The 121,896-nt window shown below is 39.9% G+C and overlaps 1 protein-coding gene across 4 annotated transcripts; it reads left to right on the top strand.

Moving 5' to 3' along the window:
* The first annotated feature begins 2,373 nt into the window (after nucleotides 1–2,373).
* tusc3 (tumor suppressor candidate 3) lies at nucleotides 2,374–100,802 on the top strand. Of its 4 annotated transcripts, XR_005443817.1 has the most exons (11): nucleotides 2,374–2,524; nucleotides 34,802–34,971; nucleotides 42,049–42,166; nucleotides 48,426–48,566; nucleotides 52,240–52,380; nucleotides 52,589–52,678; nucleotides 83,715–83,760; nucleotides 84,377–84,440; nucleotides 89,047–89,121; nucleotides 97,351–97,441; nucleotides 99,369–99,393. XR_005443817.1 is itself a non-coding variant. In XM_038713894.1 (10 exons), the coding sequence occupies exons 1-10, from the start codon at nucleotides 2,420–2,422 to the stop codon at nucleotides 99,382–99,384; spliced, it is 1,011 nt and encodes a 336-aa protein (XP_038569822.1). In that variant the 5' UTR covers nucleotides 2,374–2,419; the 3' UTR covers nucleotides 99,385–100,802. The 4 variants fall into 4 exon arrangements, 3 of the variants coding, with proteins under 3 accessions (XP_038569822.1, XP_038569824.1, XP_038569823.1); XM_038713894.1 differs by lacking the exon at nucleotides 83,715–83,760 and having other exon boundaries at nucleotides 99,369–100,802; XM_038713896.1 differs by lacking the exon at nucleotides 97,351–97,441 and having other exon boundaries at nucleotides 99,369–99,461.
* Nucleotides 100,803–121,896: the final 21,094 nt, after the last annotated feature.

Here is a 121,896-nt window from a genome sequence, read left to right as displayed (position 1 = left end):
TTCCCAAATCCTGTAACCAAGCCCAGCAAGTCTGGAAATGTTTCCATGACTGAGCCACTGTAGAGTGAATGAACTGTGGTTTAACAAGACTGCAACACGCAGTGATTGTTTCATGGTGCATTGGCTTTAATATTTCAACATGCGTTTCATTTCAGCAGTGTGTGTGTGTGTGTGTGTGTGTGTGTGTGTGTGTGTGTGTGTGTGTGTGTGTGAGAGAGAGAGAGAGAGAGAGAGGAGAGAGAGAGAGAGAAAGAGAGATTTCATGAAACAGTCTTCTTTCATACATAAATAATCACATCATTCAGCCTTTTGGTAACTCATGATTTTTGTGTTATTTATGTGCTTGTCTTATTAATATGCCATTCAGTCTCACCTTAAAAGTATTGTGCTCACTACCATTTAGCAGAAGATTCTAGAGCACTGGATTGTTCCAGCAGGTCATTAGACCTTGCACAAGCCACTTACACATCTATTACTGGTCCATTAACCCCCCCCCCGGACCCACACAAACACACCCCCTTGCTGAAGGGAGCACACACATTCCCATTTTCCATGATTTTCCTCAATGTCCAGTTATATGTTTGTTACAGTTTGTCTGTCATACCTGTTGCTTAACTTACTACCTTACTAACATACATTAGCCTACCTGCATGTTACCCTGCACAGATCAAGTATGATTGTGCATACTGGCTGAGAAGTTCAGAGGGAAACGAATCATTAACTTGTTTTTGTTTGGTTTTTATTTTTATTTTAGATGAGCAGTTCTATCTACCATTTTCAACACTATTTACCTTCTGAAAGTAATATTATGTTGCTAAGATGACTCAATTGAGCCAATAAAGGTTGTACCACCTGAGTAGGCATGCAATCTAAGACAGACAGAAAGCTTTTCTTGCTAGAGAAGGAATGCAGCAACGTTAACTGGATTAGGCACTTCCTCTCCTTTGCCTCTGGGTTGGAGCCAGGGAATTACACCAAGTGGCCGGAAATGTAGAAACCCATGTCCGATGTAATGCAATCCACGACAGTTTCCATTGTGATACTTACAGGGCTAATGGTAATTTTTTGCTGAGTGTGTTAAGGTAATGAAGCTGTAGTTTCTTGTGGTGTTGCATTGGACTGCATTACACTGAAAGCTGCACAGCGTCTGCATAGTATATCAATTACAGTATCAAAAACAAACAAAAAAACATAGTCACTACTGTGCTGACGATGAAAAGTTTTACACGGGTGATAGAAATGTTTATTGTAAGGCTAATGTACTGCATTACATTAATCACAAAGTGAGGTGTGAGCTATTCATTAAATTCTCTGTCTGACAGCTGTATCATATAACCTGTCTACTGTTGAAAAATGTTTGGGTTTTTTTTGCATTGGATTCAAACGAAACTTTTATACATTTAAAGAAGTAAAATTAATCATTCATGACAAAGAGCTTTGCGTCCATTGGCTTTATTTTTCAAATTACTGCATTATTTTTTTTCTCAACACAATGTTGAGGTCACGATGCCATGTTACTGTAAGTGCCAAAGTTTTACATTTAGTATATGGACTGCTCTTATATAGCACCTATGTTGTCTTCCAACCACTCAAAGCGCTTTACACTACGTGTCACATTCACCTGTTCACACTCACATTCATAGGCTGAATCCCAGTTTCCACACTCACAGACTCACAGAGGTGCGTTCCTGGTCCACGGGGGCTTAGGGCTGTCCTGCAGTCAAATCATCAAGTGCATGAGCCCTTTATGCATACTTTCGGTAAGTCCGCATCTCTGCAGACTTTGCCTGGGGGAATAACCCACTGTTCATAGTGTTGTGGTGTTAAACATAATTAAAAATGACCTCTCAACCACTCTGTAAGGCAAGAGCCTGGAATAAGTTCAAATCAGACAGTCGGTCCCTTAAGCGCCTTGGCAATGAAGGAAGTAAAAAATATAAAATAAAAAATCCCAAACATACAATTGTATGTAACATGTTTTGACATCAACAAGGTAATGTGATATGTTACAAAGTGCTGTCCCATATTACAATTTCAGGCCCTTGCAGCCTGATAAGCACTTACCAGGTGCCATCGACTAAATCTGTGAGGGTTCAGGGTTTAGGCTTTTGGGTGGGGATTGCCTTGGGACTGGGCCATACACTGATGGCAGTGGCTGCCATGAAAGAGGCATCAGGAAGCAGAGAAAAGTCGCCTATTGGTAAGGACATTGGTAAGGCTTCATGCCCTCTCCAAAGCTGAAATGAAAAATATGACTTCTAAATGTCAAAATCCAGAGACACGCTATTAAAGGGCTGTCACCTTAAACAACTACAAAACCCAGAGGCTTCCGCGCTTCAAATCTCTTTCCGTTGATTGGTCGAGTAAGGACCCAATCCCTCAGCGGAGACGTGTCTAGCAGTTAGAGCATCCTTCCGTCATGGCGTCTGTTTGGGCTAAATCCTTTGCTAACCTGTCGGTCCTGTCTGTTTTCTTCCTCCTGGTGTTATGTCTGCCGCCCGGGGGAGGACAAAAGAAGAAGGAGGTAACGCTGCAAACGCTTTAATGAATACATTTTCGGCGATTCGGCGGTTTTTGTGCTGTTTAATGAATGGACTGTGCAAGTTGAATCTGCCGGTGTGCGTTAAGGTAGCGAGAATGAGTAAGAATAGACAGGAAGTTTGTCGGTGCTACGCTCTGGTTTGGGGAAGGATAAACGCCAGTAAATGAAAGATAGATTACGTACAAGTTATATTTTCTACGTTTTCTGTTGGACTATTTCCTGTGCGATTAGGTTTTGCTAGCTTTCTGCATAAAATGACAAGCCTAAGTTAACGTTATTGTTACCTGGTTAGGCATAGACAGCTAATGTTGTTGATGTGTAAGTTAGTTACAGTATTCTGTTAAAAGTCAATTTGTTCGGAAAGCATTACTGAAATGCCCTACGGGTTTACACTGACACTTTGAGATTAGCTTCATTGAGAATTAACGTTACTCCAAAACATTGTTGCGCCCATAAGGATTTTATTTTGAAACGTGCAGGAAGTGCTGTGTTTTACTTCTCGACAGTTTAAGATTGATGTTAGACGATTCTGGCAAAAATCTCATAATATCCAATATTGCTTTGTTAGGTAGCTGTAGTGCACCGGAACAGCCTACTGATGATTTAGTGTACGAGACGATCATGTGGTTGGTTTATTGAAGAGATAGTAACGTTAGCTCCGTTTCAGCAGAAATGGATGCTGTCATTTGTCAGTGGGCTGTTTGCTAGCGCGCCGTACCTTTTCACCTGCCTTGTGTTAAATCGGATGAAGTGACTTTTACATATGCCGCAGTTATGTGCTGTCTAATGATAGTAATGGCACACACATTTACTCTACTGGTGGTAGGATTGCGTCTAGCTGTTTTACAGCAACATGAGTGGATAATTTTGTATATGAGGCCTAAAGTGGAAGTGCAATTTGCAACTTGTGAATTTTGAACAGGGATGCTTTATGCGATTATTATTATTGTTTTATATTATTTGTTCATGTTTTCATGCATGTTGTGATATTTTTAAAACAATTTAAATCAAAGCCACTATATATTAAAAATGGTAGTATTTAATTATCCTTGTTTATGGGGTGATATGAAACAGCTTATTTATTTTATTTAGTTATGTGTTGGCCATTCCTGCTTTTTGTCTACAGATATTTTGTCTTTATTAAAACATGATCCACAGTGATCCACTTTTATTGCATCATCTTATTTAGAATTATGACAAATAGCCTACTACTAGTGATTAATGTTTGACCATGGGAATAGTAGTTTGACAGAATACTTGATCCATGTCACGTAGACTGTGAGGTGAAATTAGTTGGTCAAACTATATTATTCATGTCTGCCCTAGCCAGTTACACTACAGCCCAGCTCACCTGCAGAGCACTTGTCTCACATTAAACAGTCAAGTCATGTCAGGTTGTATCTGTGTGACTCACATTTTAGTGCCTTTTTTGGCATCAAACACGATCATTTGTTGCAGCAAAAGTTGAGCCTTGTGAAACGACCCAAATGCACGCATCACGTTGTTCTGCTCTCCTTTTCCATCAGCCTTCAGCCAAATGATGGTTTGCAGTCAGCCTAGATATTTTTGAGAATACTATGTTTGTAAATCTGTGCAGCCCACCATGATGTTATAATGTGGGATGCTTCAGTGTGTAGTTTAATGGGCAACCTTGGTTCGGTTTAATATCTTCTTTTTGGTCTTCCAAGTCACCAAGTCACAGTGCTATTTTAACTTCACTGCTGTACCACCTTTCTTCTCAGCTGATTTAGCATGTGAATAGGAAATTGATTGAGTGGACAAATTGGGAAATTAATAAATGTAGGAATGCATGGACAAATGCATGACAGGTGAACAAATGAATGAATGAAAAAATAATTGAATATGTTAACAAATGGATGAAGAAAGAGCAGGCTGAGTGGAATAATTCACTGATGAATACATGGACAGAATAATCACTAAGGAAAAAGGATTTGAATGAGAGGGAGAATTAATGAATAGCTGAGATTGAGATGGACATATTTGCTTTCCAGTTTGCTGTAAACACTTAATCTTTTCTGTCAGTCATTTTAAAGGCTTGCAAGGTGTATATGTAATGAATGTGTCACAACCGTTGCGGTGAAGATGTGCAAAAATTAATCTTCAGCCACATTCCTTTTCTCACTACTGTATCAGTGAGCTAGTTGTTCTGAATGATTACTCAGACGATCCTTGTTGTTTATCACTTGTGGTAAATATATATGAATTTTTTTATATTTTATGACCTCGTAACTCACTATTTATTCCCATCATAAATTGTTATATGTTTTACGTTTATGTTATATTTTATATAATGTTTTAATGTCTGCAACCTTGCTAATTGGGCTGCTGCCTGTCTTGGACAGGACGCTCTTGGAAAAGAGATTTTTAATCTCAATGAGTTTTCTTTCTGGTTAAATAAAGGTAAAATTAAAAAAATATATATTATTATTATTATTATTATTACACTTTATTGGGTACACATGTTCAATTGCTTGTTAACACAAATAGCTTATCAGCCAATCACATGGCAGCAACTCAGTGCATTTAGGCATGTAGATGTGGTCAAGACAACTTGCTGAAGTTCAAGCCGAGTATCAGAATGGGGAAGAAAGGGGATTTAAATGACTTTGAACATGGCATGGTTGTTGGTGCCAGACGGGCTGGTCTGAATATTTCAGAAACTGCTGATCTACTGGGATTTTAATGCACAACCATACAGAGAATGGTCTGAGAAAGAGAAAATGTCCAGTGAGCGACAGTTGTGTGGACGAAAATGCCTTGTTGATGTCAGAGGTCAGAGGAGAATGGGCAGACTGGTTCAAGATGACAGAAAGACAACAGTAACTCAAATAACTACTTGTAACAACCAAGGTAATACCATCTCTGAACGCACAACACGTCAAACCTTGAAGCAGATGGGCTACAGCAGCAGAAAACCACACCAGGTGTCACTCCTGTCAGCTGAGAACAGGGAACTGAGGATATAATTCGCACAGGATCCCCAAATTTGGACAATAGAAGATTGGAAAAATATTGCTTTGTCTGATGAGTCTCGATTTCTCCTGCGACAATCAGATGGTAGGGTCAGAATTTGGCGTAAACAACATGAAAGCATGGATCCGGCCTGCCTTGTATCAACGGTTCAGGCGCAGCGGTGTGGGGAATAACTTTTTGGCACACTTTGGACTCCTTAGTACCAATTGAGCCTTGTTTAAACGCAACAGCCTACCTGAGTATTGTTGCTGACCATATCCATCCCTTCATGACCAAAGTGTCCCTATCTTCTTACTTCTAGCAGGATAATGCACCATGTCACAAAGCTCAAATCATCTCAAACTGGTTTATTGAACATGACAATGAGTTCTCTGTACCCCAATGGCCTCCACAGTCACCACACACCTCACAGTCATCAATCCAATATAGCACCTTAGGGATGTAGGGACGTAGCGATTACTGGATTTCAGTATTTGCCGAGCTTTAAAACGTCACGGTTAATTAATCATAAAGGCTCCGCTACACCGAGTGTTTCTGTTGCACGAAACGAAACTGTTGCAACTTACACAAAACAAAGTTACACGAGCTGAGCACCAGGTTAAAGTGCCGTCAGAGACATGGAGTCTACTACTGCACTGGCTAAACTATGGCAGAGGAACCAAAAAAAGCTTTATTTCCACCAAAGAAACAGCTGAACTCGGCAGTGTTGGAGAATTTCGGGTACACCGAGACTGACCAGGGCGTTACAGAAGATGATGGATCACCTGTTCAAAATCTTGCCATTAAAAGGTTGCTGCTAAAGGAGCGAATACCTACATCAAATTGGATGCAGCACCTGCGGGATCACCACCCAGCTTTGCACGCCCCAGTAAAGGTAATACATAATGACATGGCAAGTTGGTAGGGAATTAAATGTAAACGTGTCACTTACAATCAAGCTTTCAGTGCAATGTAAACAAACAACAGCACAGCTGCACTGTAACCTATTATTTTCAATGGCTTGTGTGGCGCCACGACGGTTTGTTGCTGCGTCGAGCAACACGCAAAGCACAAAAATGTTGCCAGATGTAAAACACTAACATAACATCAGGAGCTTATAGACTTCCAGGACTATACCAATTAACTGCATTTCAGTTGTTAATAACACTGCATGAGAGATGTTGTTAATTTCTTTTGCTTCCTTTTTAACTAAAACCTATATGTATGGATGAGAGTTGATGACAAAACAGTTTATTCCCCTCAATAACAATTTTAAGTTAATATTCCTCTTATATTAATACTTACATATTATAGAAATATAATTGTTAATGTAATTAAATATTAAAAAATCAACTTAAGTCATTACTAGTGTTGTGAAATGAATTAATGCATAATAATCATGATAATTGTGAAACCGTGATTATTCCTCAGACTGTAATCGTACCAACAAAATCTGTAATCGTTGCATCCCTAAGTGCAGCCGACAGATCTGCGGCAACTGCGTGATGCTATCATGTCAATATGGACCAAAGTCTCTGAGGAATGTTTCCAACACCTTGTTGAAAGTATGCCACAAAGAATTAAGAGACTTCTGAAGGCAAGGGGGTCCAATCCGGTACTAGCAAGGTGTACCTAATAAAGTGGCCAGTGAGTGTATATACAGTTATGTCTGGCAAATTAAAACACAACAAGCTGAGGGAAGTTGATGCAGATAATGGCCATTGTATTTACTTACATGGTTAAATGCAGCAGATATAAACTTGATCTATTTGCTTCCTTACTTTACAAAGCTTACACTGTACTTTTAGACATTTTTGTGGTGCAAAATCTGTTCATATTTCAACACTGAAGAATGCAATATCAATGCTGTGAGGGAAAAGGCCTACAGTAGTCTTTGGATGAATGAAACCAAACTGTCATATATTCAGCAGTCTTTATTAGTAGTTTAGAAACATAAATTTTACACTTATTAATGAGTACTCCCATAAATTCTTATTTTTACCCGTTTCTACCCAGGCACCAGTCTGCTGACACTTATTTTCAGCAATGCCTTGAATCACATTCACAAAATGACACCAGGGAGCTGCCCATTATAGCCACAGTCTGCTGTTAGGCACTGACCGACTCAAGGACACCTACGTTATCTAATGAGTAAGAAAGAGCATTTCTCAATCACTTACCCAGCGGAAATGTACCTAGCTATTATTAGTTTGCTTCACTGCCATTGTCATTGCCACTTTCTTTAAACCTTTGAGTTAAATTTGAACATTTAACTTTGGTCCATCCGGTCTTAACGATGGGAGTGTGACTCTGTACCACGTAGCAGGCAGGAGCTAGCTACGCATACTTACACTAGCACACATACCCACACATGCACGCGCACACAGACAGACATAATTACAATGAGCCACAGGAGAGATATTGATGGGTTATAATGTGAGAAATGTTCTTTCCCAGTTGCCTGCCTGGGGCCATGGCAGAGGAGGTGGAGGAGGCGAAGGAGGATTTTATTTAGGTGGAAATGGACAAAATGGTGAAGCAGCATTTTGTATTCATCTCACCAACTTCTGCTCTCCCTCACTGCCCTTCGTCTTGCTCTGGCCAGCACAGGCTTTAGCTCTAAACTGTAGGGCTGGGTAGGGCTAAAAGAAAAGTTAATTAAGGCTGTCCTCAAACATTCAAATGTGTGTTTGTTACGTCAATATGTCAATCATCAGTATTGAAAGCATTATTTATTTGTCCATATCTCTTTTCTCCCCTTGCTTCTCTAGTTTCTTACTCAGACTAGAACATGTCTATATTTCACTGGTGCACTAAATATATTTTTAGAATGTCCAGTCTACCTTTGCAGTGTAGCGAGAGGCAGAGAAAAGGGGGAAGGGCTGAGGGAGAGAGCAGAACAGACTTTTGACATGAGAATGTTGACGTCAGGCTTCGGCTTCAATATTGATGTAATGTAGGGTTTTTTGAATGAATTGGGGTTGTTTGGTCGTGGTCTTTTTATAGTGTTACTGATCATCTAACAGATAAGAGCCTTACCTTTTTTATCTACTTCCATTAGATTAGATTTTTTGGAGCAGAATTTAACACCAGCTTCTATCAAGCAAGGAGTTAGCCCTTGTTGGCTAATTTTATATTTTCTGCATGGGCTTCACAGTAGAAGCCTTACACTAATTACAATAGATTTTTTAAAGCGATTTTTAGTTGTGTAATATAAACTGACTCCATAATGATGATGATTCACAATTTGTTTGTTATACACCACAATCAGATTAGACCAAAACACTGTACTTAACAGAAGCAGTTACACTTCTGTTAAGAGCAGAAATGTAGGAGAGAAAGCCACGTATTTACCCAGGACACGCACGTGAAGCTTGATTCATAGTTGTGCATTAAATGGTTACGCAGTATGGTCAGAAGCTGTAGGCTACTACACCACAGGTGACGGGTGACCTCAGAAATGGAACAACACGCTGAGTCAATAAAACAACATAATATGGTGACTGCACATTCTAATGTTATATTCTGTAAAACTAGGCAGGCTTTCCATCACTTACATAAAAATATGAATGACAGTGAGAAAGATACTATGAGGAAACTTATTCAAGTTTGATACAGCCTGATAACGTACGATACCCATTTAGTGTAATGGTGTTGCCGGGTGATAAACTGATGCTGAAAGATAAATCAAAACCTACACCGTAGCTCTGTACGGCGGGACCCCTCGAGTTAAGCATAACAACTTATCACATCTTTGGCAAATCATTAGACGGACAGCAAAGTTCAGTTGAGGATGGGCACAGTCACATTTTGGCTCTGCTCAGAGGGCCGAGGGGGTCGGCTTGATAATCCTGCTTCATCAGTTTGCTGTGAAATTTCAGATCGGCACAGTACAGCACAACACTTTGCAGCAAAAGTGTGCTGTATCACGCCAGTGGAAAATGGTATTACTGTCAGAGCCAGACCCCAGAGCACTGATCGTGGTGGTTTTTGGCCACTGTTATTTATGCTCTGGAAAGTTAAATGTGTAAGAAAGCACAGGGACATTTAATTTTACTTAGTTTCCTTCCTAAGAGCTAATCAAGATAGATATACGGGTGGGCGGAAGATGCTGATAAAAATGGAGTCTGAGAGTAAAAAGGAGAAAGTTAAGCTTTAAGATTGTGACAGACGTGGAGGGAAAAAGAAATCAATTAAAAGAAAAGGGAAAAAAATTTAGGGCAGCAATGGTGGACCCCTGCCTTTTTAAATCCTGCTATATGCCCCTCAGGGAGTAGAAGAAATAGTCATGGAGAGAGAAAGAATATTTATATCTCTTCAATACTCCCTCGTTCATCACCCCAGCTCTGCCAGATATTATATCTAGCTTGTGTTGTGTTTCTGTCTTAAGGCTGACTACAGCACAAAGAAAGAACCAATGTAAGCACTTCCTATACCTAGGCACATGGAGCCAGGGGAGGTAAAGAAAGAGGAAAAAAAGTCCAGGGCAGCGACTCTGAGGCAAGGAGAAATATATATATCTAGAGAGTTATATATCTATAGAAAGATAGAAATAGCAAAGTAGTGGGCTTGCTACCACACCCAGGGACCAGTCTAATAAGTGGATCGGAATAATAAGAGCCCACTACCTCTGCACACAGAAGCGCAATAAACCACTGGGTAGCCCCTTTAGGGCATAACCCAAGCCTTGCTGAGTTTAGACTGGGGCTTATGAAGCTAAACACTGTGTAAGCACTATTGACTCTTCTCTTGGTTTTCTGTCTGACCTGTTCATTGTAAAATAAACCATATACCTCACTGTTTTGCATTATGCACTGTCTTCTTGCCTATGGATTTTATAATACAGACAGGTACTATGAGACTTTTCCACACTAATTCCATCTTCCCATTAATGGATATAATGCATGCATGTTTTGCCACGTTTAAATGTATACATTGTGTATCACATATCACAGTTTGCCTCAGGGGGCTTTACAGTGTACAACACACAACACCCTCTATCCTTAGAACAAAGGGAAAAGATGAAAGAAACTTGAGTAACAGCATGAGAGGAGGGATCCCTCTCCCAGGACAGACAAATGTGCAGTAGATGTCTTTGGACCTGTTGCTTTAACACGCTTTACATTCTGAGTGTGATGTAGATTTTAGGCAGTTCTGATTACCTTGTCTTGCCTTGTCAGGAAGCATAGGAAGAGAGTAAGGGACGGGAGACATGCAATAAAATGTCCGGCGGGAATCAACCCCGGGACTTTAAAGCCTGTGAATCGGTCCTGGTTGTTTAAGAGTCCTTTCAGCTACTCCCAGCTTTCCACAGACCTGGGAGCTGATTTTGGCACTAAAATGCCAATTAACTTAAGAATCTTAAAGTTAGCTCTTAAAGGATGACACATTTTAGGGTCTTGGCATCCCCAGTCTGTCCCTGTTGGTTGTTCTTGGGGAAGCCTACATGCTGATTAATTGTTAGAATACTGTCTGTAGGATGGATTTTCATTAGAAGTGAGTAAGTTAACACCAGTTGCTCTGACATGTAAAAATAATACTCCCACCTTAGGCAAATATACTTTTTGATTAATAGCATGCATTAATATTTGAGTTTAACATTCATAAATAACTCATAAGCTCATGTTTGTGTTTAGACTGATCATTAACATAGCATAAGAGTTTACTGTTATTGCTCAAAAAGTTAGTTTTACCAACTGCATTACCACCAACAATCTACTTTACATTAGAGTGCTATATAGCTTCCATGCACAGCCAGCTCTCAACTTCCTATTTAATAACCTCACTGTATAAAAGAGTGCCCGTTATCATGCCGTGTCAGTGCTCTCACAGAAGCGACAAATTCTCCTTTCATTGCTTCTTTTCATCTTGTTTTTCCCTTTCCATTTACTTCAGCACAGTCTTTGTGTATTTCTGCTTTTATTTCTGTTTTTTCGTCAAATGGATCTTTTCCTTTGGTCTTAATAGTTTATGCATTCATGCCAATGCTCAGTCTTGGTTGATTCGTTCTCATGAAAATAAATGTGAATGTTTCATGGGTTCAAGGGACATGAATATTGTATCCAACCCCTGCTCCCTTGTGTGTTGCCAATACAGTCCAAACTGCAGCTTAAAAGCAGCCATGATGGTGCCGTATTTCACACACTGAAATGTTTCAATTTTCTCCCAGTGAATTCAGGGGTGATTTGTTTGGATCTCGCTCATTAGCTGTAGTCATCTGAATTATTGATGCAGTAGTGTCAGGCCTGCTTTCCCAATGACTGATGGCCTGTGTTCCCAAGTCATTTTCCTTCGCTGTTATTCCTCCCTCTCCTCCTCCTTTTTTTCCCTCCCCTTTCCAACACTTCTAAAACAAATTTTCTGAGTGGCAAAAGGATTTCCATCTCCCACTTTCCATCCCCTTACCCACCCCTTTCCCCTCCCTTGTCACCTCCCCTGTGTTTTTTTCCCCCCTTCATCCGCCCTTCTCTGTACACCCCTTGACATTTCTATAAGTATGTGGTGTCATGAAATGATTTCTGTCTTTTCTTTTACCTATTCCCTACTTTTCTCCTCCACCGAGTCCTTCCCTTTTTTCTTTGCTTTCTTCTTCCCTCCTGCTCTTCTTTGCCATTTTCCGTTTTTTCTGACATTTCTGAGGCTAATTTCTGGGCCAGCCGTGTCAAAGCTGAGAGGAATGCAGGGTGTTTCCTTGTTGTTGTGCACATTCATTTCTCAAAGCCGTTCATCAGCAGTATAAGCACTTGCTCCATTTGAAAATGTCATTCTCTCTTTTGCTTACTTAGCCATTGTGTCAGTAATTTACCCAATCAGGTAGTCAGTTATTTACCCAATTAACCATGCAGTTCTTTATGCAGTCAGTCAATCAGTCAGTCATTCACTCTGACGTTGCGGCTTGGTTACGTACAGTTTCCTAGTCACTGATATGTTATCAACAGACGTTAAACATGGTCATTCACTGCTTTTAGTCAGGTGATCACTTTGTAACTTGCAGTCACTCAAACACTGAACCACTCACTGAGTCATATGTTGACTTGTCAGTCATACAGTCAGGTTGTCAATCACTCACTAGGTCGTTCTTTCACTTTGTAACCTGCTGCGAAAATCAGTCGGAATGTCGTCTCGTAGTGATTTAGTGTTTATTCATTCAGTGAGTTAGGCACTTTCATGCCATCTTTCCATGATTACCTGTTTTAGACATTCAAATGAACATGGAGTTTGTATTTACCACAAAGGCTGGGCAATATGGCCAAAGTTGTTAATGATAAAAAAAGTATCATATCATCGATAATTATCATGATAAATATCAAATTATCGAACATTTGTTATATTGTTATTGAGGAAAATTATATTGCGATAATCATCATTATTGTTTTATTGACTGGGATACTCAGATGTTTTTGAAAGTTTTGATATCTTTGACGTGGTGCTACAAGTGCCTTGAAATCAAACATGGATACCTCATGTTAGCCAATGTCAGTTGTTCAAGGTAATTAAACCTCAAATTTAATGTTAATTATGTTATGTTGTCAATGCAATGGTGTTTTAAAACCTCACATGACCAATCATAAAACTGTCTTGAGTTGTAAGGTGTTGCGAGTTGTAACCCTGGGAATCTTTGTAATTTCTCCCATCCATTTCATATGACATGAACATGGCATTCAAACTGTCAGTCAGACTTACTCATTGACTTCTGTGTGACTGCTGAACTGAAACATGCTCAAATCTCAGTGTTTTATGACTGGACAACAGGTGCTGAAATAGTGTGACCTTTTGGCTACCGGGCAGTCTGTCTAACTGCTAAATGGCTAACATACTTCTTCTCTGATCATTCATCCCTGCCTTTCTTCATCACTCCTTATCTCCAGAGGGAAATGTTGTCATAACAGTACTTTCTCCTTTGCCCCCTCTCTCTTTATCTTTCTCTCCTTTGTCACTTCTCTTTCCTTCTCATCCCATTTTCCATTTTCTTTCTTCATCCCGCAACTTTCCCCCCTCATCCTCCATGCCGCTGGACACTTCCGTCTTTGCTCCCTTCTGCTGCCCCCCTCCACCCCAACCACTGTGACAGGCCTTGCTGTATAGCTGATAGGAGGTGGCATATTATCCCACTGTGTGTGTGTGTGTGTGTGTGTGTGTGTGTGTGTCTCTGAGTCTCTGAGAATGTGTGTTTTTGTGTCTGTCTGGCTTGTGGCTGATAAGACGTCTCACTCTTATCCTGCCAGACAGACCTGTTTGGCCGTGGCGGTTCACAGGTCACACACAAACTTGCGCACACACACAGCTACACACAGAAACGCATGCAAACACACAAGTATACATGTCAACAGGTACATGTATCCACAGACACACGGTCTTGACTGTGTTCTAGGTTGATAGATTGAAATCCTTATAGTGAAGATTTTCCTAATGTTGTGTTATGTGTTGCTATGTGTGTCTGTGTGTGTGCGTGTACATGTTGCCTGTCTAAGATATCTGATGATGCTCTCTTATTAAACTCGGAGGCTTTCTGCTTTACTGGCAGAAAGCCTGTTAACACTCTGCACGGGCCTAAAGTTTGTGAATGTGTGTGCATGTTTTCTGTTTCTCTGCATTGTAGAGGGGTTGACTTGAGAACAGCGCTCTTGTGGCCAGAGTGAGTCCTTGTCAGGTAACGCTACACCTAGAAATAATCAAACTGGTCTATGAATTATTGAACTAATTTAACACTGCCTTTTGAAAGCTTTTCTTCGTCCCGGGAATGTCAGGCAATCACGATGGTCTCTGTACCTCTTCTCCTGCTTCTCATTCGGAGCGAAAGGGTGGGGGTGGGGGGGGCATCTCTAAACTCTAGGCTTGAGTGCTACGCTTGAAAGTGAAAGTTAGAAAAGAGCTCTTCCTCCTTCGCCTGGTTGCATTGACATTTATTAATTCTGGCTAAGCTTGCCTGTCTAACTGACACATTATTTATGCCCCCAAAATAAGTTATTAATGACACACACACACACACACACACACACACACACACAGAAAGAGCAATAGGGTAATATAACATAATGAACTGAACCGTTAGCATAAAGCTGTAGTCAGGATAAATGCTAAATGCCATTGTGTGTCAGACCTGGTCTCTTTCTTTCTCCCTCTCAATTTCTCACATTGTCTTCCAGTCTTTTTCTCAATCCCTGTGTTGTCTTAACTGGAGAAAATTATACAATATTGTTAAATTGTAAATATTAAAACACATTTCAACACATTAGGTAAAAGCCTCTGCTTTATGAAAATAAATTTCATTATAATATAGCGTAAGCCTATGTATTTAAGTCTCTCTTTGCTGATTTCACAGCCGCTGCACAGCTAGAGCTTCAAGCCCTGTAATGCTGTGATGACTAAATGTCAATTATTCCAGATTGTGCGTCTCATACAGTGATGGAATCAGCAGCTTTACTGTCACTGCATACTCTCCACCATCATCAACAGATAAACACAGGCATACTCTCATACCTCAGTAAGGAAGCTTAAAATCTCAAATTGGGAGGCAAAGTTGTTTCTCAACACCTCTAACAAGCCCATCGGCACCTCACTCCAGCGAAGCGGGGGAAATTAAATAGGCCTAATGAAAGGAAGCGAAGCATTTTGTATAAATCAAACAAATGTTTAATCTTTGATTGGGAAATGTTATCTTAAATCCAACCGGTAAATATCCATCAGTAAAAAGTCATCATGACCCATCATGGCATCTAAGTTGAATTTCCTTTCCATTTCCTGTTTCATTTTCTAGTGATGGAGACATATTCTCATTTATTGTAAAAACAGTGTCTTCTTGGAGAAGGAAATTATATGAATTTTGGATGCATGGTTGCATAAAATCAGAGCAAAATCAGTTTAAATTGAACATTACATTGAATCCCACATTGACAGGCACAAAAAAGGTGTTCCCAGAGTTGACAAACCCCCAGCTGGACTGCAGAGAAATCATTGCCTGATTCCAACTTACAAATCAACACAATGAGAGTAAGAGAAGGCTCTTTGAACTATGGTTGGCAGATCATGTCGTTAATGAGGAGCTTTATTTGTGATGATTGTTGCACCCCTTGTTTCAACCGAGCAACTGGTGGTCACTCCCTTTCCCAGCTGTTCAGATTATTGACCAGCCAATTAGTCTCACCAGCTGAGCTCAGAGAACGATATGATTAGGGCAACTAGCTCTCGCCATCTCCCTTGTGAGACTGACACCACTTTGCAGTTGGTGGTGAGACAGCTGTAGCTTGCTGGGGTGAAAGAAGTTCCATTACTGTTATCCTAGCCCATAAGACTGCATTCAGAGTACTTGGACAGTGGGAAAAGCTTTAATGCATGCATTCTTTCCCCCCAGTTAATAAAACAAGAAATGTTCTGGACAGCAGATTTTCTGTAGTGGCATTATTGCTGGCTTATTCAGACATTTGCTTTTTAGGCAGTACATCGGCCCATTTAGGTCTAACTGCTTATCAAGGTTGTGATAAAATGTCAGTGCAAGAGGCCGTTATGTAAGATCTTCACAGGATGTCAGGTTGTACAGTGTCTTCTGTCAGCTCTCAGTTTTTGCAATAAGTATGAACAGAAATCCTAACAAAAGCAAGGCTAAATCCATAGCCCTCACATAGCTGTACTATTCATATTATCCTTCTTTATGTCCAGTTTTGCAATTTATTGCTCATGAAAATAGCATTAATTCACCTACGGTAAAATTCTATTATAAGGTGACAATATGTGTAATATGTCAGTCTTTCCTTCCCATAATGAAGTTAGTTATACTTTCTGTCTGTGGGGAGAGAAAAACTCATCTGTGAGTCATTGAAATAATCTAGCACTTTGTGTCACCAGATGCTAAGACTTGGCCAACAAAAAATATTTTGAAGGGAGATAAAATATAAGTAGGTAGGCTATATTTTATGAAATTCCCAGAAAAAAAGAGCACACAAAGAAATTAAACTAGACAAGACTACAAAGTAGATTATAGTACTTGCAAAAAAGCACTATTTGCTCTTTAGTTCCCATCTTAAAGTATGCAGGTCTAACAAATTCTCCCTTGTCCTTACATAGCAGCTGTTCTCATGTTTTCTCTTTACACCAAATGTTTTAACATATTGTTTATAATAAATAGCTAATACCAAATTCTGCACTCGTAGCTCATAGTTGTAGGCATTTACCTGGGGTTCATTTCTATTTGAAGGTGTTTCCTTTGCACAATAAATCTGGTATACTATATACTATATTTTTGAAGATTCTTCTCAGAAGTGCATTCAAAAACTGCTGTTCATCCATGGGTAATGGGTCTATTGAGACTGAATGTTCACCTAAGCAGAAGCAAATAACAAATGTGAATGGCTTATAAGGCTAATTAGGAGCACATTAAGCTCGCTGTTATTAGGCACTAATACTAGTGTTGGCTTCCAAAGGCTAATGAGGTAGCATACAAGGCCAATTACGCTTGTAGGCCGATTTCTAATTGGTTTATATGTGCATTGTGCTCTTGGCCCTGACTTTGACCATTAAAAATGGTCAGTGCTGGCACATTGGCACAGTATGCATTCCAGACAGGTACATAAAGTGAAAAGATGGAGTAAGAGCAGTAAATGGCGGGTTTAGAGCTAAAGGTCACACAGTAGTGACACACAGCACACCTGGGAAGCAGAAAAGAGGCGGTCAACTGACCTGGCTGTCTGACTGGCTCACAACTTCATGACCTTTTAGTGAGAACAAACCCCTCACTTCCACGGTTTCTCTGTCTTTTGCTCTACACATAAGCCAGCAGTTGCCATCTTTGTGTCTCTCTTTGTCTTCTCACCTTAAACTTCCTTTAAAATGCGAATTATTGTTGTTACAGTACTGTAGGCAACAGAAGAGAATCCCAGTCAGCCCACTCTTTGTAACTGGTACCTGGAAACAGGGTTTTGACAGTGTGGACTTTTACGACTTTCGTGTTTGATTGGACGGTGCTCCCCAGCGGTTAGGCAAAGATGATTATTGAAACTGAGAAGTAGGGCTGCAACAATTAGTCGACGTAATCAGCGACGTCGACTATAAAAATTTGTCAACGTGAAATTTCATTGCTGATGCATCGTTACAGAGAGGCTTGTTTAACGGAGAGATAGCAATGTTCTTATTAAGAACATTTCAACAACAGAGCAGCAAAGACAGAGGGAAGGCCACAACTGTAAGATAGTTTCAATGTTCCTACCGCTGTTATTGTGTCTTTACAATCTGACTAATGTTTTAAAGTAAATCAAGGAACATCTGGCTCGTGATGTAGCCTACAGAACATTCTCCACTTATAAAACTTATAAGCACTTTGGAAAAATAAACTAAAGAAGTAGTATGAAATGGGGCTGTAGCTTTATTATTCTAAATAGACATTACATTGTTAGTGTACCGTTGTGGTTCTAGTACTTTAATGTGCTTTTATTTTATATATACCTATCCAAAGAAAAACCCTTTGTTACAAAGTTTGTTATAGGAGTAGCCTACTCTTCTTCCGGCGTTGATACTGGTGTTCATTCTGAATAGTAAACCTCTTTCACTTAATGGTAACATTAGCAAGTTAGGCTATGTGTTGTGCTGAGATCAGTAATTCACTTGAAAGATATTTAATTAGTTAAATGGTTTAGTTAGGGTTAGGGATGACAAAGAAACTAGTCAACTAATCGAATGGATAATTAACAGATTAGTCGACTACTGAGAAGTGAGAGACTTGGAAATTTATTTTTCTAAAGTGAACCTGTCGTATGTGAAATATCCTTACCTTTGGAGACCAGGGACATGTAAGCAGCTGTGAAGTGGGCATCGTGCTTTTTCATAAAATGTTTTCTCTAATCTGCGGGACAGGTTGGAGGACTGATGTACGCCCCAACACCTGTCACATCCCTTTTATCATCTAACAAGCTAGCTGAAGCTGTGGTTATTGTTTTGTTTTGGACACATCTTCCCTGCAATATTTAAACGTTATCTGCTGACAATAGAAGCTCAGAAAAAAATGCCCATTTTCTTAGGCCTGCTTTTACAAACTGGAGTATTAGCTGTTGCTATCATTATTGACTAAGGCTGCAGGAAGCTATGGACCCTTACAATCAACTGGCTGGTGCAAAGCATTATTAACAAAAAAACGCTCAGAGTGAAAACTGACTTTGCTACCTGGTTGTTGATGGAGACTAGGAAAAAAGACGAGCACTACTCAACCCCTCAGTGTGTGTCGATTTGCTGCAGTATTGAGGTAATGCTTACCCAAGTCTTACCTCAAAATCATATTTAATTTATCACTTGAGATAATTCGCTGTCAAATCTCAAGTTTCAACTCTCTAAAGTATCAAGTCTCTATTAGTGAGGTATCCAAATGGTAAGTGGAAGTGGACGGACGGCATATCACTGCTAGTTCTATTATTATATTAAGGAGAAACTATACTTTAAAACATAATGACTTTATAAATATAGTGAAGACCATGTTGGAGGAGGAGATGTGTCTGCTTTTCCCTTTCTTTTTCCTTCTTTCTGGTTGCATCCCTCTCTTCCATTTTTTTCATGTGTGTTGAACTGGGGTCAGTGTGAATTTGTCTATGCGACTATAAAATTCCTCCTCATCTTCTCGCTCAGAAACATGCCTTATCAGTCTCTCTATCTTGTCTCTGTCTCTCTCTCTTCCCTCCCTCTCTCTCCCACACACACCCTACAACAGTCCTTGAGTATATTTTTCTTTCTAATTTGATTTACATCAAGCAGTGCTTAATTAAATCTTAAAACCTCACACACCTGACCCATGCTACCAAAATCACCAAGCAAGCGGAATGCAAAATTTGGACTCTTGATGCCTGAACCAACAACTCACACATAAATGTTTGAAGCTGAACCCTTTGCACCCACAGCTACGGCGAGAGTGCGACTCCAAACATGCAGAGACTTGAATTTGTGTGACCAAGCACCCCTGCATAATTCTTGATCATAAAAGTTTATTTTTTTAAGTGTAGCCCACTTCAGCTTAAGAGGGAGAGTGAGCTGAAGTAAAGATAATAAGGCGCGGAAAGACTTGATGGCAACATGTCCCCTACATAGTGATGAATGAGCCATGTGTTGGAAGGATGAAAGAGCCCTCATATTCACTTTATTTTCCATTCAAATTCAAGAGAATGGCTCTTTGCTGCAACCAATGCATCTCTAGGGCTCTATTTATGTCCTTTTTAAAAAATATATATATATTTTTTTTTTTAAGATTCCTAGTAGTTTTCAAACTGGTTCCAAATACACTCTTCTTCATTTCTGAAGTTGGTTTTGATTTTTTTGTTCCTTTCTTTTACTAAGGACAGAGAAGTATAACATTGGCTTTATAAAGTGTGACTGTTTTGACCTGAATTAGAAAAGTAACTCTCAAGCGGGAACCTCCGGGTCTGAAAAGTGAACCCAATGCAGAAGTGCCTTAAAGTTCCTTCTCCTGGCCAGCAGGGGGCGACTCCACTGGTTGCAAAGTCTGATTTTATAGATGTCCCTGAGAAAACTACTACTCTCACTTGATTTATTACCTCAGTAAACACTTTCTTAATGAGTTTATGGTCTACATGGTCAGTTTTAAGTTTTCTTCAATACAGAATGATGTTCATTGAGAAAATTATGGTCCCATTTAGAGTAAAATAGACTATAAAGCAGGATATGCTTTTAGGGTGTGGCTACCTTGTGATCGCCAAATTACTTGCATTGTGACCTGTCAGACATCAGTTAACCAACTTACAGCTTGTAATAAGTCCTCCTCTGTGTTTAAAGTCAGTTAATCTCATAGATGTGTATCCGGGGGTACCACAGATATCTGTCTTTCTAAACAAGACAGAAAAATCCTCTCTTACATTCAATTTGAATACCTTATCCCCCTTATCCCTTTATATCATGCTTTTGGCTACTACAGAGAAAAAGTAAGGGAATCATTTTGTTTATTTATTTGTTGTGGGATGATTACAGAAATGTAATAGTGATGTTTGTCCAGTTGTTGGTGCCAAGGCAAACATTGGGTACATGGCAGTGCTGAGGCTTTAGACACACTGCATGGCATTGAGCAGCCCTCGCTAGAACAGACATGTAGACTTGTCCACATTTGTTAGAAATACTAATGTGGTATAGACTGATCTGGAGCTTGAAGGGAATTAAAGAAATGAAAGTCCTAAACTATCGCACACTAATATAATTTTTCCTCTGTAGCCACTGGCAAAAACTAGCTTCGACTCAGTGTTGACATGATTTGTTATACCAATTTGCAACCATAATCATTTTTAGTCGTGTACATTATTACCAGTATAAAATATTGTTAGATATACTTCCCCCAACCTGTAACATTAGCTGCATATCAGTGTTGAGTCACCATATTCTTTTTTTTATTTCTGTCTCAACTGCTATGTCTTTATTTATCATAAACTAGTGTAATTTTTTCCTTTGTCTTTCTTTCTTGCTGTATTGCTTTCTGTTGTCTCTTTGTTTCTCTCTCTCTCTTACTTTTTATTTGCCAATTTTCCTCATCCTTCCACACCATATACTCCCTGAGTGCTTGCGTTGACTCCTTATTGTTTTTACAGTAGGGACTGGCCCCTTGCCCTGTGTGTCCATCCCCAGTTTTTATTGGGATGCCTTTATAACAAAATCAAACTGCACAGATGCCCCATAAACCCAATTGGAGCTCTGTACTTCCCCAGAGAAATGGTATCTGCAAAGACAGGGAAAAGAAGAATATAGGGGAAAGAAGGGGTGAGTAGAGGCTAAGCAGAGTGACTAAACCATTAGCCTTGGCATTCTGCTCTTATTTTGCGACAGATAAAATGTTACTAGGATAAATTACACTCATTAGTTTGTTGATGGTTCAAATGACTGGGCTAACTGGTGTGGGTGCAGTCTGGCCACACCAAATAGTGCATTGTTAAAATATTCTCCAAATTTTTGATGGAGAATATTGGATGTTGGTTGGGAAGACTGGGACTGGTGAAGGTGAATGAGCAATGCTCTTCCCTTCCTTCACAAGTACTGTCATGCTCAGGCTGTACGGAATAGAAATAACCAATTCAAACTGACCTGGGAAAAAAGTGTCTTGCTCAGGGACACAATGGTGGATGGGTCAAAGTGGGAATTGAACCCAGGTCTCTCACACCAAAGGCATGTGTCTTATCCATTGCGCCATCACCACCCCTTTCTTTTTAACTAAATAAACTTTTAAAGTTGTATGATTTAAAATAAAAAACTTAAATGGTCTTCAGTGCAGACAATTTTAAAGTCTTAATTTAGTTTATGGTCTTAAATGAGATGTCTTATAATTTGATGTTGTACCCGTGAGAATTCAACCTGGCCACCCAATGCATATTGTGCTTTGTCATTTTCACATTTTATGTCTGCTTCAAAATTAGTCTATCTCATTTAAACTGTCTACATTTTTAAAAAAAGTTAACTTGATGAAACCTTGCAGACACCATTAACCATCAAACACAAAACGATGCCCTAGCGAAAGGACATAACGGAAGATTTGAAATGTCACATCATGTGCCTGCGAGGTTTAAATAGAAGCTGTAATCTGCAGGCAAAAAAAGGCAGACAAATCTTTAGATATTCTATAAGCATCACAGAGAGAGACACAACCTCTGGCACTAATGGGGGAGAGGTATAAACTAAAATAAAATCACTAGAGGGTGACGGATGGGAAGACATGTGGACAAAAGCAGGGCAAAAATGCATTTATTTCAAATAATTGTTGTTAGGCAGATAAGCTGACAAATCCCCACCCCTCCAATGACAAGTCATGTTATTTCTTGGAAATCACAGATTATGGACTGGCAATATGAAAGAATGCAGGTTTGATTCAATGGATAGTAAGAGATGGAAACAATAGCACTGACAGGCAAACTGACTCAAACAGACACACTATCAACATTGTCATGTGTGATGACAAATGTGTTTAAATCACAGCAAAGTAACTGTCCTTTCCTTCCCTTTATTCACAAGATATTGCCTTCAGTGTTGTGGTTTGCTAGCAAACAAACAAATTGAGGTAAGAAATTTGTTTCTTTTACGATTGTTAATGCTGAAAGAACTCTGTTGCTCATTCTGTTCCTCTGCTCACTTGTCCATCTTCATCACTGCTCTCTGCCATCTTCAGGGTCCCCCTTCCCTTCTATTATCGTAAAAATTAAATGGAAAACATCCAGCGTCTGAGTAATGTTGCTTTTCCTTCTCTTCTCATTTGTTCTGCTCTCCTGAGTTTCCTTTGCTCGTGTTAGAGTGTGTGTGTATATGTGCATGCGTGTGTTTATTATGTTTCCTGTGTAACTCGACACAGAAAAGTCCCCATGTCATCCTAAGGTAATTGTGATTACCAGAAATTGACTTGCAATAGGTTTTTGTTGGTTTTTACCTTTACAAAGGGTTGGTTTTTACTTCCATGTGGGTGAGAGATGAGTCTTTGTTCCTTGTTGTACGAAGCCAATTTCCAGTAATCCCCTTTTCAATGGGAGAGTTGGAGGAAACTGTATAGGATCCTGATGGCCAAAGCTGAGACCCATTCACTTACAATGGACCTCTGTTTAGACCGCTCAGAGCAAGGGATTGTGGATTGAACAAATGCTGTTAGCTTTTCATGAAGAAGGTTCGCAGATCACACCCCTGGCAGGCTGAGGAAATCTTGGCTGTCCCCATCCAGTAACTACAAGGAATTTAACGATACCCTGCTTGTGTGGGAACATGTAGCATGCAGAAAGTTTATATCATATTATGTCTGTCATTGTTTCTTTTTACAAACAAACACCCTTTTGGGTGGGAGGTTGTGAATTTCCCCTCCCCTTGATGTGCTCTCACTGGAGAGCGTGACGCATAATGATCACCAGCTGAGTCATGGAACAGCATCTTCAGCACTTCCTGTCTCGGACTTCTCAGATGGCTCTCAAAGAAAGGGAAATAAATGACAGTTTACTCCCCTGTGCACTTGAAATGACAAAGATTTTCATCAGTGGTATTTGGTATTTGGTATGATACAGGCAGTGAAAATCAATGAGGGGAATTCAAATGGCACAATAGAGTCTTACACCTGGTAACAGCGGTGGCTTCTCTGAAGTGTAGACCGCACCGTTTTGAGAGGTCGAGCACTCCCATTCAAAACAACTTGAATTTTGAGAGGTGATTGAGCAGCTCAATCATGATGCCTGACTGCCATGGACTAGCCCACATCGTCTCTACTACTACAATAAATCCCTTGATTTTAAAGTGTCAAACAAACATTTGCAGTACTTATTTGTAGGGCTGAACTGTTAATCGCAATATGGCCTACTGCAATTTTCAAATTGCATGGAGTTAAAGGCAATATGTTTATCAAAGTACCATTTTAAATTAAATATTGTCGTGTTGCAGAGATGTCCTGGCCTACACATCAAAGGATTACAAAGGATTCTAGGTCATTTGCTTTTTTTTTTTTTTCATACAACTGAACTGAAGCTGTGTTTATCGGCTTCTCACGACCCACCCTACTCTGCTTGTGATTGGCCAGTAGTCCTTACCTAGGAACTGCGCATGTGCATCTCCCATCAAAAATCTTGGAGAGAGGTAAGATGTATCACTCCATAGCTAAAACAGAGCATTCAACACACAGGGTGAAAAGAGGAGCTACAGCAATGTGCAGTATGACAAAAATATGGTGTTTTTTAAAAATGAAACCATGTAAACCTGTTTTGGTACAACCCCTAAAAACGATTTTGAACCTGAAAATGAGCATAATATGACCACTTAAAGGAGACCTATTATACTGCTTTTCCAGTCCTATATTGTAGTTCTGTGACTCCTGTATGGCAGCTTTGCATGATTCAAAGTTTTTTTTTCTTATACTGACTCTTCATGTAGGCCTTCATTTCAGCCTCTGTCTGAAACAAGCTGTATATGCTCCTATCTCTTTAAGGCTCCCTCTCTCAAAGCCCGCTGTCTTCTTATTGGCCAAGACCTGAAGCATGTTACCAGGCTGTTGTTGTCGCTGGGCGGTACAGGCAGACTGAGCGTTGCTGTGCCTTTGCTGTGTGGCGCACATGACCATATATGGAACACTGGCTGCGTCTGGCTCCATATTTTGTAAATCAGAGCCGCTGGTAGAAAAAGCAGTTCAAAACAGAGTGTTCAGAACAAGAGAGCTTTGCCCATGTTTAACACGAACATCCAACATTGTAAGACTAAGTAAGCATTGTAAGCACAATAGGTCTTCTTTAAAGAAAACACATTTTGTTTTGTTACAGATCCCTGCAAAAATCACACCATAATCATTCAAACATGTTTTTCCATGAAAATGAGAACAATGATCATTCCCTCTAAATCGAAAATCATATCACAATGGCAATATCAGTCAAAATAATCGCAATTAGACATTTTTTTCAAAATCACTTAGCTCTACTTCTCAGACAGATTTAAGGGTCAGATTGTTGTGGCCTTGCTTGCTCTGTTGGCTTATGAGGTTTTATGTGGTTATTAAATTCTGTGTTTAAAAAAAGTGTGTTGATGTTGTTGAAATATCTATCTGCATTTTTTATGCACCATAGTTGGTTACTGTTTGTATTGTGTATTGTCAGTGGCTCTTTTTTGAAAGACGTTCAAATGCAGGTAAACAATTTGAAATGTCATCCCTAATCCTCAGTAATGAGGGACAAATGATAACTATCTAACTGATTTGTTTAATTTGAATAACTGGCTGGCTGATCAACGGATCATCTTCTCCATCGCGCCCTCCATAAAATCGTACTGTGTGGTTGTCAGTGGATGAGTCACTTCTGTCTTACACTCCATGTGTCACCCTCTTCCTGTCTATTTATTTTCTCTCCCTTCATCATTTCCTTTCCTCACTCTGCTTGTATCCCTTCTTCCGATCAGTTTAATTTTTTTTCTTCTCCTCACCTTGCTTTGTCTCTTCCAGTTGTAAGATCTCTTCATAGCAAGAACGTTTTTCTTTGAAAGTGATTTTATTTATTTAGCAATGGTATCCGGTTCTGAGCCTACCATAATGACCTTGCATTGCATGAAAAATGGAAACGATAGGGAGTTGTTGAAAAGAAGTACACTGTAAAAGTTTGCACATGTAAATATTTCACACATCCTGCACTGTAATCTAACTGTAATTTAAACAACAACCAGATTATACATATCCTTTTATTATTATTTTATCTTTTCATATCTTATTGTCAAATTTATATTTTATATTTATGATTCTTGACAAGCAGTACTTTCTCTATCTTTATCTTTCTCGTATTTTTCTACTATGTACATTGTTAAGCACCAAAACCCTAAAGCAATTTCCTTTTTATGTGTTAACCTACTTGGCAATAAAACTGATTCAGCTTCTGAAAAATGAAGGAGAAGAGAAAAACAGGAGAAAAGACGATTGAAGATTAAGTAGAAAAATGGATATAATGAGAAAAGAGAGTGAGAGGAAAAGAGGAAATGGGGAACGAGAGAGAGATTTAGACCACAGTTCGGTGCTACTGATACGGTCTGCCACCCACCATATGACCTATGATGTGTGTGTGCGAGAGAGAGGTTATGACATTCAAAGAGTGAGTAACAGAAAATCAGATGGATGAAGTTGGATATCTGCAGACCATTTGTGCATCTTACTCACACACAAGCTCATACACACACACGCATGCGCATACATACACACATGCGCCCTAGATGTGATTCATTTTAGTGCCCTCTGTGCTCAGTGGGGTAGAAAATAAATGTTTTTAATGGTCCTAGGCTGTTTGGAGTGCTTATGTATTGTACGTGTTTGTGTGTGTGGGTCAAGTTAAGTAGGGAGCCATAACAGTGATGTGTGGGAGTCACCTGAAGGTCTAACATAAGGTATTTAAATAGCTCTGTGCATGAATTGCTCCTTAGAGTTTTTAAACTACTTTGTGGTTTACAGGCGTCATTTTGTCTTAATGTAGACAATAATGATTACTGTGAACTCTCAAATAGAGGCTCTGCAGACCTCAACTGACGAGTGAACCAGGCTTTTTATTTGAGACAGTCTATTATTATCAGTGGCAGGTGATTTCTAATTCCCTCTGTTTTATGAGGTCATATTTTTTATTTTTCTTGTCTTCTTCTGTTTGCAAACTCTCCACCTTCTTCACGTTTGCCTGTTGTAATGGTTAGCTCTCCATAATGACACAGCATCATAGCAGCAAATTTATTTTTAAAACACAGATACTACTCAGTCTCAAATGGTTCTACGTTGCCATTCTTTCTGTCAATATGAAGCACAGTTTGTTAAACACAACATTTTCCAGAACATGTTTCACATCAAAAACCTGACAGTGGTTAGGAGAGGTTTTTAAAGGGAAATACTGGCGAAAGAATAATGAAAAACAGAGATAATGCCGCACCAACCACTATACCTTGTGTTACCTACCTACCTATACCTATAAATGTTCGTTTGAGCAAGTAGTGTTGACACTACTTTAAACGACCACTCAGTTACAGATGTAATATTGGTGGTATTACTGCTTTTGATAAATAATGTATCACTGGCACTAATCATACTTTCGATTAGAACCATTGTTACACTTACAAAATAGGGTGATAAATGCACGCTCTCATGCGGAATGTGGAATAATGCAACTTTTTAATCTAAATCCTTTATTGTTTCTCACATATTATTTAAACGGCACGCTTTCCATTGTTTTTCTGCACCTTTATTATCTCATACACTTCCCTCACAGGTAGTACTACTGTTTTCAGCGCTGTTGCCTTTGTGTGTGTGTGTGTTTGCGCGTGTGTGTGTGTGTGTTTGCGTGTGTGCTGAACATGAGTAAGGCAGTGCATCATTACTGGCAGGATGATTGGCATCCATGACTGACAGCTCTCCTTACGGGGCTCAGTGCGCACGGGCAAAAATGTGGTAGATAAACGAAAGACAAAAAAGTGAAGAAAGTGAACAAATAGCACTTTTACGTGTGTGTGTGTGTGTGTGTGTGTGTGTGTTTGTGTTTCATAATCCTTTGCGATGTGTTTCTTTGTGAATCTCCTCCCTCATTATACATGGCCCATTTGTGCTGGAGTGTGTGTTGTGTGAAGTGAAAGACTTCATCCCACTGTCTCTCTGTCTCACTCTCTTCTTTATCCTCTTCAACTTTTCATTTTTTGTCTGTAGATCTTGTCTCCAGGCAGTGGAGAGATTTAGTCTGCAGCTCTTCTCAGCGTCTGCAGCCAAGCCGATGACCTATGTGTGTGCTGTCTAGTTTATCTAATACTCGCAAAGCAATGGGTAAAAAGAGGGATGGAGAGGGAGAGATGGAAAGTTACTGTACATGGATTGGCCTAGGATACTACCACTGCTACGCTGTGTCGTGTTTGGCAAATTGATTGCTGCCACAAAAGCCTACCACTGGTCTCTGCTACACTTCAGCCCTGCATCAAATGCCTATCTGCCCAAACAAGGCTTGCATACATGCCTTAGCTGGCAACTGGGAGCGAGAAGTATGAAGCATGCTGCACCGTTGTTAAGAAATTCAGCACACTCAGCTGGCTCAGTTGGCAATATAGTTTAATAACACATTCAGAAGTAAACTAGGCCTGCAGCTAATGATGAATTTAGTACTCGAAGCTTCTATAGATTATTTCAACGATTCATTGATGCGTCGTTAAAGAATTACTTTTGCTTGGTGGCGGGCCACCCCCCCTCCCCAGTTCATAATGTGTCATACAGCAAACATCAGACCAACAACATCAACAGAGCAACAACCAGACAACTGCTTTAGCAACATCACCCAAGTGCTATACAAGTTACACTAAGGTGCAGCTCCCCGACACCCTGTTAACTTATGACTGTGGCGTTACAACCCAAAGTCAAGGCCCAACCAGGAAAACAACAATTCCACGTGTGTACATTTGCTGCTGAGGACTGCAGCTTACTTTGGCTAGCCTTCAATTTAATAATCAGTCATGATTTCATTTAAATGCTAAAGTTGATGGTACTGTTACCTTGTCTGTAGTCCGCTGGCCTAACACCGGGTGCTTTCTGATCAGGTACCGTCATGCTGTTGTGGTAACGTTAGGCGACATAAGTTTCATTTTACGTTTTGGACACTTTCTTCTTTGTCCCTCGCTATTTTCTCTCTCTTCCTCCACTTTGCAAACAGCGCCATCATAATCATGTGGTGTTTACACAGCGTAAGCGCGATGTGCGTCAGTAATAAATGTCCGTGCAAAACAGTGAGCTATATAGTTATATGGATTAAACAAAATTTCAATGCAAAGAATGCGTCAATGCCTTTTAGTTATTGATTTAATCAATTTAATCAATGAATTGTTTCAGCCCTAAAGTAAACAATAAAATGGGCACAGCTACATAAGTTACTTGTCCAGCAAAATAGAGCAAACTGTTTCAAGCATCAAGTCTTTTTTTTAACAAGTCTTTCAAGAAATTCTGAGGAAGTACATTTTAAAGCAACATTACGTAAGATTATTTTTTTGTGCCTTTTCAGAGTGTAATTCACAGCTGTAATCGGATTCAGGTCAGGACTTTGACTAGGCCACTCCAAAGTCTTCATTTATTTTTCTTAAACCATTCAGAGGTGGACCTGCTGGTGTGTTTTGGATCATGGTCCTGCTGCAGAACAGATGCCCGAACATTCTCCTTAAGGATTTTTTGGTAGACAGCAGAATTCATGGTTCCATTTACCACAGCAAATCTTCCAGGTCCTGGAGCAGCAAAACAGCCCCAGATCATCATACTACCAAAGGGCTCTAAGCTAACCTTTTTGCCAAGGAGCACACACAGAAATTTAAGAGCACTGCAAAAAGTGGAACAGAGTTCCAAGTTTTCCAGAGTTCCAAAATGTCTATTTATTATACACACATTTACACTACGTGTGTGCTCCTTCTCCTTGTGTTAAACTATGGTACTGGCCTTAATATTTTGTTAAAGCTTTTTAAAATATTGAAACAGATTTTTTGAAAAATTGAGACATTGAAAACAGCTTTTTTTTGGCAAAACTGAGACAAGCCTTTATGTTATTTTTGCTCAGCAGTGGTTTTCATCTTGGAACTCTGCCATACAAGCCTTTTTGCCCAGTCTCTTTCTTATGGTCAAATCATGAACGCTGACCTTGACTGTGGCAAGTGAAGCCTGTAGTTTTTTTTGTGACCTATTGGATGAGTAGTTGCTCCGCTCTTAGGGTAATTTTGGTCGTATGGCCACTCCTGGGAAGGTTCACCACTTTTCCATGTTTTCGCCATTTGTGGATAATGACTCTCACTGTGGTTCGCTGGAGTCCCAAAGCTTTAGAAAAGACTTTATAATAGGGTTGGGCGATCTTCTTTATTTTAGATCACTGATTGGCGATCTGATCACCAGGGGGCGGTGTTACGTTGCAGCATGCCAGTGAAATGCCAGCATGGAAGAAAAGGCTTATTAGCTTTAAGAGAAACCACCAGAAACATCTGTAAATGCACAGTACAGTGTTTCCCACAGAATTGCTGTGTAACTCTGCTCTGGCATTCGTGGGGTGTGTAATCAATATTGAACAGCAGCTATGTACAGTGCGCTAAACTCGACAACCCAGCTGTATTCTAACATTAACATAGCTATACATATTAGCTAGGCTCCTTACAAGCTTGCTTATAACTTATATGAAGGTGGTTTTCAGACATTGACAGGGTTGTGTTAAGAAAATAGATTAACTTCTTAGAGTTTACTTGATTGCATTAGTTTTTCTATAAACACACTGCTCCGTTTCCATTTGTGTGAGAGAGAGAGATAGATAGAGAGAGAGAGAGGGAGTGAGCAAGTGGAGGTGCTGAGCAAATCTGCGCTGCGGGCAGCTCCGCAATGAATTATTATTTTACTCCTATTTAATAGTATGCGAGGCGGTCAGTGTTGATATTGTAGAGTGTGGTGTCGCCACAAATAAATCAGTGAATGGGAAACAACACAGTGGGGTACAGAATCTAGAAACTTTTTATGTCATCTTAGTTCTGATGGTGAGTTAGTTCAGATCGCCTTAATATCGACGCTTGAAAAACCAATCGCTGATCATCCCTTCAATCGTCGATAGCCGATGAAATTTATGCCGCCTCGGCAACAGCACGATGTCATCCGATCAGAAAGCACCCGGTGTTCTGCCAGCGGACCACAGACAAAGTAACAGTAACAGCAACTTTAGCATTTAACTGAAATCATGATTGATTGTTGAGTTGAAGGCTAGCCAAAGTAAGCCGCAGACCTCAGCTGAAAATGTACACACAGTCCAGAGTTAACTGGGTGTCGGCGAGCTGCACCTTTTAACTCACCTCCAGCTCTCTCTGTAGCTAAGACAATCCCTGCTACCTGCGTGTGCTAATCCGTCCTTTCACCCATATTCTTTCTTTATAATCTTTGTGTTTATAATAACAAACAACTGCTGTCTCGTGTTCAGGATCGCTCATTACGCGTTTCACATTTCACGTGTGTTTTCTCGACAAAACCTGGCATCGGGTGACAGAGCCATTGTCAGCTCGTGTAGTGTGTGACCCCCTGTCACCGAAAAGTCACGTAGTGTGAATGCCTTCAAGACTTCCGTCACATGACTGCAAGTTGTGTAGAGTGAACGGCACGGCACGGCCTTCGGCTGACGCTGAAAGTCGTGTAGTCTGCACAAGCCTTTAGGATAACTTGTATAGCACTCAGGTGATGTTTGTGTTTGTAAAGCAGTTGTCTGGTTGTTGGTCTGATGTTTGCTGTATGACATACTATGAATTTCCAAAAGGACCAATAAATATCACCTATAAGCGTGCACAGCTGATCCCGTTACTGAGAGAAGCTTCGAATACTAAAATCATCGTTAGCTGCAGCCCTATTTAGATCACAGCATGATGTCTAGCTTTTGAGGATCTTTTGGTCTACTTCACTTTGTCAGGCAGGATCTATTTAAGTGATTTCTTGGTTGAGACCAGTTGTCAGTAATCAGGCCTGGGTGTGGCTAGAGAAATTGAACTCGGCTTTAAAAATATCTGATAAACCACAGTTGATTTATGTTTTAATGGGGGGGGGGTCACACAGGGAAATGTAGGTTTGGATTTTTTCCCCGTTGATAATAAAACCTTCATTTAAGAATTGCATTTTGGGTTTACTTGTGTTATCTTTGATATTTCAATTTGTTTGATGATCTGAAACATTTCAGTGTGACAAACATGCAAAAAAAAGAAATCAGGAACACTTTTTCACACCAATGTGGCTTTTGTCTAAACCTCTGTTTGTGAAACCTCTGTCTGATTTCGCTAGAGTCAACAAGTTTGCTAACAGACAGTTAACAAGCGCAACAATGAAAAAAATAGCAAGCCATCTAATAGGTTATTATTTACATGTCCTACAGACAGAAGGCCAGCTTGCATCCTTTTAGCTCAAGCCAAAAAAGCCAGACCAATGTTTACTTTTGTCCGGTCTCTTGTTCAGTCTCCATCTCTCCTTTTCTTTTCCTTGCTTCCTCGGCAACGTATTCTTGGGTCTTTTTGCAGCACATGCACCGATAATATACTTCGACATTGGAACTGATTGACTTAGCTGCTATTATTACTATTATAGACATTTTTTCTTTCTTTTTCATCTACATCTTGTCTTGTCTTATGTGTACACAGAACACCGGCATTCATTCTGTATCAACCAGGGTATTTAGTGTTTCTGTATTACCTATTCACATTTAAAGTAAGGTTGCTGTTTTAAAGAAATGGGTTAAGACAAAGGAATAAAACATCTTTTAGTCTGTGTTTCTGTATGTGTTAAAGATGTAGAAATGGTGAAGAAAATGCATGACAAACCCTACGCAGTCTTCTTAACACACACATACACATACACACAAACGCAAAAAGGAAATTGATTTATGCTTCCCATACAGATTTTTTGCTGTGCAGTTTGATCAGCAGAGGTAGGAATACAACCCGTGTTTCATCAGCAGTCTCAGCATTTCATCACTCATCAGTTCAGAGCTCAAGTTTGGCAAAGATGATGCCTGGAGAAACTAAGTAGTGTCCTGCTGAGAACTTACACTGACACAGTCTTACAATAGATTTACAGCCAAACACACACACAGCACAAGAAGACTCATGCACATACACACACACACACACACTCACAGCCACATTTCATCATTACTGTATACCACCATATGAGTGTGTTATTATAAGCCTTTCAGCTTTAGAACCCTTGCAAAGACACAAGCTGGTGTGTTTGTGTACGCATATGCTGGGTGTTGTTTACCTTTCAGCGGTGTGTTCCGATGTTGACCTTTTTAGTTAAACCGGACCAGATTTAATCAACAGCAGACTCCTTTACAATTCATACACAAACACCAAGAACTCTTTCTGTGCTCTCTCTCTCTCTCTCACACACACACACACACACACACACACACACACACACACACACACACACACACACACACACACACCCCTAGACTGCCAAGTCGGTGCTCCTTTTCTATAAATAATGGTTAGGTTTGCTGTATTCCATATTCTTTGTTTGCATCCAATTAGTCAAAACAGGCCAGAAGTCAAACCTATTAAAATTTAGATTTAGTAACTGGCACCCTGCAACTCCTTGCTGTGTGTCAGCCTTGGACTTTCAAAGCAGCCAGTAAAATGTAAGGCTTCTGGCTGGTGATGGAATAGTTGGAATGTCACAGAATTTAAGAGGCACTGCCTGTTTTTTCAGGCAAAAAAGTCAAGGATTTTGATATTCTGTGGGGAAGCTGGGTGATATCAGGGGATTGTACAAATAGGTCATTTTATAAGAGTGTACCAGTATGTCTTTGCAACTTCTCCATACTGTCACTTGACTGAGAATGCTTTTCCCCCTGTTACTGGAACAGTGGTAGAAGAAGTAGTAGTAAAAGCACCAATACCACAGTATAAAAATAATACTAGCAATGGCATTCAAAGTTTTACTTGAGTAAAAGTACAAAGGTAGCAGCAAAATCTACTTCCATCAGTATAGGTACTAATATGCAAAATGGTGCAATTATATTTTTTTTATTGATACATTTACATGTAAGCAGCATTGTAACATTTTCAAGGTGGATTTTGATATAATGATAATATGTTTTGCATTTAAAATCAAAATCTGAAAAGTAACTAGTAAATACAGCTATCAGATAAAGTACTGTATTTCCCTCTGAAATACAATGGAGTTGATGTACAAAATAGCATAAAATGGAAGGTACAAGTACCTCGAAAATGTAGTAAAGCACAGGAAGTACATGAACTTTTACATTCCACCACTAGACGAGTGTTTTAACATTTGAGAGAATAAAAATTCCTGTATTTTTAATCTGCTGTTCCATAGCCGTGTTGGACTTACAGGAATAAGGTTTCTTTTTGAATCTGAAAATCCTAATGCAGGGCTCGACAATAAGGGTGGCCCGATGGCCCGGGGCCAGTAAAAAGTAACGTCGGGACTGTTGAGCTAGCAACTCAAAAATTAGTAGGCCTATTAAAAAAACGAAAACAAAAAAATCGCATTAGAAACTCAACATCCTGCAGTTGTTTTGCAGTTCTTGGCGCGCACCGTTGACCAATCAAGGGTTGTAGTGACGTGACAAGTGGTTGTCAAATGTTATTTCTGTAATCTCTCTGGGTCTGAAAAGTGAAACCATGCAGACCTGCATTCTCTCTAACGGCCTGCAGGGGGCGAAAAGAAAATAAGTCCGGTTCCATCAGAAATAATGGTAAAAGGACCATACTTCTCAGCTGATTTGTTACCTCAGTAAACACTTTCCTAATGAGTATATGCTCTAAGTCGCTAGTTTCAAGTCTTCAACACAACATGATGTTCATTTAGTAAATTATGGTCCTATTTAGGGTGAAATAGACCAGAAAGCAGCGTATGCTTTAGGGCGCGACTACCTTGATTGACTTGTCGCTACCATGGCGACCTGTCAATCAGGATAGATTTTTTTATTAAATGGCTGTCAGCAGGAGAGAGAACATGTCATGTTTGAGTCTGTTAGTATGTTTTGTTTTAAAAGTAAAATTGTTTGGTTAACCTTTTCATTTTTTATAATTTTAACTGTGATTACATTTTAGTTTAGTTTTTTTATATTCAGGATGTATTTAATAAACAATTAAACATGTTATAAACAGTATTTATAACTGATTGCTTTGGTTGTAACACTGATAAATAACTTTTGGAAGGAGGGACAGTAAAAATTGTCTTGGGGCCAGTAAATTTCAAACCCATTGGCCCGGTGGGGCCAGTTGCAAAAAGGTTTAATGTTGAGCCCTGCTAATGGGATGCTTTGTCCTCTCTGCTCTTTGCCTTGTCTGTATTTTCAGAATCTGCTTTCGGAGAAGGTTGACCAGATGATGGAGTGGTCCTCTCGGCGTTCAGTCGTCCGTATGAATGGGGACAAGTTCCGTCGCTTCGTCAAGGCCCCACCGAGGAACTACTCTGTGATCGTCATGTTCACTGCCCTGCAGCCTCAAAGGCAGTGTTCTGTCTGCAGGTGTGTTCACACAATGACACGCTCAAGAGCTATTCACCTTGTGTAGGCCACAATCTGGCATAGCTGGCAAAGTCTTTTTCTCTGTTGCCTGAGATTCACATGTCCCCCTGTAAGTTTACTTATTGCACTGAAGGTCACCTACAGTGGAAGAGTCTGTGAGCTCTAGAGTCTCACACACACACACGCACACACTAAAACACACACAAGCACAAATGTGCTAGAATATATCACATACCGTCCTTCCACATACACACATACAGACGTGTACAGCTTGGGAAACACAGAAAACAGCATTATATAACAAGAACCTGTGGGTCATCTTGACCTTTGGATCAAAGGGACTCCCTCCTTTCTACCAAAGGGAAATGAATAAATTCCACAAGACAAGGCCAATGAGACCTACTTACTTACTTGCATACTCAAAGCATTAAATGCATGAGTTTTTCCAAAAAAACAAACTTTAAATTTAATTTTTTGTTTGCTGCAGAATGAAGTGCAATACTGTAAGGTCACTTCCCCAAAATGCTAATACAAGATTAGAAGTTTGATTTTAATTTAGAATTTAAATGAATTCCCATCTGAACTCTGAAATCTAAATTTTAATTCCTTGACAATGCCACTGTTTCTGCACCATGGACAGCTCTGCACACAACTTTTTTTCAAAAGAGTGTAGTAGACCTAAATTTATTAGTTATGCATTTTAATAAATTTATGAGAATTGATACCCAATTCTGAATTAAAATTCATAAAATCAAAATTTCCTCGTTAAGGGCACCACCGGAGTTGTTATAATCCTAGAGTCTCCGGACCTCTAGGTAGTTTTGGATAATTATACAATTATTACTAGTGATCAGTTAGTTAATAATCGCTCAATTATCTCAAATCAGTCAGTCAGTCTCATATCTAAAGGGTCAATTCTCTTGGCAGGAACTAGAAATAGGCAACACACACAGCTCTTGATTTATATGACAGTGAATTTATTCTCTAACTAAGGTGATAAAAAGATGGTTGGATACAGGGAACATAAACATTTGCTGAACAATGAGCCTGGAGGTTCGATTGTGGGAAGCATTTGACTCATACGGCATAGAAGAGCTAATTAAAGTAAACTAATGCTATAATTTAGGAGTTAAAATGGACATCTGATCACAGGACGTGTGTTAAGTCTTACTGCTTGTCGACAGTCTGCTTTTGGCCTGTTGCACGGGTCCCACTCTAGCTGCCGATCCTGGCTTTTTGCTAGGGATTCTCCAGGGTTCTCCGTGTCCGATTGAAAACGTCTCCTCTGTCTGGCAATTCGGCTGTTTGCAGTTTTCCTTCGTTGTAGCTGGCGAGACCACGTGGCTTGGTCTGACCTCGGTGAAGTTGGCTCGACGAAAAAGGCTTAAAATGGAACTTGGTCGTTCCTGAATTAGTCCAGTGTAACTTAACGGACTCATAACTTTAACAAACAAAAGAAATAAAGAAAATAAAACAAACTGAAGGCAGATCGATGTCGCGGCACTTCAGGTGTGTAGCTTCAGGCGAACAAAGGGCCTGTTTGTTTCGCTGGCCGAGTCTGGGCGTTGCCTGGCGAGGCACGCCACACGTGCCGAAGCATCCAGAGGGCCGAGCAGAGTGGCAGAACCAACAGCGAAGGGAAGAGAGGGGCGAAGCGAGGTCGCGTGTCGCTCTTTTGTTGCCTGGGGCGTGGTTCCCCAGGGGGTGTCTCAGGTTTCCCAAGGGACTGCCTTTCTAAACTTAATGTCTAAAGAAAAGAAATCTATTTGCACGTATTATAATCAAATATTTTCCACAATCGAACCTCAATGGTTGAACGGTTGTACTGTTTGGTAACAGGAAACAATTGTCACATTATTGGTCAGGATATTTATACATTTAACGGCATTTCTGACGAGGGCATGTAATACTTATTTCGTCCACTTGGGGGAGCTCAGGTTACATGAGGAAAGCTTGGATTACATTAGATGAAGGAGTGTCTTGCTGAAAATAAAAACATTGCACAAGTAACTTCTTTTCAGCACTAAACACGGAAACGTGTGTGGGGGGGCCAGTTTTGATAGGCTGTTCAGGGAGATGCCAATGGCTGGCTCGTGTCCCTTTGTCAGTGTAACAGTCAGGCCCCGCTTTATCAGCTTCGGAATCAAAAAGGTGCCAGTTTTATGGTCGGGATAGCACTTAGAGAAAGCAACTTTGACCCCTCCCCTTCTTCTCTGGGGAGGAGAAAGGAATTTAGGTTAGCTCCAAATTTATTCAATGTAAAATGCACAAATCCACACCGTTGTTCACTACAAGAGCCACAACTCTGGTGCCGTCCGTGGCCCTGAAAGCTGAAAGCTACTTCAGTATTGGGAATATAGGTTTTCTTATGTTGTCAAAGTCTCAAGTACTAGATTAGTAGATTTATTAGATTGTTTCTCTCTAACTGATACTATTGAAACCAACTGGAAAAAAAGAGACTACTGACCCCCCCCCCCCATCTTTCTCTTTTTCCTCCATAAAATATCCATTTGTTTAAGAATGAAAGTACAGACGGACTATTATCAGTGCAGTCACACAACACACAGACAAACATAATCTTTTTTTTTTAATTTCATGTTCAAATTCAAAGGAGGTTTTGTTGGCATGACCTCAATTAACCATACGACTGTCAAAGCAGGTTCTACAGGGTTCACAATTTTACTGTTTTGTTTGTTTGTTTGTTTTTTACACACAGTCTTCACCAGCAGAAGAAACTAGATTACTATTTATTTAATTGCCAGATGGATTAATTAATGCCAATATTCTCACAATCACCCTTATTCCTTTATTTTTATATAATTTATTTTCCTTTTTGTCATATTGCTTCTTCTCTTTTTGTTAGTCCGTTTGTTTCTGTCTGCCCCCCCCCCCCGCGCTTTCCATTTCCCCAGGCATTCTCCTATTAGCATTAGCGATAACATCACATCATTAGAAAAAGAGAGTGAGAGAGAGAATTAGAGTAAGAGAAGGATGTTAGATGGTGACCGGAGTTTCTGCATTAAAGGGATACTATGCGATTCTGCAGAGAGTTTGTTGATAAACAAACCCAGGAACGCGCATTGCCAGGGTAACCAGTCCTACTCTGCTGAAATATAGCAGAATCCACAGCGTCTGCTGTCCGAGAGCAAGTTAGCCTCAATAAGAGGGCATGTTTTAGCAGTACTGTAGAAGGTGTGACAACGAGCCCGTCAGTATTTAAATATGTATGGAAGCAAAATACTTTTCTAAGCCTAAATCTAAGACACGGAGTCTAGTTTATTTATGGGTAGGAAAATCGAGAAGAACTTCAATAGTTACAATTAGTGAACAAACATCATCAAACAAACGACATGTAACCATACAAACGCTGCATCCAAAACACAACAGAGTAAAAAACTAGAGAGTTATTTGAAATAGTTTGTACAAAAATACAGTGACTGATAAGAGGTCTTCCCCTCACCTGGTCATATAACTTGTTTCACAATTCCTCAGACCTTTCCCTCTGTAGCTGTTTCTCAGTCATCTTCACAGCTAAAGTCCCGTAAGAAGTCCAGCATGTTCAAATGTACTGCTGTTTGTTTACATTCTCTCTCCGACTGCTTTGAGCGCGCCACCTGCTGCTCGCTCCGAGCAGCTTTGTTTGTGCTGAATTTACAGACCCAGGGGCTGTGTAGGAAAACTGGATTTTTTTAGAGCACACGAAAAACAGAGAGCTACCTACCCATGAGGAAATATTCGCCAAATTTAACAAAAAGTGTATTGGATTAAAATCGCAAAGTAGCCCTTTAAGAGGACTATCAGGCAGTGAAAAATATGGCAAATGGCTGGGGCCCCCAATCCCACATTACTCTTAAGCTTTGTCCCATATTACATATTATTCTAGCTGTGCTTTTGCTCTAGAAAAGACATCACAATGGAATAATATTAACAACAAAATTAACTTTGCATTTGTATTAGCTAACTTTAGCTAACGTGCACAAACACAGTTGTCTGTACAGTAAGTTAGCCTATTTGTCCATCCTGCCACTAACTAGAAATGTGAATGAAAAACACTTAACGTCATCCCTATTAAAATTCAATTTTGAATGCTTACCTTGTCTAAAGACATTTCCTGGGCCACAGCTGTCTTTCCACCTTGTTCACTTTCGAAGCGAGGTAATGGTGGACAGCAAAACACTGGTGAGCAAGGAGCAAGCTGATGTGACGTCACATGGTCACATGACATGAAAATCTCTGGTTTGAAGTAAGAATACTATTTCAGTAAAAGTGTTGCTTTTACTTTTGTCTAGGAGGTTCGTTATTTGCTTTGAGGCAAACTGAACAAAACAGGTTTAAACCAGAAATCATGATTTTCCCTTAGCGCAACGAAAAAATGCACTATAAATAAACGACACAGTAGTTTCACTTTTTTCAGTGGGGCCAAATAGTTTTGACTAATGTGATTCTTTATCACTGTTGGTTATTACCTGCCAACGAGAAGTTTGTTTGGTAGAAACCAACATCTTAGGTTTTCTTGCCTGTTTTTCTGTTTTATTTCCTGAAATCTGTTCTCTTATCTGTATTAAAACATGTAAAAGGGGAGCATTCTTTCCTTCTCCCGTTGCTTATTAAAAATTTTCTTAATTTTACTGTGTCCTTCACTTTAGCATTAAAAATGTTTTCATTTTTTTATTTTGAAAGAAAGCAGCTCACGTCTGACTTAATTTTTTTGTTTCATCCATTCAGACTTTTGTCAGTAAATGTTTACTACCGTTTTCTGTACAAAATGTGACAGAGCTGCACAGTTTCCATTGTTACTGTCAAATGTGAAGATTCTGCTTGTGCAGTGTGGCTTAGCTTTGTTCACATAGAAATAAAATGAATGGATATGAATTTGCCTTCCTCAGAGTCAGTCACAGTCAAGTGAATTTATTACAAGCTTCAATAACACACGTGAGAATTTTCACAGCCACATCATGTAGATAAAAGAAAAACAATAAAAAATAAAGTTACATATAAATAAATAAAGACAAGAAACAATACATACTGTAAAAATTCATTTTATGTAGGATCACAAATGTCATACAAAAAAATAGTGTTAATGTTGGAGTTCATAGCAGTCTGTTGCTTTTTTGCTACCAGAATTTCAAAAATGAATAATTTAAAATTTTTTGTAATATTTGAATAATTTAAGTCCCTAGCTTGGTGTGCTTTTTCATTTATGTTGCCTTGATGACAGAGATATGGAGACTGCTATTAGACCTAAATGTATTTGTTGTCATGCTCACATAGATGCGATGAGACATGAGTTAACAGACTTTTTTAAAGGCATTGGGTTGGGTTTGGGGAACACACAGTTGGAGATGGCTGTGGCCGGAGGCCGGAGTAACATTGCCAAATTGACCGGTTGGCGACATACAACTGTGGGGAGGTAATTATAGTTTTGATTAATATTTATTGTTTATTTTTTTGTATTATGATATTTCTTTATAAAAGAAAAAAACTCCAGTAACCCACATCAGGGAAAACAATCTTGTATCATTAGGATAGTTGTCAGAAGTTAAATAAACAATAAATAAATAAATAACAAGGACTCACAGAACAGTTAAAACTATATCTCAGTGACACCTTGACAACTCCAGCAAAGTGGTGTTCACATACGAAGATGAGCACCACTGTAATCCCTGACAGTCTGCTGGCCTGAGATTCAACTTCATCTCCGCTGACTTTTTAAAACGATAGACACTTCAAAGGAACCATCCTAACATTCACAGCAAAGATAACAATGTAACATCACCGCACATAACACATCCTGACAGACAATTTCCCACTAATTAAAGCCAACACAAGAGGCAGTTGACATAAGACACAATGTCAAAGTGAAGTTTAGCAGCAGGAAAGAGAGGCATTTGAGTGTTTATCTTGTCATGTTGGGGGATAAGGTGATAGACTGAACTGGCTGTGGCTGCTTAAAATAACACCTTCATTAGGGTATGAAGTTTGAAAGAGACTTAAATTAAAATGACAAAAGAGAAAAGAGGGAGAGAGAAATGAAAATCTAGCATCATCACATTTCAAGAAGACCATTATGGGATGAAGAGAGAGACACTCCCAACAATCTAGTATTTCCTTTTCTTACTCCCTTCATCTTTTGTCTTTCCCCTCTTTCTTACTGTGAGTCTGTGTCTCTTTCGCTTTTTCCCTTTGCTGACTCTCTTTTTACGCTATCTCTATCTTTACCTTTTGTTTTTGAGGTCACATGTTGTTTTTCTGGTGATTATTGTGCTCCTTTTTCATACGCCTTTGTCGCTTTATTATAAACTCATTAATTTCATATTTTTTGCCGTGCCTGTATCCATGGCTTGGCACAACTAAAATAATAACTTCTCTAGGACAAGGAGCGGATAAATAAATGGAAAAACAACTGAGAAGTTAAAACATACTCCAAGGAAATTAATTGACAACAATGTAAACAGGATGCCGTGCGTACGCAACATTTTTCTCTTGTAGCGGCTACATTATTGGTTACTTTCTGATAGCAGTATTTGCTGTACCACTAGGTTAATAACGAGCCTCAACGAGTACAACATTCTGCTTATTAGAGTCGTAAAAATTATACTGTGTTGACTGAAAATCTGAATTTCTTCACATGGCATGTCCGTTTGTCTCAACTACAGTTTGCACTTATCTGTATCAGTTCTAGAGAACATGAGAATCCACAATTTCCTCAGCTCTCCCTTTTCAGGTACGAAGATGGTTCAGTGTGGTCTTCTGAGGGGAAACCAGTTTAAGACAGGACTCTTCTTTGGACCTTAAATAAGCCTGGCAAAATGCTAATACTTGCTTAGGGTTGTTGTCTTGCTGGATAATTATTTTTTATCAGTTTTGTAACACCTGAGTGATATCTGCTGTCAAACAGATTTACTTGCCACTGAAGAGATAATCTCAACTACAGTTCTGATTATTGACATGGTTCTTGAGTGTGTGTATCTGAGAGGTGTTAAGCCGTCCCTTTTTGCCTACATGTAATATGTATAAAAAATTTTGGTTTGACTGTGGTTTCTTATTGTTTCTCTCTGGCTCATTGCCTCCTTATAGGCAGGCGAATGAAGAGTACCAGGTCCTGGCAAACTCCTGGCGTTACTCATCTGCATTTTCCAACAAGCTCTTCTTCACAGTGGTGGACTATGATGAGGGAGCTGATGTATTCCAACAGGTAACTAGGGAAGATGCACCTTTTTCTCCTTTCTTTTTCTCCCTCCATCCATTCCTCATCCCTCTGCTTGCACATAACACCCTTTTACAGCACTATGTGGGTCCCTCATCATCACCCAACTCATGGAAGCCATGTGGGCCAAATATTCTGGGGTTAATATCAGTTGCTTGGAAATGTGGCTTATCTCTCCCTTCATCAGTCCCCCTCCTCCTTCACACTGTCGTTAACCAGTGTTGGACAAGATAATGGGCTGCCACATATGGCCTTATCAGTCTTTCACAACCTCAGCTCCTTACATCCCTCACTCCTCACTTCGTTGAGCCTTTCTTATATATATATATATATCTTCTATTTGTCTGTGGTATCCACTGAGCATTGGTGTTTTCTCCCATATGTTCTTGCAGTACTGTTCAGTCTCAGCCCTGGGTGGATTTGATCTTGTGTTATAACAGGCAGTCTCCAGAGTCTCAGGTACTGACAGCTTGTTGTATTTCTTAGGTAGCCCCTTCCTTGCACCTTTCTGTGGCTCTGAGAGCTGACTAACCTCTCTTCATGTTGCCTTGATCTTGGCCTCTAGCCTTCTCCTGGTAATGCTCTTTGTGGCTTGTGGTGTTCATCTCATAGCCAAGCATCTCTAGGATCACTGTTGCTGTGGCGTACATCAGCTCATTGGTCTCGGTTATGGCTTTAGTAGGGATAGTATGTAGCGCTGCATTCACGTCTTCTAGCAGACTTTCAGAGGATACTTTGTCACGTAGCCTTGGCAATCTTGGTCGTTGTACTTGGGGGTCCAGCTTAGTTATGATCTTCAATCGTAGGTCAGTCGCCCTCATGTTGAGTTATTCTGTGCCGTAAGGGCTTGTTGTTATTGGGGCATCGGACCCAATCTCTGAGTGTGGGGATGATGATGACATCTCCCCTCTGACCGGTCATCCTGGCTCCCCCTTGCTGTAGCATATTTGTTGTACCTCATCAATCTCTAGCTGCCGTTTGCGGATGTTGGAACACTGAGCTAGGAGTTGTTTCTTTGTTAGTGTTGATGATGGGTTTCGAAGCATCCATACATCCCACAGTATCTGCATATAACCCCTCTCACCGGGATAGTAGCATTGCATCAGATCCATATTTTCTGCTCTAGTCCATGAATGTCTCGTTCCAGTAGCCCATTTATCATCAGGTTGCCCTGGTTCCCTAGCACCTGACTCGGACCTTGTTGACACGGGCGAGGTCCAAGCCAGTATGGCTCTTGTATTTGTGGTGTCACTCATGCCTGAGTTAGGCTGGTAGCATTAAGGACCTTGCCTAAGGGTCCACCTGGTTTCCCCCGCTGAGCTATCCAGGAATAAATAAATAAATAAATAAATATATATGGGCATGCACACACGCGCACACACACGCGCACACACACACACAGAGGAAAAGCCCCAAGCATGTGATATAGCCACAACACTTTTTTTTTCAAAGCACAGCTCCAGCTTGCAAGATAAATATTAAATATTCACATTTGAGAAGCTGTAACTGGTAAATTTATCACACTTTTCCTTAAAAAATGACTTATACATTTAATGTTGCCAATTGATTTTCTGCCGATTGACTTAATAAACTAATTGTTTCAACTCTAATCTAATCTGAAGTTCAGTACAAATATTAAGTTGTGCTCTGGCTTAACTCAAAGCGAATTTTAGAGGCAACTCTACTGTACATAAAGTCAATGGGAAAATTAAAGTGAACTTGAGTAGATGGAGGTCTGGTCTAGGCTATGTGAATTGATGCGAAGATGCAGGCGTCACAGGCATAAACATAAACGGACACAAAGGACAGGCTCTGATGTGCAGGGAGGTTCAAGGACGTCACTTTGTGTTGAAAAGTGGCGGGGACATAGGGCCTCAGATTAGGGGTGCGAAGAGACACTTAGTTTGCGAGACATCGCGATAATGGGTTCTCAAGAAGGAGAAAAAAAGTTCCTTAAACAGTGTTTTAAATATGATAGAATATGATAGTGAAGCTCTCAGGCATTCTGTGTTGCTTTCAGATCTGTTTCTCCTGGAGATAAACTTTTCTCATGTAATATCATCCTTGCTGAGGCAACACATATGTAGGGATGATTAAGTCTTTCCTCCTCTTTTGTCATGTTCACAGGGAGAGAACGGAAAACGTGGCCAAAAAGAAACTGTGTCAAGAAGTTAAGTTTTGGGTAATTTATTATCAGTAGCTTGTTTTGTTTTTTTTTATCTTAAATTACTATTTCTGGACAATGCAAATTTTTTTCTTCTATATTTGATTTGCATTGCATGTTTTCTTAATGTGCAAATAAACCTTTTTATAGGCATTTTCATTTGTTATTTAACTAATTATATTATATTAACTTTGTTATTTAACTAATTATATTTCAGAACATTTTTTTAACCAATTAAGAAAGTGATGGGGACAAAGTCAGCCATTTCAAAAAGTGGTGGGGACATGTCCCCAGCGTCCCCAGTGTAAATGACACCTATGGTGAGGTTGGTGGTCTATACAAGGTTTTGGCTTGGAGGCACTGTGACTCTGTGGATATACAGTACATACAGTTGTGTTGTGGTCTTCCTGTGAAAATTGAGAAAATGGAGTTATGTGGATAGACTCACCCTCAAACAAGAAACAAATGTTTATTTTGTTGAGGAAAATGGACTGAAAACAATTTACTTAATTTTACTTGTGCATATTTTTATGTTGAAAAAAGATTTTTTATCATAATCTATAATTATAATTATTTTAAATGTTTTGTGAAATGATCCACAGTTTGACAAGCATGTCATGTTATGACCATAAAGAATAGTTCAAAACCATAATTAACTGTGTGGGGTTTTTTTTCAACTTTAATTTAGGAGCAAAAATCAGCACGTAAACATTTATTGTGATAATTATCAATATCGACTGATATGAAATTTTTTATGGGGATAACATTTTTGGCCATATCGCCAGCCCTAAATGCAAAACTGCATCCCTTTGTGTTTTTCTCTGGGTTGGTCTTCTATCAAATTAGAATTGCTAGACAAGTTTAAAAACTCTTCAACTCAGGCAACTCCATCAAATGACTTCGGTCTCCAAGCAGCGTTACCTTCAAACAGAAAAATATACAAAGTATGGAGGTAAATTCCCTGTTGTCCTTTTTTAATCTACACTTTATACTCTTAGAACTTTAAATAGCTGTGCTCGGTCAGAAATAGACTTGTTTTGCTCCTTTTTTTCTGTTCTGTTTTGATCTATTCAGACCGATTAATCCAGTGAAGATGGCACTGAAACATACATCTAAGGTTTTTAACATTCAGCCGTGTTCCTTTTTTCTTTATTGAAACTATTTGACACTTCTTGTTCTCTGGCTTTTTTGAAACTTCTTTCATAGTTTCCTCAAGGCCTTTAGCTTTTCAGACTGTCCACATCTGTTCTTGTCATGGAAAAATAGTCTTTTGAAGTTTAAATGAAAGTTATTATATACACATTCTTTTGCACTTTTTTTTTCTTTTTGTGTTTTCATGTGTGTAAGTGTGCACTATATGTGTTTTTGTGTTCATGGTCATTTATGCATGTAACTGTACACATTCTTTCATTTGTATGCATAGGTGTGCATTCACACATGCGTCTAATCCACCATTCACTTTTCATCACTCATTCATCAAATGGGTGGCTACTTATATAACAGAGAAAAATTATCTGCATAACAATTCTCTAATCTCTGTCTTATTCTGTCTCTCTTTGCTCTGCAAAAAAATGGAGAGGAGGGGAAAAGGAAGGCAATGAGCCTTCCTTTTCCCCTCCTCTCCATTTTTCTTCAGGTGTCTCAGGGAAAACAGGAGAGAGTAAACCAGTTGACTTTATTGTTGTTGATAATTGTAGAGAGTCCTGGAATTTGCAGTTAAATAGGTGTGAAACATGGAAGGAGGAGAGAGGAAGTAAGAGAAAAATTCTACCACGTCTTTATTTAGCTGTGTGTGCTTTGTTTAGTGTGTGCGTGTGCATGTGTGTGTGCGTGTGTGTGTGTGTGTGTGTGTGTGTGTTAATAATATTATTATTATTATTTATGCAAAGATAGTTCTTCTAAATGTTCTTTCTATGCAATTATTAGCCATGATACACACACGTACACATGTGCATACACACAGAAACATATAACATGATAAAAATACAATACATTGATGCTGTTTCTTAAATCTAATGCTCTTTCAGAGTTATATTTTGTGATTTAATATTGCACATCTGCCCAATACAAAGTCAGGACCCAATAATTTCCCTACAGAGTACAGTTGCATAGTGCAACTGCAAAACCAGCCAGATATGGGTAGGATATTTTCATCAACTCTGTATAATTGAATATACCCTGTGTCAGATTTTTATTTCCTATAATATTTTTAGTAGTGTATTTTTTGTATAATATCAGTCATCAGGGTGTCAGTCAGGAGATGTTGTGGCTGGAGCCGCCTTTATGTTTATATTAAGTTCTAATGCAGTTTTGAGCTGAACAGCAGCACTTTAGAGGCACGGTGCACCTGGTAAATGTCCCTGATCTGGAAGCAGAGTGAGTGTTTGCAGCTTTACTCTGTGATGCTTGCTGTCAGTAAGGATAACTGCTGGCTGATACTTAGTTCTTTATGCCACTTTGGGGATCACTCACTCACTCACAAAGCTGTGTGTGTGTTGGGAATAAGTTCCTAATGGCACACTGTTGGAATACATACTGTGCCAACATTTATGTCACAACAGTGATATACTTTTATTCATTGGAGCGTTACCTGGCTGCTGGATGTCATAGCATAAAAAAAAGATGACTGTGTTTAGCAGGAATCAAGAGCATTATAGTATTCCAAGCAAAATATAATAAAGGTATGATATACTTACTCTAGAATGAGAATATAATTGACATTCTTACAGACAGGCACTATGTACATGGATATAAAAAAAGTAGGACTGTCGGCGTTAACGCGTTAATCGCGATGAGATTAAGGACCGATCATAACGCGTTTTAATTGTGTTAAGAATATGTGACACGCGATTATTTTACACCGTCACTGGTGCTGTTACCAAAGAATATTTGCTAAAAAGAGCTTTGGCTGCTACTATTTTGACCCTTCGATGCACCCTTACTTGTTGTGACGCTTTCACAGACACTCCCTACCTCCTGCTGCAGCCATGGAGATGAACAACAACACAGTCCCAGACGCCTCCGTTGACAAGTCAAAAGCAGTATGCACCTTGTGTGAAATGGAATCAAAATGTCACCAAAGCACTTCGAGCTTAAGCTAACATTACCATCAACGAGCTAAGCATACAGCTAGTACAGCTAATCAGGTTGATGCTAGCGGACTAAGGCAAAGCACTATTTTGGCGAGTGCAAGTTAAATACATTGTTGTCGCAGGGTACAATTGCACGCATGCATAGCCTGTATGAAACGGAGAAAGCAGTCAAACTGAAACTCCTACTTAAAGCAAGTGCTGTCTCATTGGTTTTAACTGAATTCAAAAATAATGTAGCTATGGAGTATTTTGTTTGTTATGCACTTTATAATAATGTGTGTATATTTTGTACCTGCACTTTTGCTGTAGAATTTTTGAAAGCAAGCTTAAGGAAGACTATATTTCATTTACATTGATTGTTTTACCTCAGTCTCATTGCATATCTTTTGATTTGAAATAATCAGATAAATCTTAAAGTCAAGTTCAAAAACTAACTTTCTTTGCATTATATTAATTTCTAATCAAGATACACTGGCAAGAATTGTTATCATTGTTAATACAGACTTAAAACAGTTAAGATAATATAATAATAATAATAATAATAATAGAATTTTAATAATGTGATCAAACATGCGATTAATCGTGATTAACTATTGAAATTCAGCAATTAATCGCGATTAAGAAAAAATGAATCGTTTGACAGTCCTAAAAAGAAAAAATATATATTTTTGAAGGACATCACTCTCTGATGTTTAGAAGACGGGTAAGATAACTAATATCATGAGTCCAAACAAAAAAACAAAACCTTAAATTTAAATAAGGAAATATCCCTCAGACTTGGGTTTTTAACCAAGTGACTACTGATGGAGACTGAAACCTTTATGCAAAGCAGTCAGGAGGTCAAGCTGTGATTCTAGCCCGGCATCAATCTGTTGATTAAGATATTATTGTCAATGATATTTTTTTTTATCTTTGGATCATGTGTTACTTGATATGTTTGACAAGTGATGATAATAACTTCCCCCACCCTCATTTTCGTCTTTCTGTCTAGTTGAACATGAACAGCGCTCCAACCTTCATGCATTTCCCGGCTAAGGGAAAGCCGAAGAGGGCTGATACGTTTGACCTGCAAAGGATTGGCTTCGCTTCGGAGCAGCTGGCCAAGTGGATTGCAGACCGTACAGATGTGCAGGTACTACGTACGCAGATGTTCACATTCGCACATACACATCTGCAAGAAATGTGCACACATTTGCAAACACATTACATTTGGTACATGCCACCCAAATGAGGCATATCATGTATACATGGTGGTTTGAGCTATTATAGATCTCAAATTGTTCTCCAAAATGTAGTTTAACCTAAAATGAAAATTCAACTAATTTAGAAAATTCCAGAAAGAAAATTCAGTGTGACTTTTTGTTGCTCAGTAGTGCATTGTGAGGTGTTGATCTTGCATAAATATATACATTCCTTAAGCTCAGTTATCATATCGCTTCCTTGACTGTTTCCATGACCAGCAGATGGATTTAACAGTGGTTTAGCCCCATTTAATTAAACACAAAAAACAAAGTGAATGCTAAAAACATATATCTCACTTTCATAAAATAATTTAATGGGTTTATTTTGCTTTTTCACCACAAACAACCTGCAACAGATTCGGTTTTGAGGTGTGGTCTCTGTAGGGTTGGGTAGTGCGTACCAGTGTTGGATTGACAATTGCTTCTAGTGATGTTACTTGGGGCAACGTCAATTGGGGTTGAAGACTGCAAGTTTGTAAATGAAAAATATCTGGGGGTGTGGAGCATAGACTAGATATAAAGATAGGTGACAAGACAGCTCCCCAAAAGTGAAGCCAAAGAATCTAAATCGTCCCCTGGTGGCTGGTTAAAGTATAAGTCATAAACCCTGCCCTCCTGATGCTAACTGATGGGACATATGCCAGACTAAAAAATCATCAAAGTACTCGTCATTCATTTTTCTGATTAGTCTGGTTTTAATTAGTTATTTGATGTCATTAAAGAGGGCTTCATGTCACGATTGACTGCTGAGCCCTGCTTGTGACCGAGTCAGCTCCAAACCTGATCACTACTGCTATGACTCTGGCTCCAAATGACTGTTTCGGTGATATTTTGGCTTCATTTCCGTACAGTTGGAGCAAGTGGAGACGCATCATCCATCTTTATATACAGTCTTTAGTGTGGAGTTAGAAAGCATGAAGCTTATCCGACCTCTCTAGCCCAATCCTCATTTCTGCTTGAGGCTAGCGGCTCGAGGCTTCATTAGCTGCTAGCATAACACATCTGAATCTCTGACTGTACTGTTGGCATTTGAGGCACATTGTGGGTAATGTAGGCCCCATATTTTGGCAAGGAGAGAAGAATGTGTGGCATTAAAAAGACAATATCTCTGGTTCTGCCTCATCAATTGTTTTAAGGTGTCTATCATGTGTCCAACAATGTGATAGGAGTGCAATACTAAACTGATCTATACAGGCAAACGCACCATAGTTTTTTTCCGCACCAAACAGGTTAGGTGTGAAGGGACCCTTTATTTTTGCAAGGGCAGATGCTGTGTGGACCACAAAACCTTCAAGGAACAAGGTATTACACATGCAGGTGGGTGTTTGGAAGCACATAAGTTGTTGGCACCTATGAGATCAAACCTTCGACCGTCGGACTTCAGTTTCTTCTTCCCTGAACAACCTGTCAGCCAAGTAACGTCAGACGTAGTCCAAATATCCTGCTGACATCGTGTTAATGGATATGGATTCAAAGGCTGCCTTTCAGAGAAGGTGAGAGGGAGCACTTACACTAAGTGCTAGCTTTCAGTCACTTCAATGTGACTTTACCGCAGGAATAAAGAACAGAAGAGAAAAGGAGGAAAGAAAGAACAGATATATGTTCAAAACAATAGTGTGATGGAGGAACTCAAAAGAAAGCCGGTTAGAGAAGTCCATGCTGAGATTTAGTGCCTATAATTGTAAAGAATGACGATAGGGATAGGTTCCGGAGTGTGAAGGAACTTGTACAGTTGTTCAAACATATCAGCCATTAGTTCTTGCTGTTCTTTTCTGTTCTGTTTCTGCATAATTCCCAGGTTTACCAAGATACATTTTAAAATAAGTCTATAACAAAATAGGGACAGTAGTGCCACTTTGTCTATCTGGAAGAAATGTATCTTTACATGTGTCACAGTCTGGAATGGGAAGAACAACTTATTAAAAAAGGGCTGCAAGCCATGCTTTTTATTGAAACAACATTTTGCTTAAGGGTCATAATGAATGGGGGGGGGGGAGCTCTAATACTTTGTTGGTGTAAATAACATTATAATTCCACCAATCCATGGGTTTCATTGTAGTCATTACAGATTAATGTCATTCTAACCTTTAATTTGCAATTTTCTTTGATTCCAAATTTTTCAAACGTGCGTAGTGGCTTCTCTCCACCCTCAACTACTTGACTCGTTACTTCTTTTTTCACATCTGTTATAGGTATTATTATAGGCATGCTGATATTATCAGCTGATTTGAGCTAATCGCAAAATAAATTGCACTCTGCACAAGTTGCAGTTGAACAAGTTTTTACTCTGCAACTCCCCTGTGAGCAACACACTTTTTGGAATGACACAAATCCACCACATAACACAGCAATCAGCTGTACTTTTGTTCAAAGTACTATTTATAACAATATATTTTATTTTGCATTATGTTATGTTATCTTGTTTCGGTCTCGTAACTACACATAACAACTGTTATGCCAAATGATATTCTCAAATGATAATATCAGCCGAATGTATATATTAAAATCCTCAAATATCAAAATAGGTATCGTCCTATGTCGGGCTCGTATAGGTAACCAAAACATCTCTGCTCTAACGTTCACTTACTAGCTTTTAGAGCTTTCAACCAGTGAGTGGACCTTTAGAGCTTTTTATTTGTTTGCAAAGGTAAAATGTGTTATGTTTTGACTTAATCGTGGCTTTATTTATTTATTTTTTTCACTTTCAGCTCAGTTCAGTTTGACTTTTCTTACAATTACACAGAGTCATTGCTGAATCCAATCAAAGCAAATGTTTATGGGAGACAGGGTCAGAATTTGTTCTTGCATCCTTAGCATCACACATACACAAACACACACACAGAGCTGAACTGCGGGTAAAGATTTTCATTCAGTTTTCTGCATTTAGTCTGTACTTAAATATTCACAAAACAAGTTGGTGCAAATTTGATATTATATTTGGTTGCACAACTTTTACACAAGAGTATTATGACACATTCATGTTTTTCTTTCTCATACTTTGCTATTACAAGTTATTTCTGAAATTATAATAAGACAAGCATAAATATCTCTTATACAATTAAAAAAAACTCACTGTGTTGCTTTTTGTCTTAGATTTTCCTCAGTTTCCTTGCGTCATTTCATCCAGTCATTTGCTTTTTCCTTAAGTTTCCTGTGAGAAGGAGAAGATGTTTCTCTTCAAGAGCTCACTTAATACATTCTACTTTTGGACCATACCAACATTCATTCATAAAACTTCCACAATACGTTAATAGACAATTAAAATAATGACCATTCATTATTCTTTTGGTGAACGGTTCCACCCCCCCTACAACCCTATGAAGTATAAATAGGTATAAAAATGATCGGATTAATGAATTATTTTATCATTTTTTATTTAGTTATCATCAAGCAAAGAAGAATGTTTATTAACAGTATTCATTGATATAGTCAGTCAGTACCTTTATACATTTATACATTAGTATAGTGGTATTTACAGTAGCTGAAAAAAATAAAAGTTGCATGCTTTTCATATCTCTCTCTCTCTCTCTCTCTCTCTCTCTCTCTCTCCCCCCATCCCTTCAGATTCGTGTCTTCCGTCCTCCTAATTATTCAGGGACTATTGCTTTGGCTTTGTTAGTGTCTCTTGTTGGAGGCCTGCTGTATCTGAGGAGGAACAACTTGGAATTCATATACAACAAGACCGGATGGGCTATGGCTGCACTGGTATGTCAAAATCCCCACTCCCCACCCCCACCCCTGTTTTAGATGTGTATTTTAGGTGGGAACCTTTTAATCCACTGTAAGAAGTTAAGTATATGCTCTGCCAAAAATACCCACCTTCACAACGACAGTAACACTGATGTTTCCATGCCGATGATGCTTCATTCACATTCTCTCCTGTCTGTCTTTGCACCTCCGTCTCTCTCTCTAGTGTGTAGTTTTTGCAATGACATCCGGCCAGATGTGGAATCACATCAGAGGTCCTCCCTATGCCCACAAAAACCCCCAGAATGGACAAGTGGTATGAGTTACATAATTTTTTCCTTCTCTTTACATATCCATGCATTTATCCATCTATACATTTTTTTTTAATCTTTCTCTATCTCCATTTCTCTCCAACCTTCCATCTCTTCATTGCCCTCCTTTTATCCACCCATTTTTTCTTATTACCTTTCTTTTCTTGTTCATTGGTTGTTATATTTTTTCTTCTGTTATTGCTTTCTATCCTTTTCATTCTTTACAATTGATGTATGTGTTGTCAGCAAAAATGATATTATTAAGGGTTAAGATGAATCTCTTTTACAGTGTGACTAGTGAGGCTGTGTTAAATCAATAATAGGAACATCTGTAAGGCTGTTGGCCTTGAGTAAGGCCCAGTCTGTACCATTACCACCTGCTAACAGCAATGGGACTGTGTGTGTGTGTGTGTGTGTGTGTGTGTGTGTGTGTGTGTGTGTGTGTGTGTGCGCGCGCTACTTGAGAGCTGGGAGCAGTCATTGTGTGTAAAAATCACGATAGTCATCTTGGACCTTCACTTTTATACAATTCCTTAGTTTTTTGGACAGTTGCCGCTTATTACCCATATGTGTGCAAACACTCATGCACACACAGCATTTGCAGATATAGTTTTGCTGGTCATCATTTAAGTTTGTTCACTCAAGTGTGAAATTAAAATTAAAATATGTGAAAAACTGAGAAAATGAGGGAGGAGGGAGAGAAGGAGTGAGGGAGATAGAGGAGAAAGAGAGACAGAAGAATAGAGTGAAGAAAACTTACCATTAAAAACATCTGATTATGTGTCTACAGTATTACATTGTCTGATGTGACTTGACCGCATGCAAATCCTTCCACAGTGAGTGAAGCACAGGCTCTCACTGACCCCAAGTTTACAAAGTAGTGTGGTTGTTGTAGGAACAGTCTACTCAGCTCATGCAGGGGCTGGAAAGGGTTGGTATTCCCTGTAGCCAGCGCTCCTAGAGAATACACACAAATGCACAACAGAGTGGAGTGCACAAACCCACTCTCATAAAGTCAAAAGAAAATAACAACAGAATAAAAAGGCTGTTTGTCAGGATCTGTTGGCTCTGTCTTTGTCATTTTTCAGTCTGTTTGACACCAAATAGGTTAAACCCTCATCCTATATAACTCTCAATTGTGGCTCCCAGCCTTCAACACTTCTTTTTGTTTCCCTGTTATTTATCTTTCCTCTCCCCTCTCTTTGCCACTTACTTGCTTCTGAAAAACTTTTTCATTCTGCCAGGACACATCGACAGACTGTGATGATGTGGTTGCTGGAGATAGAAAATATGTCTTCTTAAATCCTAGTTCAATTTAAAAGTGCAGGGCACAAGATGCTTCAATTATTTAGTCTCTGAATATTGTCATATTATACAGTTAAGCAGAGGATACCTACTGGCTCCTGATAACACTGATGTCACAACCTGTAATTATCAATGTAATAACTCCCACCTTAGTGTACAATGTTTATTGGTTACTGGTAGTTCAAATCTCCATTTGATATTCTGTTTGATATTCAGATCATAATTTTAGGTGTATTTTAAATTTGCTGGCAGCCAGTTCTCAAGTTTTTACTTTCACTTGATACTTATTAATTTTTCTCCTTTTATTGTATTATATATTATATTGTAGTCTCGGTCTCTTGCTCATTTGCCACTTCCTTCCATTACTTCTACCTTCATACTGTCCTGACCTTCTTCTTTGGCTTCCATTTTTTCCCTCTAACCGCTTCCCTTTCTTCCCTCTATGTGCTCCCTCTCTCTTTCACATCAGTCTATCCTCACACCACGTTATAGTCTTCATAAGTAGGAAGTGCAGTCAGCTAGTTTGAAACATTCCTAACTGTCTGCCGCTTCTAGCCTCTTTTCCTCTCTTGTTCTTGGATTTGTATGAGCTGAGCAGAGCAATGAGGGCAGTATTAAAGCTTTGACATAGTGAAGTGTTGAAACAGCATTTTAGATAAAGAGAGAAATTAATTCTCTAACTATAGGGAGCAATAGCCATAGGCATCTGATTCAAATGCAAAGGTGAGCAGGTCATTAAAGATGTATTACTGAGCATGCAGAAAACAAATTATACCAGTTAGCAGCAGAAAGGCTGAAGAGCCGGTGGAAGGCCGATTGTATGCCCTGTTGAAGTTGGGAAACTACTGGTTTACCCAGAAAATTAAGGTTTCATAGTTTGGGATTTCAGCAAACTACAAAGGCACCTTCTGAAACAAGGAGTCAAGTGAAAAGGTACACAGTTATCAAAATTCAAATTCAAAATTTGTCACATTAATTCAGACAGTTCTGTTTTTATCAGTGTGAAACACAAACAGATATGTCATTTGACTAGATAGACCTTTTTGTGTAGTAAGTAGAGTAGTTTTTGAGTGAGATCCTTTTTGTTCAACCAGAAACAGTCGCTATCGCTCTCAAAGCCACCAGACTCTTTTGCCAAAACCGTAATTTTACATCACAACAATCTGAGCCTGTCAGTGGCAAAAACAAGCACTTTAGTGGCTGTACTTTGACTGTGCGCAATAGTCCACAAGCACGCTTAGTCAATACTGGACCAATTTTAAAAAAAATGGTTGTCCCAGTTAGTCACACAGACACAAAAAGATGGGAAAATAGGGTCCAGGTTGAAAAATACCAAACTTAACCTTTAATTAGATTATATGTTTTAGCACTGAGGTCATATTTAGCTATGGGGATCTGCTGGACTGCACTATATTCAGATGTGTTAATTAATATTCTGACCCCTCGTGTATGCAAATAGTGAACGCAAAAAATTTGTAACACCTCTTTATGTAATAGCCCAGTACACCAACACCTTTAACTATGACACATTTACACATTACCAACAATGTCACCAAAGACCAAACATTATGAGCTATGCAAAGATGGACTGCATTAGATTGTACATGTGTACTTTATAAGGAGACCACGGAATGTGGGTGAACCTATTACTTAAAATTATGTCAACCTATAGTAAGTCTGGCTCTATGATACTAAAACTTCCAGTTAAGCCTAGGCTTTAACCTAACCTTAATCATTCCTCTCTAACACCAGTGACTTACATGCTATATCCCATCCCAACATTTTCTTGAGCTTCCAGGACAGGATTGCTATTTCTTAGCTACTCAAACAAAATAGCTGTAGGGATAGCTGCGTTAGATCCTGTTTAAATGGTCCTCATCTCTTTCTCATTTCCTCCCTCTCTTCACAGCTTTTCCATCTTCATCCGTACCCTTATGCTCTCTTTAAATCCGCCTTTTTCTCTCTGTCCTCCGACAGTGCGTAGCTTGAACTTGGCAGACAATATTGAAAAGATACCTGTCTTATCTTTCCTGTTCTACTTCCCTCCTCTTTTCATGTTACTTCCTCTCACCTCCCCTCTAATCTCCCACTCTCCACTCTCTTCCTCTCTCCCCAGACAGTGTAATTCCTTTAAAATGATGAGCGGGCGAGGCCAGGTAGACTATATTGAAAGGATTTGTCAACTGACGAATGGCACGACCAAGCAGATGAAATTGTAGTGAGCGTCTCACTGTGCAGCCAGCTCATTTTTGCTCACACACACACACTCACAATGGGATGTAGACACAGTTGTACTTTAACAAACATAAAGTACAACACACTGTAACAGGCACACACAAATCATACCTAGGCCCACTTACACTGGTGCTACACTACCAACATGCGCACATATTTAGCCAATATCACACATAGCATGACAGACCCACTCAAAATACTTCAAACACATGTGTCATGTACATAGCAAAGAAAACTGTATACTTTATAGCAGTTCTAATATTAACAAATCGTAACCTGTCTCAGCCTGGAAGGAAGGGGATCTCAGGGTACCCTTGTGAAGCATTTCAGCCAGTGTTTCTCTCATGGTTTTTACAATGACCAACCACTCCCTTATTTCCACACTATTGGCTGATGACATTTTCATATTTCCAGCTGATTTCACATGATTGGTTGATGGCTTTTGGCAGCTGTTAGCAGCCCTCTCTACATTACTGCTAACCTTTCATATTTTAAAGAAACACTGCTGTCACTTTTATTGGCTCTCTGCAAATAGTTTACTTTTGGCTTACAGAGGGTGTGTGTGTGTGTGTGTGTGTGTGTGTGTGTGCGTGCGTGTGCACGTGTGTGTGCGCATTTGATTGAGTAAGGGGAATGCTTGTGTTTTTATCTGTGTGTTTTGAGCCGATACCGAGAGAATTGAACAGTGTAGTGAAGCAGTGAAATAAATGGTCTTTTAGGCTGGATATTTGTTCAGACCAGTAGACATTAACCATCCCTCTCTGTCTTCTCACTTACATGCTCACACCAACAGACACTCACAGCCACACACAAAGTGATTGGAAACAATGTTATTAGTAGAAAGCTGTAATTAAGAAACATATATACACACACACACACACACACACACACACACACACACACACACACACACACACACACACACACACACACACCCTGGAGGCGAGAGACAAAGAAATAGAAAGGAGAGGAGATTGGTGTACAAAGAAAGGATAGAGGGGAAAAAAAGGGGCAAATTGCAAACAGTATACATATATAGTGCCAGACAGAATCCAAAAACATAAATATTAAATGATAAAAATGACTTGAATGTGCATTTAAGATTCCATCTGGATTAAGGCCCTGTCACACCAGAAAATGTTTCCATGTCAAATATTTAGTTTTTACATTTAGCCGATGCTTTTATCCTAAGTGGCTTATAATTGCTATATATGTCATAGCCTATGGAACAACTAGGCGTTATGCGTCTTGCTCAGGGACACATTGGTGATTGTGTCTCAGTAGGAATCAAACATGGGTCTCCCACCCCTAAGACATCCATCCATCGCCACCCCACAGTTCTAGAAGTTCTGTGACACAGTGACACCTCACAGGGCTAGTTGTTAAACTGCTGTAGGTGGCAAGCAAACAGCTAACAGGCTAGCCAGCCCAGCTAGCACTTATCAGTCACAATAGCTCTCCAAGCTTCTGTCTATTTACTCTTTACTAGGTCTTTTTCTCCCCCTGGCATTTTATTCTCAGGATTTTACATCGTGTCATTCAGTACAGTGTTACCGAAGACGGAGCAATGAAGGTCAAATTTATTTGTATAGCACCTTTCAACGTCAAGGTCATACAACATTCTTTACATAATACATGCAAGGGAATATAAAACAAAATATAAAATACACACACACAAATAGGATTTAAAAAGAATGAAATATAAATGGAAGATAATATTAAGCTTAAATAGAGAAAGACTGATTAAGCAATATAATAAAATCATAGTGCAGCTACAGTGCAGAGCCAGATAAGAATAAATAGTCAAATGCAATGGCATACAGCAAAGCCTGAGATCTGAGAGTTGGAGTGATGTGGGGACTCTAGAAGCAGGCTTTTGAATCAGCTGCAGCTGTCTGATAGACCTTTTAGATTCACTGCAGCAGTTGGGGGGTTAACTGCCTTGCTCATTGGCCCCACAGAAGTGGTAATAAGAGAGTGGCATTTTGTTTTTCCTTTTCCCATGCCCAGATGTATTTGGGTAGTCTGTGGATAGAGCCAGCAACACTCAAGTCACAAGCTTGTGTGCGTGCGTGTGTGTGTGTTTGTGTGTGTGTGTGTGTGTGCTCTTGTTTTTTTGTACAGCTCATTGCCACCTGATGAAATCCCCATATATTCTAGAAAAACAAAACACAAATAAAACTTGGTCTATTGAGTAAAATGAGAAGCCGCCTCGTTTTACTGATTGACATGTTTTCAAAAAGGAAAACAGGTTTTAAATGGCTTTAATTGACTCTTGGGTAATTAAACTGAACTCTCCATGGAGTGTGTAAACATTGAACTGCATAAACAGTGAGTAGATAATGAGATTTTAAAGCATCACCTGAATCCCTAAAATAGACAACCATATTTGTTCAAATGAAGGGTTCAGTGAACCTGCCCATACTCCCTCTGCTGTTCTGGAGAAATCACCCCCCATATGCTCTCAGATCTCATAAGTTAGACATTAAATCATTGATCTGTTGCAGCATATTTCTTTTTAACTAAAAAATATTTTGATTATAATATTCTAGCTATCAGTCAAAAATAATTGATTGTTTTTTTGCCAATTCTATAATTATCTGCTTTCTGTTGACTCATGGTGGGCTCTTTTTACTTTACAGGTCTGATTCAGTCTAGCTGTATCATCCTGCAAACAGTCATCCTCTCCTCTTGGTTTCTCTTTCACGCTCGCTCTCATTTTATGTTGTAGGTATTTAGCACTCCTCGCGACCCTGTATGCAGGATAAGCGGTTGACGATGGGTGGATGGATGGCATTTAGCTCTTTCCTAGAGTACCTTGTAGGGTTCACCTCACTTACCGTTATACTTGGATTACTTACCGTTATACCCAATCACAACAACACACATAGTCAAACCTATCCCTTGTTTATATAAATGAAGCACATATTTCCACTCCATCTCTCTTCCCCTCTGTTACTTACTTTTTCTCCTCTGTTCGTTCTGCTTTGTTGACTTTTCATTTATCCCTCTTCCTGTTTGAGTGCCTCCTGACCTTTCCCAAACAAAACACACTATACACACAAATACATGATACAGGATGGAAAAGGATGAATATAGCTATTTGTAAAGGTTATCTGGCCCAAAGCTAATAACAGCTAACACTACAATGGTTTGGTTTTAGAGAGAGAATAGTCAAGTCAAGAGACGGAGGGACAGAGTATGGCCATTGTTCATATACTGTGTAATCAGCATTAACATGACTTGCTATTGATTCCAACTATTACACTTTTATTGATACTTACGTTCCTCTCATAACTCATGACATGTAGCACACAAGGATGTGGCACATGTCAAAGACTGTTCTCAACCTCAATTTATTACAATAATAATGCATCTAGATATGTGTGTAAATGCATATTATATGTCTGTAATAATGCATTAAGGTGTGTATAACACCTAATGTCTGACAAATACACAGAACCATACAGAACAAAGATGATGTGAAGATGGCTTTGTTTGTATGAGACTGACTAAGTTAGGGACTTAGTCAGCTGATATTTCACATTTCTTCTTTCCCATAAAAGACTAAAACAATGAACTGAACCCCCCCCAAAAAAAAAAAATATATATATATATCTATAGGAAAATAGGAAACTATTCACAGTGAGCCAAATAGTATGTTTGGGTGACTCGACTGGTGAACATGCTTTGTTTTTGAGTCAATCCCAAATACGCTGTCCTGTTGCCGTGGATACTCACTAGTGCACCAAATGTGTATAAATGTACAGATGAAAGTAGTACCTACCATAGAAAATATTTATTCCTGATTAAGAACCATTTGCTTAAAAACTACAGTGTCCAGATGTTTTTGGAAATTGCCAAGTCTTTTTTAAAAACTGTTTTTGTCACCAGTTTGTGTGGTTGTGTGTCTTCTGTAGGATCCGGTGGGCTAAGGGCTGAATTGAGATAATGATGAACATATTGTAGCAGGTCTAAAGCTAGTATGATTTTTAATACATTTATGAGAATACCCAATTATGAATTTTAATATTCAGAAAATATTAATCCATAAATCTCTTGTTTCGCAGGGCACCACCGGAGTTGTTATTAACCCAAAGTCTCCAGACCTCTGGGTAGCATTTTAATAATTATACAATTATTCACTAGTGATCAATTAGTTAATAATCGCTCAATTATCTTAAATCAATCAGTCAATCTCATCTGAAGGGTAAATTCTCTTGGCAGGGACTTAGAAATAGGCAACACACACAATTCCTTGATTACAGTGAATTTATTAACTAACTAAGGTGATATAAAAATGCGGTTAAATACATCAGAGAAATAAACAATGGCTAAACAATGAGAATGGAGGTCTATTGTGGGAAGCATTTGACTCATACGGCAGCTAATGAATGCAATTAGATGATAACTTGGTTGAATTTGTCTAGGGGTTTAAGGACTGAATATAATGGATTAACAACTATTGGACATCACTGGCCACAGAATGTCTTTACGGTAGGTCGGCGGCCTGACTTGGCCTGTTGCACGGGTCCCACGCTAGCTGCCCAATTCCTGGCTTTTTGCTAAGGAATTCTCTGGGGTTCTACGTGTCTGATTGAAGAAAAACCCTCAAGGGTTGGCCGTCCTCCGTCTGGCAATTCGGCTGTTCTTCAGGTGTCCTTTGTTGCCGCTGGCGAGACTATGTGGCTTGGTCTGACCTTGGTGAAGTTAGCTCGACGAAAAAGCTTAAAAAGGGAACTTGGTCATTCTTGAATTAGACCACTGTAACTTAACGGACTGATAACTTTTAGCAAACAAAAGAAAGAAAATAAAACAAGTAAAGTTGCTGGAAATGAGGGGAAACTGAAGTCGCGGCACTTTGCGTGTGTAGCTTCAAGCGTAACAAAGCTTTTGTTGCGCCGGGCTGAACTCTTAGGGCGTTGCCGGGAGAGGGGCACACCGGGCACGTGCTGAAGCGCCGTTAAAGAACCCGGAACAAGCCAGAGAACAAAGAACGAGAGAAGCGATTCAAGAGAGCGAACGACGTCGTGTGTCGCGCTTTTGTTGGTTGGGGCGTGGTTCCCCAGAGGACAGTCCTTGGTTTCCCACAGGGCGGGCCGTTTCCGGTTTCCCGAGGGACTGTCTTTCTAAACTTGCCTAGGAACTGGGAAATTTAGTTATTTAGCCTTAAATTAAAGCTGACAATTAATAGAGTACAGTATGACATTTCTTTATCATCATTTCTAAAGGAATTGTGTGAGAAAGTATCCTTGTCCTTAACCTTGCTGAAAATTAAAGTTAAGTTAAGTTAAAGTAAAGTTAATTAAGTTTAGGGTTTCCTGCCCTCTCTTACTGAAGAGTTTCGATTGGCTGTTTGTAATCTCTGGTTAGTTTCTTTGTCATTTTAACAATTCAGGCACAGAGAGGCTTATCTTGGCTGTTGCCAAAGGTGGCCAGTTTTATGATCAACTGACCAGAGACAGCACGTAGGAAACCTTTCACCTTTTCCTTTGGGTCTCTTCAGCCGTCTGTTGAAAGTTGATATCTTTACCCCTCCTTTCTTTCTCCCAGGGAGAGAAGAGGAATTTGGAGTAGTCCAAATTTATTTAATATAAAATGCACAAATCCACATTGTTGGTCCACTACAATATTGTTGGTCTTGGTCTTTTTTAGGGCTGCCCCGACTAAGGATTTACATAGTCGAATCAGAATAGTCAGGTCCTGCCTATAGTCGACTGATAGTCGAATCATGTGTGTTTTTGTGCGTGGCGATGGGGGGGAGAGCTGCAGTCTCTATTCATTCAACTTACGCAGTAAATTTCCAGCTAAACTGAGGCTTTTTGAAGACCCTTTTCTCTCTCTCACCTGTCATTCACCGGTCTTGTGTGACAACTGCACGTTGCGGTGTCTCGCGGGTCTATTTCAAGTAGTCGGCTATTTAAAAACGATAAAATATTCTTTGTGTGGTTCATCAACGGTGATATATTATCTGAAAGTTCTGCGAGGTGCGGACAACTTGGCACAACACCAGCGTCTCCATCTGTTCAGCAAGTGTTCCTCTTCCGGCACATGCTACGCTTACACACGCCCACTGACGGGTTTACAATTTTAGATTTATTTGCGCACTTTTAAAAACATTTATTGAAAGTTTAATTATTTTTACATGTTTATTTACAGCATTAAATATTGAAATGCATATTGTAATACGCTGTATATTAACTTATTGGGAGAAAACTGGTAGTTCCATGTAAAATCAGACGTTGAGCACCCCAATATTGCCAAAATGGCATGATCCTTGTTTCGCTGCAAAGCCTCGACTGTGAGACATGTATAACATCAGTGGTCTGCAGTGTTGGGCAGTAACGCGTTACTCAGTAATTAACAGACATTGTTTTGTAAAAAACTATAGCCCTTGCTGCTTTTATGAATATGATTAAAAAGTCGAGAAAGACTGCTTTGTTGGGGGGGGGGTGAAAGTAATATAGTAATGTAACAAGTTACTTTTATCACTTATTAATAAGTAACTTAGTAATAAATAACTAAATTTTTCAAAAAGCACACCTATTTCCCTAAACTCTACACACAAATCCCTTAATTTCTCATTGCCTACACCATGTGGTCATTTAGAAAGCACTGGTATTCAATATTATTCACTTAATCAGCACAGGTTGAGCTCAATTAGCACACAGCTACACAGGTGGAAACACAAATAGTCAAAATTGTTAACACTACTCAGAAGCTTCAATAGATAGATAAAAGGGCCGGAGTCAGTTCATTTAGTTTTGGAATGAACTCTGAAGGAAGAGGTGTAGGACACCAGAGAGGAGGAAGAGGAGAGAGAATGAAACGCAGTATGGAGAGGAGTAAGAGGTGAAGGAAGAGGAACAGTAGGAACTGGAGGAGGAGATGGGATAGGACAAAGATAAGGGCTGCGTTCGAAAAGTCTTTTTTGCTTAGGAAGGTTCCTAACTGAGTGAAGTGAAACGGAAGTATTTCAGTGGCAGCCATGATAAGAGCTGTTGGAATTCTCTAAAAGCTAAGGAAAGGTGCCTCAATGCTTCCTTTCATATATCCTTTAGCATAGGGTACACCAGACCATCCTTTACGAAAGGAAAGGAGAGAATGCCGTCCCACAATTCCTTGTGGCGGCAACATTTAAAGTGGCGCACGTTCTCAAACTCAAACGATAAAATCCATCAACCTCATTTAGCAAGATCCTTGCAATACAGACGCATATTATGATACTTTAATACGACTCACAATTACCTTCTTTCTTTTTGTTTGTTTTCTTTTGACTTTTTTGTAATCTTATAGGCCTACTGTTTCAATAGCGTTTTATGTTTCGGGTTGTTGAAATAAGCCATTTCTACAATAAAAATAAATAAATCACCAACCATGACGGATAAAGGAGGTTGATCACCATGTAAGTTACCATTGGCTATTAAGCCTTTTCTCTCTTATGCCATAACTTACTAATATGCATATATCTTAAACTGTCAACAATAACTGAGACCCATGCGAGCTGTTACTAGTCTTGTAACGTTATCAAAGTGAAGATAATGTTGCAGCGTGTAGCCTCACGTTATGTACTGCAGCCTTCAGCAAATTAATTTTACTTCAGTTACAGATGCTGACACCCTCGCCTTCATAAAGGCAAAGATCAAGCTGGATAACCCCTACAGTAGGCGTTTCCCACACACTGATTTATTTGTGGCGGCCTGCCACATTATCAACGCTGATTTTCAATTAATTTTGTTACTATTTAAAATGGGTAAAATCGTATTTGATGAGAGCGCTGCACAGGGCATATATTCTCTCAGCATCTCCGCTCGCTCCGTCACTCCCTCTCTCTCTCGGCACAGTTACACTGTCATTCTGCGGGAAACACTGTATACATACACTGTATACATGAGGGCCAGAAACTGGACTTTTAACCAGGAGACCAGTGTTCGTTTCCCGTGTGAACATTAGAGTCAACATTAAATATTTTTATTCAAGTTACGTAAATTGCATAAGTTATGCAAGTTACTCACATACGTAGTTATTTTAACCCAAACCATGATCTTTTCCTTATGCTAACCGAGTACTTTTGGTGTCTAAAATTAACCAAATTGCAACATTTGACAACTTTAACAATGTGCCGTTTCAAAATGGCGGTGTTTTGCAACGTTAACATTTTATTTTAAAAGTCTAACCGGACGTTGCATATTTATTGGCGCCAACCACTAACTTAATTGCAGAGCCATAAACGTCAAACAATGACGCTAAGGGGTACCCAGGGCGTTAAAAAGCGACACCAAGGGGTCTTGACCAAGCGTCAGAGCCTGTTTTCTATATATTGTCATTTGCGCACAGCCCCATCTATACCGTTTAGCACAAGACGATATGCCAGACTTTTGAAGTTGAATTCAGCATCTACAGCTTGTTTTAATAATAATAATAATAATAATAATACATTTTATTTGTGGGCACCTTTCATAGCACTCAAGGACACCTTACAGATTAAAACAAACAAAAAAAAAAATCAAACACAATGTAAAGAAAAAATAGAATAGAGAAAAAATTGTCATCATCATGAATTTTGTTCATCATGAAGGGTAAGCCTTTCGAAATAAGTGGGTTTTGAGCGAAGTTTTAAAGGAGGATAGGGACTCAGTCGTACGGATGGATAGGGGGAGGGAGTTCCAAAGGTGAGGTGCACAATAGCTGAAGGCTCTGAACCCCATAGTGGACATGCGGGCAGAAGGAATGGAAAGTAGTGAGGAAGAAGAGGATCGGAGAGTTCGGGATGGGGTGTAGGGCTGAAGGAGTTCAGAGAGATAAAGAGGAGCAAGATTATGGAGAGCTTTGAAGGTGAGGAGTAGAATTTTGTAATCAATACGGTATTTGACAGGGAGCCAGTGCAGTTGTTTTAGAAGTGGAGTAATGTGTTCAGAGACTGGGGTTCCGGTAATAATACGGGCAGCAGAGTTTTGGACCAGTTGAAGTTTATGGATGGACTTGTGAGATAGACCAGAGAGAAGGGAGTTACAGTAATCAATAAGGGAAGTGACAAGAGCGTGGATGAGAGTAGCTGTGTTATGGTGAGTAAGTGAAGGACGAAGGCAGTTGATGGTGCGTAAGTGGAAATATGCAGACCGGGTAAGATTATTAATGTGTTTTTCAAAAGAAAGTGTGCTGTCGAGGTTGACACCAAGGCTCTTGACGTGGGGGGAGGAGGGGACAGTGGAATTGTCAATGAGTAGAGCAAAGTTTGGACATTTTGCTAGGGTCGATTTGGATTTCAGTTTTATCACTATTTAGTTTGAGGAAGTTTTGAGTGAACCAGGTTTTAACTTCATCTAAGCAGTCAGTTGGTGAAGACGGAGGGAGCAGAGACGTAGGTTTGGTGGACAAGTAGAGCTGGGTGTCATCGGCGTAGCAGTGAAATTGGATATTGTATTTCCTGAGAATAGAAACAAGGGGAAGTAGATCAATTATAAAGAGGAGGTGATGATGACCAGAAAGATTTTTTTGGTTTTGAGTCATCGATGTTGAATCTCCGTCCGGATCCACGGTGGACATATTTATGCTGTTGATGATGAACCAGATCCGGATGCAGGTGTAAGACTGATGATGGGTCGGATGTGTGGAGTCGTAGTTGGAGAATTTCATCCACTGAGTAACGGAGAATTGATAAAACAGGATCAAGTAAAAATGAGAGAATGATCCAGACAAAGACAGTCCATAGGAATGATCTGTTGATCACCATTGTGGATTTTCAAACGGCAGCAGCCGACAACATCAGCAGGTAGGTTAATGACCGGCGAGACCGCGAACCACGAACCACAGCAGCCAAGAAAGTAGACTTTAACGAATCAACAGGCAGGTTAATCCTTCAAAGTTAGTTGTCGAGTTGTAGAGTACGTTACCATATGTATCTCCCTGCTGAGATTATGAATGTAAGCAGCAGGGGAGGCACAAAAGAAAGAGAAAAACACAAATTTTACGGAGAAAGCAGCGGCGACCAGACGTGCCAGCGTTCACTTCCTCCTCCTTTTAGACAGAGGCTGAAAGAAGGGGCCAGCATAAAGGGCCGGTACAAGATAGAAATGTTTTGTTTTTACTTTGAATCATGCAAAGCTACCATAAGGACTCACAGAATTACAATATAGGTCTGGAAATGCAGTATATTAGGTCACCTTTAACAGATTAATTTGCCTCAGTCATTCAGAATCAGAATCAGTTTTTATTGCCAGGTATGTATACACATACGAGGAATTTGACTCAGGATTGTACATTGCTCACGTATACAATAATAAAATAATAATAATAATAATAAAATAAAATCAGACACAAACTACAAAGTAGACAACACTAATATACACACAATGAACAAAACAATATAGACATACAGTGGGGGAAATAAGTATTTGACCCCTTGCTGATTTTGCAGGTTTGCCCACTTACAAAGAATGCAACAATCTACAATTTTAATCATATGTACATTCTAACAGTGAAAGACAGAATCCCAAAGAAAATTCCAGAAAATCACATCATATGAATTTATAAAAATTGATAACCATCTGATGAGGAAAAACAAGTATTTGACCCCCTACAAACAGCATGTTAATATTTTGTAGAAAAGCCATTATTGGCCAGCACAGATGTCAAACGGTTTTTATAGGTGGCGACAAGGTTTGTGCACATTTCTGCAGGGATGTTGGCCCACTCCTCCCTGCAGACAGCCTCCAAATCATTCAGGTTCCGAGGTTGTCGCCTGGCAACTCGAATTTTAAGCTCCCTCCAAAGATTTTCAATTGGATTCAGGTCTGGAGACTGGCTAGGCCACTCCAGAACCTTGATGTGCTTCTTCAGCTACTCTTTTGTTGCTTAGGCGGTGTGCTTAGGGTCGTTGTCGTGCTGAAACACCCATCCTCGACCCATCTTCAGCTCTCTCACTGAGGGAAGGAGATGTTGGTCCAGAATTCCACGATACACGGCCCTGTCCATCCTCCCCTCAATACGATGGAGTTGTCCCGTCCCCTTGGCTGAAAAGCACCCCCAAAGCATGATGTTGCCACCACCATGCTTGACGGTGGGGATGGTGTTCTTTGGGTTGTACTCTGTGTTCTTTGCCCTCCAAACACGACGAGTTGAGTTGAGGCCACAAAGTTCTATTTTGGTCTCATCTGACCACATCACCTTCTTCCAGGCCTCTTCTGAGTCGTCCAGGTGGTGAATGGCGAACTTCATGCGGGCCTGTACATGTTTCTTCTTGAGCAGGGGGACCTTGCGTGCGCTGCAGGATTTCAATCCATGACGGCGTAGTGTGTTACCAACCGTTTCTTTTGTAACTGTGGTCCCAGCTGCCTTCAGTTGATTCATCAGTTCCCCCCTTGTGGTTTTGGGATGATTCCTCACCGTTCGCATGATCAGGGACACCCCACGAGGCGAGATCTTGTGTGGAGGCCCAGACCGAGGGAGGTTGGCGGTGGTATGGTGCTTCTTCCATTTCCTGATAACTGCACCGACAGTTGATCTTTTCTCTCCAAGTTGCTTTCCGATTCTCTTGTAGCCCATCCCAGCCTTGTGCAGATCAACAATCTTGTCCCTGATATCCGTAGAAAGCTCTTTGGTCTTGCCCATGGTGCTGATGTTGGATGCTGGTTGTTTGGGTGTTGACAGGTGTCTTTTATACAGGTAACGAGGTGAGGCAGGTGTATTTGATGTAGATAATTGGTTGGGATTGGGGCTGTGTCTTAAAGAAAGACTAACTGGCTTGTAGGAGCCAGAATACTTGCTGTTTGTAGGGGGTCAAATACTTGTTTTTCCTCATCAGATGGTTATCAATTTTTATAAATTCATATGATGTGATTTTCTGGAATTTTCTTTGGGATTCTGTCTTTCACTGTTAGAATGTACATATGATTAAAATTGTAGATTGTTGCATTCTTTGTAAGTGGGCAAACCTGCAAAATCAGCAAGGGGTCAAATACTTATTTCCCCCACTGTATTGACAAATAGTGCAGTGATCAGAGTGCAAAGGATGCAAGAGTAAACTATTCTCATTATGTACATGTCGAAGGTGGATATGATATACAGGTACACATACATGCATACATGTACACAGTTTGATGGAGCATAGTGCAAAGGATGCTGGAAAAAATAGGTAGTGAGGTAGGTGTATTGGTGTACAGTATATACAATATGACATAGTATGAACATAGTCTGAACAGCACTGAAATAGAGAATGGTGAATAAATAAATAAGTGGTAACCAGTAAACAGGTGGACAGGTGGCTGATTAGAGGCAGAGTTACTGGGTTATTGCACAGGAATTGTTCCTGACACTGGGTCAGAAATCAGCTGTTCATCAGAGTGATGGTTTGTGGGAAGAAACTGTTCCTGAGTCTGTTGGTTTTGGCGTACAGTGCTCTGTAGCGCCTACCAGAGGGGAGGAGCTGGAACAGGTTGTGTCCGGGGTGATGTTTCCTGCCCGTTTCCTGACTCTGGAAATGTATAAGTCCTGAATGGAGGGCAGGTTGGCACCGATTATTTTTCCTGAAATCCTGACTGTACGTTGTAGTCTGTCCTTGTCCTTTTTGGTGGCAGATCCAAACCAGACAGTGATGGAGGCGCAGAGAACAGACTGGATGATGGCTGTGTAGAACTGGATCAGCAGCTCCTTAGGCAGGTTGAGCTTCCTGAGCTGACGCAGGAAGTACGTCCTCTGCTGGGCCTTCTTGATGATAGTGTCAGTGTTGGGCTCCCACTTCAGGTCCTGGGATATGGTGGATCCCAGAAACCTGAAGAATTCCACAGCAGACACAGGGCTGTTGAGTATGGTGATGGTGGGCAGAGTGAGGGGGCTCCTCCTGAAGTCCACGGTCATCTCCACAGTTTTGAGCGTGTTAAGCTCCAGGTTGTTCTGACCGCACCAGAGAGCCTGCTGATCAACCTCCCGTCTGTAGGCCGACTCGTCACCGTCCCGGATGAAGCCAATGACCATTGTGTCGTCAGCGAACTTCAGGAGTTTGACAGATGGGTCTCCTGAGGTGCAGTCGTTGGTGTAGAGGGAGAAGAGCAGTGGGGAGAGCACACACCCCAGTGCTGATAGTCCGGGTGCTGGATGTGATGTTTCCCAGCCTCACCTGCTGACTCCTGTTAGTCAGGAAGTCTGTGATCCACTGACAGGTGGAGGCTGTAAATGTTTATTTACATTTATGTAAATGTCCTATATTCAGCACCAATCCACATTTCAAAGACTGCATGGGCTTATTTACAAATAATAAGTTATTCTGTTTAGGTAACCTGTGTGTTTGATTAAGTAAGGGCGAGAGAACAAGTTATAGAGTGTGACTGTTGAGTTAGCTCCTCCATTCATATCTATGGTAGCTCAACGAGCTGTGGCTGCTTTTACTTCCAGACCACCTCCAATGTCTTGCATCTTTTTAATGAACACACACACTTTCTTTCACACAGACAAATTCTCCCTAAGCAGTCTCATTCACAAACACACATTTACTCACCGGTTTTCAGTGAACACATGCATAGCTACATACACTGAAACACATACACACACACACACACTCACTCTCAGCTCTGCACACTAATGAATAGAACTCCTGCATTCTAATCCATCAGATTAATTGGAAGTGCCTGGCCATGGATTGAGGAATTTTTCATTCCCCAAGCACTGCTCTTGGTCATAGGCTCTATCTGCCATTTGTGTTTATGTTGAGGAGCTAACATGCAAACAGTGGTGTTTTGAAAAATAGCATGTTTATAGTAATGTTGTAGTAATGTTTGTTTAGTTTTAGTAATGAAATTCCACCCTCAGATAATGATGCAGTTGTTTCTTGTAAATCTGTGGGGGATTTTCAAGCTTTTTTTTTTTATGTAACGTTTTTTGTAATTTTGTTTTTTTCCTGCCCTTAATTTCCTTTAACCTGCCTCATATACTTGTAGAGTGCATGATTTAACCATCATTTCCCAAAGTGACTATTCCTGAAAGGGAACTGAGCCTGGCTCATTCAATAAAGGTTTGCATATGGGCTAGTTAGTTAGTCTTTTGTACACAGCTGTGCCATTTTCTCTCTACCTTTTTTCATTGCCCTCTATTCACATTTTACAAAGATGCTCTTTAAATCTGGGATGAAATCAGGTATAAATATACCTGATCCCAGTGCAAGTCAGGATGTTTAAGACATTCAAAATTCTCATCTAAGTCCTGTTCCATTTTATATATATATATATATATATATATATACATATACACACATATATACACACACATATATACACACACATATATATATATATACACACATATATATATATATACACACATATATATATATATATACACACACATATATATATATATATATATATATATATATATACACACACATATATATATATATATATACACACATATATATATATACACACACATATATATATATATATACACACACATATATATATATATACACACACATATATATATATATATATACACACATATATATATATATATATACACACACATATATATATATATATATATATATATATATATATATATATATATATATACACAGACAGAGACAGAGAGAGAGGGGGGGAGAGAGAGAGAGAGAGAGGGGGGGGGAGAGGGAGAGGGGGAGAGAGGGGGAGGGAGGAGAGGGATGGATGGATAGATGTGTATATATATATAGGTATATGTATGTATATAATCATATACAGTGGGTACGGAAAGTATTCAGACCCCTTTAAATTTTCCACTCTTTGTTTCATTGCAGCCATTTTCCAAAAATCAAAAAAGTTCATTTTATTTCTCAGTAATGTACATTCAGCACCCCATCTTGACAGAAAAAAACAGAAATGTAGAAATTTTTGCAAATGTATTAAAAAAGAAAAACTGAAATATCACATGGTCATAAGTATTCAGACCCTTTGCTCAGTATTTAGTAGAAGCACCCTTTTGATCTAATACAGCCATGAGTCATTTTGGGAAAGATGCAACAAGTTTTTCCACATCTGGATTTGGGTATCCTCTGCCATTCCTCCTTGCAGATCCTCTCCAGTTCTGTCAGGTTGGATGCTAAACGTTGGTGGACAGCCATTTTCAGGTCTCTCCAGAGATGCTCAATTGGGTTTAAGTCAGCGCTCTGGCTGGGCCATTCAAGAACAGCCACGGAGTTGTTGTGAAGCCACTCCTTCGTTATTTTAGCGGTGTGCTTAGGGTCATTGTCTTGTTGGAAGGTAAACCTTCGGCCCAGTCTGAGGTCCAGAGCACTCTGGAAAAGGTTTTCGTCCAGGATATCCCTGTACTTGGCCGCATTCATCTTTCCCTCGATTGCAACCAGTCGTCCTGTCCCTGCAGCTGAAAAACACCCCCACAGCATGATGCTGCCACCACCATGCTTCACTGTTGAGACTGTATTGGACAGGTGATGAGCAGTGCCTGGTTTTCTCCACACATACCGCTTAGAATTAAGGCCAAAAAGTTCTATCTTGGTCTCATCAGACCAGAGGATCTTATTTATCACCATCTTGGAGTCCTTCAGGTGTTTTTTAGCAAACTCCATGCGGGCTTTCATGTGTCTTGCACTGAGGAGAGGCTTCCGTCGGGCCACTCTGCCATAAAGCCCCGACTGGTGGATTGCTGCAGTGATGGTTGACTTACTACAACTTTCTCCCATCTCCCGACTGCATCTCTGGAGCTCAGCCACAGTGACCTTTGGGTTCTTCTTTACCTCTCTCACCAAGGCTCTTCTCCCCCGATAGCTCAGTTTGGCCGGACGGCCAGCTCTAGGAAGGGTTCTGGTCGTCCCAAACGTCTTCCATTTGAGGATTATGGCGGCCACTGTGCTCTTAGGAACCTTAAGTGCAGCAGAAATTTTTTTGTAACCTTGGCCAGATCTGTGCCTTGCCACAATTCTGTCTCTGAGCTCTTCAGGCAGTTCCTTTGACCTCATGATTCTCATTTGCTCTGACATGCACTGTGAGCTGTAAGGTCTTATATAGACAGGTGTGTGGCTTTCCTAATCAAGTCCAATCAGTATAATCAAACACAGCTGGACTCAAATGAAGGTGTAGAACCATCTCAAGGATGATCAGAAGAAAAAGACAGCACCTGAGTTAAATATGAGTGTCACGGCAAAGGGTCTGAATACTTATGACCATGTGATATTTCAGTTTTTCTTTTTTAATACATTTGCAAAAATTTCTACATTTCTGTTTTTTTCTGTCAAGATGGGGTGCTGAGTGTACATTACTGAGAAATAAAATGAACTTTTTTGATTTTTGGAAAATGGCTGCAATGAAACAAAGAGTGGAAAATTTAAAGGGGTCTGAATACTTTCCGTACCCACTGTACATATTCTTCACAACAATGCTAGTTAAACAGAACCCAAGTCACTCCCCTAAATTCCATGTGCACGCATGTCCAAAAGCCAAATGCCTTTACTAATGGTGCGCCAGCAAGAAGTGCGTTTTACGTTTTGTGTTTTTCCACACCAATTTACTGTCAGTGTTGCTCCAGCAAGTGTTCTAACCCTTGTGCTATTGGCTTTTATCTTTAAATTTAACTAATAAATTTAACAGAACAGAGTCGGAATTCCTTGTGACATTACTGAGTTGTCCTTGCAAGTACTTTGCATGTAGTAATTAGGAATGCAAAAGGCAGTCTCTTACCAACTTCCAAATAAAGTGCAGTGCAACCAAAACAACATTTTTTCATGGTGGAAATAAATGAGCCTTGGTTAGTCAGTCAATAAGGATCTTGATAACAGTTCAAAGACTCCAGCTAATGCAGAACAACAGGTTTGTCTTGAAGACAAAAGGATCGGTTTCAGACTTGAGCTTTTGTCATCTTTATGTCTGCTTTCAAGTGCAAAAATTCTTAATTTCTCTCCACTGAAGCAAGAAAAAACAGTCCACCCTTTACTCCTCCTCCTTTGTCTCCTTCTATTCATCTTTTCATCCTTAGTCCTGTCTGATAGGGAAAGAAATGAACACCGGGGCAGTCAAGTGGAAAAACAGACCCTAGATGTGCCGTAAACCTAGACACTAATAATCTGCAGGGATTCAACAATGTGAAACACACTGAAAGACTTCCTTTCTGTCTCTCTCTCTCCTTCTATTTGTCTCCTTTCCATAAGACTTCCACTTTGCATTCCTTTATCTGTCTCTCTGCTTTCCTCCTATCACACACAGACAGATGCCCGTCAAATTAGGCCTCTGACATTGTATCAGAGAACATTGCATGTGTGGAGTCTTAAGCATTCTGCTGTATGGGAGAGTTTCATCAATAGTGGAGGCAATGTGTACTGACTGGAACAGACAGTAAACTATACAGAGAAAAGTGACACATTGAAGTGATGTGTCAGACTGGAAGGCTAGTTAGCCAGAGTCACTGGTGAATGTAAAGATTTTGCTGAGGCTAAATTAATATCCTTATCCTAACTGTAACCAAAAACAACTTAAATTAAAAGAAGTAGCAACTGACTAAAGTGACCTCACCTTGCGTGCCTAAGGCGTAATAGTGAAACTGGTTGTCACAAACACTGTTGCTTATGCATGTTAGTACTTACGTTGGTGTATTGAAGAAATGTCACCACTAAACTCAAAAAACATGCACCCCTGCACTCATAATTATGGCTGTAAAAATTACCTTGAAAAAGACAACCTTGTCAAAAAATTGTTACTTAATGCTTATGAATAAATTCACCACTAGCGTTGATGTCCTTGCATCAAAGCTACTTGCATCAGTTTATCTTATGTCCTCATCCTCAATTAAATCTCAACAAAGTATGTGATGTAGCTGCACCATAACTCCCTGCAAAAAAGTCTAGAGAACATAATTAATGCAAATCCTTATGGCTGCCCAGGTACCTATAGGCTATACATATCCTAACTGCCTTCAGCTGCCAATCGGCAAGAAAGAGATGCAGGTCTTACCTGAAACCCTAGAGAGCTCAACTAGCTTGCCGCCATCGCTCCACTTCCCAGCAGTGTTTCTCACTCAACTGTGTGGACAACAACGTGCACTGAGATCAGTGTTGATCGTTTAGGTTGCACAAAGATGCGGTCTGAAACTGAAACAAAATACTGTTGGGATAAGGATTCCATTCATTGGGCGTCACTCAAGAACATGTTCGTATTGTTATCCTAAACCTTTGTTACTTGTTTTCCTGTGAGGTTTGCTTGTGTTGGATTCGCCAAACTCTTATAACTACACCAAACTGTCAAAATTCCTCATTTCAGCCTGAGGCCATGAGATTTGATCATTATCATAATCGCATCTAAGATTGCTTCATAAGGCTAGCTAGTCTACTCTGGTTGTGGCTCTGTAAGGCAAAAGTGATCATTTGTTGTGCTTTGGCAACATATGTTAAATGTCATGACAGTAAAGCTTGAATTGAATTGAACTGAAATGTGTTTTCTGACATGAAGTTATAGACTAAAGAAATCTTTCTGAAACAAAGTATTTATGAGAAAAGAAATTATCTTAAATGATTATTTCATAATGCCCATTGCCCATCACAGTCTTAACAAAAAGGGTTGTGGCATCAGCCACATGCCATTCTCCTCTCTTTATCCTCCACTCTTGCTTTTCTGGCATCTGCCCTCAGACTGGCTCATATTACATAAGACCGTCACTCTTGAGAATTGGCAATTATTCACAAATGACAATTATAGATATAGGTGTGTGTGTGAGAGTGTGTATATGTACAGAAGCCCTAAGTGGCCATTGATTCAAATATTTTTTTACTCCGTTTTCCATGATAACGGGATAATTATCTCGAGATAATGAATGTTGTTTTCAACCTGATATCGGGACTGTTGTGATAAATCCCCCCTCTCAACCCTTGCGGGGTGGTATGTGTCATCCTCAAGCTCGGGTCCTCTACCAGAGGCCTGGGAGTTTGAGGGTTCTGCACAGTATCTTAGCTGTTCCTAGGCCTGCACTCTTCTGGACAGAGAGCTCAGATGTTTTACCTGGAATCTGCTGTAGCCACTCTCCCAGTTTGGGGGTTACAGCCCCCAGTGCTCCGATTACCACTGGCACCATGGTTGCTCTTACTTTCCACATCTTTTCTAGCTCCTCTTTCAGCCCTTGGTATTTCTCAAGCTTCTCGTGTTCCTTCTTCTTGATGTTGCTGTCGCTTGGGATTGCCATATCACTGCAGCCTTCTTCTACTGTTTGTCGATCAACACGATGTCTGGTTGGTTAGCCATCACCAGTTTGTCAGTCAGGATCTTGAAGTCCCACAGGATCTTAGCTCGGTCATTCTCAACTACCAAAGTCAAAATGGAGGTGTCTTCCATTTTGACCTTGGGACTTCCAGCCCATACTCATGGCAGATGTTTCTATACACTATGCCAGCTACCTGGCAAGCGGAGCTACCTGTACGCACTTCCTGCCTGCATTTTACACCCCGCTGTTATGTGCTGTACTGTCCCAGGGGCATCTTTGCACAGTCTGCACCTGGGGTCCTGCCTGGTGTGGTAGACCTCAGCCTCTATTGATGTTGTACCGAGTGCCTGTTCTTGTGCCACCATGATTAGTGCTTCTGTGCTGTCCTTTAGTCCAGCCTTTTCCAGCCACTGGTAGGATTTCTTGATATCAGCCACTTCTTCTTTTTGTCAGTGGTACATACCGTGCAGCGGCTTGTCTCTCCATGAAGGTTCTTCGTCTTCCTTGTCCTCTCCCTCGGGTTTCTGCTGCCTGAAGTATTCACTAAGCCCTTCATCTTTGGGGGCCATCTTCCTGATGTGCTCCTGGATCTTTGTCATTTCATCCTGGACAGTGGTCTTCACACTCACTAGCCCTTGCCACGCTTGGTGTATAGTCTCAGGGTGCTGGATTAGGGGTGAAACCCTCCTTGCATTGTGAGGAGCTTTCTTGTCTTGATGTCAGTGGCCTCTATCTCCTCCTTTGGCCAGTTTATTATACCAGCAGGGTATCTGATGACTGGCAGGGTGTATGTGTTGATGGCTCGGATCTTGTTCTTCTCATTCAGCTGACTTTTCAGGACCTGCCTTACTCTCTGTAGGTATTTCGCTGTGGCGGATGTCCTTGCTGCCTCTTCGTGGTTTCCGTTAGCCTGCACCCCAAGGTATTTGTAGCTGTCCTGAACATCTGCAATGCGGCCTGTAGTTCAAACCCCTCGGTTCTGATCACTTTCCCTCTTTTAGATACCATGCCACCACACTTGTCCAGTCCGAACCACATTCCAGTGTCATTGCTGTAGATCCTGGTTGTGTGGATCAGTGAGTCGATGTCTCGCTCATTTCTGGCATACAGCTTGATGTCATCCATGTGCCGCACTTGATGGTGACTTGTGCAACTGGCTTTGAGTTGGCTTCCAGACTTGTTTTCCACAGCCCCATTGAGTTCTTGATGAAAGCTACTGGTGTCCTGTTGATCTTGTACATTTCCAAGCATTCCAGTATCCATGTATGTGGCATTACCTCACGAGGTAATCACTGACGTAATCTGTACTCTGCGCATGCGTTGGCGTCTGTAGCTACCTGTCGGAAGCGCCGTCTTAAACCTGACTCTTATCCAGTTTTAATCCACACTTTTACATTACATTTTTTATATCCTTTTATTTAACTTAAGTTCTTCACTTAAGTTTTATGTGGGTTAAGGATTTTAGTCATCTGACATGGATTTTAAGATAGATGAGTGTAAAAACGCTATCAACGCTACTGAACACAACAAATCTCCGGCAACTAACATTATGCTAGCCGAGATAAATGTGCCCCATGAGGACTGTATACTCCTTAAGAAAGCGAATAAAAAGATTGTTGCCCTTATGGAAGATATCCGACGACTTTCAGAGGAACTCAAAGAGAAAGATTCCCTGCTGACTGGCTTTATGGATGTGGCTTCAGTACAAGCTAAACAGATTGTTTCTGTTAGCGCAACCACTAACATCCAGGACACCGTGCTATGGAACCCCTCTGCCCTTCCAAGGCTTTCCTCCTGCTCGACTCCGAAGCATCAGTCAACCTGGGCTGAAGTGGTGGTCCGTGGCTGCAAGAGAGGCTCGGGTGTGGCTGCCCCTCCTCTGCACATCGGCTTCTCAACCGCTATGCAGCCCTGTCTGACAACACTCCGGTCCATCCAGCAGATACACCTGCGGCTTCGAGTCTCCCTGATACGGATCCCTTTCGGCAGATAGTGCCTGCTGACACTGTTGCATATCCTCCACCGGCTACATCTGCACATCTACACTGGCAGCAAACGGTGATGGACTGGGCCACCGGTCTGCCGCTGGGCCTGATCGGCGGCCGTCATTCGGGTCAAAAACTGCGCTTCCTGATGTAGGATCCTGAAGGAGGCCGTCTCTACCCTGCCCTTCTCTCAGGTCTGTTACTGCTACTCCAACACAACACTCGGCGGCTCACACACTCCATACTCAGTCCGCACGCAGTGTGGAAGCAGATTCTGCTCAGTCCTGCTCTGGAACCCCACAATCGGCATCTCCTCATCCCCTTTTCTCCCCAACCACACTAATAATTGGTGACTCGATAACCAGAAACATCCGTTTCTTTAACGCTACCACTCACTGCTTCCCCGGTGCCACCACAGCTGACATTTAAAATAAACTCCAGGACCTAATACCATCGCTCCCATCCTCCATCACAAGAGTGATAGTCCATGTGGGAACAAATGACAAGGCTCTTCAGCAATCTGAGCTGACAAAATCATATTTTAACCGTCTTTTTAACTTTTTAAAGCAGTGTGGAAAGTCCGTTTTTATCTCTGGTCCCATTCCCACAGTTGGTCGCGGTGCTGGCCGCTTCAGTAGACTCCTTGGCCTCCACGACTGGCTCCAGTCTGCCTGCAGGGCTCACAGTGTGTGTTATGTGGATAATTTTAATATTTTCTGGCAAAGAATGTCTCTTTTTAAGACAGACGGACTTCACCCAAACAAACGGGGCTCAGAAATGTTAGCTGCTCACATAAAGCATGTGGTGCGGTCCTCCACACATGACTTACGTGAATGACTAATCATTTATGCAGCACACCTGGACACACCACCTGTCACTGAACAGAACTCTGCCTCACTGCCACAAACAACTGTCTCCACCTGCTGGCATGTAAAGCCGTCAGCCGTCAGCTCCCAGCGCTGTTCCAAAGACCAGTAAACCGAAATGTGCACATCCCACACAGAAATCATAGTAATCTTATAAGGATTAGGACAACTGCATCAACTCCAGCACCCAAAACAAACTCATTTAAAATGGCTCTGTTCAATGTGAGATCACTGTCAAGTAAGACTTTTATCTTAAATGATTTTATCTTGTCTGCAAATCTAGATTTTATGTTTTTAACTGAATCATGGTTGCAAATGAATGACTATAGCTAGCTAGCTGAACTGTGTCCGCCTCAATATGATTGTTTTAGTCAACCGAGGGTCAGTGGTCGTGGTGGTGGGCTAGTGAGTGTGTATAGGAAAAATGTTAAATGTCATCAAGTACGCTGTGATGAATTTAACTCCTTTGAAGTTCTCACTCTTAAACTTGGAGGGCTGCAACCTATCATATTTGTTATAATTTATCGGCCCCCAAAACTGCCAGGGGGATTTTTATCAGAACTTTCTGAATTTTTATCTACTCTGGTTTTAAATTATGATAGAATTGTTCTTTGTGGCGATTTTAATATTCATGTTGATGACCCCACCAATGTTGATGCAACTGACTTTTTAAATATGGCCACTTCAAACAACATGCCAAAGGACAAACACATAACCGTGGTCATACACTGGTTTTTACCCTGGGTTTCAGCATTTCCTCTGTGGAATTAGTGGACATGACCATATCTGACCACAGATGTAGTGTTTTTAGTTGCAATTGGCCTGTTACTCATGCCGCCTCACCAAGCTCCGTGTGTTCTCGCATCTTTAATGAATAAAGTGTTTCAATGTTTTGCGCATTCTTTCAGAGCCAAAGCCAACACCTGTCTGATTCCAACGCCAACAATCTGGTTGATCACTTCAATCATATCTGCTTGTTGTCACTAAATATTACTGCTCCTCTAAAGGTTAGGCCTACGTCTAAAGCTAGTAAGCAACCCTGGATAAATGACAGCATTCGCAGCCTAAAAAGTGAATGCAGTCCATTTCCTCAGTCTGAAGGATTTATTAATTAACTACAATAACATGCTTAAGGATGCAAGAACACACTATTTTTCTGAACTCATTACTACACATAAACACAATCCCAGGTTTCTGTTTAAGACTAGATCAGCTGGTAAACCCAACCCCTCCTTGTGCCTCAGCTGGAAGTAACGATGACTGTGAATTGTTTTTATCTTATTTTACCAATAAGGTGGTGTCAATAAGAGCCTCTGTTACCCCCACGGCCTCTTACTCAGAGGTTCCTCACCAGCAACAAGAGAGTTTTAACCAGTTTTATCCCATCGACTTGTCTGAGCTTTTAAAAACAGTATCACAAATGAGAGTGTCCTCCAGCCCACTTGATGTAATACCTACAAAGTTTTTACTGAAAGTAATGGATTCTGTTGGGCCCCATTTGATCTCTGTTTTCAACAGCTCCCTATCTACTGGTTGTGTCCCTGATTATTTTAAAACGGCTTGCGTGAACCCACTTTTAAAGAAACCTGGTTTAGATCCCTCCCTCCCACAAAATTTTAGACCAATTTCAAAACTGCCTTTTATTGCAAAGATTTTAGAAAGAATTGTGTCCAAACAGCTGCTCACTGTACTGGAAAATAACAAAATATTTGAAAAGTTTCAGTCTGGTTTTAGGAAGTACCACAGCACTGAGACTGCCCTGCTCAAAGTCACCAATGACCTTTTAATGTCTGCTGATGAAGGCATGTGCTCAGTCCTGGTACTCCTGGACCTTAGCGCTGCTTTTGACACCATTGATCACAACATAATGTTAGACAGACTGAGGCACTGGGTGGGGATCTCTGGTACTGCCCTAGAATGATTTTCATCCTACCTGTCAAATAGGAAGTTTTGCGTGTCTGTAAACAACTATGTCTCTTCGTTCTGTCCAGTTAAATATGGTGTGCCTCAGGGGTCAGTCTTAGGACCCATTTTGTTTTCCTTGTATCTGCTTCCCCTTGGACATATTATCCATAATCATGGTATTTCTTTTCATATTTACGCTGATGACACACAGATGTATTTGCCCGTCAGATCCACTGCCTGCCTTTGTGAAGTTAAAAAATGGATGTCAACTGATTTCCTCCTGAACTCAGACAAAACAGAAATCCTGGTCATCGGGTCCCAGTAGATGGCTAAACAAATACTGCCACCTGCTAGTTCCCTAGTAAATCACATTAAGCCTGTTGCAAAGAACCTTAGTGTTTGGTTTGATAGTAATTTAAATTTTGAGCAGCACACCACAAAGCTTGTTCAATCATGTTTTTATCAACTTATAAAATCAAATCAATATATATATATATAAATATAGCAAAAATTCGATCTATGTTAACTTTTAAGGACACCGAGACCATTTTACACGTCTTCATCTCATCACGCCTGGATTATTGCAACAGCCTTTTCACTTGTTTAACCCACAAATCTACTGATCGACTCCAGACTGTCCAGAACTCAGCTGCCAGGCTTTTAACCAGAACAAAGAAATATGACCACATTATCCCTATTTTAGCTGCATTACACTGGCTCCCAGTATGTTTTAGAATTATTGATCACTTTTAAAGCTCTTCATGGCCTCTCGCCTTGTTATATTTCTGAACTTTTAGTCCCATACACACCAGCACGTACCTTGAGATCCTCGGGCAGAGGTCTGCTGTCTGTTCCAGAGTCTTGACTGAAACTAAAGAGGACAAAGCGCTTGCTGTCAGGGCCCCGAGGCTTGCCCGAGGAAATCAGGTCGACTGAGTCAGTGAACTCTTTTAAGTCCCTTCTTAAGCCTTTCCAGTAGGTGTGGATCATGTCAGGGTCTGGTGCTGTCCAGCACTTCATACCTGCCACTCTTTCTTGGATGTCTGCCGTTGTAATGGTTTCTGGATCTTTTTCTGGGAGATTGCTGTGACCTGTTCTTAGATCCACTAGCCACTGAGCATGGGTGTTTTGTGTCTTTCAGCACTGTTCAGTCTCAGCCCTGGGTGGATCTGATCTTGTGTTATTACCCTGCCACTGAGAGTACACTTTGGATGGTTTGGTGGAGAACATACGGTTTATTCTCCTGGCTTCTGCTACTCCTTTGTATCTCTTTAGGCAGGTAGCCAGAGCGGTAAGTCTTTGTTTGGCAGTCTCCAGAGCCTCAGGTATTGACAGCTTGTTGTATTTCTTAGGTACCCCTTTCCTTGCACCTTTCTGTAGCTCTGACAGCTGACTAATCTCTTCATGTTGCCTTGATCTTGGCCTTTCGCGGCAACCAGGTGAGGAGTACAGACTGTGTCTTGCCTACAGTCAAGCATGGTGGTGGGAGTGTCATGGTCTGGGGCTGCATGAGTGCTGCAGGCCCTGGGGAGCTACAGTTCATTGAGGGAACCATGAATGCTAAAATGTAGTGGGACATACTGCAGCAGAGCATGATCTCCTCCTTTTGGAGATTGGGCCGCAAGACAGTATTTCAATATGATAACGACCCCCACACCTCCAAGACGACCACTGCCTTGCTAAAGAAGCTGAGGGTAAAGGTGATGGACTGGCCAAGCATGTCTCCAGACCTAAACCCTATTGGTTTAGTCACTTTTGTTGCCACGGGTTTAGACATTAATGGCTGTGTGATGTGTTATTTTGAAAGAACAGCAAGTTTACACTGTTACGCTCACTAGTTTACATTGTAGCAAAGTGTCATTTCTTCAAAAATGTGAGGGGTGTACACACTTTTGTGAGATACTCTGTGTGTGTGTATATTTTATTTATATATATATATAATATGCACACCCATGAAGTACAGGGATCCGCCCATTGTTGGTTGTTCAGTAAATTTTTTCAGTTGTGAAAGAATTTGTTTCTTCGTGTACAGATGGCTTCACTTGTTGATAATGTAACTCCTAAATACTGCTAACAGTAGCTGGCGTTAGCTCAGTTAGCCATGCAGCTTGGGGTCCTATTAGATAGTTGACCCGGAGTGGGAGCTCAGAGCCCGGGCCTGAAAACCAAAGTTCCTGTGCTAGCGGTGTAAACATCAAAAGCCACGTTTCCACCAAAAGTACCCTGGATTTTTAGTCCCAGGATCTACTTTTCAAGGAACTAAAAGGTTCCTTCAGCCTATTGTTGTGTTCATTTCCACCGTGATCTAAAGACCTGCAAAGATTAGGCATATTAACAGCTGACTTCTATGCCATACAGAGCAGCGGACAGGCATCGTTATTTAGTAACAAATATCAATGAGCAAAATGGAGATATATATATATGAACATCAGATTTAATTTGAATATAATGAAAATCTACACTAAAAACTAAAAATATCACTAAAAATATCTTTTTTTGTGTGGGAGTATAATGAAGAGACATAAGATTAAAATTTGTTGCAAATTTAATAACAAACTGGATAAAGGCATCAAGTTCTTAAAAGAACTCCAGCACAGAGAAAGAAACACAAACGTAAAATTGCAACAGTTTGGAAGGTCATTAAAACATTTCCAGCCGTCAAGAGCAGCAGATCAGCTGTCAGGACACACTTATGTGTCCGCATGCCCGAGTGTCAGACGAATGTTATTTTTTAAAGTGCTTTATTACCTGTCGTAATCAGCTGGTCTGGTGGGGTTTTTTTGGAGAAGAGCAGACTGACTTTGGCTCTTTGTAGATACCTGCTAATGATGAAACCCTAAAACAACAACTCCGGACCTAGTATTTAGCTTAACTCCATCAGCTGTTAGCTGTAAACACATAGGAGGACTAGCTGCATACCAGCTGCTATTTCCGAGCTATAAATATAATACCAATGTACGATTAGAGGACGACATCGGCGAGACTTGTCTGTGCTGTCTGGGTGTTGATTGTGATTTATTGGTTATTATAAACGGTGGAAGAGCCTCTGCTAGACCATTCAGAAAGTCACTGCAAGCTAAGCCCAACCACCAAGTACAAGTACTTTCGGAAAGTACTATCGCCTGAGCAGGAAAATTTCTGGGGCTAAAATAAAAACCCTGGAACTTAATTTAGACCCTGGTCTCTGCGTTGGAAACGCAGTGAGTTCCTCCAAAGGTACCTAGTTCCGGAGAATAGTTCCTGCAGCTAAAGAGATCTTAGGTTACAGTGGCTCACAAGCCCCTTGGCAGGCTTCTGGGAAATTGGCCAATCACAAGAAAGTGGGCTTTTAGTTAGGCAAAACGTAGACAAAATGGTTTGTTTCAAACAGATGATGAACTGAAGGGTTGCATAAGATAAATATGGATTTTTTTTTTAAACTGTGAATCATGCAGTTAGTCTACAGGAATCCCAGAATAAAAATACAGAGCTGGAAATGGGAATAATTGTTCCCAAGTTGAACAGTGATGTCTCCATTTAGTGGTCGGGCAGTGAATGTGAGTTAATACAGTATTGTGTGTTTCTGTATACAGTGTTCCGGTAAGATTAGATTGACCTTTCTGCCCACTCAGTCAAAAGGTAGCTCCTCTATACACCTACACATTACATAGGATAAATCTTAATGACTCACAATACACAAGCACACATGCATGAACACTTAATCTGCAAACAAACACATTAACATTTTACTGCTGTCTTATATAAGCATAGAAGTACTGCCCATTTTGTTGTAGAGGTCCTGTGTCCATTATGATAAAGCAAAAGATAAGATTAAGCCAGGAATTTGGGCTACAACCAAGTCTGTTCTGGGACAGTTAGTGTACTCAACAGATAAAGGGTTCTGGGTCATCATTTAGGTTCATATTTTCTCTTGGGATGCTACCAGATTTTTGCTTATTATGTAACTTTATGTGCTCTAAAGACGTTTATCACAAAATTTTATGACCTCTTTATTAATGCTTTTCTAAATCCCTTTCTTTATTTACTGTTTCCAACTTTTCTATTTGCCATTTGCCACTGTAAAATCCTGTTCTTCACCGTTCATATCAACCTTCCATTTCCTTACTGTACTTTTCTTTATTTCTTCAATTTGGAAATTTCACTGAGGTTTCTACCTTGTGTGACCTTCGATTGAAATGAACAATGTTAAACTAATGTCTGTCTGGCTCTCTCCCTCTCATTCTCTCCTCCACAGAGTTATATTCATGGCAGCAGCCAGGCTCAGTTTGTGGCGGAGTCTCACATCATCCTTCTTCTGAGTATCTTTTTGCCTGAACGTGTTTGTGTTTGATTGTATGTTTCATGTGTTCACTTAATTGAAAATGGGGCCGCAAAATGCAAATCGTCCAGAGTAACTGAACTCTCTGAAATGTCCTGGAAACAAATTCCTTTAATTCTCCATTTGTTTACACCAAACACCTAGTAGTGAGCCACATTTTACATGTATATAATATGATTTTGCTGTCTGGTACATTTATTTTTCCAGCATGAAAACTTTGTCATCCGTTATGCATTCTCCATAGGGAGGCTGCCTGCTGGATTGAACAAACAGACAATACAAAGACAAGAGATTGTCCTCTTTTAACTTCATCTCCTTGGCTGATTTGTTGCAAATTCAACCCCTGATTATAGGGTGTGTGTGTGTGTATATATGTTTGCTTGTGTACTTTATCTGACAGGATTGATGTTTCTGTTGGTTTGTCTACTTCTCTGTCTGCTTGTGTACCCATGTGTACTTGCAGTGGTGTGTGTGTGTAGGTGTGTGTGTGTAGGTGTGTGTGTGTGTGTTGGGGGGGGGGGGGGTAATGATACTGTTCATTCCTAGCTGTTGTATTTGTCCCCATGGGAAATAGCAGGTCCAAGGTCGCACCTGCTGCAGAGCAATATTTGTTTGTCCACAGCTCACATGGTTTATTTTTTTTATTTTCTGCCCATCTGATTACATCTAAATGAAACACACACACATTCACACCTGCTGAAACGCCAACACACCTACCCTTGTTGACTGTGCAGGTGGTGTAAACACATTTTATGACTGTCATAGATGCAGTTTCCCCATGGACGTAACCTTGTTTAATACCTTGTACACTTATCCACACACACCCGGGTACCACGTGCAGCTGCTATACTATTTAGGAAGAAACAGATATAAATGTATTTCTCTCATTCTGACACGCAAATGTCAGACACACCCATGCAGTTATGTTATATGATTTTTTTTTCCAAAGATGTTGTTTGTGAAGCATTGTGTGAATATACCTATCGGCATTGGGTGTTCCCTCTGCTATAATCAGATGGGACAGGATCAATGAATTATCTATATCTATATCTACATCTATATCTATAATTGTCATTTGTCTAAACTAAACACAGACAGTGAGGGTGGGAATTCCAATTTCAAGATGATCAATATATCAATGTAAGAATGTAATTTTGGTCTGTTTTCATAGTTTAAATTTAATGCAGTACCACAGTCTTATTCTATACTCTGATAGGTCTTGCTAATATGACTTCATTATTACACTGTGATACACCCAAACTGCCACCTTCCGTGGTTTATTACTCTTGCTGTATATGGAGATATCGCTTATATTTGTATCACGCTTGCATATCATGTCTCCTACCACATCATCAAGTGGATGCCTCAGTTCCCTCTCTGTATCTCCCCATGTGGCAGCTTTTGTTTGTGCACCTCGTCAGGTTTTCTTTGGTTATCTGGATTTGTATGCAGAGCAGGCTGAAGAAAAGAATCTGTAATTATAAGCCACCTGAGGCTGTGCTTTGCAGTGATTTTAGAACAACTCAAGTGTAGAATGCGAGCACTGCATGCTTCTATAAAATAGAGATGTTCATAATATTATATGGGCTGATCGCAATTAAATGTTTGTCTTTATTTCATCAAGTCATATAACTTTAACAATAGCTAAATACTACAAGTAGACTGCTAATTTAAGGGAGCACTCACTTTTCACAGTATAAGGTCAAGTCAGTAACATTAACTTCATCCGTTTTGGTGCAAATGAAAGTGACAACAGGTGCACTAGAGAGGCAACAGCAAGACAACTCCCAGAAAGGGAATGATTTTGCAGGTCGTGCCAACAGACAATTGCTCTCTCTTTATCCTTCCGGACAGATTGTTCTCTAGTTTTGCTAGTATCCTTGTCACTACTTGTAGCATGAGGCGGCACCTGCAGCCCAATCAGGTTGCACAGTTAGTCCAGCTCCTCAAGGAGGAACAGGAAGAGCATTGCAAGAGCACAGCAAAATGATCTCCAGCGGGCTACTTATGTGCATGTGTAGCGGAGGTTTACCAAACCTTGGGCGCCAGACAAAATAACTTTAATCCTAACCTGTCACTTAAAAATAATCAGTTTTACCAAGTAGGATATTAGATAGGTCTAGCGACCTGCCTAGGTTGCTAGCTACCAATAAAAGAGAAACACAAAACACTAATTAAATTACTCCAAATAAAGCTGGTTGTATTCAAATTGTATTATATATAATTAATCATCCTCCATACGGTTAGTATGAAATATTTTACAAAACATCCATTAAAGCAACAAAACCCCATTCCAAATATAGCATTCATATAACAGTTAAATGCCCATAATTCATGCTTTTAAGAAACTCCAGACTCCAAACTCCAGATAATCCTCTACCTTGAGGAGGAGGGGAGTGAATGTTGTGTGTGTGTGCTCAGGGGGAATCGCGCTGCAATATCCATTCAATTCAAAAGGTAGCAGTTCAGTACAATTGAGTTCTGTAGTAAGAGGGATGAGTATGTAGATGCATGTGTGGGTGTAGTTCAGTTCAATTGAGTTCCATTGAGAGTGGTCTGAGTGTGTAGGTGTGGATTGGTGTAGTTCAGTTCAATGGAGGGCAGAAGGCAAGCCCTACCTATAGTTGGGGTAGGAGGATAGAGTAGCCTGGAGAGTTACAAGAGAGTAGACTTAGCTTTTGCCGGTCCACCAGGATAAGGAAGCTCCCAGCTGCAACCGAGCAGGTTGAAGAGCAAGTTTGGGCTACCCAAACCCACTCCAGGGATCAGCACAGTTTCCAACAGTCCTTTGTTGCTCATTAAATTCCATGAAGTCCGGCAAGTTCCTGGTACCACTGCTTCTCTGGTACTTCTCTATGCATCTCACTTTCACTCCAAAGCCAGGATGCCTTAAAACTGGATCAGTTTACCAAACATTCTCTACCCTCTGAACCTCTCACTCCTCTGCTCTTCTCCATGCAGGAAAAGTTTGTCCCTTCCACTCACCGGTGCCTAATTTATCTCCTTCTGATCAAACCACAACCCCCAATCAAGAGCAGAAGGCCCACTCTGCAGCTCTTCTTCCCCTTCTCTGCTACACATGCTTCTGACCAAACTGTCAGAAACAGACTCCATGAGGGCAGCTAAGGGCCTGTCATCTAGTGGCATCTGTGCTCACAGCCCAGCAACGTGCAGATTGACTGGCATTCGCTAGAGAACACCAGATTTGGGAAGTACACCATTGGCGCCTCATTCTCTTCACATATGAGAACAAGTTCACACTATACTATGTGGAGATGATGTTGTGAATGTTATGCTGCCTGCAACATCATCCAGCATGAACGGTTAGGAAGTGGGTCAGTGATGGTCTGGGGAAGCATATCCTTGGAGGGTCACACAGACCTCCACGTGCTAGCCAATGATACCCTGACTGCTGTTAGGTACCGGGAGGAAATCCTCAGAGCCATTGTCAGACCTTATGCTGGTGCAGTGGGCCCCGGGTTCTCCTGGTGGAGGACAGTGTCTGGCCACATAAGGCAGTTTCTTGATGACAAAGGCATTAATGCGGGCCTTCATGTTACTCAGACCAGAATCCAACTGAGAATCTTTGGGACATTATGTATTGGTGCATCCAACGCCGACCAAGTAGCCCAACAGACTGTCCAGGAGCTGACTGATGACCTGATCCAGATCTGGGAGGAGATCCCCTAGGACACAATCTGCTGTCTCATCAGGAGCATGCCCAGACATTGTCAGGACACATTATGAGTTGCCGTGATGAAAGTCACACAAGTTGGACCAGCCCTCAATCAATTGGTGATTTTGGTTACCATTGACTGTTGTTACATAATTTTGTTCTCAAAGATTTATACAATGTACAGCAAAGATTTTGAACTTTTAATTTTTTTCGTTCATCAAGATCTACTTTGCAGTGTACATAGTACCAATGAAGGTAGGTCAACAAGTTTGAAAAATGACCAATACTTTTTTCAGTCAAGTCAATATCACAGCATGTCTCAATGGTTAAAGGGTAATTTTGGTATTTTTAAACCTTATTTTTTTCACTGTGAACTTTTGGTCACAAAATCTTGGCTGATTGGCAGTATGTTTTTCATCTTTGCACCAATTAAGTTTTTCAACTCCTCTTCAACAAGATTCAGAGTCAGCTTAGTTAAGAACCAATTGTTTTACCTTTCTACAACTGTTTGCTTTTGTAATAAAAAAGTTTGTTAGTTTCGAAACATTTTTTTTCTTTTTACAATACTTAGGAAAAAGGACAGTGACCCATCATCAGTCTCTTGTTTTAATTTTCAACATTAGCCTAAGTCTCAAAAAAACATGAAGGTTTTATAGCTGTAATTACTGGATTTCGTACTGGATTGCTTAACATTGTGCTAGTGTTCAGGTTATTGTTTATGCACTTTATGCTGTAATAGCACATGACAACATGTTCTTGCTAATGTCCTTGAGTGATTCTATGCACATGTATGCGCGTATCTGTAAGTGCATATGTTTTTCCAACAGTTCTTCCCAGGGCGGTGTGTGTATCTCCAGCTTTTCCCTCTCATGTATGCAAGTGTGTTGTTTCCTTGACAACCTTGTCCCAGATGCTGCAATCACCATGGGGATGGTGCTGCTAAATGAGGCTGCCACCTCCAAGGGAGACGTTGGCAAGAGGAGAAGTAAGTTGAGAAGCTTGTTTTTTTTTCTTCTTATTGTCCTTTTTCTTTCCTTTTTCAAGCTCCATTTCCTCCGTTTTGGGGCGTCCTGAATAAAACAATTGTCAGGAGTGGAAGCTAGCTAGTGTAAGTGTGTGTTTTTGTTGAAACCTACCAGGCAAGTAGGTGATTTATCCTTGCAGCAGCCAATGTGTAGGCAAATTCATGTTTAAGAGGTTAAAATTCTTGTAGAACAAACACACATCCTGTAAAGCTTTAATTTAATTCTTGTAAAAATATGTGTTATAGTTTAACTTAGAAATAAGCAATAAGGTAAAAAGTTCAGCATTTTACGCACACAGGTATTGTTCACCTATAAATGTGTTTACTAATTAACATTTCTTATAGCCGAAGGCAATCTACAAGTTTAGGTATTAACAACACATTCTCCTGGCTGCTTTTTACAGTTTGGCCTCTTAAATATATATTTGGCCTCTTTTTATAACAGGGCTCTGACTGCAACATTAACAACAGGGAAGCCCTTTTTCCTTTCAGGCTCTTATCTGTCAGACATACCCTGAGTGCTGAGAGCATTGTCCTTAACTTTATTTGTTTTTTATTTATTTAATAGCAGTTGCTAAATAAATGTAAATGCTCCGTATTTGTATAGCGCCTTTCTAGTCTTTTCGACCACTCAAAGCGCTTTTACACTCCATCTGCATTCACCAATCATACACATTCTTACACTGAGCCTAAGTGCTCAAACAGAAACTAACATTCACAAACATTCATACACTGGCGGAACAGCCGCCAGGAGCAATTCAGCATCTTGCCCAAGGACACTTCGACATGCAACCAGGGGGAGCCAGAGATTGAACCGCCGACCTTCCGATTAACGGCCAACCCTCTCTACCTCCTGAGCACAGCCGCCCTAATAAAGAGCAAATAAAACTTAGAAGGCATTCCATCACAAACACCAGGATAATTTTCTACTCAAGAAATAGTCTTCCCAGTGTTTCTGAAAAAACAAATTTTTGTTGACTTTCTTCAAATGTAATTTTTTTATGTGACCCCCACTGTAGTCGGTTGGCAGCAGAAGTTCCAGTGGTATCAGAAATCTCTGATACTTTACTTTCACAAGATATCACAAAATCCTACTTGCAGCAGTAGTTTTGGAGATAATGATGGGGAAAAAATGTGCTGTGTGTAAAAGCATTGCTGGACATTAAAAACTGACAAGCGAGACTCCTGCACACACACACACACACACACACATACACACCAAGCATAAATTAACCATTATCGCACTACTTTCATTAGTGTGACATTTATTTGCATAACTGTCAATTAGCTGGAGCCGCTGTGAAAACGAGAAGCACTTGTTTCGCTTTCCAGTAAATCACTAAGATAACCTCTCACCTGCCCCATAACTGCCCCTGAATACTCAACTACAGTATTTAGATATGCATGGGGGGATGCCTACCTTTAGCATGCAAAGACCCCTTTACTATATTCCCTCCGTGATATACCCTTATTTAAATTGACTTGAGCATTGAAGATTTATGTGGCTTTATCAAAATTAACCTGATTTGGCTTGACTAGAAGATGATTTGGTATGCTCATAATTATTCAAGTTAATCTTAAAACAATTAAAATTAACAATTAAACAATTAGTTATCGCATGCTAGTGTGCGTGCGTTTAGAGGACAGGCAGTTGGTTTGATGCTGAATAAAGTCTCTTTTTTATGATGGGTCTAATGTTTGTCTTTACATTCATGTAAAAGACAAAGTTTTGCGTTGTCTACATGAAAACCACACACACAGAAACTGCAGTTGGAATCTGGCTAGTCTGTTGATGATATGTCCAATAAAAACTTTAAGTAAAAAAGAGATTTACCAAGGCTGCCCTTCAGCTGAATCATAAACTACACTGCACAAAATTATACACGCAACACTTTTGTTTTTGCCCCCATTCATTATGAGATGAACTCAAAGATCTAAGACTTTCTCTATGTGCACAAAAGGCCTATTTCTCTCAAATATTGTTCACAAATCTGTCAAAATCTGTGTTAGTGAGCACTTCTCCTTTGCTGGGATAATCCATCCACCTCACAGGTGTGGCATATCAAGATGCTGATCAGACAGCATGGGTATTGCACAGGTGTGCCTTAGGCTGGCCACAAAAAAAGGCCACTTGAAAATGTGTTGTTCCATCACACAGCACAATGCCACAGATGTTGCAAGTTTTGAGGGAGCGTGCAATTGACATGCTAACTGCAAGAATGTCTTTTATTGTGGCCAGCCTAAGGCACACCTGTGCAATACCCATGCTGTCTGATACTCTGTCACAAAATGTTAAAATGAATGTTACAGGAGACATTTTACTTAATACACGGTTGAAATGTTATTTTACAGTAAAATACATTTTATACTGTTAAATAAATTGAATGACACAAAATCATTCTCAGAAGGATTTAAAATTACAAATCATCACAACTGTTGCGGGACCACCATTGTAGAGGCAGCAGATCAGCTGTTCTGAGTGCAGCAGACATGCATACCAGAGCAGGTGAAAGATTTAATCAAATAGCTGATATTTTCCTAGATTCCCACAAGTATCTGCAGCCAATGGCTCAACACCATTTGTTTTTCCCATTTGTGCAGTTACAGCTCTCTTAACATATGCACATTCATACATTCCTCCTCCCCATTTTTGTTTGTCATGAAAGAATTTGCTAATTTATTATTTCTGTGGTGGGAGTGCACTGGTAACACTAAAGGTAAATCTCAGCTGACAATCAAACGTCTAGGCCAGTGTGTTTCTGGGAGCAAAATGTGTCTTGTACAAGGTAGATTTATTTATCATGTTCGCCCAAGCCCAGCCTTTTCCATCCTTGGAGGAAAAGGTGGAGGGTCTTTGTAAATTTATCAAAACTAATGGGGCCCCTGAACTGCACAAATGCTGTTTTAAGATTTTTAGTGGTTTTCTAACTGGGAGTTCCATGCTGTTTGAGGCAACACTGCATTGTACTACAAACCATGCATTGTTTTAATGATGTAGTTCGTACTATTTTTAAACTATATCACTGTTATGATTGGTGTTAATTCTGCAATTCTGACTACCAGCAACATTACAATGTGATACCAATTATGAAACCAGATATTCCTGAAACCGTATTACTTCCATTAGCAAGGTGGTTTGTACTGTCCCTACTAGTTGCCCGTGGTGTGTGTTTGGTTATGCTTTAATGTAACATGTTGGGGAGGCTTTTGTAGTGTAAAAGCGCTTTGAGTGGTCGAAAAGACTAGAAAGGCGCTATACAAGTACGGAGCATTTACATTTACATTTTGTATTGTCTTGAGTAAGTAAGTGGCATACAATGTAAAACAGCATAGATGTCACAGAGGGGATGATTCATCAACAGACAATTGAAATGGAAATTATATATACTAGCTTTAAAGTGCTACGTGTAGTACCATAGACATGTGCTGTCAGATTTTGTCAATAGGAAAGATAAGAACAAATATGTTATATTCCAACAAGACACATCAATGAAAAAAAATCTTTAATGAAGGGCACCTCCTGATGAGTCTTGTCAGAAGGGTTGAGCGTGCAGTGCATTTCATCATTTCAAATGGGAGGTGGTCACTTGACTGTACGATGACATGCTGGCGTTCCTTTTCTGTCAAAGCAGAGTTTCTGCATAATCTCTAGATTACACGAAGGGTAGTTAGATATTAGATGGCCTGTTCTGGTAATTACCTCAAACACAGTTACACACAAGTGGATTTTAATTAGAGTCGGTGTGATGAAAAAGCAGCTCGAGAAGCCTTTCAATTGCCTCTGTAGGGCCACACGCTGATGCACACACACTAAAAAAAGAATCTAAAGGCAAGATTATCAACTTTTGTTCTTCTTTACCCATGAGTTCTCCTTGAGATATTAAAGCCTGGCGATTAAAATGATAATGACTTTATAACTACCTCAAGACTTGTGTCTCAATATCTCAGTCTAAGTATCAGACTGAACAAGAACACACACAGTGACACAAAGCTACATATATGCACAGACACGCGTATGTGCATATGTGCTCATGTGCTTATCACCTGTGTAACACTGACATATTACGTGTACAGCACAGAGGACTCATTTATCAATTCTCTCTGCGCTCCATCATTTCTTTCAACCGGTCTCCACTCTCCCAGCTCATCCTTGCCTTCTTCCTCTCAAACTCTCTCTCGCCCTTTCCTTCCCTTCTTTTCTTATGTGCAGAAACTTATCAGGACACAAGCTTGCTAGAATAAACAGTTTTATATCCCACCCACCGCTGTCACTGGGATGACACACAAATTAAATAAGTGCATTATAAAGCAGCGCAAAGAATAGTTGTCTGTCAGTAATAGAGAGAGGATTAGGCTTGAATGGTAGTGTAATCACTGGATGTGGGTGTTAAATCCCTGCAACATGGCTTCCATAGTATTTGAAGTTATCTGCTGTTTCCATGGGCATCTGCACCGGAAATCACACACACACACACATCGAGTTTCTCAGCAACTCCAAGTAAATGGTGTTATACAGCTATAAATAATAGACAGTAGGAAGGTAAAAGTGAAGAAGGATAAAATACAAATAAGAAAGAACAAAATGCATGAAAGCAAAGCAAATCTGCAACCCAAAAATTCACATATCTTTCTGGTGCAATGCCAAAAGGCTGTAAAGAAGTACCACAATTCAAAACAACCAAAAAAAACTTGGCCAACTATAGGACATGACCTCAAAATACAAAGCTCCCAATTTTACGAAAATACAGCAAAATAACTATTCCTATATCAGACGTGACAGTATAAAAATATGTTTTTTTTAAATACAAAGCAGAATGTACAATCAATGTTCAGTTATTTATTAATTGTTTTCTTTAGTGAAGAGAGCTAAAGTGGTGAAATTAGTTTTCACAGCCTGCACATGTACATGCTTCACTTTAAAAACAAACTCACATTTGAGCATATACGCTCCCACACAAATGTCCATAAATGCACTATTTGGAGGCAGTACGGTGCTAGTGACTTTAGTTTGTTTTTTTTGGAAAGTGTACAGAAATAAGTTGTAAGTTTATTTACTGTACAAGCCCTTGTTCAATTGTTATTTAACAACAAACAAGGCAGATAACACAAAGAAATAATCCAACAGTCTAATAAAGGTAAATCCAATGGGCAAAAACAATGCAAAACATAGGGAATGATGAGGGAATGACAATACCCAAGGACATGTGAAACCAAATATAATAGAGAACAAGGAGGCAATGATCTAACTAACTAACTAACCAAAACCTAAACAAAAACACAGAGGCAAAGAGTAAAACAGGAATGGACATAATCAAAATAACAGAAAAATACCACACAAAAACCCAAGAACTCCCTTTTTCCCAATTCAGTCCAGACATGAGGGACAGATAATAGTAATAAGTCCTCAGAACGAAGGCGGTATCTTCCCGTGCCTTTCTTTTGGATGTATATTTGTAGGTATGGGGGAAGCAGACCATGAATAGCCTCATAAATTAGAATGTGCCAATGATCAAGTCTACGGGTGGACAGTGCAGATCAAGCAACCTAATCCCGAAGTAGGGTCTCTAACCGTTTTAAACAGTTTCAGGCTTTAAATGGATGCATGCATCTATACAACATTGCCATAGTCCAGCACTGACATCAAAGTGGCAGCGACAAGTCTCCTTTTGCCCTCAAAGGAAAAACATGACCTGTTTCTAAAATAAAAACCCAGTTTCACCTTCAGTTTTTTATTTTTAAAAGAGAGAGAATGCAGTTATGATACCCATATACTAGTATTGAGATACAGACTCAATCTCGGAGCCCTGAGAAGTAGTGATGGATGGAAGGTTCAGTGACTTTGATTTTGCATTGGAAAACAATGTAAGTTTTGTTTTGTCATTATTCAAAAATCATTTTAAATCAAACAAGGTATGTTGTACAGTATCAAAAGCAAGTTGTAGCTGACAAAAAGCCTGGTTTGGTGTTACTTGGCTGCAGCCTTTCTAACAGTTTGGCATAAAAGCAATGGAACAATTGCAGGTGCTTGTATCCAGAGGTTTAGTCAGTTTGTGACTGTTGAATCCAGTTACTAAACAAACAGTAAACTGTGAAGAACCATTTAGCATCATAATATCTATTCATAATAGTCCTCCTAATGAGATAGGCTTAACTTAATATGTTTATCGGCTTCCTCATGTTGGGGAAATGTAAATGTATTTATACCATGCCAATATATCATGATTTAAATTGAGCCAAGTCATACAGTCAAAAGAGGGATTACCACCTTTGTCAGTGAAGGAAATCATTCAGCTTAAACAACTTGTCATTTTGCCAACGTCATAAATCACATAGCATATTAGCATGCTTACTGCGTGTGTGTATTGGAGTGTCATTATCTATGCAAGCATGCTAAGATACCCCTCAGTGATAATTGATGAGCTATGGGAAATACATCCTACCATACTTTATGCAGATGCACAGACGTTCTGTCGCTCACGCAATGGCAGGCACATATGTGGAAATGGCAGCCCAGGGAACACAGGGGCATAAAGGCTCTCCCTTGAGACGCACTCTCAAATATGCAGTGCTCTCAGTCAATTCACTCAGTCAATGTTACACACTCACACACACACACACATACACACACACACACACACACACACACACAGGTTTGTAATACTTAATACTTGTAAGGACATTGTCTCGAATTAGTTATGTTTTATGTACCTTTATGTAACCTCAGATCTGTTCTCCCACCTCTCAAAAAAATGTGTTTTAAACAATTTACCCTCATGGCTGATGATCCTCATAAGAATAGAAGTATAAGAAAATGCGCCCATACATACACTGCCTGAGCCTCCTGTGTGTTAGTGCACAACATGCCTGCCATTGACAGATTAGGACTTGAATGTCCTATAAAAGGCTGTCTCTCTCTCTCTCACTCTCATTCTCACTCTCACACACACACACACACAGTTTGTCCTATGATTCTTATGTATAAAATACAAATAAAGTGAAAGAAAAGAGAGCAGTTATGTACCCGCGAACCAAGAGCAATGGGAGCAAATAATGTAGTCTTATACACACATGCGTTACAGATCACTGAATACGCACACACTGAGTCCTGAAGATGAATGACAGCAAACACACACACAAATTGACACTGAGAATCTGCCTTACATTTTCCAAGCCAAATCTTTTGTTCTGACATTGCCTCATCGCTCTCTCTCTTTCTCACACACACATACACATAACTTTACACGCACATACACACACACACACACACACACACAGTGTGAACAAGCGCATATCTCACTATTTAGTCTCCAGGAGAGGTCCTCATCCTAATCCCTGATTAACAATATCAGTCGGTGGTGACAGTTTAATTTAACACAGTGCTTCTCAAGGATTAGCTGCTACATGAGGGTGTGTGCATACACTCATACACCCACACACAAAGACACACATAATTCCACTGCAGATTAAAGATCATGCTTATGTATATTTCACTTTAGAATAGCCACTAAGGAAATAGGAAGATGATAATAGTTGCAAACACAATGTTCTGTAGCACAGCAGGGTTGATGACGAGAAAGAGGCAGTGGCACACACCTATACCTATACGTTGAGGGATTGCCTAAATATAGGTATATATTTAGGCAATATTTTTGGCATGATTAAGAGCACCAAGTTATGTTTTAGACTTTTCAACATCCTTGCTACTAGCATTTTAGCAAATGTCAGTTATTTAATTTTTTGTTATCATTTGGCTGTGCGTGTGTAAGCCAGTATAGGTGCTTACATGAGACACAACACAAGAGGATGCTTTCAGTGTGTACCATGTCTAAACCCTGCAAGCACATTGAATTTGAACAGAGATCAAACGGAGTTGCATCAGTGGTTATAATGTGCGTGAAATGATTCAAGTGGTTGCCTTTAACCAGGAATCAAATATTGTCACAGGCCATTGTCTAATGATTATTATGCATGTAACAGGCTGTCTGGAGGACCTGCAAAAAGTTTGAAAAATATGGTAACTTAAAAGCATCGGGTGTAAGTTAGTTTTCAGTTGTTCATGTACTGTTTTTATTTTATTTTATTTTTTTACTTGTGTACACTTCAGTTACATGTGTAGTTCAGTTGTGCAGTTGGTCCTAGCAGCTTTTATAACCAGCAATGTTCTATGTGTGTGTATGTGTCTCTTTCCAGTCATCTGCCTGGTTGGCCTTGGCCTGGTGGTGTTTTTCTTCAGCTTCCTGCTCTCCATTTTTAGGTCCAAGTATCATGGATACCCCTACAGGTAGCAATAGCAAACATACAGTACCACTGTAGAGATGCTTGCACTAGTTTCATTCACCTTACTTGACAGTTATTCAAACAAAATATACAAGCACTCAATGAATCTTAAAATCACATCTTAAGTTGACATAAAACCACTGCAAAGTTATTGCAGACAGTGCAAAAACAGGATCCATCCATTCCCATTATTTCATTGATCTTAAGACAGGTGTTCAATTGGAAACGATCCTTCCAAAATATACAAGTCTCAGCGCCAAGGCTCTTTCTCAAGAGACCAATCTTCCAGCTAAAACGTCAACAGAGATTTCCAGTCTGACTTTGTTGACTCATAGTGTTTCTTGTGTTCATAGTGTTTCTTGATGATTTGCAGGACACTTAGTATACAGTATATTAATACAGATTTATTTTCGACGTTACCCTGAATATTAGAAACCATGGCTCCATATTAGAACTTCTCCACAGTTTGTCATATAGTGAATGGACACTCATATCATATAGTGTTTGGACACTAAAACCTGATAGCATGGTGAGCCAGAACAGCTGCAATTTGGTCCCACTTTGAGCTAAAGGTCACCACTACATAAAGATTTAATGTGTGACAGAAGACACTCTACAAGTCTGCACAGTCTGGGTCCAATTCACCGCCACCTGAGCAGCTGTAGGATATTACAGTGCAACACCACAACACCTCCAGGTGCGGAAACTCACCTTTGGAGCTGGAAGGGATTGAAGACGTTCAGGGCACTTCACCAGGGCAGATCATTTATTGTCATTGGGGCTTGAATCCTGTTGTGACCTGTGGCTTGAAATATGACCAGATTGCATTGTGTCAAGTCCAATGGTTGTTGTCTAGTGACTTAAAACCATCGATGGAGAGTTTAGTCTTGGAATAAAACTGGTAATGCTTTATTTTACAGGTCTAATCTGAAAAAGGTTTTGTGAAAGAAAGAACTCTGCAATTTGGTTTATAGGGATTGTATGTTTAACTAAAAACAAGAGAGACCAAAAGATTCTCAAGGTTACACTAGCAGTTAATTGGAAATTATTTATTGGAGATGTACCCTGTAGTACAGTGTAAGCCAAATGATAGAGTTCTTTTCAGGAAACCTTTTGGAAATTATTTGAAATGTACAGGGCCATAAACTAAAGCAAGAAACCTACAGTATTTGAAGTGAGAATGCTTTGATAGAGCCCTTCTCTATTCCTATTAATCTATTAATCAGTTAAACTATACAAAAGGAAGATTCTGGCAGTATTTAAGTGAAATGTGATTTGAGTAGTAAAGTTGAGCTGGTTCTTGAAATGAGAAAGGAGTCTGAGAATAATTATTTGAAGATGTATTTATAAATTCCTGCAATGTATAAGTCAGTATATTGTTTAATGTGAAATATATACACATCTGATCTGCTTACCAACAAAGAATGAACTGCCTAATAAGGCAGCAGTCAGTACCACCTCAGAACTGCCATAAGTCAATAGAGCAAATGTGTATTTAGTGGGATTAGACAATGCTGCTAGGAGTGATACTTTAAATAGGTGTCTACTTTTCCATTTGATTTGACTGTGACTTCCTATTTGTTATTAAAGTGCATGTTTTGGATTTTTAATGGAACATAGCATGTCTAGGGGCAAGTCTACCACTCTTCAATTTCCTTTCCTGTTTAATGGAGACAGACGCATCTTCTGCTAACATTTGAGCAATTTTGCCTGATTACATGCTTCCAAGACCTGCAATGAGCATTTTCTAACAAGATAATCATCAACAGCCACGGGTATTTAGCTTTAATTTTTGGCCTCTGCAAAAAATGTTTTATGTTGCTGTGCAACACTAGCCACAACAAAAACACTGTATTTATATCCTTTTCTTCTTCTCTTCTTTGTTTCTCTTTTTTCATCTGCTCTGCTCCGTTTAATCCTCTGTCTCTCAGCTTCCTTATTAAGTAAAAAAAAAAAGACAGAAGCGGAATTCAGGATGGCGACGAGGCGGTTGGTGAGGAGAGGAGGAGTCTAGAAGATACTTGAAGAGGAGGAGGCAGTGTCACTATTGAGTCTAAAGTGTATCGTGGGGTTTCCTTTTTTGCGTGTTGTTTTTTTTTATCAGCTGCGATCATAAACTCTGCAAGCTGAATAGAAAATAAATTATTCCTTCTTATACTGGAAAATAAAGGTGTTTGGCATGTCTCTCTATTTTTGTTGTTCGTCGTTTCCTTTCAGGGGCTGAATATTCTGTGTGGGTAGAAACACTGACCTGTGACTGTGGTATGCTGTTTTTTAATCTATGTATTGCCTTAGATTTATGAATACTGTGTCACAGGTGAAGGGAGGGTAAGAGACAAGTGAATTCACAACTGGGTGTTGAGAGGACAGGAAGTGGAATTGCATGTTAGAAATATGGTTAACGTGGTAAAGGTTGAATACTGAAGTAGAGATGCGAGCTGAGAAAATGTTTCATGATTAGTTAGTAGTAAAGTTTATTAACTAGGTGTAAAATCTGTGCTTGTCACGTCCTTGTCTCTTATGGTGACAACACATATGCCGCTTTCGGAGAAGCACTCATAAAGATGCTAATCTGTAGCTTGGAAATTCCTGCTTCAGCTTCTGCTGTAGGTTTGGAACTCAGTCAGACCCTGTCAGAATTGATATAGCTAAAATATGACTGACTCAAACAAAGAAAAGTGTGCAGATATATAAAGAGACACATACTGGAATAAATCCAGTCATTTATCATAGTTTATATGGCTTTTCACTCTTACGCAGTACTATTTTGTTTGTGTCTGACGTTTGGGCTTTACTCAGACCAACATATGTTATTGTCCTCTCTCCATCCCTGTAATCTCATTTACATTTTATGTTTGAAAAATGTTTTAACTGGATGTATAGTGTATTATCCACTGACAACTCAATTATAATCTATATTAGGCAGCTAAAACATCTTGGTTCTTAGGCAAAGATTGTGGTCATCGTTTAATAGTAAAAAAAAATTGTTGCGTTGACCAATATGAGCACAAACCCAACATGCAAGTCTTTGACAAAAAACACTAATTCAGCCTCCACACTCTTACTTTTTACTGCGCTTAATGAACATCCACTTTCCCCTGCTCTGGCACATCACTGATGCAAAATAGTACAGAATAAACAGAGTTCACAGAAGACTGTCTACGAGTGCTGTAACTTTTTTTGCTGAATGTGAGAAGCATAGGTCATTTAGAGAATTCATACATTTCTTCACTTGTGGACTGCCCACTAAAACACTGAGTGGGCTGGAGCATTGAAACCATTTATGTAATCTGCTATTTGTGGGCTGGCATGTGGTGCCGAACATAGACCAGTTTTGACAAATGTAATAAAAATATTGCCTCTCAGACTTCCCATTCTTGTATATTTTTGTTTCAAATCATTGGAAGAGTGAACCATTGTCAGTGTGTGTGTGAGAGCTAATCTACCAAAAACAAATCTAAACTGAGCTTAACACTAACTGAGTTGGTCACTGCACTGAAATTGCAGAGCATTTTCAGTTTTTTTATCTTTTCCTTCCTTTTTTTTATGTAGTCAGGAACTATATACTGAACTGAGTTCAGTAAAGTTGGCTATAGACTTTTTGAATAGTGTATATTGCCAGTACATGCAGGGAATGAAATTAACTAAAAGGTTACTGAGCTCCTTTCTATTTACTCCAGAGACAAAGTATAATTAGAATAATTACCTTCTGCAAGATGGTAATAAGCATAGTCACCTTGTAAGAGATGAGAGTTAATTGTACCCAGTAACGCCTGCCATGCTAATAAATATCTTCCTTGGAGTGAGTAGAATAATAACCGTAATAACCAACTTCAGCCATGCCATGTCCAACTTATTAAGGGGCCCAATGTCAAATAATTTTTGTGTCGAGGATGTAGAAGGGCGTAGTTGTAGTACGAATTTTAAACTACTTGAATGATACAATGAAACAATGCTGATCGTCAGCACTGAGAGGAGAATTCCATCTGTTTCCATTCAGCTGTTGGCCTTTACGGTGTGGAGGAAATAAGCAGAAGAAATGTCACCTGCTGGGGCGGGGATAAGTATTGGCAAATGGAGCGAAATCAACGTGAATATTAGATAGAGGGCTGTTGCACAACAAAATACATAATGACAGAGAATAAGCTTCACACTTGATTGAATTAACAATGTTAATTAAAGTAAAGAATTTAGGCTGCTTGTGTTCTATCCTGTATAAAACCAGGTTCAGTTTATGAACTCATATTCTCTGAATCCTTTATAGTTTGGGGCCTCAGTGCTGGCAATCAAATACTGAAAATTAAACCTAACATACAGCAGTATCAATAATATGATTTTTTATTTATTTTTTTTTCAAAACCAGCATTTGGTTTCTGTTATTGTGCTCAAATGTAAAGTATTATGTACACTGGATGTGTGCAACTGAGTGATTTAATGAATTTGATAATTATAGAATTAAATAGCGCGGGTTGCAAAGATAAACATCTAGTGTTCTTTTTTATATGTTGTGGTGAAAATGTCATAGACCAAACAGGTGCAACAAATGCAACCTAACAAACCTGATCAGCATTTCTCATAAGACATCAGTAGTATGGAGACCAACTCTGGTCACAGTAAATACACCAAATACACTTAAGTTTAATCCTTGAAATTAACTGTACTTGCTCATTGTTTGGGGTCCTATAGACGCATCTGTTGTAAAGTATGTGTAACATTTTTAACAATACAAAATCAATATTGTTCCCCTCTCTAAATACTGTCTTCTTTTTTTCTGACCATAGCACAATATTTGGGAATGTATTGCGTTAGTAACCCTTCCCTTTGTGCTAGATTAGACTCCAAAGAGGTCTAACTCCCTGTTACACCTCATATGAAAAACTCCAATAACATATGTCCAAATAGACATACTCGGGATTTGGTAGGCGTAGCGCTGCATAAAACTTACTGTCAAACACAATCACAGATGGGCAGTGCGGTAGTGCAGTGGTTAGCACTCACAGCAAGAAGGATGTGGGTTCAAACCCCGGTTGCCCTGGCCTTTCTGTGTGGAGTTTGCATGTTCTCCCCGTGTCTGCGTGGGTTCTCTCTGGGTGCTCTGGCTTCCTCCCACCATCCAAAGACATGCAGGCTAGGTTAATTGGTGTCTCTGAAATTGTCCTTAGGTGTGGTTGTCTGTCTATGTGTGGCCCTGCGATGTCAAGGGTGTACCCCACCTTTTGCCCAATGTAGCCTGGGATTGGCTCCAGCCCCCCCGCAACCCTGTACGTAGGATAAGCGGTTGACAATGGATAGATAGACAATCACAGAGGTAGAGCATATCAAAATCCATTGCATTTAACTATGTTTTACAGCTGGGGTCTAAAATAATTACTGGCAGATTAGTGATATTCAGTGCTTTTTAGAAAATAATAATAATAACAATTAAACAGCATTTTATTAGGTTTATTAGTCAATAGGTATGATTGCCTGTATCTTTCCCTGTGTAGCAGGCTGTTCAGTGTGCCTTCAGTCCAATGCATGCTGGGATAGGTTTCTGCCTGTGACTAGAGCACTTTAATAAAAAAATTTGTTGTACAATTCAAAGGTATTAACTGTTCTCCAGTATGAGCACAGGAGCTGCAGCATGAAATCAGCTGGATTAAATAAAAATTAATAGGCTTTCACAACAACAGAAGAACACATTCACAAGAAACCTTTCAAATTTATTGTGTGACTAGTTGTTATTGTTCTTTTGTACCCGCTAATGTTTACTTCCATGCTTCCATTTGAAGAAAAAAAATCAAAGAAATGCTGTTGGCATTTGGATGGTGACGGCAGGATTGACATTTATGGAGGTCATGGTGGACATATTTTACAGATAGTAATTCAGAGACAGCTTCAACTTTTCCAGGAGGCTCTTTTTCATTTCTGTTATCCTGTTAAAGATCTGCTTGTTTACAGTCTGACTTACACACGGCCAACATGCTCTTATTGCTATCGCCTGATAAAATCAAGAGGTGACCGCAGGTCGCTCAGCATTCTTCATATTTTACTATTCATTTGATTTTGACCTTTAAACATGTGCTCCTGCTGAGGTTGCTTTGTCACAGCACATATTCGCTGCCTCCTCATTGTAACGTGTGCAATATATATTAGTGTGTGCATTGGGCATTTTGCAACCTTGAGAAGTGCAGTCAGCCTTCACTTACTCAAAGCAATACCATTCATGAACTGCTATGCAATAAGGTTGATCTAATTATTGAGCCAAGCCATGTGTAACTAAAAAAAAATAATCATTCTCAGCTTTGAGGGAAATGTTTTTTGCAATTGAATTGAACTTTTTTTCGATTTCCATTCACCTTCTGTAACGTGATATAATGCAATTAATCTTGAATAATTTCAAAGCTACTGGTGCATTGTTTCTCAGTAGTGGTGCTGATTCGGCGCCGATGTCTGATGTTCTTGTCTCTGACCTCTGTGCCGGTGTCCTGCTGCACCACAACAAACTTCTGTTAAGGGCATGATGCCACCTAAATGTCGACCAACCTCTCCCCTCATCTGCAGTCCACAAACACTTTCTCCTGGCATCCACACCACAGCTACACTAATTATCATCAGGGTGCTGCTTCAATTGTTGCTGTTTTGTTGCATCAGTGTCTGTGTTTGTGTGTTCTGCTTGTTCTTGTGTGTATGTGTGTGTGCATGGATCAAAGTGTGCGCAAGTGTCTGTGAGTACATGCGTGTTGTTTTGAATTGGTTGTGTAATGGTTACATCTCTCTCTGTCTCATCCCTCTTGAACAGCTGTTTCTCTTTTTTGAGGTACTTTCCAAAAATGAACCTGTATGATGTAAAAGACAGGATGGACCAGATTGCTATGAGAAGTTAATTAGAAATGGAAATAGCTAAAATAATATCTTCACAAGATTTTAGAAATAAATAATAATTGACTTGTTAAAATGCAGATTACTTCACAGTCTTCTCTCTCTATCTTCTCCTTTTCTGGTGATGCCTGGCTGCTTCTGTTCAGCAGTTTTTTTTGTCACGTGTGAAGGTCATGTCAGCTCAGGAACCTACACACATGAAAGATATCCTTTTTGTGCATATTGTCTTGGTCAGGTTACACCAGTGGAATTTTACAGTGAAGTGTCATCACTTCTTCTCTTGTGCGCATGGCTTCTGGTTTTTTGGTTACAGAATGAATCTTCTTGTAGGAAAGTCCTCATCAGCCTTAAACAAATTGGGTTTGTTTCAAAGAATGTCATGATTTGACATGTGTCATGCACGATATCAATCCCTGATGTGTATGAAAATTCATTTATTTTCATTTGACACAATCCTTGAAACATCGTCTAGGTCCTATGAACATCCACTACAATTTCCAGAAGTAATCACACCACTGATGAGAAAATGTACTTCAGGAAACTGATTGCAGGGAGGATAATTCAGCAGTAAGTATTTCCTTGATGCTTATGCTTAATTCCCTATGCCCACCGCCGACACCGCTATCACCATTCCTACCAGATCCTGCCTGTGGATAAGCCGGGTTCTGCCCTGAAACATAATCACAAGATTTACAGCAATCACAACCTGCATTACCTGAAAAAGAGAGAGAGAGAGAAGGGAGTGCATGCAGAGTCTGTCATGGAAATGAAGAAAAAGCATAAATAAAATGATAAGTTTACACATAATACTAGATGATGCTGTGGCACGACAGCTTGTGAGGTGCAAGATTCTGAAGTACTAAGTATCAACCACATATGATATCACCACTTCTATTTGCAGAAGAACTCATTTTGAAGAGAGATTTCAGCTCAGATCTATTTTTCTGATACATAATCACAAACAGTAAGGAAAAAATATCTTTTAAAAGAATCTGCAAGTGCAGGTGTGAAATCGAGGGAAGAGGAGATATAATGTTATCTATTTTGTGAAACTTTCATTACATTTTTTTTGCAAAACATCTAGATGATGCATTGAAACTTTCTACTTCTCAAAAGTTATTCCAACTTGTTAAACTTTCATCATGCCACAGGAACATTCATTAATTTTATGATCAAATGCAAAATATCACAAGCGAAGAACAATGTTGTTTGTCGTTCCTGAAAGTATTTCTTTCATCAAACAGGATTTTTGCCAGCATCTGCCAAACACTGATGTTGATGAAGTTTATATTTTAAAGCACACTTTTCATTTTCTTACCGAAGCATCATATCTTTAAAAAAGTCTCATTTATGTAGGAATTTGTGTTCTTTGATTAATGAGTCTTGTGATTGGCCCACCACTGCAGCTGCTACAATCCATACTGTCTTTGTTAAAGTCGAGCTTTATATTTTTTGTTTTTTGTTTTTTTTTTATTAGGTGACACAACACATAACAGTTGAAATACATAACAGACACAACAGTATGTGGTGAAAATACACAAAAACAGAAATGAAAAACAAGTGTAAACAGTTTGACATAACGGCATGTTGGAAATTAAAGATGTTCAATGGCAATTTGTGTGTTTGTGTGTGTATGTATACAGGAGGTAGAAAATGGGAGGTGGTGTGGGGAAATCTGAATTGGGAAATATGGAGAGCGCAGTGTATTTGACGGAGTTGGCATTGCCGAGATGCCACCAAAACTTTTGAAAAGTATGGCTCTACGGCTGGGGCGGCTGTGGCTCAGGAGGTAGAGCGGGTTGGCCGTTAATCGGAAGGTCGGCGGTTCAATCCCTGGCTCCCGGCTCCGCTTTGAGTAGTGTGTCGAAGTGTCCTTGGGCAAGATACTGAGCCCCTGGCGGCTGTTCCGCCAGTGTATGAGTGAGTGTGAATGTTAGTTTCCGTTTGAGCACTTAGGCTCAGTGTACGAATGTGTGTGACTGGTGAATGCAGATGTAGTGTAAAAGCGCTTTGAGTGGTCGAAAAGACTAGAAAGGCGCTATACAAGTATGGAGCATTTACATTTACCACACACATGTGGTGTCTGATAAATTATAAATGAATAAAATGCGGTAAGATTATTTGAGGAAAAACTGGGAATACGAGTAACGTGATAAAGCATCTCATCACACAATCAGCCAGTAAAGAGCATGCCTTGGCCCAGAGAACATTGTCAGGGAGTCAATGTCAGAGAGCTGACATTACTGTTACAACTGTTAAGGACTGACTGGCATGTGGCTAGATTGAGAATTTCGGTTGTGATGTTTTAAATTACACTGCTCAAATAACACTTATATTTATTTTATAAAGATGTTAATAATTTTAACACTTTCAAAATGTATTTGTGTTAAAATCATTTGGATGGGAAGGAGTGGTGGCAATTTACGCAACTGAATGCTTCCATTCACATGATGGGTATTGAATGAAGTAGAAAACAAACAAACAAAAGTATCAAATGAAGTACTTTAGTACTTTGAAGTACTTTAGTACTTCATTTGTGTCAGTATCACTCAAGGGTACTGATATTGGTACTGGAATTGTACATTTTTAAACACCCTTTAATACAGAGGATACATCACAATGACTTCACTTCCTGATGTTACCTCTAGCACCACCAGCAGGTTGACATTTTTGGCTTTTGGTGAAAAGTTGTAATTTGCTTTATATTGGTTAGATTGCCATGAATTTTTTTTTCAAATATGTTATTTGTATTGTGAGTATGCATTCCCTATTTCTACCGTTTTTGGTATACATATGATTTGAGGATACAAGCATGTACAGAACATACAGAATGTACAAGATTCGTTCTCTCCCCAAACTGCTCTCATCGGAAACCATCTTTACTCTTCACTTCTTCACCAAACAATATGCTAAACCCGTCAAGAGACAGCAAGTCAACTTCCTCAGCAAGTCTGAAAGTTTCCTCTCACAGAGATCTGAAGAGCTGTTGTCAATCTGGGCCTCCTATCCTATAACGCCACAACACTGTCTCCATGGCAGCCGGTGGCCTCAGACCTATATGAAGTGCTCTCATATCATAGTAACAGAGTGCAAGAGTGAGTGTGTGCACATTTTTTGAGTGTTGTGAGAGACACAGGGAGAAAGTTAGGTGGAAAACAAGGTAGTAATACAAGTTGCCCTGACCAAAACAGCATTTGCATTTTCTGCTAAAAATAACTTTTATGGCCTATAATTATGTTGTGTTTAAACAGGATTTCTCTACATGTTTTTTTCTATTTCAACTTCATTAATTTTCCTTTGCAGAGGGTTAGCCAGGATTTTCTCTCTGGTGTTAAAGCTTCTAATTGTGCTTTGCAATGCACACACATACAAATAGACATACACACGTATAAACACCTACACTGTACCATGCAGACTGTAATTACATGCTGTTACAGAGACGGCCTTAGGACCTGTCAGGATGCCGTTTGTTCCAATACTTCAAGTAGGTACACTGTACTGCCCAGAAATACATTTTCTTTCTCTCTCCCCCTCACACACACACACACAGGCACACAGTCCCAGTGATGCCCAGCTGGCGCAAGAAAGCTAGGTTTCAATCTGTTTTCTGTGAAGTGTAGTTGTCATACAGCAACAGGCAATACAAAGTAATTGTCTGTCTGTACTCCTCTTCCAACTCACTCACTTCCTTCTTTCACTATATTATTACTGACTGTCTCTCTCCACTTCCCCTCACCCTTCCTCGAAGGACACTGAAGAAGACAACAATCACAACTCATCAAGTCACCATCAGCTTCTAATTAACAGTATAATTGTGGCTAATTAATAAATTGATTAAAGAGCCTCGGCAGGAGCCAATCAGACGCCACCCTTTGTTTCCCAGAGGGCTGACAGCAGTGGAATCACCTCCCCCAACTCTCTCCATGACTTCAAAGGGAAGAATTAGATAAGTCAGTGGCTGTCCTGCGAGAGAACGAGCTAATTTTCTTTCACAAACAAACTGTCAAAACACACGTTTCATACAGCGACCGGAGGGGTCTGAGATCATCATCAACGTTACGACTTTAAAGAGAAGTGCTTTCTTAGCTGTGCAGTGGCTGGGTGTTGAGAAAAGAGCCTTTCAAAGGGTAGCCTTCAAAGGAGGTTTTAATTATTACATGCAGACTCTCAGTCTCTGTTGTCGTCTCTCTGTCTTTCCCTCGCACTTACTCTCTCTATATATATTTTCCCTTCTCTCCCTCAGCAACAACCTGCCAGATTTAGATGAAATCAGTTGAAAAAGTAATAACCCTCAAAATTAGTTTTTAATTATATCAGCACTCGATCTCATGTCACCCACCACCACCTCTTTCTCCCACACTTGCCGGATTCACTAACAAGGTGAAAAAAGTATAGTGACAGTTAAATATATCAAGAATCACAAGTCTCTGTTGTTCACTCACCCTCAGCAAAACTGATGCTGATAACTGGAATTCAGCTGATTTCGGAGGCAGAGGACTGTATATATAGAAGACGGATCCTGACAGATTTAAAAATAAATAAATATTTAGAAATAAATAAATGCTCAATAAATAAATAAACCCGATTAAATGCCCAAAAATAAAATAAAAAATAAATGCAGGCAGTAATTAAATTATACAATGAGACATAAATGTATAAACCTCTTTTAATTAGCTTCTTTGTTTATTCACCTTTGTATTAATTACCTTATTTATTTATAACTTCTTTTTTAAGTGTATTTATGTATGTGTTTGTTTTATTCTTCCTTTGCACTTCCTACCGTATTTATTCTTCAGTGGTATTTATTTCTTCCTGTCCTTTTTACATTACCCTTTGCATTTCTTCCTCATTATGCAAATGAGGGGAGGCTGTGTCTCAAGGGGTCAACTTCTTGCTGTTTCCAGTTCAATTTCAAAATAAACTTTCAGAGATTTTGTTTGAAATATATCTCAGTGAATTTTCTTTACAGTGCATACAGGGAAGCCCTAACATCTGACATTTAGGGCCCCAATGATGAGCTACGATACTAGAAAATCTATGAGTAATGTTTATGTTTTTGACATTTAAACTAAAAAAGTATAATGTGAACTTTGTCAGCAGTTTCTGTTCAGCAGCTGACATTGGATGTTGGAGATCCCTTATATGCACTAATAAGGTGTCTCAACTCTTGACTGCATTATCATGCAATGATAACATGAATTAAGTGTCATGATTAAAGAGGTGGTATTATGCTCATTTTCAGGTTCAAAATCTTGGGTTGTACCAGAACAGTTTTACATGGTTTAATAATAATAAACAAAATACACCATATTTTTCTCATACTGCACATTGCTGCAGCTCCTCTTTTCACCCTATGTGTTGTACACTCCGCTCTTGAGCTAGGGAGTGATGCATCAAATGCATGAAATCTGTGTTGGGAGTTGCACATGCGCAGTTCCCAGGTAAGGACTACTAGCCAATCAGAAGCAGAGAAGGGCGGGTCGTAAGAAACAAGGTAGTGTGATCCAAATCAAAGCCGCTTCAGACTGCGACCGTAACCTAGCAGATGGTGTAAGTTACTCAGTCCACAACCACACAACATCATTGTTCCACATCTTACCATAAACCACAACAAAAATCACCATATTTCAACTCAATTTTACATAAAAATTGGCCAAACAATTTGAATGTTTGCTCAGTAGCTTTCACATCAGGTGTAACATTAGCATTATAGCTATAACTTTAGCTGTGTTAGCCAACGTTTACAACAACTCCGCACTTGAACAGTATGTGAAGTTGTATTGCTGTGTTTATTGTAATTCACAACCAATAAAGCATACTTACAGGTTGTGATTGTGAATTTCCAGTTGCATTGTCTTTTAGGACTAAACGTTGAACTGTTGCTGGTGTTCTGATGATCTATGCTGCCTTGCCGAAAAATGCTACCATAGCGCAAATCGATAGACTCGACTCTACTCGGCCCTGCTCCGTTTTCCATTGCAGATAGTACCCAGAGATAGTACGTAGCTTGTCGTCATAGCGACACCACACACAACTGCCGCGACGTAATGTTCAATGCGACACACACACCAGCGATCCACACAGCTCTCTTTTTTAAGTTAAAACGTTTCAGTATTACTCAGAATATAAAGACAGATAAGCGGTATGAAAACCTTCCAGCTGTGTTTTCCTCTGCTGTTGTTGCTGCAGCGGTCTGTGTGACGGCGGGAGAAGGCGGCTCTGTGAGCAGGTGGCTGGCCGGCCTCACACGCTCCTCCCGTGGGTTGGCACATGCTTCCCTCGCATCCACTTGCGGAGCTCCTCAACTCCGAAAATATTCAAGCACATTTTTGTTCCGCCATCACTTCTCATAAAACTGTCAATATTCAAAATCTACACAGCTGATTTCTCACTTCAAAATTTTGCAGAAGTGGATTTAGTGATGAAATTCCATACGAAAACTGTAATATATAAAACTTTCTGTTGCTGGCCTCTGTCTGGTGCACGCAATGATGATGCAGTGAATAGTGAATATTCTCTCTGACCAATCAGCAGTCTGTGTCAGCAGTTTTCACATTACATTTTAGTATCCCTCAGCTCGCTTGGAACCTCGATGGAGGTGAGGTGATACGAAAAAAAGTACCTGGAAGCAGGTACAACATTTCTACAATGTAAAACCAAACAAAGGCAAGTCGAGCCAAAGGGCCTCTGCTCAGACTAGCTTGGTTTGAGGGCGTGCCTGACCCCCGCTAGCTGCTTGGCAAGCTTTATGACGTGTTTTCATTGTGACGTCACAAGTAAAGGAAGTGAAGGGCTGGACTACAAACGAGCTGTTTTCAAGTGGTTCAGAGCAGAGCTTTCTGTGGGAGATGGGAACTCCCTTTGGGCTGGACTTTGGGTTTTTTCACTTTTCAAACCTGTTACATGCACAAAAAAGATATATAACTTAATAAAGGAGAGGGGAAAAGCCAAAAAGCATAATACCACCTCTTTAAATCAATTGACCCTTTTCTAAAGTTTCTGCAAGATCAATTTTATACTGTACTGAAACTAACTCAAACCAAGGGCTACCAGAAGGTCATGTGATCAGTCATGCTTTAAAAAATTATAACAGTAAAAATAAGAAATTTTTATGTAGTGGAATAAAACATACAAAAGGACCTGTACGGTCTTTTAATTAATTCCAGAGTTACCATTAACAAGCATGACCACTGCTAAGAAGAAGAGCCCTATTGGCAAGAACAAGGAGATCTGTGTGCTCTGTTCATTTAACATTTTTTAACTGACTGATATAAAAAAGAACACATTTCAGTATCTCTTACCTATATTTTCTCACTCTTCAGTAACTATTTATGAAGAACACCAAACAACGTCTCCCTTCTGCATCTCTGTCTTCCCCAGCTTTTCTCCTTCTCTACCCTACTTTTACAAAATATCTTTGAACTCTAGGAGACCCTGCACCTCCCTCCTTTCCAGCTCCCCTGAAGACGCTTTCTTATCTACCCCTGAGGCTGCAGAGGGAGTAGAGGGACAGTTGCCATGGACCTACAGAGAGATGCTGAGCAAAAATAGTTACTATCCCAGAAGATATCAAAATCTGGATGGGGGCCTCACTCCAACACACACATACATAGAAAGAGTAACTCAGCCCTCATGTTGTGCCCAGTGACCAGCGCTTCAAAGAAAGTAGTCTCAAAGGTTTCCGCAGTTACAGGAAGTACTGGGTGAAACATGGGGCCTCATTTCCATATTTGTTATTTGCATAACACCTTTGTCATTTGTTTTTGATGCTGATCAGTATGAAACTGTCTGCATGGCCTTTCTGCAGCTTGAAACGCACACAGACTATAAAGAATTAAGACACCAACAGAAACACACACGGACAAACTCAGAAACGAACAAACCCAAAGCTGACTGGATGAAAGAACGCATACAAATAGAATAATCACCACAAACAGTACAGATGAACACACATTGACACACATCCACACAGTATAGATGGACAAACTAAAGAATGTAGCTACTGTAATTTTCAAAAGCAATTTAAGTTAGCAAAGTGTGTGTGTGTGTGTGTGTGTGTGTGTGTGCGCGTAAGTGTGGATTGTGTGTGTAAGACAACTGCAGTGCAAAACATCATCTGCTGCACAGATTGTATTATTTGAATTCATTTAATCATAGTCATAGTGTTAAATCCAATGTGCTTGAATTATTGTTGGCTTCTGTACACACACACATTTGTTTTGCTGCTCAGGAAGATACGGATATGCACGGAGCATATGTATAAAATGCTATATACTGTATATATTATGTAACCCCTGCGTTTGAGTTAAAAAGTGAATAGCAGACCACAAGTGTTATCATATTAGGCTCTGTCACTTCAAGAGGGTAGCCTCTGACCCTGAGCTGTGACAGACTATGCTGTTTATTTTAGGAGAGGCCTCTGATTCGTCCAAGTAGATGGCAATCACGTTTCTAAAATTGTGACTTGTTACACCAGTGTTGTGCCGAATGTGTGTGTTTTCTTTCGAGGTAGCGACCAGCTACAGAAGAAAGAAAAGTGTTATTTCATTAATGTACAGAGACAGTTAGTAGCCTGGCTTGTTTATAATAAGTTTGTCACACTGCTACACAGTTTTGTGTATTGTAGTGTGTGTGAGAGCTATTGGTCTGCAGACAGCAACAGGTTAGCACCATCGCTAACAGCAAGCTAAGCGTACGAACACTGGAGCCCCTGACAGCGCCATGTGTGACTGGCTGTTAATGTTATGCTTTGAGGGAGACCGTCCTGTGCCTGTTTTCATCTTCATCTTTCTGAGAGGATTGCAAAACGTGAGAACAGCGGGAGTCATCTGGACGATGCTGTAAAACTGGGCTCAACGTTACTTAGGGCCCGTGTCCACCAAAGCGTTTTTTTTCTGACGCCAGCGTCTATTTTCAATTCATTGCAATGGGAGCGCCGCGTTTTTCCAGCCGTCCAATCACAGTGCAGCAGGGGCGGGACAAACACCGTACTGAGTACATCCCATCTTAAATGAAACGATGTGCCTACTCGCCGAGGTGTTTCCTCGCCCGCAAAATCTCATGAATCCACGTATGGACAGTCTGTGCTCTCATGTTTCAGCCTTCTGTTACACATGTGTAAGTTAGGTTATTTGTCGTTCTACATAGGTAACGTTAGGCTACGTTAACAGTGCCTGCTCCTGAAGTAGCAGGATTAGCTTTTTTTCCCTTTGGATAACGTAAGCTAACGTTACTGCTTCCTGCTTTCTTACAGTGCAGACACTTTGCTGCTTGCTCTTGCCTCTGCTTGCATTCTTTTGCTTAAACTCTCTTTTTTTCTGCTAGAAATCAGCAGCTCTTGGATACTTTTAAATCACTGGGACTGTCAGATAAAGTTGGCTCTTGCCATACTTTAAAACCTTTTATGATCTTAGTGCTACGCGAGTGCGGCCTATCAATAGCACTAGCCTGTACTGCAATGACTGGAGTTATAGCTAATGCTAATTAGCAACAAGATGCCCCCCTTCTCCACAGACGACTTCTACAGAAAATTGCAGCGCTGGAAACCAAGATCCACAGGTTAGAAGTGAATGTGGAAGTGAATGGACTATGTGGGAATGACACCACTTTACCGTGGAACCAAAACAGTGGACAAGACCATGCTAACACAATTGTACCAACAAGACTACCAAGAAGCAGGAGGCCTGTGTACTGGGTAATAAATCTGAAAGTGGGGGTCCTCCCACTCCCAGTCCTCTGGCATCTGTTTTTTCTCACTAGCTTCAAAATTGGGTGTGAAAAGTGAGGGGGTTCTTTGACGTTTCGAGGTAACTGGCAGGGTGAGGACAGTTGCCATGGTTATTCTGCCATTTTGCTCATCCTGGGGAGTGTCTGTGTGTGGGGACAGTTTAGAGTTTCCTGACCTCTGTCCAAAAGGGTTCTGATAGGCTGGTTCAGGATTAAGTTAGTCTCTGGATAAGGTTCTTAGAATATTATCCTGGTCTACTTAATTAATTTTCCAGCTTGAATTTAATGTTAAATAACCATTTCTTCAATAGTCAGAGAACCCTCATGGCTGCATGGAACCAGTGCCCCCCCCCCCCGAGGACAAAAGAAGTATTACATGTCATTGGTTTTTAATGCCTCTCCCACTGATTAATGTATCACTCTGTATTTAATTGTTCGTAATCTGATGCCACGTTCGTATAACTTGCTTGGGACTTATATATATATATATAACTTATATATCTCTAAGTAAGAATGTTTAACAGCCAACATTATCCAGGAAGCGTTAAGTTTCTTTCATCTGGTGTGATCCTGAAAATGTGTTTAACCGAACCATTCTAATCGTTACGACGATTAATTAATAATTTTTCTAATTTTTATCCAATGCTTAAAATCTAAGAATGGTATAACTCTTTATGACATGTAAGAGTTTATTGTGGAAAGGTATGTGATTAAAATACGTGCAAATAGACTTTAAGACCATATTAAAGTTAAGGCACAGCATCTGAGAGGAGACCTGAAAGCCCTCCCCCCTGGAGACACGCCACAGGCAACAAATACACAGTGCCATGCGCTGCTCTCTGCTGTTCTCTTATCTCTCTACTCCCGGCACGCTTACGGTTTGTGCTCCGTGTCCAAGCAACGCGAACGCCCAAGATTTTGGGTCGGCATTGTCTGTGAAATTTTCTTCGTCTTCCAGCAACGTACTTAGCCATATTCACGCAAACCTTTGTTGAATTTATTTGTTTTGTTTTGTTTGTTGTCAAAGAGTTATCAGGCCATTTAAGCCAAGCAACTTTGAATTCAGGAACAACCAAGTTCCCTTTTAAGCACTGAGGACATCAACACAAATAAACCAAGCCTGGGCTGACCGCCCGTTACTGCAAGCATTTTTCCGCAACCACCAGCCAGTGGTTCCGGATAATCCATCGGCCCAAAACCCGCTCGAGAAGCCGTGTGGCTTGCCAAGCCACGGAGGCCCCAACCACACGAACGAACCAAGCCGACAGTGAGCTTTTGCTAGACGGTGGAAAAACTGACAACACGCAGTAAGGCTAAAACAAACATTCTTTGGTCGAGGTGATGTCCTTTATTTTTAATCCTTTAATCCTTAGTCATTTTAGCCTAAAACTCTTAGCCAAATTTAACTTAGTTCTCGTACTCTCAAATTCTTTCCACAATAGACCAACTAAATTCACCTTAAACTCTGTTACTTTCATTGATTGCGTTCTGGTTGTTAATCATTATTGTTGTTTGTCTTTGATATATTTAACCTCACTTTGTATTCACTTTAGTTAGTTAATAAATTTCACCTTAATCACAGGAACTGTGTGTGTGTACTGTTGAATCCAAGACACTGGACGGAGGATTCACGACTTTGATATGAGACTGACTGATTGATTAAACTGACTCAAAAATTATTAGCAATTGTTGACTAACTGATCACTAGTGAATAATTGTGTTATTATTAAAGCTATACCCAAGGAGTCCTAAAGCCTTGGGCGGACAGCAAATTTAAGGTGGTGCCCCAAAACGAGTTTTACTATTTCCGAACATTAATATTCATAACTTTATTAACCAGTAAAGTAGGTTTGCTACATGTTAATACCTTTTTTTGAAAAATGGACTGTCACATGTGTATCCTCCATCCTCGCGCTGACACAATTTGATAAATTATACTGTATGTTGGCTCGTATTGCATACAATTAAGACTTAAAAGCCTCTCCTCAGGTAAAACTCTCATACTGCAACACTTTGTAAAGTGAGAAAATGACGCTAACCCTGCCTGGTAGGTCGCTCTGCTCCTTTCAACTGCATTTATCATAAATGCTCCAATACGTGTGCACTCCCGCCGTAGTCTCGTTAATTAATGGGAAAAACTGCCCTGCATGATAAAGCTGTTGTTCTCTTGCACTTGAAGCCAAAGTGGTCGCGATTTTTTTCTTACTCAGTAACGGATGTGATTGAAAATGTAGCGAAGTACAATACTTTAAACAAAACATACTTATGTAAAAGCTAAATTACAGATTTAAAATACTACTTTAAAAAGAACAAGTACACAAAACTACTCCGTTATAGTAACATGTTACTTTCCACCTCTGCTCAAGACCGAGCTGAAAGACAGACACTATGAATTCTAGAAACTGACAAGAAACAGACACGGAAACAGACAGGACACATGTAACCAAAGCAATACTATCTCAATCCTACTCTGCAATTAATGATCGTCCATCTCTACACAAACATGCACACAGGTCAAGAACAGACCAAGACCTACACTAGAGATGTAAATTAATTAAAGCGATCATATTATAGTATCATATTGTATATGATAATCTTGACACAGGCCCACAAATGCATAAACATACACACCCATAACATGTACAAACCCACATAGTGCACATTTTCTCACACATGTTCACACTGGCTTACGTGCAGGCTCATTATAGTGTGAATACTGCCTCATCTTCTGACTTTACATTGTTCTCATTAGTTGAAATATCAGTTCAGTGAACACAGTGGTAATGGAGGATCGAGCAAGGAGGTGAATGTCAGATGAGAGAGAAGTAGAGTATAGAAAGTAAAGGGTGAAGGGGCCTCGTGAGGGAAGGAGGGGGGAAAAAAATGGCGCCCAGAAAGTGATTCAACACCTGCTAGCAGTCAAATTCATCGGCAAAGAATATGGAGCTATGGATAGTTACTTTGTGTGCTGTATATCTAATATATATATATATATATTAGAGCTGTTCCCGCCTAAGGACGTGTATATGTGTGTGTGTGTGTATATATATATATGTATGTGTGTATACAGTTCACTTTGTTCCTCTTCAAGCTTTAGCTCAGTGTTTTAGAAAATAATTTAGTATAAAAAGCTCATGTATTTAAGCTAATCACTATTCAAATACATGTGATGTTACCAAAAAGGTCTGCTCAATCCATTTCTGCTTTAATTTTGTAGTAAAATGTCATATTTTGTGACTTGTGAATCTCTATAGTGGCAGTTTAGACAACAAAGGAGGTATACATAAAATAGTGAAGATGAATAATATACTTTTGTGTGCGTGTAATTACTGTGCGTGAATTGTGAATATTGTGTGTAGAAAATCTTATGCATTAGATAAATGCAATAATATGGATCCAATCAGGTTTAGTGTAACAACTTAGTGGACAGATATCTGTTTTTTGTGCAGACACATTTGTAAACATTTACATGTACATTTTGACATTCAATAAGCGGATTACAGTACTTACAACCATATGTGACAGTATCTAAAAATGTAAAGAACCTTTCCCTTGAGGAACTTATTTTGGGGAAATGTTTACTGCATGGCAAACAGTGGCCAGAAGATGCCCAGTTATTGCCAAAAGTGTCTCATTAAGTTTTCCTTCATTAGTGCATTTCTTTTTGAGTGCATCTGACGGCTCCTATAGAATCTCTGAAGCTGTGGTGAATTTCTTTGAAAAACTCTTTGAAAGCCCGAAGCACACTGTCTGGCATTTGAATTAGTAATGGGATTTTCTGGTATAATCAGGTTTAGCAGGTATTCTCTCTGGTGTATCGGGATAACACTGTTAATTTGGGACTGAGATTAAGAGTTTTTACACAAACTGTTGTAACACTTTTACTTACTCTACCTTAAACAGAGTATAGTGGAAGTTGTACCTGACACTTATCTGAAGCTAAATCAATGTTGTAGGTAGGAAATCATTTCCATTATATTTCATACTGAAATTTCCTGAGACATTAAATGTCTGTTTGTAAACTGTGTGTGTTGCTGACAAGTTCCAAATTGTTTAAATATCGATATTTCTTCTTCTGATGTTCATGTATCAAGCCTCATATTACCGGAATCAATATTGGGTTTAGTGTTTAAAGAAATGCTTTAAAGGAAACACGTGAAAAGGATGGGGACAGTAAAATGATATTCTCTGGATTTTCAAGATCTGATTATTCCCCAAAATACTTCTGTAAAACCAAAATGTCATATAGCTAACCAGTTATCTACATACTTATCTACTATATTATTGAATAAAATGACTGATTTCCATTCTTAAATCCTTTCGCGGTGTTCAGGTGTTATTTCTGCCTTGGCACTCTTGATACTCTTTGTTGTCTTTGTTTTTGTTTCAGCATTAACGTGATGGTGAGCTTGGTGCCCATTAGCCACCCAGCAAGTGATTAATAGCTGATGGACATCTCTCTCGCTGCACATGCCTGGCTACTGTATGAAAAATTCCACCGCCAACTGCAACCGAGCAAAACAACAGCCTGTCCTGTTCCTAATGATCTTTGATGTAACACCAAAAGAAACAGGCTTACCTTCAGTGTTACAACTTTCCATCTGACGAGGGACTGCCAACTCAGTAGCATCTCCATTGTAACCTGAAGAACTGTAATGGTTAATATTTAGGAGGATATATCGACAGAAATGCAATATAATATGCATAACTATGTTTTCAGTTCTGTATAAAGACCCTACATAATACACTGTTAAGTTTTTGTTACCATAGAATGTGCCATTACTATCTACATACTGCGGGTCCCCTTACATGGACTTTGTCATGTTGCGCCGCTATGTTTCTACAGTAGCCCAAACGGACAAACTGCTTATGGACCACGTTTCATCACTACATTGAATATGTATGAGAAGAAGCAGTAGTAGTAGTAGTAGTAGTAGTAGTAGTAGTAGTAGTATAAGTCATCTGGTTTATTAGAAGTAAAAAGGTTAGTGAAATGTGGACAAATGGAGGACCACACGTATCATTTAGCACAAGAGCCAGAATAATGTGTACATGGGATATGGCACATGAATCCACCGAAGTCGGAAGGACGACTTCCCAACTCAGGAAATGGGACCATCCGAGGAGCACGTAACTGCACAGTGAGCCGTTGCTTGCAATTTGCAGCCCTCACCACTAGATGCCACTAAAACTTGCACACTGAACCTTTACAGTTTTTTCTGAATGCTTAAGCGCTAATCGTGATTCTTGTAGCACAATTTCTAAAACTATTAATACGTATAGCAAAACCACTCACTGAGTTTGCAAAACTAAAAGCACAAACACTGCTTTGCACTCAGTTTGCAATTTTGTAACACACACACACAACACTCTTTTTGCAGAACTTTAAACACAACTCACTGCTTACACTCAATTACCAAATTTCCAACACACTCCTAGCAAAATTATACACATGTATGGCTATCATTAACACTATTTTGCCAACTGTCTGGCACACTTTCACATGTGAAAACTGTTTTAGATAATTAGTTCACTTTGCAATCAGCCTAAGCACTATAAATAAGCCACAGGTAAGCTGTCTGTGTGGAGTACAATGGAACGAGCAGTAAGAGTGAGAAGAGTGAGAATCAGAGGAGGCCGAGGAGGCCGAGGGAGAGGACGTGGAGTTGAAGAAGCGAGAGGGTTAGAGGAAGTTAGAGGAAGAGGACAAGGAGGAGCAAGAAGAGGACAAGGAAGAGCAAGAAGAGGACGAGGAGGGGAAAGAGGAAGGGTAAGAAGAGTAAGAAATAGAATAACTGATGACATCAGAGCTACAATAGTGGACCATGTCATCAACCATGGGATGACACTGAGGGAAGCTGGCCAACGGGTTCAGCCTAATTTGAGCCACTACACTGTGGCAAGCATCATTAGGACATTTCGAAATGAGAATCGGTAAGTACTTTGTAGCACTGCCATACTCTAATGAGAAACACAACAGTACCATACATGCAAATATACTGAAATTGTTACTTTACAGAATTGCTAGACGTCCACATGTTGGGGGCAGAGGAAGAATGTTCACTCCAGAGCAAGAGACCCATATAGTGAACATGGTGATTGCCAATAAAGCAATAAGACTGCGTGAAATACAGCAGCGCATAATTGATAATGACACCATCTTTCAAAATATACACAGTGTAAGCATTTCTGCACTAAGTCGTGTACTTGCGCGCCAAAGAATAAGAATGAAGCAAATTTACAGAGTTCCTTTCGAGAGAAACACAGAACGTGTAAAGCAACTGCGATATGACTATGTGCAGGTAAGCTATAGTGTCATTGGTTCTGAATTTGGAAGTGCATACTGTAGTGCTGTGCATGGGCCTGATGTGTTGCATTTGTTTTGTCTTGTCCAGAGAGTGATGGAACTAGAAGCAGATGCCATGGGACATGAGCTACTTTTTGTAGATGAGGCCGGTTTTAACCTCAGTAAAACCAGGAGACGTGGCAGGAACATTATTGGACACCGTGCCATCATCAATGTCCCAGGACAACGTGGTGGTAACATAACCATGTGTGCAGCTATAAGCCAAAATGGTGTTGTTCACCATCATGCAACCATAGGCCCATACAACACTGCACACATTATTGCATTCCTGGACACCTTACATGACATGCTCACTGTTCAGAGACCAGAGCAGACCAGATATGTCATCATATGGGACAATGTTAGTTTCCATAGGGCTGCTTTGGTCCGCAACTGGTTTACAGACCACCCATTCTTCATGGCACTCAACCTCCCTCCATACTCTCCATTCTCCCCATCGAGGAGTTCTTCTCTGCCTGGCGCTGGAAAGTGTATGACCGTCATCCTCATCAACAGGTAGCCCTTTTACAGGCAATGGAGGAGGCATGTGGAGATATTGACCAGGCATCATGTCAGGCCTGGATACGGCATTCAAGGAGATATTTTCCCCGGTGCCTTGGACTGGAGGATATCGCATGCGATGTGGTCGAAATTTTGTGGCCGGACCCAGAAAGACGACATGATGTAGGCTGATTGTTTTTTTTTTTGTTTTTTTTTTTTTGTGAAATTACTATTTTGTGTTCTGACTTTGTCTTGGTTTTGATGAGTGTGAATAAACACCAATACTTGAAGTTTGGATCCTTGTATGTTTACATGACACTATGACAAAAGTATGACCTCAAATTGACATCTGTACACAGAGAAAGCAAAAGCCAGATGTGTTTTGTATTCATACCATCAGTGTGTAGTTGGCACATTGTGTGCTTAGTAGATGATGGCTTGTGTTTACTGTTTGATACGAAAACACCATTTTTACGAAGGTGTGAAGAGTTAATCTAGCTGTATTCGCTTTTGCAAGAGAACTACAATGTTTTGATAATTGGGTGAAAGGTTTTCTTATTTGTGTGTAGAGTTTTGCAAAAATAGCCAATAGTTACCAAAAATGTGCTTAAGCAATCAGAAAAAACAGCAAAACAAAAAATTGTTTGTTGCTAAAATTATTACAAAGCATTTTTACTTCTTACAGTACAGTTCACATTCACGATTTAGAGATCACATTTACATGATATTGTTTAAATATATATATAGTTACATACCACTGAGCTCAATTTGACACCATAGCCAACCCTGCTGTCCAACCACATAAGCTATGGTAATACTGTAATGGACCTCCTATTTTTTAAGTGTCAGTATTTTGTTTTTTTTTCTGACTAAATCTTCTTTCCATTCCTTGCGCAAACATTCTCAAGCATTCACTATTTCTATCGTTTGGTCTTCCTCACCTCTCATCCAGCCCTATGGCTTCTCATTGTGGTCTCTCTTTGTTAATATTCTGAGGATCCCATCAGGTTTGACCTCGGGGCAAG

Source organism: Micropterus salmoides, unplaced genomic scaffold (assembly GCF_014851395.1).
Source record: "Micropterus salmoides isolate LMB-PRFRI ecotype aquatic unplaced genomic scaffold, ASM1485139v1 Ms_hic_scaffold_12, whole genome shotgun sequence".
Lineage (NCBI taxonomy): Eukaryota > Metazoa > Chordata > Actinopteri > Centrarchiformes > Centrarchidae > Micropterus > Micropterus salmoides.
This window is presented reverse-complemented; position numbering and strand designations above follow the sequence as displayed.

Excerpts from the sequence above, each read along its gene's own strand:
- tusc3 (XM_038713894.1), top strand. The coding sequence starts at position 2,420 with ATGGCGTCTGTTTGGGCTAAATCCTTTGCTAACCTGTCGGTCCTGTCT. Across the intron at positions 2,525-34,801 it reads GAGGACAAAAGAAGAAGGAG|AATCTGCTTTCGGAGAAGGT; the intron begins GTAACGCTGCAA and ends CTGTATTTTCAG. Across the intron at positions 52,679-84,376 it reads ACCCCCAGAATGGACAAGTG|AGTTATATTCATGGCAGCAG; the intron begins GTATGAGTTACA and ends TCTCCTCCACAG.